Source organism: Podarcis muralis, chromosome 8 (genome assembly GCF_964188315.1).
Source record: "Podarcis muralis chromosome 8, rPodMur119.hap1.1, whole genome shotgun sequence".
NCBI classification, from domain to species: domain Eukaryota; kingdom Metazoa; phylum Chordata; class Lepidosauria; order Squamata; family Lacertidae; genus Podarcis; species Podarcis muralis.
This window is the reverse complement of record NC_135662.1, coordinates 65,069,112-65,191,007: the sequence shown is the minus strand read 5'-3', so window position 1 is coordinate 65,191,007 and position 121,896 is coordinate 65,069,112. Positions and strand designations below refer to the sequence as shown.

Below are 121,896 nucleotides of genomic sequence, written 5' to 3'. Positions count from 1 at the left end.
ACCAGATATCTGGTCAATGTCAAATTATTAATTTTAATGTTCACTGACTCTGTGAAGGGGACTATCTGAACAAGGAAGAAACAACAAACACTACCAATGAAGGCATGGCTGCATGATCTGATTCCCTCTCTCGTATGAGGGTGATCTTTGAACAGCCTTTCTTCTGCTAAGGAAGAACTGACCAGGACCAGCCTGGAGGTGGAAGATTGTTTTTAAGCAGAGATGAAGATGGTGCAACAGAGGATGCTTGCTTTATTTATTTATTCCCCAACCTCCGCGGCCAAGGCTTGTGATGTACACAGTTGTTCCTTTTCATCTCTGCTCAAAACAGGTTTGCAGTAAGTGCAAAACTTACTGGTTGCAGGCTGAATTATTATTACTATTATTTATTGAATTTAGATACTGCCCTATACCTGGAGGTCTCAGGGCGGTTCACAGAACAATGTGCACACTGTGGTCAACGGTGCCCCTACAACCTTCCACAAAACATCACCTGCCTCGCTTGTACACTGTTGCAGAGCCTTAAAAAGTGAAATGGAAACCAGTGTTTCCTCAACGATGGGCTTGTCAGACTTCCAACCCCCTGGCAGTGTGTACATGCTTGTTGCATATATAGGCCCACACAATGAGGACTGTGGCCTAGATGCGAAAACAGAAAGCCAACTCAAATGGCTGACAAGCTTCGATACACAGCTGACAGGCCTGTCTTAAGGACACAAAGGATTTGCGAATGAGGAGCTAACAACGGGGCAGTCCAGAAATTCCTGGTTCCTACGGAGATGTCAACATCACATTATGGCAAGGCTGTAACAGCTTGCAACCGGTTTAGGTGGTGAACTGTGTACAGCTACATGCTATGGAGATATTGGGGCTTCCAGAAACCTTGGTTGCCTGAGACTTCCAGAACAGAGCAGCTGGCAGGGCACAGTAGAGAAGTACTTTTCACAAGTTATACAGGACCGTAGTGCAGCGAATTCAGCAGCGCTCTTTGCTTGGATGGTAAGTTAGTGCCAATATTGTCCCTTCGTCAAAGGCTGATTTGAATCTGTTAAGCACCGTGAGGTACTGGACGCCATCAAAATAATGTTTGAAGTATCTTCAACAAAAGTACTATTGAGAAGGGAAATGAACGTTTGCTTTTGGACCGAGGGAAAACTGTAAAATAAGCTGGAAACAAAATGCGAAGTACCGATTCAAAAAGTGAGATTTCCAACGATATAAATAAAAGGGGAGAAAAATCGAAAGATTAATTTTTATGTAATTTTTTTTTAAAAAAAGAATCACCAAGACCAACCCATCACCTTACACAGTCCATTAAATATGTTGAGAAACTCCCTCTCTCTTGCTTTTGCTTGTTTGTAAAGTTAAGGAGCATCACATCAGAACAGGAAAGTAGAAAGCGCAGCAGGCGAAAGAAATGAGCACAACAAAGACTTTAATGGCGTTAAAATGCAATGAACTCCACAGGCTGGCATGTGGTCCACATGATTCGTTACACTATTCTAAGACTATATGCACAGAGACGGGGAATTAAAAATCTGTTTTGTACCACAAGGATTGCAAAAGTGCTGTGTGTTGGCCTGGAACTTTTGCACGTCCATAACCAAATTCTCTCTCTGCCTCTCTCTCAAATGCTTTTCAGGGCCCCACTCTAGTTTAAAAACAACGAAAAAATTTTATACGTCATAGATTTTACTGAAATGCTAGGATGTTCCTGATAGGTCGCTTGCTAACAAGCATTATATAAAAGGCGTTACACAAATTTGGCACATGAATACTGCACAATTCAAAGAGGCCTTATTTTGTCACTGCGAGGTTGTAATAGTCTCGACATAAAAGAAGAATGGAGAGGAAGAAATGGCCTTTTTGTGGTTGAAGCCAGACAGTTTATTAGAGAGTGTAAGAAAGATGGGGCTCGCACTTTTTCAAGTCCCACTCAGGTGAATGTAGCAGTGGCACTTCAGGGGGGGAAATTATACACACATATATATATATATAAACCACTGAACTATTCAGTGTTGTTGTCTGTGCCTCAACGGGGCTTGAGAAAGATTTCCCCGAGTGTCTCATCCTCTGTGTGAAAGTTACCAGCTTTACAACAACGTCATTTTTTTCTTCTCAAGTACATACATTCTTGCCTCTAAGATCAGGCCAATTTTGCCCTCCTAGCAAAAAGCCAGCACTGAGACGCTGCACAACTTGCTGCACGACAAGCCACTTTGTGGGCTTGGTCGCAGGAACGCAAAAGGCAGCCTGACAAGAGGAAGGAAGAAGAAACACAAGCAAGTTAACAGACAATATATAGAGCAAAGAAGGGTCACGGCAGGGAGGAAAGCACACGAGGGGGAAAAGAGTCCCTTTCCTTCACCCACAAATGCAAGGTGTACATCAAACAAAGTGACAGTCAAATGGATGGATCTACACGTCACCACACATCTGGCTGCTGCACTCATTTAAATGGCTGTACCACTGGGCAATCACAAATGCATGGTCTGAGTGGAAGGGGAGGGAAGGGGGATAGTTAACTATAAGCAAAGTAGCCGCAACTCCAGAACATCCTTGCACAAAGCTGGCTCTGCAAGGCTCTTGCGCAACAAACATGGCTTGAGCAGCCAACATCTGTTTGTGTTAGGAACATTTAAATCGTTGCTAGCTTTTGGTGGAAGAGGAAGGAAGAGGGCTGTTGGTGGGTTGCTCTTTTTTTTTTTTTTTTTTTTGCTTCGTTGACATCCTGATCCTAAACCCATTTTAAGCAGGAGCAACCTCTGTTGAATTTCAGTGTCTAAATACATTTAGGATCAGGGGACGTCTGTTTTCAGCCAAGTGAACCATATGGGGGCCAATGCATTTGTTCATTTGGGGGGGGGGAGGGGAGGAGAAATCCTACAAGAGCACTTGGGATTTTTATTTTGGTGCACTTCAAGTGGCCATTTCCCATAAGCTTTCACGTTGGAAAATGGCAGCCAGCTGATAATATGCAAACCTATTCTTGGAAAAACACTATTACAAATCTCATAAGGAAACCACTCTGGTCTCCATTAAACAGCCAAAGAGCCTGTTTGGTTTATTATTCCCATCTCCCCATCTCCTCTTCCCCTAATCTGAAGCATTAATTTATCATATCATTTCATTTACAGCTTATCGCTCATATTAGTCCGTTAAAATCAGTCTTCGGGGGACAGGGAAGGCTCACAGCTGAGTCAGTGTTGGGATAGACAGAACTTTCCAGTCTAGCCACTTCTGGACCAAGCATGTTCAAGTCTTAAACCCTTCTGGCCATCTTTTTCCCTTCCCAAATTGGAAATATTCTCATAGAAAAAGCACTACCTTATAGTCCCTAGAACATTTGTTAGGTCAGAACCACTTTAGGTAAAGCCTTGTTTACCACTGAGTACCGAATTTTGAAATTGCTTATTGTTGTTGTTGTTATCATTATTATTAATAAACACTTGTAAGAATTCCTTATAAAGAGACACGTTCCTCTTTTAAATCCACATGCCTGATCTCCATTGGAAAAACCGTAGTTTGCTTGTGCAGTGGTTTCTTTTAGGCTTGAAACTGCAACTTTTCAAGTTTAGAAAACAGCTTTTTTTAAAAACAGACTACAGCTCCCTAACCAAACTCTATTTCTGCTGCCTAGAACAGAGTTGGAATTTTAAGTGAGAGCTTTGTATGCACACTTATACAGTAGGTAAACTGCAAGTCGGGGTGGTGGTAGGGAGGACTGGATTATCTGGAGAGACAAAGAAAATTGGTTGAACCTAAAACATCAGTAGTCAAAGAATTCTTTGTCGCAGCAAGGAGATGCTTCATTCCTCCAACAAAAGCACAAAGAGACAATAAAAAGCAAAACGAATCTCATGATTTCTATCTTGGAATGTCTGCTCTTACGGAGAACAACGCGGCTTCATGTTTGTGGTCAACAAAGGAGAAAAGGGAATAAAGTGCTTCATGGCGGGGAGAATCATTAAAATAAATAGAAACATTTCATGGCAGGAAGAAAAGAAAAGTTCCGACAGGCAGTTTTGTCTCCAGCCAGTTGCTTTGAGGATGCACTTCCCCCCATTACTAGTTCCAAAGCAATTTGCACCCCAGTCAAAAGATTCCTACGAGAAGTGGCTTTAGCAGCAGAGTCCATTTCCCCCATTTATCTGTCCCTTTAATTTCACTGGTCTGTAAACCTCTTGTGGAAAGCACTGCCACACCAAAAGTGCCTTCTCCTCCAGCCGGCCAGCTACATCGCCTTCATCCCGTTGGCCGTGACACTCTCGGCCACTCCATCGTTCACGGCGGCCGAATCATGGAGGCCGGAGTAATCCTTGAGTTCGGAGTTTGTCAGAAGCAGAGGCTGCTCCCCCTTCTTGTGCGGCAGGAGGGGCTGGCGGGTGTAATGTTCGCCGTCTGGAATGTTCTCCGGCAGGTTCTGGTTTTTGCTCTCGGGCAGGAGGAGGATGCAGATGATGCAGATGAGGGTACAGCAGGCGAAGATGACATGGTGGAGGAAGTAGCCTTTCTGGTTGTGGAGCTCCATGATGGGCGCCGTGAGCATGCCAAAGCCTGCGCTGGCCTGGACGAGGCCAAGCCCACCACCCCTGTGGAAAGGAGCATGCAGATATATATATTTGGGTGACAAAAATCAGTTTGGTTACAGATTCACCAGTTTGCAGCATAAACGGATCAGAATTGTATGTGTGCTTCCCCGTACGGCGGAGTCGCCTTCAAAACGATTCGCTTCACTTATGCACCAACTTCTTTTTAATAAGGAAACCCAAAGCAGTTTGCAACAATTAAAACATTGCAATTAAAACACCAACAGCAACAGTTCTATACGTTTCATAGTGTATACTTCTGAAAGGTCTTTAAATGAACCTCAAAAAGCAGAAAGGTCCGGCTCTACTGTGCTAGCAAGTTCCACAGGAATGGGTCCCTGGCTGTGTACCTTCTGCTGCTCCAGACTCCAAAATCATGCTCTCTCTCCTGGAGCATCGCAAAGTAGTTCTTTCCTCCATCCTTTCAATAGAGAAAGGGCAACCCCACTGGCAACTTAATCAAGCTTAAACTGTGTCAAAAAATGGCAATTCGTGGCCCCAAATGATTCAGACATCTGAAGGCAGCCCTGTTTAAGGAAGCTTTTGATGTTTAATAGATTATTGTATTTTAATATTCTGTTGGAAGCCACAGAGTGGCTGGGGAAACCCAGCCAGATGGGCAGGGTAATAATAATAATAATAATAATAATAATAATAATAATAATAATAATAATTTAAGCTTCCACTTGGAATAAGGAGGCTCCCCAGCCATCCAACCTTAACATTCTTCGCCTTCAATTCCTAATATAACTATTACTGTGAATGTATTTTGCCCACCTTTAGTGGGGGGGGGGGCAGGGGCCCACATGATGGGACATAGCTCAGATTTTGGACTAAGCAGCTAGTCTCCTCCTCCTTCTAGGCAGGGCTGTCTTAAGCATATGTGGCGCCAGGGTGCAAAGATCTGCCCAGTGCCCCCCCAGGTTGCCCAGTCCCAGGCATGCAGGAGGGCAAGCCAGCCGGCCGGCCACCTCAATATGTCACTGGCTTGGTCGCCCCCGAACTCGCGATGCAGAAGAGCCTGCTGCGGTGCTCCGACTGATGGGCGGGCTTTTCCCCTGGACTCAACTCTCAGGCCCTGGACTCAGCCTAGCGCCCCTGAGAGTCCGGTGCCCGGGTGCCCCGCACCCCTAGCACCTATGGGTAAGACGGCCCTGCTCCTAGGGGTGGCATGGGCTATAAAAGTAAGAGGCACCTAAGAATGAAAATGGGTTAGACTTCGATTGGTACTCCTCAAAGGTATCTGCACTTTTGAAGGAAAAAACTAAGAGTTCTGCCAAAGTTAATTTCATGTCAATTATACCTCATCATCTCACTCAGATTTTACCTGGCCATTTCAATGGCCCCAGATATTTACTACCGTTCACACCCAGTTGGGGAAAAAAATCTAGAAGGATCAATTTTTATGCCCTTGAAAATCCAAATTCTGCATGCTTTTGAGTAAAAATTACCCCACACAACCCAACCCTGGCCATTTAAAAAATAAGCAGAGACAATGAAGTCTTATAATTGTGAAACTAGTGTGGATATGTTGCCTAGCTTAAATTTGCAGCAATTCACCAAACACCGCTCAATAACATCGGTGATGGAAAAGGAGGAAACTTATGCTAGGATATAATATACAAAGGGCAACCACTCATAATTGCCCATCTGTTGCTTTCATGAGCGAGAGTCTACTTTCTATCTCCAGATCGCTAAGAAACTTAACTTGTGAAATTCTCTTTTGTCATCACTAGGGAGCAGGCTTTCCTCAGATTTATACAGAGCCACTTAAAAATAATGAGGAACCACAGTGATTGAAAAAGACATTTTTTTAGTTACGGTTCTTTATCATTCTCCCTCTCTAAAAATCTGAATATTTCTCTTCCCGTCAGTTAGTCATTCAGTCAGCCAACAGGGTGCCATCAGATTAAAGAACTCTCAGCTGACCAAGTGGATGAATTTTAGTTGATTAATGAAATCTGCACACATTTACAGATGAAGGAATCATACTTTGTTTTCAGATGATACAAATTCCTGTCACGGCAGGCCCCATTCCATTCCATGTGTGAGAGGGAGGAATGCCACTTCTACGATGGGGCCTGCCACCCATGGCTTGGGTAGCTTCACATTTTAAAAAGAATATAGTGCTTAAAATATCTCTCCCCAATTAATCCAAGAGCTGGTACAGCGCTGCATCTTATCTACAAAAAGTGCCCAGTATAAATCACTTCTCTGTCGGAAATTCGTTAGATGGCAGCAGGGAAACCACTGCCTTGCAGTACAGTTGTATAGCTTAAAAGATAAACTTTGTCAAAAGCTCTGAATATGCTAACAGGTTCTCTCTAAATGCTGTTATTTCCCCCCCAGTTGATTCCTCCGATTAATCAACTAAAAACTGAAGACCTAACACTGAAATACCATCCAATCAGGAGCGGCGGCTGCTTACCAGGATAGTGCAGGGGCGTTGCAGGGTGATGGTAAGGCAGGGCTATGCAAAGCCAACCCAACGCTCCTGCTGGCACACCCAAGCAGGCCCAACCTCACCATTATCTATGCCACCACCTCCTGTTACCGCAGATGGCAGCAGCACCATTGTTGGGAGAGTGGAGGCATGGCACTGCCCCTGCCTCCCACTGGCCAGTCCTGCCAAGAGAAACTTCAGTGCTCAGAAATCAGACCCACAAACATCATACCCACCCTTCTTTTCTGCAAGAAGAGCATTTCAAGTCTACTTCATTTTTTATTTTATTTTTTGTTGTGGGCTCAGACGTCTGACAGAGCCGTAAGACTGCTTAGTCCGGCACGCTCTGCAAATCCCTACGGATATAAAAACTGCATCCAGATTTATTTTACAATATCCTGTTCTTGTCTGTCCTGGTCCCAGTTAGGAGAGTCCATGAATGGCTATCCAATGCAGATTCAGGGAGCTGCCGTTCCACTGGCATACACAGATGTAAGCACTGTGCTACTGCTAGTACGAAGGACTTGCGCTTAGCAAAGCCTTCATCGCAAGCACTCGGTCCCTGCAGTGAGTCCAAATAGCGGCCCCCAGAATGAGCTGCCAATGTAAATAAATTATGTCACTGTTTGATGCAGATGACTGGAGGCCTTTGCATAAATATAGCAGGTTGTGCCAGCGCTGAACAGAGCAGGACTCTTCCATCTTCTCATTCACCATCTGGCTGCGGTGGATGAAGGCTGTGTATGCCTCCCCCTCCCTTGGCCAGCCCCCAGAAGTGATGTACAATGGCACAGTACACATCTGTACATGGGCGGCACCTGCTTCCCAGGACTGGATTCCTGAGAAAACTCCTCCTCAAAGGGGGGGGAAAAAGCATTTTAGGGCACACCCCCAAGCTCTTGCTAGCTGCCTTGGCTCATTCACACCCTTATCTCTATTTCAAATGCTCAGGCTGTGAGTGACACTGCTTAGGTAGCCAAAATACCGCCACCATTTTGCCAACTTGCATCACTGCTCGTTCACTCTTCCCAAAATTAACCTGTTCTATAAAAAAACCCCCTCTTGTTCCATTTTGTAGCAGCAAGAACACACACAGCTGTTTCGTCAACAAGTTTACTGTGGCAGGGTTAGGAGTTTCATTTTGTTAAGTGCCCGAAAGAAGCTTTACAAATGAACTCCTTGGCATAAGGAATTAGAAGTCTTCAATGATGCCTAAAGTACTTGGCAGCATGGGACCAGAGGAACCAACCCAAACTAAGGCATCGGCATACTAAATGCTGTTATATGAAGGAGCCTCCATTCTGCAGCTCTCAGTGTTGTAGCTTTTGGGAGACAAAAAACACTCTGGATGCTTGAATTTGGAGCTCTCCACAACCAGACTTTTGCTTGTGACAAAGAAAGTAGAAGTTCTAATAAATGCTATTGACTGACCTCCGTCCTCTACATTTTCCTTTTTGTTCTTGCTTTATTTGAAAAGACTGTGTGTGCTGGTAAGATTTCTATTAATTTTATCTTGAGCTACGACACTCTTAAAAATCCAACAGAGTTGATGCACAAAATTAACCTAAAGGTCAATAATGTGTTTCCTATTAACATCAGTAAGAACAATTTAATTTAAAACAAAAAAAATTCCTTCCAGTAGCACCTTAAAGACCAACTAAGTTAGTTCTTGGTATGAGCTTTCGTGTGCATGCACACTTCTTCAGATACACTGAAACAGAAGTTGCCAGATCCTTCTATAAGACCAACACGGCTACCCATCTGTAATTTAATTTAATACAGAGAAAAAATGCTACTTATTTATTAATATACCACCCTTTCCTTATTAGAGCTCAAGGTGGCAAGCAACAAAAATGAAACAATAGCAAGTGAATTAATTTATGTTTTTACTGATGTAGTGCTTTTTTCTCATATTCAGAGAAATTCACAATCTCGACAATCCTTGCAGCAATCTTAGCAGGCTGAACAGTGCTATTATTACTGCCCCTGTACAGTCGTACCTTGGAAGTCAAACAGAATCCATTCTGGAAGTCCATTCGACTTCCAAAATGTTTGGAAACCAAAGTGTGGCTTTTGATTGGCTGCAAGAAGCTCCCTTCCAACACTACAATTCTATGATTCCATCAGCGGCTTGCTTTACTAGTGATCTAGCCAAAAATATACAAATCCACCTTTATTTTATTTCTTATTATTTTAAAACAGAATCCCAACATGCATCCAAAGAGTTCAGGGCACAAAGTCCCATTTGCCTTTGCATCCTCATATCAACCCTGGGATAGGAGGGTATCAACTGGCCTAAATATTTCCCACTCAGCTGTGCATCCTGAAAACAGAAAACAGCACATGGGGATATATCTTTTCTTTTTTTTAAAGCTCTTTTTGTTCCATGTTGCAGTACTGATGGAACCTTCCCTGAAAAAGCTACCATTTACTGCTAATTGGGGGTTTAATGTATCATTTAATGGAGTTGGTTCCAAAGTGTCCATCCCCAAAAACTACCCCAAAAAGGTACCAGTGGACTGCCTTGTGCAAAAACAAGAGACCTCAGAACGTCTCCTCAAGCCTGAGTGAGCTTTTCATGGCCATACCTTATAACTGTTGGTGTGATTTCTGCACAGAAGAAAACGCTGAGACTTCCTACTGCGTGTGATGAAAACATACCGACGATGGAAAACGCTGTAGAGAATTTGTCCTTTACAGTGTCGCTCATACCTACGAGACACATGCAAAAAAAAGCTTAATCTCCATCCCATTCATGATCAATAGGTAGTAGCCTTTAAAGCTGCTCCCCTCCACCAAACACTATTATTATGTCCAAATAAAACCAGCCATTTAGTTTTGGTTATAGGCTCCCATCACTGGCTGGTCTCAGGGCAGTTTACAAAAGTATGTCAGTTTAAGACAGATACGGTTCTAGCCAATGCTAGTTCTGCTTAAAGCAAGCTTACTGAAGTTAAGGAACATGACTTAGTTTCATTAGTTTCCGTAACTCTGTTCTGAGTAGGACAAGCACTGGAGGCGACCCATGCAAATTCCAACAAAATCACTGTATAAAAACACAAAACTAACCAATGGCAAAACGAAACAGCAGCACAGAACAACAATGCACAGTAATGCAGGAGACGGCAATGCAGAGAACAGGTTCAACTACTATACTAGTGGTTCCCTATGTGAACCTTTTCACATAAGTAAACTGTAGCCATTCATTCCGATTGAGAGTGTAAAGTGCCATGTTTTTGGATACTGTTGAAGGGAAGGCAAAACCTGCCTCCCGCTGGATGACCTAGCCCTCCCCAGGGATGGAGAACAGCAGGAGAAATGTTTTCCTTGGTGTAGCTTTGTTTATATTATATTCAATTTTCCTTAGCCAACTGAAGCACAGCCACAATTACAGATGCTTAAGGAAGCCAGTGTTTTTCTAAACCTGCATCAACCAGTCTAATGTGTGGCTCAGAACTATGCACCAGACTTTCCCAATGTTCCCAATGCTATGCACCAGACTTTCCCAATGTTCCAATGCAGTTCTCAACTTATAAAATGTATCTAAATGGTTTAGACATGCATATGTTGAGAGACAACGTGCCTAAAGCTAAATATTTAAATATGAATGTAATTTTGGGGCAATTTTTAACAGTCCCCCCCCAAATTAATGTAAAATGGACTTATGGGTGAACACAGACTGGAGATAGACTGATTCATTCCTATCCACCACTTAAGACACGTGTAAGAATACTACTGTATAGAAGCATGTGGAAGGCTGGTTCACACAACCATGTTCATTACTTGATATTTGTAGGATCGATTGGCTATGTGTGCAAATCTGCTATCACAGATTTAAAAAAACATCCAAGACACATTTCTTTTCCATTTTCTTCTGTAACCTCAAAACATACTATTTTTCAATGAATGAATTTTACATTATTTCCTAACAGTTTCGCTTGTCAGTGCTAGTGAGTTGCCTCCATTTCTCTAAATGTGGGATTGCTTGCTTCAGACATTCAGCTGGAGTGGGGAGGAAAGAAGTGTGTAAGCCTGGGGTGCAGATGCATTGTGGTTGGGAGGGAAGTAATGTCAGAATATCGTGACTCAGCAAAAATAAATCACATTCGAAAATGGACTTGAAAACTATACCTGAGTCTGGAAGCTGACTGTATTTTCCTATCACTGGATTCAGAAGCACAGATGTATTAAAATAGGAAAGAGAAAAAGAAAATGGACCATCAAGAATATGCATAGAAAAACATGACAATTAAATGCCAGTTATTTAAAAAGTAAAAAGCAAATCACACCATAAAATAGCCCCTTTCCCCACCCAACATGACAGGACATGCAATTTTCTGTCCGATTCCCAATGGAAAGATTGAATTCTAATGAGAGATAACAACAATGGAAGGCACGCTATTGAAGCTTTCTAGGCCTGAAATTAGTGCAGAAACCAAACAAAGGCCTTTATGTTGATAATGAAGGGAGAATTTTAAAAAGAGTCAAAATTAGCTGTAATTCTCAGACGGGGTTCCTTAGAAAGCAAAATCCCGAATCTCCCCCCCCCCAGCTGTCTGTGCCAAAGCTCAACAATGAGTGAACATATCGAAACACTATTCATCAGCTATTTAAGCGCGCGCACACGTCCAATATGAACGATGAATAGAACTTTAATTTTTGCATAAGCCTGGCACCCAGGAACTCTGAAAACTTTTACTTGACAGAATTTCAAAGCTTCCCACTTGGACGTCGTACTGTAAATCTCAGGATTCGAAACTTTGTGATGATCATAAACTGGGATCCTCCTCTCCATGCCTTTCCCTCCAATTTTTGCATGTTTGAGCAATTTCCATACGAACTGTTAATATACACAGTGAGCAGATATAAGACTTGGAAGCAGGGATGGGGAATCTCTGGGGCTCCAGGTGTTGCTGAACGATGATCTCTGACTATTGGCCATGCCAGAGGGGATGCTGGGAGCATAGTTCAACAACATATGGAGGGCCACAGGTTCCCCATCGCTGCTTTTAGCTTTTAGATGTCTTTTAGCCTGTATGTGTACTGCATAAGCTAATCATGTAAAGAGCTGTGCTTAAGAAAATGCATTTGACACACTATAGGAAGCTCCATGAGACATGCAGTCATTTGGGAAGACCTGCCTCATCCACAAGTATCATGCGATCAGATTTCTCTTGAACAGGTGCTAAAGGGAACTCCCATAAGGGACAATTAATGCACTTGTAGCATCTGAAAGGGAGAGAGTGCTAGGCTAAAAGTAGGGAACATAGTAAAAGTAGTCTGGTAGTAGTTTGCTCCCAGTGGTGCTTTTTGTACTCTGGGAAGAGAAATTGCCTCTGCACCCAATCCTTATGGGTGGCATTCAAATGGCCGGAGGTGTTCTTCCCTTCCTATAGCTGGTTGATGCGGCTTACTTCTGCAGCAGCAGAATCCTCAGGACTTGGGAGAGTTCTACTTCAAGTGCTGGGGAAAAGGCACACCAGCCAACCTTCTCTTCTCTGTGCAACCCTTAAAACTTTTAAGTTTAAAGAATTGGACTCCTTTCCTACACTGACTCTGCCCAGTCTAGAGTGTGCAGACCTTTGTAGAAACAAAGGTCAATTTTGTGGTTCATGTTCAACCACAATACACGTTCCATAGAATCACAGAATGCAAGAATCTTTTGCCCAGCCTGGGGCTTGAATTTATGACCTTGAGATTAAGAGTCTCAACCGACTGAGCTACCCCAGCTTCTTATGACTATGTTTGAATGTGAATGAGCAGGTGCTGGCGCATGCTGCTCCAAAGTCCTCACTCTGCTGCTCCCTGCACCAGAAGCAACAAAACATTCAAATTCAGGCTTGCAGTTCATTCCCCCTAAAGAAACAATGAGTGGAAAGTCAAGTACAGGCAAGAGCTCTATTTCAGATCACATGGCAAACCAAGGCTTCTTGTTTGTTGGTTCCAACACGCTGAGGAGCAAGAGTGCAGCCAAGTGGGGGCTTCTATGCACCGTGCACTAGTATGGCATTCGTTTGTATTAAACCATTGTAAACATTAACTATGGCTTTAATGTGATATGTGAATACAGTCAAAGTGTGTAGTTCAAATGTAGAGAGCGATGGCCTTGAATCAAAGGAAAAAAGGTTCTAGGATGCTTGCACTTAAGTTAATCAATACCAATAATCTATTGGATTGCCAGATAGTAATTTGCTTTAAAAAAGAAACCACTCAAACAAACCTGATGAACTCTGAGCTTTGTCAATATGAATGTTTTTGCATAGGAAGCAAGCAAAGAAAATGGAACAATGTAAAGGCCCTTGCTATAGCCATTAGTTTAATTGGAACAAGGATGAGTCAATACGATATCTGCACCCCAAGGTGCTGGATTTTCTAGTGCCAGTTACCGCATGACACTTTTTCATCACACAGACAGTTTCTTCAGCAATACTGGATGCTCAGGGCTGAGTAAACGCTCCATGAAATAGGTGAGAATCACATGGCAAATCAATGCCAATTAAAGTGGAGAGGAGGACAATCAGCCGCAATGAAAAAAGCTGGAATGTGGACAAACCAACCCTAAGGGTGGGGGGAGGAACAAAGGGCCAACATGTACTTTTGTTTTCATTGTTCCCTGTTTAGGACTTCACTCTCTCCAAATCAGATTGGCACAGCTAGTTTTTTTTGGGTTTTCTTAATACTTCCCTACAAGTGAATTCCCCACCTACAGCTGAGAATAGCAGCAGGCTTGAAACCTTGTACAAATCAGAAACACAGTGCTTTGCAAAGCAAACCCAAGGCACACAGAAGTGATGCGGTAATTGGATGCCTGCACTCACAGTTGAGAAGACCTAGTTGTAAAAGTGAAGCCAGAGCAGTGAGGATCATGAAGAGCAGCAATCCCCCTCTTCGCCCAAGGAATCCGACAACAGGGCACATGGCTAGGCAGGATGCCAGTGTTATCCCTGCCATGGTATAGTAGTCCGCATAGAAATTGTTGGTGAGTGACATCTTATCTTCGTGACCCATCATACTCTTTGCAAAGCAGTGGTGTATCCCATAGCCTGTCAGCCTTTGGGAGACAAAACACAAGGATGAACAGGGTGCTGTTATTGAATAGCCAGGCAGATAATGACATACAGCCCAAAGCTGGAATGCAGGGAGGGGAAAGGACTTAGGTTAGTCCCAAATGCTTTGCTCTTACAAAAAGTAGAGGGAGAAAATCTGAATTGCACATCAATTTACTTTATTGTTAGGGACGCGGGTGGCGCTGTGGTCTAAACCACAGAGCCTAGGGCTTGCTGATTGGAAGGTCGGCAGTCCGAATCCCTGAACGCGTGAGCGCCCGTTGTTCGGTCCCAGCTCCTCCCCACCTAACAGTTCGAAAGCACATCAAGTGCAAGTAGATAAATAGGTACCGCTCTGGTGGGAAGGTAAACAGCATTTCAGTGCGCTGCTCTGGTTCACCAGAAGCGGTTTAGTCATGCTGGCCACATGACCCAGAAGCTGTCTGTGGACAAATGCCTGCTCCCTCGGCCTATAGAGCAAGATGAGCGCGCAACCCCAGAGTCGTCCGCGACTGGACCTAACGGTCAGGGGTACCTTTACCTTTACCTTATTTTATTGTTACATTTATCAGTCATCTGATAAACATGGTTCTTCCTCCCATTTGCTCTAGATGCCAGCGTCAGATTTTAGGAAGAGTCTATATGAAGAATCAGGAACCTGTGACCTTTCACAAGTTGTTATCATTATCCCTTATGACTGGCCATGCTGGCTGGGGCTGCTGGGAGTGGAGTCTAGCATCATCTGAAGGGCAATAGGTTCCCATCTCTGGTCTACACATTACTGTGGCAAACCACGTCCAAGCAGTTACCGTCAGGGCTCTGCCATAACATCTAGCATGACTTGCCCTGGGGATTTTCTGTATTGCATGGAGAGATTCCACGCCAGTAACAGATCCCCCAAAGAATATTCACTGCCACTGAATAAACTTTCCCTGCAACTTCAAAGATCCACGGGATGAGTCTCACGGGACACTGCAGTGTGGAGAGGAGAGCCACTGGGTCAGAGTAGCTTGCCACAGCTAGGAAAACGTGGACACTGCATTGAAGAGTCGCTTATACATTACACAAAAACTGTTTTGGTACTACAGCTCAGGTTCCATACATATGGTTAGGGCAGCTGCAATATCAACTAGCAACCACTGATGAGAGAGCTAGGGTGATATCACCTTTTGTGTTCTATACAACATCAAATGTACCATTGGTACTAGGTTAAATATTAACCAGGGCTGTGAAAATGTTATGCTTCACAATTATGTGGCCTGTACATGGTATACAAATTGATTTTATACATAATTGCTTGATTTTGCACAGCTTATACAGTCTTACTATTTTGGTGCCAAGGGCAAGGAACTATGTAAGATACTGAAGCCATGTCCTCAGAAAACAAGAAATCCTAGACCTCTTTTTCAGCAATATTTCACTGGACATTGACTATATCACCGTGAAGCCAGTCTTCAACGAAATAGGGGAAGGCACCCACATTTAAAAAAGCAAGCAGAGACTCAACGCACAGTGTCCAATACAGTTCATTTTCTGCACTTGCATGAGACTGCAGAATACATACAACCCTGAGTGTAAGCCAGGGCCGGCCCTACCATGAGACAGAGTGGGACAGCTGTCTCAGATGGCAAATCCTGAGTGGTGGAAAGTGGCTAGAAAGGTGTACCACGTGGTCTGCCCTGCAGCCCCTAAGCTAGTTTACTGCTGTAGCATGGGAATTTTAATTTTTAATTCCAGAGGAGATGAGAGATTTCTCTGCTTTATTTCAAAATGTTTTGCTCCAGTTGCAGGTGACAAAGACTTTTGGCAAACTTGAATGCTTTTAGTCATGGTGAACATTTCCCACAGATGTCTTCACTTTTAACAAAGAAGATCTGGATGTTTTGTACTCCCTCCCTCTGCCCCCTTGAGACATCCATTGATTTTTTTGTATCATGCGCTGTTCAACAACCTTAACAGCACTGCATGTACGGTGTTTTTCACACACCAAAAATTGCTTTGTGATACTTGCTAACAAATAACACAAACCGCCAGAAAATGCACTGGAAAAGGCCCCAGTGTGAATCTGCCATAACACCCCTCCTGTTGCCTCTCCACCATGAAGCAGTATTGGAAGCACGTAACCTGGAGACAGTGGGAGGGTGGATTAAACCCTCCTGCAAAGCTGCTTTCCCCCAGTTAGTTCCCACCACAAACATGGAATGGTAGGAGAAAGCAGTTGGTGGAGAGGGAGTTGGAAAGCAAAAACAGAAGGCAGGGAAAGGGCTTCTTCTGAACGGTTGCAAAACATCCCATTCCAATGAAGATGTGGCGACAACTGCAGGTGTTAACATTCAGTTCTCTTTTGAGTCCGATCCAAGGGTGAACTAACCACTTGGGAGAATGAAGAGCAACCAGATTTTCACTTCCAGAGTTCAAATCCAAGACAGTAGGGGGATACCCATTTTTAGCCATACTCCAAGAAGATCCATAGAAACGAGTAAGTCCATTGATTTCAATAGGACTACTCTAAGTTGGAGATCACCCACTGGGTTTGTGTGCTAAAAGGTTAAGCATTCTTCACCTTCTCCTCATTGCCCCATGGGCACCAATACGTTATACACTGTACAGGAATATGGTTGTACTTACGAATTAACACACAGCACAACAATGTTTTTCCACAGGTTCCTGGTTCCCACCACTTTAACAATGCAGACCTTCTTCGGCCTCCTGCCAAGTTCTCTCTCTAATTCTGAAACAAAAGTGTAACAATTTACTTTTTCAGGAAAAAAATAATCATTAATTTTGAAATGAGGCTGAGCAACCCAGCAATATGGATGTTCTAATATGGATTCTCCATCACTTCCTTCCAAGTTCCATAATACGGTGAACTCTATTCGAGTTCTTATAGACCTCTCAGGTCTGGCGATTGTGCAATATAAAGAAGAGTTTGGTATGTCTCCTTTAATCTTAATCCAATGACTGCACTCTTAGTTAACTGTACCCCCACCCCCATGTCCTCATAGCTACATTCTCACAGAACTTGAGGATTAGATGCTTTCTCTCTCATTATTTATTTTGGATGTGCACGTAGGCATGGGTAAGAATTGGAAATAAGTGAGGAATTAAGAACTAGGGCATGTTTGTTTAGAACTGCCTCAAGGAGACAATTTTGTATCCTCCCCTGACTTGAAGGGCTTCTGTATGAGAGAGCAGGTAGACAAGTGTTTTGTTTTGGTTGTTCGGGCTGGCAACTTTCTACCTGCAAGCCTCTTCTCTGCCTGACTCAAGCTTCAGTTGACTCCCAACAGTGCTCTGTCTGGTTTTTTACTCTGCTGGCTGTATGTGGACAGCTTGCAGGATCCCCTTTTAATGGTCTTTACCCAAATACCCAAAGCCTAGTATGAACTTTTGAGCAATGCTCAGTACTCCAACCATATTAGTCCTTTCTAAAGGCCTCTGATCAGTGTAAATATATCAGTGACATTCACTTTCAGCACTGCTAACTGCCAGAGGTGTTTCCTTCCCTAGTAACTGTAACCAAGGTTTTTTTTTGCCAGGCCCACCTACGTTGTAACCTTCACAAGAGGCCTGACCAGATGCAGTTTCATCTCAGGTTTCATCTCAAGTAGAGATATTTAAGTAAAAATCTTAACCTATTTGCAGTACATTCTCAATACCTGTGCTTTTACCTTAAGCAATAATACACAATAAATGTTTTCTTTGCAGTGGGAAATACAAGGTTGTGGATGGGCAGGCAGACCTGACTCAGTTAAGAGACATGTAACTGCTCGTCCCCTTTCACGGTCGTGAAAAGAAATGACATTCTGATCCCATAAAATATAGGTAGGAAAACACCTGAAACAGTGTGATTTCCCCGCTGTGCAGTGACTTACATGGGAGTAAAAGGAACCAGAGCCTGATTTTATCTTTTCAAATTATTTTAAGAAAGTCCAATGGAATTGGATATTATTATTTTTGGAGGGGGTATTTTTTTCTATCTTGAAATGCAGATGTTTCATAAATTCTCCTAGGACCCCTTTGTATAACTCAGCTTTCCCCAGCCTGGTGCCTTCCAGGTGTTTTGGACTACAAGTCCGATCAGTCATGTTGGCTGAGGCTGATAGGAGTTGTAGTCCAACTACATCTGGGGTGGGGTGGGGGACACCAGGTTGGGGGAATTTGATTTAAAGCACCTTAGCAAATGGATGCCTAATATTTGTCTTCAGCTTCTATCTTGGCTTTATTAATGTTTACAGTAACTCAGATTGTTTAATATATGAAAAATGATTTGCAAGTTGGGGAAGGCTGGTGTAACCAGAGTTCTTTTGCACTATATTAAAATGAGCATTCCTAGGATTTGTCATTATTGCCCTAAGTCTGATAAAACTGCAAAGTCAGCTTAACACCATGCCCTTATGCAGAAACATAACCCCAAAGCTTATTAACTGATTGGTCCTGTGAAACATATTGCTTTACGGTCCCTGTGAATTTTTACCTTGACATTTGTAACATGTGGGAAGACAAGCCTCTCTCAGAGTAAATTAGTCAAATTCCACTACCCCACTACAAACACAGGAAATTCCATTTGAAATTTTCCCTTCACGTGATGTGAGGAAAAGCCCCAAAGGGAAAAAAGATGGTTTACTCATCTTCTTGCAAGCTTTATTGGAGGCTTTCCTGTACACCGCAGGCATCATTCTCTGTAACCTCACAAATTCGAGGATGCAGCTGGAAAACTATCATACAGATAAACCATACCATTTGCTGCCAAATAAGAAGCCCCAAATAGCATAGGAGTCATCAGTACACACATGTACCTATTCTTTTTCTTTACTGCTGTGGAAGCGTAGGGCAAAGAAAGCTCATTTTATAAGCAAACACACAACTTACCCTGTTACCCTCAAAGGGTTGCATTCAGAATTTCTATAATTAAGTAGGAGGTGCCGGAACAGAGTTTGTAGAAGAGTTATCTTAAAAACACTCAAATATATTGTGGGGTGGGGGACCCGGTGTCAAATAGACTACAGGAGGAGGATGTTCTCATAACCAGAGTGTAAAACAATGACAGGCATAGGGGCAAAATAATAACGTCAGGATTCCTATGTATGTTGCATGTGTTACTATTATATTATCTGTTTGTTACATTTACACTGCTTTGCTTCATTGTGGGGCTCAGGACAACATACAGGGGTTTCCACCAACAGTCTACTATCCAGGCACTGACCAGACCTAAAGGTAAAGGTAAAGGACCCCTGGATGGTTAAATCCAGTCAAAGGCGACTATGGGGTTGCGGTGCTCATGTCACTTTCAGGCAGAGGGAGCTGGCGTTTGTTCACAGACAACTTTCCGGGTCATGTGGCCAGCATGACTAAACCGCTTCTGGCACAATGGAACACCGTGATGGAAACCAGAGCGCATGGAAATGCCATTTACCTTCCTGCCACAGCAGTACCTATTTATTTACTTGCACTGGCATGCTTTCGAACTGCTAGGTTGGCAGGAGCTGGGACAGAGCAATGGGAGCTCATCCCATTGTGGGGATTCGAACCGCCAACCTTCCGATTGGCAAGCCCAAGAGGCTCAGTGGTTTAGAACACAGCGCCACCCACACCCCAGACTTAGACTTGCTTAGCTTCGGCAAGACTGTTTCATCATGGAGGCTCAGGCCATGCAGTACAGTAGATTCATTCTACTAGTACAATGGAGGTCTTATCATCAACGTAAACAAAGAAGTGCATCTCTAATTGTCAAGCACACCTCATCAGATTCCTTCCACTGTTTAAGGCCTTGTAAACATAAAATGTAAAATTCAGCAGAGTCTTAGGGGAGTCACCACTGGATTTCTCATGATCGACTGCCGTTAAGGCATAGCTAGGTATGATTATATTAGCAAAACAACCGAGCAAACTGGAATTGCAGAAGGGGGGCTTTTTAAAAAAACAACACCAAACCCTCTGCTTTTAAATTTATAATGTTTTGAACAACCCCACTTCCAGTGCAATTTGTTAATTGTTCTATTATTTTCCTTTTGGGAGATGTTGGACATTACATATCACCTGGCAAGGCTCATCAAAAGCTTAAAACCTGTGCCTTAAGATGTGTTGTACCTATATCCAGTGTTGTTGTTTTCTGGGGGGGTACATATACTCCTAAACATTTTGTGAATCTAAGTTTGGCCTCATTGAGGGACAGTATTTCAATAGGAGTAGGAAAATGAGAGTACCCCTAAACATTTTTTTTAAGAAAAAAAAGCACTGCCTATATCCATTAATTTATCCATTTCACAACCAAACTTGTACAATCGGAAGAGCTCCAGAAGTTGAATGGTTCAGGAGGATAGCTTCACTGTTAAAGAGTCATGCATAGAACGCTTCTTATATTGTAGTTTGCCTGCATTTGAGACACTGGTCTTGTGCTGTCACAAGCCGAGGAGGCAAAATTCAGAGCCTTAGCCTCTACAAAGGTTTAGAGCCCTAGCTTTACCTAGACTGATGCTAAAATGTATTTTATATGTGCTGAATTGCATAAGAACATAAGAAGAACCCGCTGGATCCCACAGTGGACAATCAGATGCTAATGTGAAACCTGCCAGCAAAACCTGAGACATCAGCACTCTCACCTGTGATTCCCAGAAACTGGTATTCCGTAGCATCCGCTCTCAGAGACAGTATGCATCCATAGGTTAAAGAATGGACAATTAATGAGCAAGCCTCCATTATATCTACATGAACTATGGACACACCTTGTTGGCTGCCTAACCCATTCCACCTGCCTCATTTCCATATTTATTCAGCAAGCTGCTCCGAAGGTTGCTTACATACCAATATCATTTTCTAAGTTATTTCCAGTCTGCTTCTTGGAATGTTAGCAGTGTCTTGCCAGATCAGATTCTCGTTTGGAGATAAGAACAGGCAGGTATTGCAAGAGTCAGCAGGTGAGGAATTCCTACAGTGCCTCTGATATTATATAAACATCACAATCTGCAGGGAAAGTATCCGTCGATGCCAGTGGGACTGAAACCGAAGGCAACTGTAATTTTATGGAGCACAGATGAAAAATATATCAACAAAGGGCACATCAGTGTAGCCAGAGAGGCAGCTTGTTCAAAAAGATGCCCACAGCCGTCTCCTGTGCACATGTGTTTGTGCATAGAGGATGTATCAGTGGATCAGACAATTCAGCCTTAGAGGCAAATGAGGAACCACCATACTCCCCCTCCTTTGCCAAGCAGCCTGATTGCTGAACTGTTTCTTCTTCTTATTGCAGGTAAGGGATCAAATATTTGAGTGCTCCCTATATAGAAAACATCCCCTCCACATACAAAAGTTAGCAAGCAATGGAACAAATTTCTAGTCCAGCATTATCCCTGGCACATAGGAGTATTTTCATGGAACTATAATTTCATTACATTTCCATCTGCATGTGCAGGATACGTCCTTTGACATGGAGGAGCTTTCAATCATTTGATTCCCTACCTCCGGCGCAGACCTGAAGAGATACAGCTGATTCACAAACGAATCAAGTGAGGCTGCTGATTATGAAGCCTGGGTTTGAGGGTGAGCTGCTCTAGGGCTTTTGTAGAACTTCTGTAATCTTGCAGCCTGGAGAACATGGGCTTATACATTACCTCCAGCCTGGCTGCTTCCCTCATCCCCAATCTGGAACGCCCTGATAGCAAAGCCATTAGCGCTCTGTGACGGGTTGTCCTGTTCGTCACTTCCTGGCATGAGGAACCATTTCTGGCCTGTGATGGGGAGCCAACCAAACAGGTCAATGGAGCTTGGTCAGATAAGTGAGGGAGAGGTGTCAGCAAAGGCTTAGCAGCATTGTCACAGCCTGCCAGAAAACAATAGAAGCAACATGCACATTCCTACCTAAGCCATGTTTATCTAGGCCATTTTGTTTTGCCTCCCCCTCCAACTCAATGCATCCAGTCCCACGGGCCATAGGACATCCAAGCACACAAACTATGTTGACACCCTGCTAGTTCCTTGGATTGCAAGGCCGTGAGCTGAGTCATCCTTATCTTAGCTTCTCTCTACCAAGCTACTGTGACTTACTCAGTTTCTCTCTACAACCACAAAGGCTAAGAGCTTATTTAAAATTATCTGGATTCTATGAAGTTATTTATGGACTCAAATAATCTCATGAAGGCATGTGATCTGCTGCCATCTTTGGAACAAAATACATCTGGGCCCAGCCAGTATTTAGATGGGAGCTCACCCAGGAACACCCAAAATACCACTTTGAGTGCCCTGGCAGGAAGGGCTGAGTACAAATGTAACCGATAAGCAAAACAAACAGGTGCTGTTGAGGGTAGCAGCTTACTTAAGTTCTGCCACCGATCCAACATTTCAGCTGCATTATCCAAGTCTACCACATCAGACCATTTGCCAATTCGCACAATCACTTTCAGTGAGGTGAGTTGTGGATTATTACAGACCATCTAAGGATTGCAACATGTCTCCAGAAGCATACACAAGGTAGCTCAATTCAAAGCCGTACCCAAAATATGAGTGCTTGTGGTGGGAGTTTTACTCTCTAAGCCAGTGTTTCCCAACCTTGTGCCTCCAGCTGTTTTTGAACTACAATTCCCATCATCCCTGACCACTGGTCTTGCTAGCTAGGGATGATGGGAGTTGTAGTCCAAAAACAGCTGGAGGCACAAGGTTGGGAAACACTGCTCTAAGCCACCTCACTGTGGCTAAACTACAATGCAGAACAAGTCATCATATCAATGAGGGCAGTAGAAAGTGGCTCCAAATTTGATAAAAATGTGTCAGAAGCTGTTTGGGGTGTGTAAGGTTGTTTTGTAAGAGAAGCTAAGGCGGTACACATTTCTGCTTCGGAAAAGATGGTGCTTGATCAATTTGCACTAGTGAATATGCAGTACTCTTCAGTTTAACACACCATTTGGGAGCTGAAGGGGAGCTCAATACCTTTGAAGGTGACTCGGAAACTACAACTAATCCAGAATACGGCAGCTAGACTGGTGACTGGGGGCGGCCGCTGAGACCATATAACATTGGCTCCCAGTACGTTTCCGAGCACAATTCAAAGTGTTGGTACTGACCTTTAAAGCCCTAAATGGCCTCGGTCCAGTATACCTGAAGGAGTGTCTCCACCCCCATCGTTCTGCCCAGACGCTGAGGTCTAGCGCCGAGGGCCTTCTGGCGGTTCCCTCATTGCGAGAAGCAAAGCTACAGGGAACCAGGCAGAAGGCATTCTCGGTAGTGGCGCCCGCCCTGTGGAACGCCCTCCCACGAGATGTCAAAGCGATAAACAACTACCTGACATTCAGAAGACATCTTAAGGCAGCCCTGTTCAGGGAAGTTTTTAACGTGTGATATTTTAGTGTATTTTTGGTTTCTATGGTTATTATTATTATTATTATTATCAATACTGATTCAAGTGATTACTTATTAAATTGCTAAAGTGTAAAGAATATAGAGTGATTTGCAATTATGCATTTTTTTCCTGCATCGAAGCCACCATTTTCTTCCCATCCTTTTGTGGGCAAGCACCTTTCCCCTCCACTATATTACATTTCTACTTTGTACATTAAACATAAATGTTATTTCCTATTTTCTAAGGGATGCACTGCCATCTACATTTAAGTTAACATGTGCTTTCAACGATTAGTCATTGTCCTCTCCTCATATGAGATGGTGCAGTACTCACTTTAGCAAACTTGGGGGGGGGGAATCCAATATGTTTGTTGCCCATTGCACTACTATGTTCACCTGTCATGCCTCCCCCCACCCTGCCAATAAATTCCCACAGCAGTGCCGACAGGAAAATGCTTAATATATGGGGTTACTGAGATGGTCTAATAAATTGGAGGTGAAGGGAAAGAACAAGCACAATTGGCTTCAGTAAGAATACAGAAACAGATGTGTCCTGTTTCCTAACAGTAACTCAACAAAAAATAAATGCAACTAGCAACATAGAAGTATATATCTGGGATGCTTTGCATTCCTGTAGAAGAAGATTAAGCAGAAAGAACTGAGAAGTGAGCCAACCTTCTTGTATGTGGGAGTTAACAGGCCTGGCTTCCTTAGGTAGTCCTGTATTGGAAAGTTTTTAACATCTGATGCTTTATTGTGTTTCCAATATTCTGTTGGGTGCCACACAGAGTGGCTGGGGAAACCCAGTCAGATGGGCAGCATATAAATAAAAAAGTAGTAGTCGTCGTCGTCGTCGTTGTAGTAGTAGTAGTAGTAACAACAACAGCAACAATGTAAAATCAAGGAAAATGTCACCAGAATAGGGGAAGCAGATCCCTCTTATTCAGAAATGATACCTTACCTCTAAAGCAAAACTTCAGAGGAGGGACCAAACCATTATTTCCCTCACTCCTTTTGTGTTTGTTGTGTGGACATTCTGAAGTCAAACTGCAGAAAAGCCTAAACTTCCAATGAAATCATGAGAACGCATTCCTAGAGTGAAATAAGTTACCTTCCCAAAAGCAAAGCAAGCCAAAGAACACAATTTTTCACTCTGTTGAAGTCCAAAGGTTCTGTTAGGTAGCGTAGAAACCATTCATATCTTTGTATTTTCATAGCCTGTCACAGGGACAAACACTCACCGGGCAATACTCCTTTGATATCACATTCCGTGCTTGTCCTGTCCTTGTGAGTGATGTGAAGGATGAGCTTTTTTGCAGCTTCGAACTGCTGGGTGGCCATCAGCCACCGAAGGGATTCTGGGAAAACACTTTAGAGATGAAAAAATGTGTTAGTGGAGGCTTACAAAGAACTAAAGCAAGCAGGAACTAAAGCAAGTGTTGGAGTCCAGTTGTTGTTGGACTCCAACATCCATCAGCCCCAGCTAGCAGGGTCAGTGGTCTGGGTGATGTGAGTTGTAGTCCAATAAGGAGGACCACCCCTAAGCTGAACTGTATATCCAACTAGTGATTGCTAGTACAATAATGAAGTTGATATGCACATTTCCTGCATGAAATCAGACACCCTCAGGGAAGTTTGCTGTACTTTATTTTAAGCCAAGGAACCAATATTTGAGCTTCAATGCATGTGGCATCAGAACCAGTTCCAATGCTGAGAGTGCTTTTGGCATTATTCACGTGGGGAATGATAGCATGGAAGAATAAGTAATCAGCATAGATTTTTCAGACCAAGGAGGTGAGACAGATGCCACCAAAGAGGTAGGGATATCAGTGGTCATGATTTACACCGCAGACAAAACTCTCTTTCCCAAAGAGAGCCCTGGGAACTCTAGGCTGGGAGTGGAGGAAGAGGACTAGAGGTTGCTAACCAAGTTTTGAAGTGCAAAACTTGACCAAAACAAAAACACCCAGGATTCTTGGGTTTGGGGGACATCACAATAGTTAGATTGGCATAAAACCAAAGTAAATATGCAGATGTGGCCAGTGTGTATTCTAAAATTGTCTCTGTAGATTTCCTATGCTGAAATACCCATAGCTTGGACAGTGTGCGTTTGCAAAATCTGGATGTGGGTGTGCAGCCACACACCCACATCCAGAAATCCTTATCCATGGAGACTCCTTGCTTTTATAGACTGATGCCAGAATACTCTATCTGGCCAGTCTTATGAGTGGAGGAAACTCCTGGAGATATACCCCTGTAAGTCAATTTTATCTCTTTCTTGACCTTCCAGATTTACTGATGATCAACATGAGAAGAGAAGCGAGGGATATACGCTCTTTCAACTTTGTTATCAGCAGCAGCAAGACATGGCAACAGAAACCCAATGGAGAGTGCTGACCTGACATAAACAGTAGGAGAAGTGGAATGAAGAATATGCAATGCAAACGGGAAGAGAAATGCAGATAAAGAAAGGAAAATGTGCTTTGAATACACAAAATCATCAGGTACCTCTACTTTAGAAAATCGCAAGCTGGAGCCATACTAAAATTACTTTTGATTCCCTGCCCCCAATCCTTTTCACAAGGAACAAACAGGTACCTCCCCCAGCAATCACAACAGATATTCTTATCTTTTAGCTGTTATCTTTAAGGGCAGAATTTGTTGATTCACTCCAGAAGTAACAGTGATGTGGGGTGGGGTGGAAATGAAGGAGAAGGGGCATTTGGTACATGCCATATTATTATTCCAGGTGTGTGTGTGTGTGTGTGTGTGTGTGTGTGTGTGTGTGTGAAATCTAAAGGGGTAATAGGCACACTAACATATTTTTTTCTAAAATACAGTCATTTTTATATTTCCTCTTAAAAAAAAAAAGATATGAAATCCATACTAAATCTGGGTTGCAACTTCTTTCTGAGATAAATGCTACCAAGTAATTCTGTAGCGGCCAATATAGCCATTGTAAGCTTCCTTGTTTTTGTTATTTGAACTCCAAATAACATTAAACCGTTTGCTTGCTGGATTGATCTTTCCTCCAAAATAATCAAGGATTGATGCCACTGGTAGTTTAAATGCTTGTTCTTTAAAAGATGTAACAAGTTTTGCATCCTCAAGAATTCATCTGTAACTTAAGAGAATTGTTTTCTCTAAAAGTATCAATAAAAAAATCCACCTGGAACAATATGCATAAAGAGTTAATGTTTCACTGGCAACTGTTTTATATTGTTATGTTGTGAACCAACCTGAGATCTACAGCTGACAGGTGGTATAGAAATTTTGATAATAATTAACAACAAGTCAAACTTTTGATAATGTTTATTGGAAACCAGGGGGGGGGGGACACACAGTTTTCTAGCATATGTTACATTGCCTGTGGCCAATATAATGTGACCAATGTAACACATGGCAATTATCATATTTTTCTGTGTATAAGACTAGGTTTCCCCCCTTAAAAATAATGTCCAAAATTTGGGGGCATCTTATACATGGATAGATCTCTCCCCCCCCCCATTTTCTTAAATTGGAGTCCCCCCAAACAGGGGGTGTCTTATACATGGGGGCATCTTATAGATGGAAAAATATGGCAACTGGTAGGCACCCACAAATAAATGCCTCCAAAGCACGCTCGGGTTGCGAATGTGATCCATGCGGCAGGCACGTTCCCAACCTGCAGCATTCGCAACCTGCAGCGCCGCATCTGCGGGTCACAATTCGGTGCTTCTGTGCATGCGCAAGGTGTGATTTAGTGCTTCTGTGCATGCGTGAATGCCGAAACCCGGTGCGCAACCCAAAAACATGCAACCTGAAGCGTCTGTAACCCGAGGTGTGACTGTACTGTGCATTCATAAGTTGCAGGTCAGCTTCAGGCCCATGTGGCAAATATACAGTCTCAATCCCATGTCTGCTGAGATAAAGGGAGGTGCAAAGGATAGGGGGCATTCACAAAGGAGACTCCATAAACAGAACATCCCCTCTGCCAGCTGATTCCCTTCCCACTAAGTCTGTCTTACTCATGCCTCATTTTGGAGCCTCTCCTGCCATTTGCAGGGGAGAAGCTGCAATTAGGAAAAGAGTTAAGCACCTACTCCTGCTTAGTAATTATCCTATGCAAATGTCCCGAGTCACCACATTAGTAGTACAAGGGAACCGTGGCCTTGGGAACCCATGTTTGGCCCAACATGTCCAGCTTTATCAGTAAATATTTCTGAAAAATGAGAAACGGCAAATACTTACAACCAGTACAACAACATCAGCAGGAAGGGGCAGATGATGACAGCTTGGAGAACTTGCCAGTCCCGGCAGAGGGCAGCCAAACCCGGCATGAGGAACTGCCCCGCCATTGCTACAAAACTCGCCACCATCGTTATCATGAAACGGTGACCAGGAGGACAGAGTTCTATTCCTGAAAAATTAAAAAAAGAGTTGAGAGTGAAATGAGTAATGATGAAGGGGGAAAGGATTCAAGTAAGTTCTCTTTGGAATTGCTGTTCTCGGTTGCTTATGAAACTTCAGATGATAATAATAATAATACTGTGAATTATTTAATAGGGCACACACCTCATAAGACATTAGAAAATTATATATTATTCCACAGGTATGGTTCAAAATAGTCATGCAAACCATTGTCATGTCTACATTAACAACACTCCTCTATTTCATTAGTTCTCTCCCAACAGTCATATACTTAAATATACCGTATTGGCCCAAATATAAGCCACACCTGAATATAAGCTTTTAAAATTGGAGAGGGGGAGTACCCCCCCCCCATGAATATAAGCCACTCTTTTCCTCACTGCTCCTGGCTGCATACTGGGGGCGGGGGGGGGCGGGGCGGGGGGAAGCTGTGCTGCATTGCCAGTGGCCTTTCCCCTTCCTTGCCCTCTCCCTTCCCGGCCTTGGGGGAGAGGACGGGGGACTACGCATGGGGCAGGCCCGACTTTGCCACGCTCCTGGCACTGTTTGCCCCGCGCTCCTGGTTGTGTACCGTAAGGTAGCACTTTATCTTTTCACAGTTGGAATTTGGGGGGGGGGGGGGAGGGTGAGGTTTATATTCAGGCCAATATGGTACATCCACTGTGTGAGAAGGGTTTTTCATTTTCTCCACAAACCACAGAACAGAACCTAAAATTAGGAAGATTACACACCTGAGGGGATGGCATGGTGCCTAGTTTCTCAGCAATTAAAACAGAAAAGGGAGTAACTTAAACCTACTTGTGTTTAATATGGTTCCATTATTCACTGCAAATAAATGCAATAGACGGGGGCTCCAATCCAATGAAAGCAAGTCGTGACTAAATGCTACTGTATACCGTTTGAGCCTCTGGTTCAACCACATTGAACTGAATGGGACTTAGCTGAGTAGATACATATGGGATTGCACTGTAAATCCCATCAAAACCAGTTAGACGCAACAACTAACTCATTGTTTTCAATGGGGCTTAGGTTATGACTAACTATATTTGCATCCATTTGCACTAGAACCAGAGGCAAACAAATTATTTCTTTGTTTGCAGTCATCACAGAAAATGAAAGTTTGCTTTAAACTGCGAAATATCCATTTGAACACAGTGAGGTCACAATAAAGTCCTTGATGACCTGTCCCACTGACACAGTGAATGGCTGAACTAGATTAAAATTGGTTTATTTACAAGACATTTCTAAAACCAGGTCACAGACACAAATCCAGACAGTTGCTCTGGATGTTATCAGTCAGGCTGCATTATTATTTCCCTGCAATGAGCACAACTTTTGAGTCAGCTTATCTGCATTTATCCCTGGCGAAATTTAAGCAGAAGACATACTCATGCAGAAGACATACTCATGTCCTCTGTTGCCAGCAGGACCCAAAAGAGAACCAGAGTAGTGCAATAAACAAAGCAGAATACACAGGCATGTACCTAAGGGAGCTCATGGAAAAGATCACTCGCAGATGCCACAGTGACTCCCATTTTTCACAAGCTTCTCTGAAGTTTCCCCACTTTTTAAGTGGTGGTGAGGACCACCATATCTTCTCCACCTTGATCACCAAAATACCTCCCAAAAATCACAAGGGAGTCAGCCAGTCAAATCCCTCCCCCTAGAGAGAGAATTTCAATCGCCAAGAGAGAAGAATGAGAGTGACATAAGACAAGTCACTTCATTTGGGAGGGCAGAGGTAATTGGTTCTGAATCAGGCTGTTCAGGAGGTAGGTTGGAGTTTGATTCAAGGGTTTAGAGGGAGCTCTTGATTCAAGGGTTTAGAGGCAGGGGAGTTTGATTCCTCCCTGTCGCTTGCTGTGTCTCTACCACTATCACCTCCAGGGGCTATTGGGTCCACCAGGTTTGTTTTCAAATTGTGGCCATTATGAAATGCGCTGCATCTGTTGACCCCATGGCACGTATTGGAATGAAAAGTTAACGTTGGAAATACGTCGTGGCACACTCACATTACATCTCCAGGTGCACACATAAAATGCTTTACATGGGCATAACTTTAAAAGTGCATCTGTAAAACAGCCGTACCTGCAGAACTACCTTGCCAAATAAATCTACACAAGTCCATGGCATTTCCCCTCCCAAGGCCAGTTGCCTGGCACACGGATTCAACTTCTTTGCGTCACAACATTCAGAATGTTTCCTTGCCTCGTTGCAAGCAGGTGTTTACAAGCCAAAAAAAAGGTAAAATAAAACCAAACACTAAACATTTTGGTAATGCTCGCAGTTTCTGTTTCAGCAGGACCTTAGTTATAAGGGCAAAAATGTTGATAGAAAGAAGTGGTCCTTTTTAGACAGCGGCATGTTTAATTTAGTAATAACCTAACATGGTGGAAGAAGCAGAGGTCGCACAAGCTATGAAATCTGCACGGCAATTTGGTGTTCCTTCAACAATAAGTGTCACTCCCCATCAGTCCTCCTCTGTGTATTTCAATTACTGTCACTTTCTGTTCCAGCGAGTTGCACACGGAAAGAAAAGAGAAAGGGACGCATATGCCTTCAGCCAGATGGCATGCTTTTCACCACCACCATCAACCTGTTTCAGGTCTGTTAAGCATTTCCAAACTATCTTTGAATGAGAGATTGCCTCTCGCCTGCTGGTGGGGCTACAAAAAAAATTGTGACAGCTAGTGTCTCTGGGCATCAAGTCTATTCAAGAAGCAAGTGCACTTACGGGATGAGTTTTAATAGGTTTCTGGCTCAAACTCCCCCAATAGGATTACTAATTTGCTGGCAAACATGAGACAAGAGGGGTTGATTCTGCTGTAAAATATTCAGCCTGCAACCAGATTCCCACCATATGTTGTCAGATTCCATCAGCCCTGATTCCATTGGCCATGCTGACTGAAGATGGTGACAGTTTCAGGGCAACAGTATCTGAAGGTTACTAAGAGAAGGCTGAAATAAGGTTTATTGAATCGTAGAATTGTACAGTTGGGAAAGGACCCTGAGGGCCATCTGGTCCAACCCCTTGCAATGAAAGAATCTCAACATGCGGTCCCCCATCCAATTTGAAACCATACCAGACCCTGCTTAGCTTTGCAAATGTGCTAGCAGTTTCATCGCAGATGCTCTATCACTGAGCTATGGCCCTCCCCCAAATGACAATGGAGATCAATACCATTTTGGTAATTTACTAACAAGCCCCTCTTGGCCTATGGTCTGTGATTTTCACAACGCGTCATTGGTACAGCTGACTAATTTCCCCATAAAATTTTGTCAGCTAAAAGGGCCCTTCCAAGTGGCCTGGCCTAGGACCCATCATTTTTCAATACATGGTGTTTGTTTTGATCATAATGCTGATGCAGAGGTGGGAAAAAAATCATTAAGTTATCCACCACAACCCTCAGCAATTTTCAAGAGGTCTATGGTGGAAAAGCATTTCCCTGCTCTGATGTGCACCCACAGACAATGTCCCCCCCCCCTTCATCCGAATCTGCTATTTGACGCATGGGGTAAAAATGGAGGAACCTCTATAAGGAAGGGAAAGCAAAAAACAACACCCCACTACTGCAGCACAGACTAGTTTTGAAATGTATGAAAGAAATTGGTTGGTATTCATCAATTTCCATGAAAACAACGGAGAGGGAAAAAAAGAGAGAGAGAGAGAGAGAGAGTGTACATTCATTTGTGTACGTGTGTGCACACAGACTATTTGATTTTTCTTTTGGGGATGGCTAACTGACAGTGGTAATGTGTTTTCTTTAGCAAACGCTAATTCCCCCCCCCAAAAAAATAATAACATTACGAATAGTGCAAAACACTGCCAATAAGAAATGAATAAGAGAAATGGAAAGATCAAAATTATGCAGCACCATGTCTTATATTCTGAAAATGGTATCAGAAGCTGTATCTGATCATATGGAACGAATAACTGGGATGAGGCATATGACTTCAATTGCAGACTTGCTTCACATATCAAGGCATTGTGCTTGAGCTGAAGAGACTGATCCACTCCTGTGCAGCTGATGGCATCAAGCTGTCTAGATGAATTACTAAACACTCATTTAAGCATACGCGGCTCAAGACGAGGTCACATTTGACCACCTTGCAGGTGCAATTATTTCTTCAGAAGGTCCTTGAATGTGTCAGAATAAGTGTGTGCTGAAAAGGCAAGAGAATACTGGGATCCTGACAGCATAAATATTGCCTGTTGCCTTCTGTGTGTTCACTCACCTTTGTTCTGTCGGATTGCGTCAATGCTAATAGGCAAAGACAAAAATGCTGCAGTAGTGAGGAGTTAAGAACAGGCATAGGCAAACTCCGGCCCTCCAGATGTTTGGGACTACAGTTCCCATCATCCCTGACCACTGGTCCTGTTAGCTAGGGGTGATGGGAATTGTAGTCCCAAACACCTGGAGGGCCGGAGTTTGCCTATGCCTGGTTAAGAACATAAGAAGGACCCAGCTGTGTCAGATCAAAGGCCTATCTAGTCCAGCATTTTTTTCTCATGACAGACAAGCAGATGCTGATGGCAAGTCCACAAGCAGGACACGAGTGCAACAGAGATTTCCCCACTAAACTTCCCCAGAAACTGGTATTCAGAAGCCACATAATATAGCCACCATCACTAGTAACCACTGACAGACTTATCCTTCAGTTCATAATGAAGTATTTGTACACCGGTAGGTTAAAGCCTTGTGACACTAGAAATCTCTGGTTCGAGGAGGTAAATATGTACAAAGGGGTTGAGCTTAAGTTTCAAATGGCAAGGAAGCCCAAGGGCTTAGCTATAGACAGCTGTCAGGAGGGAACCAGCATCTGGGAGCTGGAAACTGGGAGGCAAGAGTTGCACTGGGAAGTTAGAACCAATGGCTGAGCCAAAAACACACACCAGAGCAAGGGAGTGTTAGAATAATAGAATTAAAGGGTTGGAAGGGACGATGAGGGTCATCTAGTCCAACCCCCTGCAATGCAGGAATCTTTTCCCAACATGGGGCTCAAACTCATGAGATGAAGAGTCTCAGGCTCTACCGGCTGAGCTATCTTGTTTTTGAACACGCAAAAGTCTTTTATAGAAAGCTATGGTTTTCCTAGTAGTGATGTATGGAAGTGAGAGCTGGACCCTAAAGAAGGCTGATCGCCGAAGAATTGATGCTTTTGAATTATGGTGCTGGAGGAGACTCTTGAGAGTCCCATGGACTGCAAGAAGATCAAACCTATCCATTCTGAAGGAAATCAGCCCTGAGTGCTCACTGGAAGGACAGATCCTGAAGCTGAGGCTCCAATGCTTTGGCCACCTCATGAGAAGAGAAGACTCCCTGGAAAAGACCCTGATGTTGGGAAAGATGGAGGGCACAAGGAGAAGGGGACGACAGAGGACAAGATGGTTGGACAGTGTTCTTGAAGCTACCAGCATGAGTTTGACCAAACTGCGGGAGGCAGTGGAAGACAGGAGTGCCTGGCGTGCTCTGGTCCATGAGGTCATGAAGAGTCGGACACGACTAAACGACTAAACAATAACAATCTAGAACTACCCAACAGTCAATCTGGGTGGTTGGGGCTAGAGCCTGAAAATACTTCACTGACAGGAAGTGGTTCCAAACCTTAGGTGAGCCTAAGGTTCCTGGTTTTCCAAGCTCCAGTTACTCTTGACAGGAAATAATGTTTGCTAATACCTGGGCAGCAATGGCAACAGCAACTCTGCCATGGTTTCAAAATAGGCCATGCTCTTGTGGGTTTGATTGTCTGCAAGTAGATTTTGCTGTGCAAATGCCACAGGGAGTCCACAAAATCGGGAAGAAAATAAGTAAATAATGTGGGAGAGTGCTGGCTGCTTTCCATCACTGAACTATGCAAGCTACCCAAGTAGCAACAAGCTCTATGTTCAAGGAACCTGTGGATTTGTGTGTGTGTTTTTTAAGGAATCTGTGGGGGCATCAAGAGGAATCTGTGGGGGCATGCCATCTCCACCTGCTGCACCCCCAGTCTTCCCACATTGAGTAGAAAGGCCTGAAGGGAACCTTCCCTTACAACTGGAAACCCTCATGTTGTGGAGTTTCTGGCTGCAGGGAGGCTTCCAAGAGCATTCAGCCAAGCGTACTTAGAAGCTGCCTTCAATGCATGGAGGTTGAGGGTGGGCTCAGGGTTGGTGGGGGCATGACTGCTACTACTGAACATGACTCCCTTCCATATACTAGGAGTGAAATAACAGGACATTAGGAAAGATGTCATAATCACAACCATATCTCTGTTCAATATGGAGTTCTGTGGGAGAGCCACGTGAAAGCAGGTAATAATAAATGGGTTCCGTAAAAACAATATATTGTTTACACAACCAATTATCCCAAGTCACTAGCTCCATAATCTTCCTCAATATAATTTGATTATGCATTCACAGAGTGTTGATCAGAAGAGAGCTGAAAGCAATAGGAGCATTCAGGATAATTACAGGCTCTTGATTTGGCTTTTGTTTTGTCTCGGCAAAAGTAGCCCTGGAAACAGCAGCAGAGTCATTTTCCCAGGGATACAGAGTTGGGGCATCTGAGAATGGAATATATAGTGATTTGCAAAAAGCTCACTAGAGGTCATGATGCTTTGCTTGCTGTGGTCTTTGCAGCAGCTCCCAGTGCCAAAATCACTGTTCTGTTTAAAGCGACAACTTCCCATTTACCGTATTTTTCGCTCTATAACACGCACCTGACCATAACACGCACGTAGTTTTTAGAGGAGGAAAGCAAGAAAAAAATATTCTAAACAAAACAGTGGATGTATGATTTTTGTGGTTCATGCTGTGGCCACAAACGTGATCTGACGGTGAGTTTGGGGTAGCCCAATGCAAAAATCCTGTGGATCCATGTGGATCCATGCTTTGTAACCACGTTTTTGCGCCATTGCAGCCCCATGAAACAGTGGGTGCGTGATTTTTTTGGTGCAGGCTGTAGCCATGGACATTTTATGTGATCTGGTGGTGAACCTGGGGTGACCCAGTGCAAAAATCCTGAGGATCCATGTGGATCCGTGCTTTGTAACCACGTTTTAAGTAGGGAGGGAAGGAAAAGCATTCAAGGGACAAGGAGCATGCGTGGGGTGTGTAGAGAAGGATGTGGCTAATGATGCAGGCAAGCGGTTAAAGGGGAGAAGGAACACGCGTGGGGTGTGTAGAGAAGGATGTGGCTAATGATGCAGGAGAGGGATTTAAGGGGAGAAGGAACACGCATGGGGTGTGTAGAGAAGGATGTGGCTAATGATGCAGGCGAGCGGTTAAAGGGAAGAAGGAACACGCGTGGGGTGGGTGGAGAAGGATGTGGCTAATGATGCAGGAGAGGGATTTAAGGGGAGAAGGAACACGCGTGGGGTGTGTAGAGAAGGATGTGGCTAATGATGCAGGCGAGCGGTTAAAGGGGAGAAGGAACACGCGTGGGGTGGGTGGAGAAGGATGTGGCTAATGATGCAGGAGAGGGATTTAAGGGGAGAAGGAACACGCATGGGGTGTGTAGAGAAGGATGTGGCTAATGATGCAGGAGAGGGATTTAAGGGGAGAAGGAACACGCGTGGGGTGTGTAGAGAAGGATGTGGCTAATGATGCAGGAGAGGGATTTAAGGGGAGAAGGAACACGCATGGGGTGTGTAGAGAAGGATGTGGCTAATGATGCAGGAGAGGGATTTAAGGGGAGAAGGAACACGCGTGGGGTGTGTAGAGAAGGATGTGGCTAATGATGCAGGCGAGCGGTTAAAGGGGAGAAGGAACACGCGTGGGGTGGGTGGAGAAGGATGTGGCTAATGATGCAGGAGAGGGATTTAAGGGGAGAAGGAGCTCGAGTGGGGTGTGTGGAAAAGGATGTGGCTAATGATGCAGGAGAGGGATTTAAGGGGAGAAGGAGCTCGAGTGGGGTGTGTGGAAAAGGAGCTTTTCGGCGAGCTGAGAGGGGAGGGGGGAGGGAAAGAGCACTGTTGCTTTAAAGGAGCCAACCAGACAGCAGCCACTTACAGCAGTGTAAGCAGCTCCTTTCCTCTCCCACTTTGCTCCTTCTCTCCCTCTTTGCTGCTTTACGCAGCTAATGGCGAATCCCCTGCAACCCAAGTCCTGCTCAGCGGATCAGCTGAGACGCTGGGAGAATCGTAATTTCCCTCTCTCCCTCATCCCGTGCCCTCCTGTCCCCAGCAGCCTTTTTAAAAACTTTTTTACTGGTTTTCACTGCGCTCGTGGCTCAGAGCCCTCCTGTGCCGCGCCGTCCCTCTGCAGCCTCATTGCTCCGTTTAGAGAGCGTTGCTAGCTGAAGCTGCAGCAGCTGTTGCTGGCTACGCGGCGCTTTTCCGGCTCCCTATGGCTCCCGTCTGTTCCTCCTCGCGTGTAAGCGGCTGCTGCCCGCTTTGCTGCCATGGCTCTCCTTCCCTCCCTCCCTCCTCGGCTCCTCCCCCTCCTCCTGGCTGTAAAGCAAGCAAAGCTTGCTTTGCTTGACTGACGGCAGCCATGGATACAGTCGAGTGCATTCGCTCCTTAACACGCACAGGCATTTTCCCTTACTTTCTAGGAGCAAAAAAGTGCGTGTTTTGGAGCGAAAATTACGGTATCTTCTTCCCCAGATATATGTAGCTACAGGTTGGGCATATTCAAGGTTTCGCTAACTATAAACTATGAACATGCCAGGCCAGTGCCACATGTACCCTAGCAAACCCCCCAGAATCTTTTGCAGTAGTTATGCTGTGAAAAGGGCTCTATTAAAGGGAGCATATTTAAAAAGTCCTGCCTATGAAAAGGAGACAGAAGACATTCAATTACAATTTAACTTTCTCATAAAAGTGATGGCAACTGGCTTTGCAAATAATATAGGTCCATAGCTATTAATATAAAATAAGGAATTCTTAGGTGAGGCATGAGCTGCAAGGGAAAGTGAACTTCCCATTAGTCCAAAAGGTAGATACACACATGCATTGGTTTTGAACAAGCTGATGGACATCTTACAGATTATATACTGCTCTACTTGTTACAGTGTTTGATATTACTAAAGGAAAAAGAGAGTATCCTTTCCCACTTATACCCACCTTTTCACTTTCCTAAATATATCTCTTGTGGACTTTATAAATCATCATGTAGGCTTCCTCCATGTCTTTAATCTACCTCTCCTCTGACCTGCAACAGACCTAGTTCGCATTGAGATGGTAAGCCAGTGCCTGGGGCCTGAACCACTTTGGGCTGCAGGTAAGAACTTGCATAAAATAATTTTTTCTCCATAAAAATAGGGGAAAATATATACATCCACATAGAAAACTTGCTGTCTGGAAGAATTGCAGCCTAACCTCCTTACTGATATGAGAATGCAGGGATTTATTTAAATTAAACTTTAAGGAAAGCTCTCTCTACAGCAAAGTTTGACAATCCCTCTCGACATACACACTGCAAATGCTTTGGCAGGTGGAAAGAGGCTGCAAAAAATCCCAAGATAACTGACGGTGGATAGGCTTCCAGATTCAACCTGTCAGTCACACATACAGAGCTCAGACTACACATGGCACTTCGAAGGAGAAAATGCCAGCAAACTAGAAATATAGGGCTGCAGCGAATGCCAGCCATGTTCAGAATCAACCGATTGAAACTAATAACATGACTAAGTCGGGCCCATTATTTTCATTGAGTCTACCCTGCATAAAACCTAACCTGTGTTCTCTAGCAACTTCTGAAGGTAACTCTGGAGGCATCTGCAGAGAGCCAGCTCCAACTCTTCCTGTAACAAGACAGCTCGAACACTCCCCACCCTCTGGCTCCTTCCTCGCCCACACCTTCATTTGGAATGTCCTTGCCATTCCCCTTCTTGCCCTTTGCATTCTTAACAAGGTATTAAGTAGTGTGCAGGTGATGTCTTCCTTAGATTAGTCACCCTAAGGGAATATGAGCTACAGAGGATTAATTCCTCAAGCTTAGTGTCCAGGGTTTTGTTTTTTATCAACTGCAGCATATCCTATGTGGATCCAGTGCTTAAGCCATCAAGCCAGAGTGGATTTCCAGATCCCAGTTTTTCCCCTGATGTAGAAAATCAGTAGAAAACAAAGGGACATCATGATCCCTATCCAACTCCCTCTGACTTTAGCTGCTCTTCTGACAGAAGAAGTCTGTACTGTGGTGGCTGTATCACCAAAGAATAATTGAATTGTAGAGTTGCAAGGGACTGTCATAAGAGAATCAGGGTCAGAGAGGGGAATAAAGGAAAAAATGATCCTAATGATAACATCCTACCCCAAAGTCCCACAACAATAATAAACTGTGCCTTAAAGAACGCATTGTTGGGAATATGCCATCTTACTGTGTCTTTTCACGTATCATTGAATGTAAATAATGTGTGCCTTTTAATGCATCATCTTAATGTAACGTACCTGTTGCCATTCCTGTGTACCTCTTTCTCCATGAAGCTATCCTTTTAAAATGTATTCGTGGATGTATGTACTTTTCTGAATGTATCCAAAATGTAGTTTTTAAAGAATGTAACAATCTAAATATTTCAAAATGTATATACTTGACTCAATATTGTATCCAAAAGGCTGCCGAAACTCAATCCACCACACTGCCTCCTACTGGGTCTGCAAACCATACCATGAATACACACAGATATGAGCTCAAAATAAAGCAGTCCTCTTTTCCAAAAAGTATGCAAACATCAGGCTATCACACCCGAATTGATAGCAATGCAGAATAGGATTTCACATTAACATTTAAGTTATTTCCTGAACATCTCCTCAAACATCCAGCCTCACATCTGCATGCTGATTATCAGCAGTTGCGGAGGTTTTCCTGTAGATAAAGGAAAAGCCATTTTTAAGCAGATCCAAAATTAAATAACACGAAGATCAACACATACCACCTGAGCCCTTCAGCAAATTGACACCTCCAGAAAGTCTTTCAACATCCTGCTTACTTTATGTTAATCCACTCTTCACACCCCTCATATCGCTCCCCCCCCACCTCCTTGCTATTGATCTCAATGAAAATCAAAAGGTATAAGAATCAAGGCAGTTTTTTTGTTCGGGGTCTCTGACTCCGTGTCATTGCGTGAGCGGGGACCCTGTTGCAACAGTTTTTTGTGTTGTTGGTTTTTTTCTGTTCTTTCAATAAAGATCAGGCTTTGCTTTTTCCCAAATTTTGGTGTGGTCTCTGTCTTTTCCCGACCGGTACAGAGCCTTCATTTGCGCTCCTTCCAAGGTCCTGGTCCTCCTTCTGAGGCAGGGGTCCCTTGGGGAGGCAATTAAATATTTATTTCAGGACACAGGTGGCACTGTGGGTTAAACCACAGAGCCTAGGGCTTGCCAATCAGAAGGTCAGTGGTTCGAATCCCCGTGACGGGGTGAGCTCCTGTTGCTCGGTCCCTGCTCCTGCCCACCTAGCAGTTCGAAAGCACGTCAAAGTGCAAGTAGATAAATGGGTACCGCTCCGGCGGGAAGGTAAACGGCGTTTCCGTGTGCTGCTCCGGTTCACCAGAAGCGGCTTAGTCATGCCGGCCACATGACCCGGAAGCTGCTCCCTCGGCCAATAAAGCGAAATGAGCGTCGCAACCCCAGAGTCGGTCACGACTGGACCTAATGGTCAGGGGTCCCTTTACCTTTACGGGACCCTGAGGGCGTCCAACCTAGTCCAACCTGCTACAATGCAGGAATATGCTGCTGTCCCACCTGAGGATTGAACCTGAAACCTTGGTGTTATCAGCACCATATGGGATCGATGGTCAAAACACAGGTGTCTCCTTCTGTGCTTCAGGAGGAGCATGTTGCTTCCTTTACTTTCCTCATTTTTGTAATGATTTGATTAGGAGGCTCAGGGTGGGCTCTTCCCTTCAGCTTTTCCATAATATCTGGATATAGCCTGTGCAAACAGCCCCTCAATTTTTGCACCAGTTCACAGTAACCTTGTTAACAAACTCATAAGAATTAGTAGTTCTATAAAACACACACACATGGTCTGCTCATGTGTCCCAATGTCAGTCATTTGGGGCTTGCTTTTGACCTGAAGTAGTTTCTGTTTGCAAAATTTTGAGAATCTCTAAGCTAGCTTCACCACTGCTCTTAAAAACCTCACTGTTAAACAGTCACAACAACTTAGCCTTGGAAAAGGCACTGCACCCAGAACGCTATTCCTCCACTTGGGTTTCTGACTATCCTTCATTTACAGGACCCTTTCTTATTGTACATACAATAAATAAACTCAAAGAATATAGGGATATATGTTTCTTATCCATATCAGCTCAGTCCTAAGTGTGCTTATTCAGTAGTAAAGTTCAATTAAATGAGTTCAATTAAACTTATTTTCAAGCAAGCATATATCGGATCATGGTCTCAGTTGCACAGGTATAATTTCACAAAGTATCTTCTTAAAAAGAAAAAAGGCTTGCTATATCAAGTTAGCTAAGCACCCAGAGCTGGGAATGTTTTGCAGATCAGGTAACTAAGGAATCTACGGAAGGAAAACTCAGTGTCTCCACAAATAGAGATGTGATGTTCCATGAATATTAATAAAATTTGATGAGAAACAAAGCCATCTGTTTCAGCTTCTATTCTAAATCCAGTTTAGTTTTGATTCCTCACCCATCTGTGAAGGATTCCTCTCCCTCCACAGTCATCTTAACAAAATGCTCTAAAACAAATATCCTGCTGTTGAACACTTATTTAGGTTCTCAAGCTATGTGAGAGGACCCTCAGCCGAGGCACAAAACACCTTGAGAGGGGGAAGAAAGAAGTAACCCGTTTGTGTGAAGATCCTCCTGCAGCAGGCAGAATTTTCTTTTCCACTTTTCTACAAAGCTAAGAATTGAGTGGGCTGAAAGTCCCTTTGGTCTTTACAGGGCAATTAAGGTCCTATACCAGGGGGGGTCCAGCTTTTCATACCAAGTGGGCTGCAAGAGTACTTTGACACAGAACCCGTGGGCCACACACTGCCTTGTCATGCAGGCATTGCCTTCCCAAAGCTGGGAAAGTGCTAACTAGGTTTTGAGAAGGAGGTAGGAGGACTCTAGGACCCTGTCAGAGCATCATGTCTCATTCCCAAAGCCTTGCTTGCCCAGCTTTGGGGAAGCAGTGAGAGGGAGGGGGGGCATCAGATGTTGCCAAAGGCCACCAGAAAGACATTGAAGGTTGCTTGTGGCCCTCAGGCTGCATGTTGGACCACCTTGCCCAATACACTGTTGTCATTGAATGCTAACATTGATCTGTACTGGAAACAATGACCATTTCTGTCTCGTGTGCACGCAGCTATGAGAGTGCAGAGAATTCTAATTCAGAAAGGGACTAACCAGCTGACAGAATTTTAGCACACCCACAAACTGCAATTTCCTCAGTTCCTTGTGGAGAAGATATGAGCAGAGGTGCAACCTTTTGAGGGTACCCCAGTTACCTCTTGAAAGGCAAGAGAAACATCTCTGCTCTGTGTGGTGAATTGCTTATGACGTCCATGCCTCCCTGCTGTTGGAGCCTATGTAGCCCAGTTTATTCGTGAGGGGAAGCAACGCTAAGAAGTGGCTTTTATATTATATTATATTTAATTTATATTGCTAGATCCTCTGGGTGAAAACAAAAATTGGAAATCAGTGATGTGAAAGGCATAAGCAGACACTATGATTTTGGGAGTATTGTACCTGCCTCTTTATTTCTGCATTTATTATAATATAAATAGTAGTTTATCAGATAGCATCTGTTGCTTTAGTTGTGGCTTGAGTACGAACATAATTTATTCAGCATCTTCTCAAATGTTTCTGTTTTAATCACACAAACATACATCCCTCCATCCACACTGAAAATAACAATTTTGCCCCTACTTTTGTTTTTTCCTAGAGGAAAAGCTTTGTTACAATTGTCTCTAAAACGTTACAAGTTCTGATAGTGTTTTAACTAAGCAACACTTTATAATATCCTTTGGCCTGTGGCTGACAAACCTGAAGTAGCCTTTTAACATGGTATCTTAGCTTGGCTTGCAGCCAAGATCCCCTTGTTTATGAAATACGTTGCTGCTAGAAGAGGAAAGATATACATGGAAGAAGAAGAAGAAAAACATACCAAACGCTCTCTAGATGTAGGATATAGAAAAGGACTTGGACTGAAACCTTGTCTGAGAAAACTGTGTTTTGTGATTGTTCCCCAATCATTTTGATTACAGACTTCCTGAGATGGGAGCTGTCAGTTTATTCGCCTTCCACACCATCTGGTACAATTACGCTCAACCTGCTTCAGGCTTCTCCAGGCTCTATTCCTGTATGCATGCCGAATCAAAACAGGAATGGGGAGCTCAGCTTGCAGCTGCTTGAATTCCTGGCAACAGAAGCTGGAAAAGCAGAAAGATGCCTGATCGAGCTGTATCAATGAACAACAGTTCTAGGTTTTATTTGCAACAAGCGACCACTGCTGTGCTGCCCACTGTTATATTAAGTCAAGAAAAACCCACGTCCACTGCCAAGTTCCTTGCATTTAAAAAAAGGTAAATGTATCTGCAAGAACATGGACCTCACATCCAAAGAAATTTGAGGCGTGCTAAAAGGTAACGCACAACCAATATGAGCATTTGACAGGTTGTTTTTTAAAAAAAATCTTTATTCATATCAGGAGAGATATGTCTGCTCAGAAGTAAGTCCCATTAAGATCTGGCTTAATCCCAGATAAGAAGGTATAGAACCGTGGTCCAAGCATGCTGGGTCTACCATTAGGCAGGGCGAAGCAGCCACCTCAACCAGCTAATTTGGGTTGTCATGAAAGGGCAGCAAATGGCTATTCATTATTGTGCTCTTAGTGCCAGGGAAGAGGGAGAGAAACTTGTGAAATTTTCTGCCTCAGATGCCAAAATACCTTGACTAACTCCAAGTGCTATATATCCTGATGAGGCTCAGGGTGAGCACCAGTTCCTGCTCCACCTCAGGCAGAGAAATGCCTTGGATCGGCATTGGGCCTTAAGACACAGATATCTGAGTGTAGGCAAACGCTGTTCCAGGTACAAAGAAATGTTAATGTGTATAAACTGCAGCTTTACAAAATATCTCAAGAAGCAGTCCAATGCCTATTGCAAATCAGACTGAGGCACCAAGCTTCAAATAAATGCACATTGCATAAGGTGCCCTCCTTCTATATTTCTAGGCTGTTTTACAAACCAGTAATATATTACTGGTTAGTAAAACAGCCTAGAAATGTTTTTCTGCAGGATGTAAATCCATAAAATGAAGAGGTAAGATAATAGCCATAAGAATAATATCCAGGTTTCTCAACCACAAGGAAAACGCAAGAATTTTACTCAGAGAAGCAGCTTACAATATGGCATTGCCCAGGAGAAACTGTCCTATGAAAACCTACACTCCAAGAGCAGGTAAGTTGGAGGAGGTGCTTCCCTAGTTCTGGAGAAGTTGGCACAAGGATGAAAGAGAGCGAGAGCGAGGAGAGACTTAGCCAAATGCATGGAAGTGCTGAATGATAGGATCTTGTCCATAGTATAACAGCCTTTCTGCAGTATGTATTTTCTGCCTGGGAACATTCTCCATCTTAACCAGCCTACCTTCACAGGCATGCCGAGTCATAAGCAGAGTGTTGGCAGTCAAGGCATATTCAAACAAACAAACAAATTACAACAACCTCACACCTCCGAATGAACAAAGCTGGCTCATGAAAACTGCTTCAACTGGATCTAAGATTACAATTGCTAGGCTAATACCCACCATAGTATAGATTTCAACACACCTCCTGAGGGGGGAAACCCACATTCATCTTTCTGAAAGCTTCTAATCTTCTCCAGAAACTGAGATCACTCTTTTGTGTTCCCAAAACACCCTGTTTCCCATTGCAAAATCCAGATACCTTTCACCTAATTATGGGATCAAAGGCTGATATATTTGCTGACGGCCTATTTGCCTGGGAAAGTTGAAAGCTGAATAAGAGACAGCTAAATACTAGGAGTCTGATCCAATCCACCGCAGAACAGCAACTGCATAAGGGGGAAACCCCGTAACAGAGCTCACTTTCCCTCCCCCTCCCCATCATTGTAGAAAATGGAAGGATTGTGCAGGTTTTCCATATCCAGCTCACTCCCTATGATTAGCGAAGGAACATGAGCTCAGATCAATTAAAAAACTCTTACTAAATACAATGATCAGTGAAATCGTAACTCGGAAGAGATAATATAATTCCAGTAGCACAGGACTAAAAACAAAATGAAACCCTGAAGGAACAATAAACAAAACGTATGAAATCTTAGCTGACATTCTAAAGGGACATTTACATGTGTCTTGTGGATGTCCAATGGATATCCAACAGATGTCCATCAAAAGATGTTCAGTGCCACCTGACCCTTTGTCAACATGGTACTCCCCATAGATTTTGGACTACAATTCCGATAAGCCCCCTCCAACATGCCCAGTGGTCAAGGATGGTAGAAATTGTGGTACCAAAACACCTAAAAGGCACTAGGCTGGAGAAGGCTGGCCTTACCTCTAACAGTGATGTTGCATAATAGAATATCTGACCCAGGCCTCAATTTAGGAGTTGGGGCCATAGATGAGCCAAATTGTTTAGGGCCTTAAACGGTCAATTGGAATTTAGCCCAGAAATCAACTGGAAGCTCTCATGCACTGGTATCATATGTTCCCTGTAGATAGATGAAAAGCCACACTTTCACATTCTAGACCAGTGAATACCCTAAACTGCCTTAGCTCTTCTGCGATAGCTCAGTTGGTAAAGCATGAGAGTCTTAATCTTAGGGTTGTGGGTTCTAGCCCCACGTTGGGCAAAAAGATTCCTGCATTGCAAGGGGCTGGACAAGATGACCACTACTGTGGTCCCTTCCAACACTACAGTTCTATCCCATGTAGAATGCACTAAGTAGTTGCTGAAAAGTAGCTGGAGCCTGGGGCACAGTGATATGATATTTGTTAACCAGAAAAGCAGCACAGCTAAAACCGAAGGGGGGAAAAATCATGCCAAATCTTCCAGATAGCCTTGATACAAAGCATTATCCAAGAGCACTGTGAAGCTGCAAGTCTTGCCCTTTAGCATGACCTCCTATAGGGCAGGCGAATCCTTAGCCTTGCATTGTAAGTTAACTCCATCTTATTGGAGTTGAAAGCCAGTTCATCCTCCTCATCTGATCCATTACAAACTCTAGGCAAGCTCTCAGAGACTTCATTACAAAACCTGGATCTGATGGAAAGGAGAAATTTAGTTGCACGTTATCAGTATACAGAGGAAACTTTACCCATCTCTTTAGACAAACTTTCTCAGCAGCTTTATATGGCTATTATATAGCACTGGATTCCAGGAGAACCCATATAGCAATTGACATGGAATCAGAAAGCAATTAACATGCAAATGAACATAGGAAGCTATTTTGTGTGTTTTATGTAAACAGCTTATATGTTTTGATGAATAAGTGGCATATAAATCCTAATAAAATAAAATAAAAAGTAATTATACTGAATCCATTTAGCTGGGTATTGTCTACTCTGATAGCCAGAGACTCTCCAAGATTTCAGGCAAAAATATTTCCTAATCCCACCTGGAGATGCCGGGGATCAAACCAGGGACCTTTTGCATGCAAAGCAGAAGCTTTACCACTGAGCTATGCGGAAGATGTCCTCACAAAAGCAAGCATTATTGATCTTATGGATGCAAGCAACCACTAACCAAGATGGGCATGGATCAAGGGATAGACATGATAGCGTAAAGCCTTGAGGCATTTAAGATACCTTATCAACAGCCAATACCTGAATCACCAAAGGAAAACACCCAAGGTCAGACAGAACAATGGCAGTGCTGATTCGTGTGCAATAAACACCACACTAAATACTCAAGAGAGACCTCACTGATACATGCACTGTCCGAAGTACATATGGGTTCCTCGTGCTCAGGTAAAAGGACATTTCATACATCTTGGTCGGGGAGCAGCATTCAAGTGCAAGTCACAGAGGTTTTGAGTTGTCCCTCAGCTTCTCAGGCCCCAGATGTCCAACCATGACCTGGGATGCTAGAGAAGACAAAGGTTAGCCCCACAAGCAACTACATCAGCTGATCTTTGTCTCTCTTAACGACCAAGAACCAAACAGGATGTACTTCCTTGGCAGCAAATCAGAGCCTGAAAGAAGCACAACCATATCTATCATTTTCCATTTGCAATGGCTTCAGTTTCTATCCAGTCAGTTTAATAGCTTGCATTCTCCATTCAAGTTTGCTGGGGTGTTTATTATTATTATTATTATTATTATTATTATTATTATTATTATTATTATTATTATTTTATTATTATTATTATTATTATTATTATTATTATTATTATTATTATTATTATTATTATATTTATACCCCACCCACCTGGCTGGGTTTCCCCAGCCACTCTGGGCGGCTTCCAACAAAACACTAAAATACAATAACCTATTAAACATTAAAAGCTTCCCTAAACAGGGCTGCCTTTAGATGTCTTCTAAAAGTTTGGTCGTTATTTGTCTCTTTGACATCTGGTGGGAGCGCGTTCCACAGGGTGGGCGCCACTACCGAGAAGGCCCTCTGCCTGGTTCCCTGTAACTTGGCTTCTCTCAGTGAGGGAACTGCCAGAAGGCCCTCGGGGCTGGACCTCAGTGTCCGGGCAGAACGATGGAGGTGGAGACACTCCTTCAGGGATACTGGACCGAGGCCGTTTAGGGCTTTAAAGGTCAGCACCAACACTTTGAATTGTGCTCTTTGTATTGTATTGTAGTCTTTGTATTGAAATGTGACCAGATCCTGCAATCCTCATCATCCCTCATCACTGGCCATCCTGATTGGGGCTGATGGAAGCTGGAGTACAACTTCATATGGAACAGAACAGATCCCCCCATCTCCACTGTAAATTACTCTGCAAAGTTAGACTACAACAGGACTCACCATGTGGTTGGGACTTACAGCATACTTAGTTTAATGATTAATGCAGACTGCTGCAACAGTCCATATCTTTTCGGTTTCTTTATATGCAACACAATGCAGAACACTAGCACAGCTACACCACACTACTGCTACGTCCATGAAGAATTTACTTATTGCCCCTGTTTATCTCTTCAGTCCTAACTTAACCTTTGCTTGTGTATTTCCCCCAGTGTGTGAACATTTAAAATATGCTATACCAGACTGCAAGCGTAAATGTGAATTGGGAAGAGGGGGAAAGAGCCAGGACAAAACAAGATATTATTGCAGACCTGACAGTGCAATTGGCATGCTCAGAAGTAAGCCACACCAAGTTTGACATGGCCTACTCTCAGGTAAGTGTATATAGGATTGCAGCCTGAAGCACAAAAAGCTGAGGTATTAAATTGAAGTATTAAATTGATTCAGTCTTTGATTTTTTACAAGCACAACTTAAATGGCTCCAACAAATTAACAAGTTTCAATTATTGCTGGGAAAACAACTCTGAATTGTATTCAGAACCACAAATCTTCCGGCACCTCGTCTATTTATTAATATTGTATTAAGAACCACTTAGGCACTGATTATAGGAAAGCCCCTATAATAATGCACTGGGCCTCGGGCAAGATTCAATTAAATACTAGTAAGGCTGCACTGGATATTCTCATGTGAATACTGTCTGCACAAAAAGGAAGCTTTTGTGGAGTTGAAACATTACCATAAATCTTTCCATATTTAATCCTTTTAACACCTGCTCACTAGTATTTGCAATGCCTCTCTACTGTTGCTGTTTAAGTGCTTCTTCCTGTTCCTCCAGTCATGGTACCAGATGTACCATGTGGTTAAAGTGATGTCACAAAGCTGCTTGGCAAAATTTGGTTCTGGGTTAACATCACTTAAGCAATTCAAACTGAGAGCAATGTTATCTGACCTGAACTGGATGTGTGACAAAGCAGCTTAGCCAATCAGAACTGGCTATATGATGAAAGCATAAGACCATTCAGAGTGAGGACAAAAAGCACTAGGAAAAGAGCTGCAAGCACTTTTGCCCTTGTTTGCACACACCCACCCTTGCTGAAATAGGGACACTCTTCATGGAGGTGAAAATGTTTGTGAGATATGCTTTCTCCTTTTTTGGCTCAGCCTTACATACCAGCAATAATTGCCTTTTGTCCAAATGCCTCTGAGCAGCCTATAAAGTAAGACGGGAGTGCAAGTCCCAGCATAAATCAATTAAAGATTTGTTTCTCCAGCCCTTGGCTGCTTCCCAGCTTGCCTGAGTGATGGCGCTGGCCCTCAATTATTTAAAAACTTGGGGAAATAGGAGTGTGGGAACTTTGTTTACACAATTAAAGCCTTGTATTTATTCATTCATTTTAGATTCATAGACTCTGCCATCTCTGCCTCACACTGACATGGGAAAACAGCAAAATTAAATCGGAAATTCTGTTTGCTATGTCTCCTCCTTTACATTGCAACAATTATTGTTTTTTAAACTGAGATATCTTTGGCTGCTGGTCATGACATTATGTTTGCTGACTGGGAACAGTTATGGACCACCGGTATAAAGTTTACGGCATGTAATGCCTTAAGAGAAAATATTATGAAAATGATTTATAGGTGGTACATGACCCCAGTCAAGCTTGCAAAAATCTATCACTTGCCCAATAATAAATGCTGGAAATGCAATGAAACTGAAGGCACCTTTTATCACCTTTGGTGGACTTGCCCGAGGATTAAGGCCTTTTGGGAAATGATATATAATGAAATTAAGAAGGTTCTTAAGTGTACCTTTTATAAGAAACCAGAGGCATTTCTCCTGGGCATGGTCGGCCAATTGGTGTCAAGAAAAGATAGGACGTTTTTTATGTATGCTACCACAGCAGCAAGGATTCTCTTAGCAAAGTATTGGAAGACACAAGAACTACCCACGCTGGAAGAATGGCAGACGAAAGTGGATTGACTATATGGGATTGGCGGAGATGACCGGCAGAATCCGAGACCAAGGAAAAGAGACGGTGGATGAAGATTGGAAGAAATTTAAAGTTTACCTTAAGAATTGTTGTAAAATTGATGAGTGCTAAAATGTCAAGGTTAAGAAAATATAGAATTACAGCTGTAAATTGATTAAGTAATAGAAGAAAGGGGGGGGAAGAAAATGAGTAATCAGTCAATTGAAGTGAGGGGTTGCTGAAGAAATTTTGAAATAGGGATGCAGAAGGGGGAGGTATGGGGAAGTCGGGGAAGTAAGGTTTATGAAAAAGAGGTTGTGAAATTATACGTGTTTATATGTTTGTGTGTTTATGTATTGTTTATTGTATTGTTTTTTATTTATGTTGGAAAATTAATAAAAATTTATATATAAAAAAAAATCTTTGGCTGCTTATTCCTTAAACTCTCGCCATGTAAAGATATGTTTGTTCCATATTCAATGGATAACATTCAGTTATTGTGGTCACTTTGGCAAGGGTGTGGATCTTCTTACCTCTCTTTATTTTATTTATTTTTAAATATGGACAAGGAGAGAATAATGTTCCAGCTACAAGCAGTGGCAGTAGCTGAACAAGCATATTTATTGTTTCAATGCACAGTTCTAACTTTGCTAGCCATGATAACTAATGTACAGATCTAGTCACCTGCTGAGAATAAATCCCAACCCATATTTTTCTGAATACAAAGCACACCCTTCCCAGAAACGTTGACTTCTGGCACTAGGTGAAGAAACTTGGTTCAGTTTGCATTTTAATATGATCCTACCTAATTTGCCCCTCCCCAAACACACAAACTGATATGCAAGCATCCTTTGAAATTTGCACCTCTCCCAATTTCTCAATCAACAATAAAAAGTGTGTGGCAGTTCTAAGGAACCTCCTCCCACATTCTCTATGCTTGTGGCTTGCAAGGAACCCATCCCCATTTATTGCAGTTGCTAATCAATTATTTCAGGGCATAGGAACCCGCAAGGTCCTGTTGCTAGACCACATGCCACAGGGCTCTATCTTGTCTCCCATCTATACGAAGCCTCTGGGAGTGTACTCGGGAGATAGGGAGTCAAGTACCATCAATTTTTTTTAAAGTGTGCATTAGGGGAAAGTGCGCCTAAAAATGCATTTATTTATTTTTTAAATAAAATACAAAAGGGCATTGCATTAGGGGAAATTCCTTGCAAAAAAATTATTTCTTTTTAAAAAGGAAAAATGCATACTAAAAGGCTGAAGAATTTTCATGAGGCCTTTTAAAAAAAAGGAATCATGGACATGCAGAAATGTGGTAAGCTAAACTTAAGTTTGGAAAAGTGGAAAACCAAAATTGACAGATTCACCCATCCCTAAAGGATACCTAATTATTTTCTGCTTTTGCAGAATGCCTTTCAGGTCTGTCCAATCTGGGTCTCAAATAAATACTGTTTTATTTTCCAGGCCTATTTAGCTGGCTTCATCACTGACACTTTTTGTTGGATTTAAAAAAATGTTTTCAGCACACAATTTTTTTTTTTTTTAAACGACACTGAAGATCTAGGCAATGAAAAGCAAGAACACTGCAAAACAATAAATTACTAATTAAGGGGAAAGGTAAAATGGAAACTCACTAATTATATTCCTTAATATATTGTGGGTGGGCTTCTGGCAGTCTAAATGAGAAGCTAGCTAACTATTGAGAGTGTTTGAAATTTTTAAGCTATGAAGCTAAATTGCAATCAGGAAAAAGAAGAAGAAAAAGAATCTATCGCTGATTGGAAGCTGGACAAAATTTCCAAGTAGCAGGCTGGTTGAATCAAGTGATTTTTAAACCATTTCATTATGGATCATAAAACTGCCTTGAGCACAGATTACAGAAAGGCATGGTAAATTACACAAGCCCACTGCTGAACTAATTATGTCCAAGTTACACCCCAGTAAATGTTTAATTTTCTGAAGCATGGTCAGTGTTTGCCAGTGTCCTAATTAAAAGAAAATGTTCCTAACGACCAAACTTCCTCTGCTTGTGGGGGTAATGCAATAAGTAATGACTGAGATCTTCTGTTTTATACCTGCTGCAAATGCACTTTTTAAAGTGTGCGGCCCAAATGACTCTCATGCAACGTTCGTCTGAAGCAGAGCCAATGTTGTTTTGTTTCTCCCCACTGAAATTAGTGTAATCCTGGAGAGTGGTTGGCATCACCTCTGTGGAGAACGGCTGACAAACATTGAACCCACTCAAAATGATGAGCTAATTAACATTCTATGGTCTTTCCCAGCAACTGGAGACCTATTTTTAGACCATGGCAAACTACCCTAGGAAGTACCAGCTACACTTCCTTTTGTGCATGCTTCTGTCTTAATATTCTGATAAATAATTCAGCTCAGTTCATAAACATTCTTGTCTCCTTTCGATATTGCTCCTCTGTCAGACAGGAGACAGAAATATTTTGCTTATGGGGGGGAAACCATATCTGAGAAATGTTTTCAAGCTAGGCTCCTTCACCTCACCTGTTTAAACTCGGGGTACAACCACTCTGCTGCAAATTATAGTTGTGAATTACAGTGGTACCTCTGGTTACGAACTTAATTCATTTTGGAGGTCCATTCTTAACCTGAGGTACCACTTTAGCTAATGGGGCCTCCCGCTGTTGCTGCGCCGCCACCACGCAATTTCTGTTCTCATCCTGAGGTAAAATGCTTAACCCGAGGTACTACTTCCGGGTTAGCGGAGTCTGTAACCTGAGGTGTTTGTAACCTGAGGTACCACTGTATAGGATGCAACTGGCATTTTGGCATATACGTGCAGGTGAGTTTGCAAGTGGGATTTTATTGATTTTTTAAAAAATCCTTCTTAAAAAGATTTTTATTGCTTTAAAACTTGATCCCCCCAAATATATATGTGTGTGTGTATAGTTGTTTCCCCCCCCAAAAGAACCAACATGTAGCTTATCTCTCCTCCATGCCTCCTCCTTTATTTTTGATCCATTAGGAAACAAATTATCGTAGTACTACTGGTTGTAGCTCTCTGTTGAGAGTACACTGTGGCAATCTCAGAGCCGTTCCACCTGGCTATAGTAGAGGGAGGGACAGGGCTGTAGGGCTCAGCTGAAATGCAGAAACCTTTAGTTCCTCCTCCTCCTTAAACTTTTCCAATTCCATCTGGTTGTTAAAAAAACTCTGGAACTAAAAATGAGTGCTTGAGCTTGTTTTTTTCCTCCTCCTTCCCAACTGCTTTTCCTTTTGTGACATGTCTTTTAGATTGCAATCCTTTGTTTTTGGCTGAAAAGTATGGTAAAAATACTTTATATAAATGAACAAAGTGTAAAGTGGCTCTGAACCACATGCCTACATATATTCAAAAGGTACAGAGAAACCAGAAGGAATCACAGCTGTCTTGGCCTCACACAGCAACCATGAAAATGGTTGTTGCTTGGCACCATTTTGCCTTTTCTAGTCCCAACAGATATCACAGCTGTATGCCTTATGTCACTTTGGAAAAGGAGAGTGAAGAGCAGACAAACATATATTTATTGAGCACATGCATCTTTCAAGCAAAATTAATAATGCTCTTAATCATATAACACCCAAAAGCAAAAATGGATTCTGTCAAGCTTTCCGTATAGGGTTCAGTACTAGCTGACTATTTCGTATTTAGTTCTTTAAATAAATTTATACATATCTGTACTGACTTCTGTTATCTCAGGTTTAATGTCTGAAACTAGCTTTAGTACAGTGGTACCTTGGGTTACATACACTTCAGGTTACATATGCTTTAGGTTACAGACTCTGCTAACCCAGAAATAGTACATTGGGTTAAGAACTTTGCTTCAGGATGAGAACAGAAATTGTGCTCCCATTAGCTAAAGTGGTGCTTCAGGTTAAGAACAGTTTCAGGTTAAGAACGGACCTCTGGAACGAATTAAGTACTTAACCCGAGGTACCACTGTAATTTGAACTGAACTTTATCATCACCTGAAGCTGTTCTGATTGTAACATGGCACATAATAGTGTGGTTTGAGGGTTTTCCGCGTTATATTTTAAACATATATAAATAAAAAAGGTTAGCAGAAAATAAAGCACTTGAAGGTTGCTCACAAAGTTCCTGTTACAAGTGGACTGAAAGAAACTTATTTCCCCTAATTTCCAACGTTTACCAGGAACGGACGTTTTGCATGCCACAAGTTATAAAAAGTCAAAACATTCCTGACATTTCAAAGTGGGATTTTCTGGCAGTTCCAGCCATTAATCATCAGTATCTTCCCCCTCCCCAAATGTTAAGATGTGCAAGAAAGCAAACAAAGCAACACTTTACTGAAACAAGCCATCTTCAGAAGTACACATGATTAGTATTTTCATGGTATTGGGGATGAGCTACTCAGGCATAGATCCCAGCAGGAACGCTTAGAAAGCATCAGAAAAGCAGGAACAGAAACTGCTTCTCAGAAAGACACTAACAACCAACCTCCGCAGCTTGCAGCATGATCCTCCTACCCCTTCTCTGACCTGCTGCAATTAATTCCATAGACCCAGAGCTGCTTGTTTATTAGGACCCCACACAGTGTTTGAGTAACATTACAGCCTTTAACTAGCTGCTTGTTTCATAATTCAGGGCCACCCTGCCCTGAGAAACTGCGGAGCGGGGCTTTGTCATTCAGGCTTAACGTGACACAAAAATTACAGTGCCTCAGACTCAGGCACGGCAGCTGCTGTGCGCGCCTGAATGAATAAACAGCACTCGTGTGAGGAGGAACAGAAAGCTTTACTTGGTCCTAAAGAGGATGAGGGAACGCACTAAAGCAGGCATGAAAGTCACACAGGGTGAGCTTCTATCCAACTGCACAACAAGGCTCAACGAAAGGCAGGCTGCTAGGGCAGGAATGCCCAAATTCTGTGTCAAGGACCCACCAATGTGCTGTCAGAGGGGACAAAGTGTCCCTTCATAAATTAAGCAATTCTGTTGAAGGCATCTGACTCTCCATGCTCCTCTTTAACAGAGGCCCAAGCAGATCTGCCCCCTTTAATATACAGTGGTACCTCGGGTTAAGTACTTAATTCATTCCGGAGGTCCATTCTTAACCTGAAACTGTGCTTAACCTGAAGCACAACTTTAGCTAATGGGGCCTCCCGCTGCCGCCACGTGATTTCTGTTCTCATCCTGAAGCAAAGTTCTTAACCCGAGGTACTATTTCTGGGTTAGCGGAGTCTGTAACCTGAACATCATCCTGAAGGACAGATGAATAAGCCTCTGAGTTGCCCCAAAGAAGCCCCCGCTATGGCTGTTATTGGCATGGGGAAATCTCAGGGACACTGCCCTTGTTCAAAAAGTAAAGTCCCACCTTTGAGTCACTGTCCAATAGAGAGAGAGAGAGAGGATGGGGAACAAAGTGAATCACACCTTCCATTTTAACAGCGAAAAAAATGTTTGGGAACCCTTGGTCTGGTTCAAACAACAGTAAAGAAACCATGGCTTATACTGGGAATAAAGAAGTGTGCTGGTATATGTTGTTCAAGTCACACAGCCATTTGCCAATCAAGCACAGAGCTGAACCCCATCGAAGAAGCCACGTCTCAAAAGATTTCAGAGCTCAATCAACTTTGCACAATGGAAGAGGATTCCTGCATTGCATGGGGTTAGAATCAATGACCCTTGGGATCCTGTCCCTACAATTCCACGATTCTATATTTCTGGCTTACCACTGCATGCGAACCAGTGCTCATGGTTTGTTTCTCTCCAAAGAAATCATGGTTTATTCTTGTGGTTTGTTCACAACACAACCCAGTCTCTGGATGACCTCTCAGAGTGCTAAGCACATCCTTCTTAAACAGATCTCCCAGGAAGAACCAGTACCATGGTAGATTGATGCTCCCAGGACCCATCTTGGCCAGGCAACCCAGAAAGATATCACCAATAGTATCAAAAACCTGGCCAATAGGGATGCACTGCCTTTGTCCAGGTCCTGGGGACCAACCAGGGCAACTTCTGTCCCCAAAGCAAGTGAAATTGTTTGTTATCAGAGAGCTGGTTTCTTACTTAATGGATCAGAACTTCAAAAAAATAATAATTAAAAATTAATCACTCCTGTGTCAGTCTCTATTATTATTTTTTCCCTTTAAAGTTTCACACACACAAAAAACATTGAGCACATATCCTAATAGGACTGTCAAGCTCTCTCTGCTTATTATCTGTCATTTCAATTAGATTCCTCTTCGGTCTGGAGCATCTTCATCACTGGGGAGTACTCCTGCCAGACCAGACAGCAAACATGATGGCAAACAACCAACCATCCATCAGATTTTTATTGAATAATTGTGCCAAATAAACAAAGCCAATAAACATGACACAAGGAGCTTTGCTAATGACGGTGCCACCATTCAAGGGAATGTTTTGAATTAGAATTAATGCACCCATTTATTTAAAGATATAGTGTTTTGAAGGAGATGGGGATTTGTTTTGGTTTTTAATTTGGTAGGAGGTCTTTCAAAGTTCGCTTGGGTCCTGCTGAGCAGATCACTCCAGATGCTACTTACTGTGTGCACCTGTTCCCTATTTATGGATCACTGTGATCTAGATTGCATACACTGATTTCTCAAGGGTTGGTGGGAGCAAAATACTAGAGGGGGTCGGCTGGGTGCCATTTCCATCCCTCCCAATGCCGTTCTTTGAAAAGGTCATATTGATATGCAGCGTTGCACAAAGGTCACTCCAAGTTAATTCCATAAATTTATAGATTACTTCCTAGCTGAAGCAAATGGAAGATAACCGAGTAAAGTCATCTAGAAATCACTGCCAATGCGCCACACACACAAAAAGGACCAGCAACCGTTATCAACCATTTCTTCTGGAAATCTCGAAGGACACATTCATTAAGTTTAATATCGTAACTGCATAGTTACATTGACTGAAGTGAACTAAGGAACAAATCTATAAGTATTCAGATAATCAGCATTTGTTTAAAACAAGAGTCTACACAAGTTGTGTTCAACAGGCCAAGACCAGCCCAATACATTTCGGCACCTGAGGCGGAAACCAAAATGGCGCCCCTCCCCGCTTCCCCACCAGGGAAGATGTAGCTCAGGAACAAGGGGAAAGAAACATCAACATTGGAAACTGACTGTCACATGCTTCTAATTATTTTAGGATCACTTTTACATAACTCATCTTATTCCTTTTCAGAAAAGTATCTTCAGGTGCACGAGACAATATAGGATCATGAGACAATCCAGGAGACAGTCCCTAAATTGTGGAACTTCCTCCCCCACAGGTGCACCTAGCACCTTCATTATACAGCTTCCACCAAATACTGAAGACATACTTCCTTACCTGGCCTTTGACAGTAAATGTATTTTAATGGGCCCTAACTCTTCTGTTTTGTTTAACCTATCCTGTGCTGCTTTCGTTTGGCATTGTTTTACTTGCTTCAATTGCACAACTGTATTACTGCAACCCACCATGGAACCTTATGGTAAAGGGTGGATAAGGAAGAAATGTGCAACTAAGCAAATACATAAACACTCATAAACATGCATAAAGAAGCACTCTTTGTATCAGGGCACTATCAGAGGGAGCTGAGTGGTTGGGGAAAAGGGACTATTTTAAGACCAGACATGATTGTTCCTCAGAAACACTAATACCTACAGTCATTATGAAGGTATGATTGTTATCATAATATACTTTGCTCTTTAATTTTGAATATATCCAAGATGACGCTTCTGAACCTTGCTGTGCATTTTGCCACCCCTCCACTGAAATGTCTTTGACCCCCAGCTGAACCCCCAAATGCAACGACATTTAAGCTTATCACCACACTACTCACCCTTTGTTTCAAGGACCTGGTGTACTTAACACAATTGGTATATCAAGACTGCCTGAATTTATGAGCCATGACTGTTGTGCTTGGCAAAGAACTAATGTTAACACAGCAGCATTTGCAATGCCAGGGCACTTTGCTGCTTTACAGCAGAACGCAATCTGCAGGGGCAAAAGACTTTTATACAGTACTCGATTTGACAGAGGGTCAGGAAAGCTTTAATGGAAAATTAAAAGCACCATAGCTTGAAGGCATTTCAAAACGCAGACCAAATGTCTGAGCATGTAATGAAAACACTGCCTGCACCACATTACTGGAGTCCTGAAATACAAATGTTTGATTTACTAGGTCTGTTGACTATCTTAAGCAAGCACATTGTGTAAGGGACACAGGGAAGGGTGGAGAAGCCTTAATCAATTACCACATTTCATAGATAGGTTTCTGTGGTTCCAGGAAGTACTAAAAGACAACACCTTTACATCACAGAGTATCAGCTAATAAGCCTGTGGCCCATCTAAACCTAAACCAATGGAAATTCTTTCCAATTCACGTATCTCAATATTATAGACTTTCTCCCCACTGCACAGCAGTATAAACACCACACAGCTACATTTAACTGAAAATCATATTAACATTTTTACTGTCCCATTAAAGAAACCTAGTAGCACTCATTTGCTGCATACCATCATGCAAACTATAATACTCTGAGGAGGTGGAGACCGTGACTAAAGGCCCTGCATTTAATCTTTCTCTGGGCCTGTCTTTTGCTGTTAGAATGCAGAAACCAGCAATCTTGTGCTTTTTATTAAATGTGCATTTGCACATCAGCAGCATTAGCTCTCTCCTAATGTATAAGCTCAAGAGAAGTGAAGGTACAGAACTGCAATGAAGCCACACTGTAATCTCCTGATCAACACAGTGTTTCTTCAGTGCTGTAATGCTAAACTGATGGTTTATATTTCCCTTCCTGAGGACAGAGTGACTGCCAGATCCCTGGACAAAATGCTTTACTCCAAGACCCAGATTATTTACTGGCATCTGCTCTCTGCAGGCTTCTATTTATTTTCGGCCGCGTCTCCTGAAATGCTGTTAACAAAAGCTTACTGTTTGTGACAAAGTCAGACTACAGTCCAGTAATTGAGAACTGGTCACATTGGTTCTCTAATAATAGTTCAAAGACCAAACTGGGGTGAGGGGCAAGTGGGGAACTGTAAAGCCCTTGGATATAGTCTTCTCATTTGGAGAACTCAAGTGTGTTAAACTAAATGATAGCCTATTAAAAGGACTATCATTCTTTTTAATGACCATCTGTTTAAACATTTGCTGTCCAAGGTAGTACAGTCCTGCGTACAGAACTGTAACACATCACAGTTTCTATGTGGGAAATCCCAACTGTTTGAAAGTGACTCAAATTAAACTAACCGCTTCAAATACAAGAATGCTTTCCAAAACATCTCTCCAAAGCAGTGCATTTTGACATGATGTGTTATTTTATATAGGGGGAAATTTCAAATGCTTCTAAAAATTCAGGGAGTGAATATTTGAACTGGTCAACTGAAGATGGTGCTGCATTTGCAGTGCAGAATACCTAGTGTTACCAATTTCAGATACAAGATGTCTTAGGACACATTTTAATCCACATAATGAAATTTACTCTTTGATCAACCCAGAAGTGTACATGCTTATGACCTTGTAAACTAAACCAAGAGATTCGCTGTTCTGTTTGCAGAAACTTTGATCATGACCAACTTGCCTTCTGCCCTTGCTTGTTAAATTAATGGAATCAAAATACACATTATCAGCACATTCTACTTTAGCAGAAAGTCATAACAACAATCCACATCATTACATCAAAATTTGGCTGTTCGTTGTCCTGCCTTTAATGCTATTGCTTGGTGCATGTGCATCAATACATTCTGTACCCCTTTGCTCCTTTTCAAAAAGTTCCAGATATTGATCAAAGCAGTTCACCAAAAGAATTGCTTAAGCGGAATTATAAATGTAGGAGAACTGATAAGAGGAAAAGGTTCCGGCTGAAGAAAAAGGGCAGCATCTGATGAGCCAATATACAATCAAATTTCAGCACAAATTGAAAACCAGCAGAAATCCTGACTTGTTTGCTCAAAATACAGACAGGGTCTTGGAGTGGATAGGTCTGTGTTTTATATGCTTTAGAAATGCTCACTTGATTAAATGGAAAGGGGGCTGTGTGTTGTTGTTAAACAGTTACAGTCAACTGGACCAAACTACTCAGCTACAAGTTCTCAAATAAGCTTTGTAGCTCAAACATAGCACAAAGCCTTTCTTTCTTCATGCAGTTTTGAAGAACGGTCTTGTTAGTTTACCAGTGAAACCATTCATTTGTGAGACCATTCATTTTGAAAGACAGAAAATTTTCTTTTTCTTTTTTAAAAATGCTTTTTTTTTAATGAAACAAAACAGTTAACAAAAACAATCCAAAATTGATACATATTACAAAAAAAAATTAGATTCGTATATAACTAATTCCAACACGACTTCCAATCACTCCATTGTGGTTCCTAAATTACATTTTCAACTGCGCACTTTACTTTATCTCTCCTAAGTTGTTTTCAATTGGCATGTCATTACCAATAGATCTCTTTTCTTAACAAAATTAGAACTTTAAGTAGGTTTTCTTAAAAAAAAAATATTGCTATACAACCAGTCTGAACTTTTTATTAAGAAAGGCAAAGTATTAAAATCTTACAATAAATAAATAAATAAATAATCTGCAACCTGTTAACTTTTCTATTTTCTGTCTCCAACTGAGTGAGCATTAGAAGCAACTAAAGCTGCTATGCACACTAAGCTTTGAGTAAACCCTACTGAACTCAGCAGGGCTTACTTCCAATTAAATAGGAATATAAGAGCACTGCATGATCCTTTGAAAGAAATGGAATCAGTAACTAATGTCTAATGTAAGTTTGATTTCTTTCAATAGGGCTTAGCAACAGCTCACTTTTGCTGGAATGAGGCCTCTGTGTTTAAAGGTCTTATTTCACAAATTTAAATATGGATTATACATGTTCAATGACATTATGCTCTGTAACTATACAACCTACGAATTTTCAGATAAATCTCCAAGCTGACCCATAGTTAAGTAGAATACACATCTGCTAAATGTTATTGAAATGACCTTTGTTCTGGGCCAGCTAAGCTTGAGTTGGAAGAGAGACTGGATCACTGAGATTTGCCAAAACCATCTACTTCCAGTATGTTCACATCACTGCTTGTTTCCCTTTCCCAATAAACTGTGTAAAGGTAAAGGGACCAGTCGTGGCCGACTCTGGGGTTGCGGCATTCATCTTGCTTTATTGGCCGAGGGAGCCGGCGTACAGCTTCCAGGTCATCTGGCCAGCATGACTAAGCTGCTTCTGGCAAACCAGAGCAGCACATGGAAATGCCGTTTACCTTCCTGCCGGAGCAGTACCTATTTATCTACTTGCACTTTGACGTGCTTTCAAACTGCTAGGTGGGCAGGAGCTGGGACCGAGCAACGGGAGCTCACCCTGTCGCGGGGATTCGAACCACCAACCTTCTGATCGGCAAGTCCTAGGCTCTGTGGTTTAACCCACAGCGCCACCCACGTCCCTAATAAACTGTGTAGGCAGGTATAAATGTGAATGAATTTGCCTTTTGTATGCCATCCCCACAATCATAGAATTGTAGGGTATTGTAGAGTTAGAAGGGGCTCTGTGGATCATCTAGTCCATCCCCTGCAATGTAGGAATCTCAACTTGATCACACATGACAGATGGCCATTCAACATCTGCTTAAAAATCTCCAAGGAAGGAGAGTCCATAACCTCTCATGAGAGTCTGTTATGCTGTCAAACAGCTCTTACTGTCAAAAAGTTCTTTCTGGTGTTGAATTGGAATCAATTTTCTTGTAACTTGAATCCACTGGTTCTGGTCCTAGCCTCTGGAGCAGGAGAAAACAAGCTTGCCCCATCCTCCAGGTGACAGCCCTTTGGATATCTGAAGATGGCTCTCCTCTCAGTCTCCTCTTTACCAGGCTAAACACACACAATTCCCTTAACCGTTTCTCATTAGGCTTGGACCACTACTTCAATTGCCCTAACTTTTCACAGCATGATCACATTTCACAGCTAGGGAAACCTCGGTTAAGAAAGGTTAGTCACACCCGCCTTGAATTTCTTCAGCCGTCAATCAGCTCAGCACTTCTGGGGATAAAGGAGCTGTGAGCTCATCCAAAGTAATAAGAGATCATCAACAGTGTATGATATACAAACTAGTCTCATATTTCAGATATCTTAGAAAATATGTCCTGTTACTTTCGGTCAACATCATCAAGGTACTCACACTGTCCTCAGCCAGAAGTCCTATGAAGACATGACCTACACTGCTAGGGGAGAACTGGAACTTTTGTATGGCACACCGTAACAGGATTTCTTGTGTCACATACACAAGGTTATTTCTTTTTAGAATAGATTACTTGCAAACCAAAAAAGGCGACAGCTGTAAGTAACTTAGGAACATAGGAAGCTACTTTTTGGATCAAAACAAAAAAAAATCCTTCCAGTAGCACCTTAAAGACCAACTAAGTTAGTTCTTGGTATGAGCTTTCGTGTGCATGCACACTTGGATGTAAGGAATTGTTATCAAACAAAACTGAGCACTTCACCAAACTAGAATTTCCAGTAAGTTTTTGTGTGTGTGTGTGTGTGTGTAGCATAGATATGTCCAAAGAGAAGGGAAATACAACAAGAAGAGAGAACATCAAAACAACTAGAGAAAAACACAAGTCTTTTACGAATGCACTGGAATAGCACAATGATATTTTAGTCTTCAAAGGCAGAGCTCTGAATGCTCCACTTGGGAAATCCCCAATTGCCATTAGAAAAAAAAAAGGATTTTAGATTTGAAAACTGCTTGAAAAAGAGCCTTGGGATCTCAGAGCCACAGCTAGCTACTCAGCTTCCTCCTGAGCCCAGTGTTCACCCAGGAGGCCGGTGCACCTTGCAGGTGAACCTCTACCTTGGAGCCCAAACTGTCTTTGTGTTTCTAAACAGAAACTTCTACTGATTCACCGGTAAATATCTTCTCTGTGCACAGTCCCAACTGCTAGCACTTGAAGTTTAAGTATTATATCACAACCCCCAGCCTCTGAGTTAGAAGATTTCCCAGGCCAAAATCTGACATGCCTTTGTAAAAACATAATGCTTACAGAGTAGAAAATTGCAACGAGTGCACCAGAATCCAGTGAAAATTTGATCAATTGAAATGATAAAAAGGCAGCAATGTTTTAAATTTGCAGTGCAGCAAGTTCAGAGAGACAAATGGCCACTACATGAAACCTCCCAGCTATCCCTGGATCCCATGTAACAAAAACCCAGTGTTACCATTTCCGTTATCTGTATTTTTATATTTCCATTATCAAAACAGCACTTCCAGCAGTTTTTTGAATTATGCAAACAGTAAGAGTGTTTCCATGGAGCACTGGCACAGGGATGAGATAACAAGGAGGACATTTTACTAGTGAACTAGCCCTATTACTAGTGCTATTATTATTATTTCCCACCATTTCTCTGAGGAGCTTAAGGTGGCATACGCAACTCTGCCCCTCTCCAAAAAGCGAGTTACAGTTTTTCTGTGATTATTTTGAGCAGCTTTATATATATCTATAATCTTCCGGTCTACAGCCCATATGCATGTTCATTTCCAAATGGCCTCGGTGATGGGTTAAAGTAGTTAAGTAACTGGCCATTCAAATAAACAGGAGTGGAAGATTCACATAGATCAGGCAAAACTGAGTAACAGCAATTTGACTCTAGATCTGTGCAGGAACTCGCAAGCAGCAAACAAATTTGAAAAACAAAACGCTGACAATTTTATTTAAGGTATTCATATTCCCCCCTCTTAATCACACTGATTAACAGGCAGCTAATGATATAAACATCTCAGTAAGACAGTTTAGCATGGCAGCTGTTAAAGAAGACATCAAATGACAACGGGGGGGGGGGGACAGTCGCAGTGTTATACCTGCTAGCCTATGCACACACACTTCTTGGGAATAAGCCCCATGGAACCCAGTCAGATGTACTTCTGAGTAAACACACATAGGACAGATTTGTGTGTTGCATTAGACACTGACAAAAGCTGCTTGTAGACACTTTATGGCTCTTCAGGAAACTTCTTTACAAAACGGCTACAGGAAAACTTTGACAAAAGATTCAAGTGAGATGATCTAGTGCAGTGTTTCCCAACCGGTGTTCCGCGGCACATTAGTGTGCCGCGGAACGTTGCCTTGTGTTCCGTGGGAGGGAGGCGGGCGACTCGGGCGGCGAGAGGCGGGGCGGCGGCGGCGAGCACACGCGGGGCGGCGAGCGAGCTCCCTCCCACATCCCATCGCCGCTCGCTTCGGCTGGCCTACTGGAGCGAGCGGCGATGGGATGTGGGAGGGAGCTCACTCGCCGCCCCGCGTGTGCTCGCCGCCGCCGCCCCGCCTCTCGCCGCCCGAGTCGCCCGCCTCCCTCCCACGGCACACCAGCCTACCTCCGTGTGCCTTTGCCCAAAAAAGGTTGGGAAACACTGATCTAGTGTGTCCTGTGGCATTAGGAATTTATGTACCTTGCTCAGTTCCAAGCTCCTAATCTTGGTAACTGACAGGATATTCAGGATGGAAACAAGACATCCCTTTGAATCTACTGCTTCCTTTGGAAAGAGGCTGTAGCCACAGATATGTAGGAGTTATGACTACGCTGCTAATTTATATTCTGTAACATACAGGGAAAGTCATTTTCACGGTTTCAAAAGTTACTCCTTCTGCACCTAGTTTCTTGTAAAGAATACTGCTGGGGCCATGGAAAAAAACTAACCCTAATACATCTATTGGATTGCTAGATTTGTTCAGATATATATTTTCCTGATAGCTGTCATTATGACAGGATTTTGACAGGAGGCCTGGGAGGGAGGTCCCCAAAAACCTTTTGGCACCACAAAGAAGCAGTCAATAATTAAAAACTAATAAATAATAAATAAAACAACAAATTTTGGAGTGGTGGGCACAGAAAACCTTTGGGTGGGAGGCTATGGTCCATGGCTGAAGTTTAACCACTCCTGATTTAGAATGAGGATCAGGATTGGTTCATATAGCTCTGTCAATGGAGCTGCATGCTGAGCTTGTTCTTCCTGCTTTTTGCTATTTCTGACCAAGAGGCAAACTTCCTAAATGGGGACAGACTCTGCCTCTTATGTACTCTCCCCTAGTGATGGGGGGGGGGGGAGGAATCAATTCAGTTCACATCTAACAGCAAACCTACCTAATTTTCACTTCTCAAAACAATGTAAGAAACTGAAAACACAGCCATCCTTTGAAATTCACAGTTATCTGGATTTTGTAACGCAGTTCTCCAGCTGAAGAGTATTCATTAAAATGCATTATACTGGGGAAAACAGTTTGCAAAAAAAATGTGTTTATTAGGAGAAAATCACACTAAAATGTTGATGAATTTTGCTGGTGATTTTTTTTTTAAAAAAAGAAAATTTCAAATTGTTGCAGAAATGTGGAGAACTGAATTTAAGGTTGGAAATATGAGAAACTGAGAGAACTGAAAGTGATGGATCTGTCCCTACCTCAGCACAGCCTGGCTTGATGAGGTAGATGCAACCAGGATGAGGTATAGAGATGAAATTAGTTCATGCTTCCCAAAGCAAACACTGCTATACTTTGAAATTTGCATTGCTCTGAATTTTGCAACACAGTTCTTCTTCTTCAACAACAACAACAACAACAATGCATACAGAAATATGCACATTGGTGAAAACAGCACACAAAACTGTATTATATTAAGAAAAATTAATTCCACATCAAAATGTGTACAAATGTTTGGGCAGGCATTTTTTTAGTGGGTTGAATCGAACATTAAGATTAGAAAACTGAGCGAAACCAAATCTGACAGATTAATTCATTGCTACCCAAGCTACCATCTGCTGAGCAGACATCCTGGCAGGAGGGTCTGCCTGCTAGCAGCTATGCCAAATCTAGGAATTATGTTTGGTAAAGTACCTCATCAAGCAAGATTAGGGCAAAAAGCAAAGTGAATTAGACATTTGTCAACTGTCCTTTGGTGGGTTTCTTCTCCTCCTTCTTTTTCGCCTAAGCCTTTGTAAGATCATAAGAATAGTCTTCTTGAGATGGCTGATTCATCGGTTGTGACCCTATCTGGGACCTGCTCACAGTAATTCATGTTCTGGTTTCATCTAGATTAGACTACTGCAACATGCTCTACATGGGACTGCTTTTGAAGGTGGTTTGGAAGCTTCAACTGTTGCAGGTTGTGGCAGCCCTGTTGCTCATGGAGGGCAACTGATTAGAATATACAACAACTATTTTGTACTAGCAGCAATGGCTACTATCACAATTCTGGTAAAGTAAAGGTCAAGGGACACCTGACCATTAGGTCCAGTCCTGACCGACTCTGGGGTTGCAGCGCTCATCCTGCTTTATTGGCCGAGGGAGCCGGTGTACAGCTTCCGGGTCATGTGGCCAGCATGACTAAGCCACTTCTGGCGAACCAGAGCAGCACATGGAAACACCGTTTACCTTCTCGCTGGAGCGGTACCTATTTATCTACTTGCACTTTGACGTGCTTTCAAACTGTTAGGTTGGCAGGAGCAGGGACCGAGCAATGGGAGCTCACCCCGTTGCGGGGATTTGAACCACTGACCTTCCGATCGGCAAGTCCTAGGCTCTGTAAAGCACGTTTAAAAGTCCTTAAATCAGCCTCCCCCAACCTGGTGCGATGCGTATTTTGAGACTACAGCTCCCATCAAAACACTAGAACTCATGGGTGTCCAATGAAGCTGAATGTTGGAAGATGAAGGAGAGATGAAAGAAAGTGCAGCTTCATTAAACTATGGAGCTCACTCCCACAGGAGGCAGTGATGGCCACCAACCTAGATGGCTTGAAAAAAGAATTAGACCAATTCATGGAGGAGGGCTATCAAAGGCTACTAGCCATGATGGTTATGTTCTGCCTCCACAGTTGGAGGCAGCGAAGAAGAAGAAGAGTCTGGATTTGATATCCCGCTTTATCACTACCCGAAGGAGTCTCAAAGCGGCTAACTTCTCCTTTCCCTCCTCCCCCACAACAAACACTCTGTGAGGTGAGTGGGGCTGAGAGACTTCAGAGAAGTGTGACTAGCCCAAGGTCACCCAGCAGCTGCATGTGGAGGAGCAGGGACACGAACCCGGTTCACCAGATTACAAGTCTACTGCTCTTAACCACTACACTACACTGGCTCTCATGGCTCTCAGTGATGCTTCTGAATGCCAGTTTGCTGGAAGCCACAGGTGGGGAAGGTGTTCTTGCACTTAAATCATGGTTGCAGGTTTCCCACAAGCATCTGGTTGGCTACTATGAGAACACAATGATGGATTAGATGCATCACTGGTATGATCCAGCACACTCTTATGCTCTTTGTCCTTGCTGGCTGGGACTGGGGGGAGTCCTGAAGGGCACAAGGTTGGGGAAGGCTGTTCTAAATAGTTTGAGGCTGGGTTACCTTCAGGACCACCTATACCTACACAAACCTTCCCAAGACCTGAGACTGGACCAACACTGAGATCCTTCAGAAGGGTTGGCACATGAGGCCAATGGTGCTGCCGGGTTTGTGGGGGCTTCAGGCAAGATGCTCTCCAGGACACTCTCTGTACCATTTTCTTTCCCCCTTTAAACTAGCCTGGTTGTTTGCTCCTCCATCCTCCCATTTATCATCTTAGTGGCAGGAAGGGAATAAAAGGGTCCCTTCTTTCACTGTGTGGGGAGTGGGGGAGGAGAGAGAAAGTGAGAGACACAAGGGACCTATCCGTTCCCTTCCTTGCTCACTGGCTGTTTGATAAGAATGGGTCCCTTTTTCATTTCTCTTCCCCACCCCCCACCAGTGAAAGAAAAAGGGATCCATTCCCCTATCCCCTTCTTAACAAGCAGCAGAGACGGGAATGAAACGTCTCTTTCTCATTCTTTTTCCGTATTTCTTTTAGAGGTGGTTGGGTGCTCTGGAGCCAGCATGCATGACCGCTTCAGATGGGAAAGCGACCTCTTCCATTCCCTTCTCAGACAGCTGCTTCCACCTGCCTCTTCTCTCCTCCATCCCCATTCCTCTCTCTCTCTTCCTGCTCCCTCTCTTCCCCTTTACCAGGTAAGCAGCATCACGACTTCTCTTTTCAACTCTGTATAGATCAAGTGGGAGGCTACTAGAAGCAGGGCCCAAACAACTGTGCCTGCCGTCTTCAGTTCTCAGAGTATCCTTGGACCCACTCTGGGGGATTTAAGTTTTCTTTCTTCTTTTTCAGGGGTGTGTATGTTACTGTCTGGAGCTCTGCTCCAACCACAGCGGAGTGCCTTTGTTTTCCTCCTCCTGCAGCAGCAATGCCAAAGCTCTAGAGACTCAGCAGATGGCAGAGATCAATTGTACAAACTGAACAAGCCTGAAAACCTTGACCTTGGCCCCAGATAGCACTGTACCCCCTGTGTTTATTCTATTCTGGCTAAAGGTCCGTGAGGTTCGGTGGCTGTGGGGGAGAGGAGAGAAACGCACAGTTCTTTCCCCAACCTAACACACACATTCTTCAAAGAGATGCTGTTTCTGGACAGATAACTCCTACTAGCACTATTGAAACCACTGCTTCCCACACCATCATTGATACTGTGTTCTGTTGCCCCTACCACCCCTGGTATGTTCATAGCTGCTATGAGTGGGAAAGGTGAAGGTCCAACCCAACTGAGCAGACATAGGTGAGGGGAGGAACTGAGCAAGCCTTTAAAGTCAATTATATAAAGCACACATTCATTTAAACACAATTACCCAACACTACCCATGAAATGTAAAGAAAAGAAAAGAAAAGAAAAGAAGTCTCTGATTCTCTCCCCCCCCCCAGTGGATAACCCCACAACCCACTAGGTCCTCCCCCCCCAGGTTCATCCTCTCCCCATTGTGCACTCCCCCCCCCCCCCCAGGCTCATCCTCTCCTGACTCTGCCAGCCCATGACAGTTGCTCTACTAAAACTATTTGCTTTTCAGGGAGGGCTCCCTGCAACTTCCTCTGCCCCCTGCACACACAGACCACGGTGGTAGCAGGGAGACCTGTGGCAGCCCCCTCCCAGTCTTCGAACTCAGTCAGAGCTCTACTCTGCAGACTGCTTATCATAATGTGAAAACCTCTATTTCAATTGCAGCAGAGGTTACTTTGTCGTTGTATTTTTCCTTCGCCGCATTTTAAAGCAGCCCGACAGCATTTTCAATAGGCACAGCGACTTAATTCTCTACTACAACAAGATTATTTTCAGAGGCCAGCCACCTATGCTTCCTAATTTTGCAAGATGATTTTTAGCTCGACCATCCATGAAATTACTGAACATGCCGCAACTGTGTGCAGATCTGTGCCACTGTGTATATGCTTTTGTGCTCTAAGGTTAAGGTCGTCATAGAGGTGGACCACAGCATTTTAACGAGGTAGGTGTTAAAAATGACAGGAGCATCTACCTGAAAAATGGAAAATTATTTCCACTTGCATAGATTTATACACTTCCCCTGGAAACTATCCCCAACATAAAGGACTGGCAGATTAGAATGGTAAACTATGCTGAGCTTGACAAATTAACAGGTAAAATAAGAGATCAGGATGAACAGAAATTTCTGAAAAATTGGAGCAAATTTTGGAAATATATTGGAATAAATGTTTAAAGTGAACTGACGGGGTTAGAACAATACGACCAGCGAGTGAATTTAAGACTATAGATTGAAAATCAAATACGTAATGGAAGGTGATATTTGATACTTATCAAAAGGATGGAAGGAAGTTCAGATTGTGTGTTTTTCTTTTTTCGGATGTGTGTTGTTGTTGTTTTTTGTTTTTTTCCCCTTTCTTTTTTTTGTAATTTTTTCTTTGTATTTTCTTATATGTCTGCTTTTGTGTATAACTTCAATAAAAATGCATTTAAAAAAAAAAAGATTTATACACTTCCCCATTTTGCTAAGAACTACTGCTGTCCTTAGGTGATCCTGTTAGAAGTTTTAAAAACAAGAAAGGAGGAGAGAAAGAGAGAGAATCTTTCTTGTCTTCTAAGAAGAAAATATGACACATTAGCCATTAGGTAATGAGCAAAAAGGCATCTGCCCTTGCTTAGATACGCTCTTCACAATTAGTTCTTTCACTGGCTGAGCCTTGACTCAAGGGCTCCCATAGTCAGGGGATGCTTGCTTGTCAGATTTAAGGCTGATTTGACAGTTCTAACTCCCTAGGTAAAGGTAAAGGTACCCCTGCCCGTTCGGGCCAGTCTTGCCAGACTCTAGGGTTGTGTGCTCATCTCACTCTATAGGCCGGGAGCCAGCGCTGTCCGCAGACACTTCTGGGTCACGTGGCCAGCGTGACAAGCTGCATCTGGCGAGCCAGCGCAGGACACGGAACGCTGTTTACCTTCCCGCTGGTAAGCGGTCCCTATTTATCTACTTGCACCCGAAGGTGCTTTCGAACTGCTAGGTTGGCAGGCGCTGGGACCGAACGACGGGAGCGCACCCCGCCGTGGAGATTCGAACCGCCGACCTTTCGATCGGCAAGTCCTAGGCGCTGAGGCTTTAACCCGCACCGCCACCCGCGTCCCACTTCTAACTCCCTAGTTCTCACTAATTTGGCCTTGACGCTCCTCGAACGGAGTATCTTTACAAAGGACTCTCAATCCTGTTCTTTATGATGGCAGTAAAGATTAAGATTTTCCTTCTGAAAGCATTAGCCATAACCAAATGTTATTGTCTCCAATCACATGACTATTGGGCATCAATGTTTGTACGGTATACTGCACGCCATTTGAGTGACAGTAAGCAGAAGCCTATAAGAGTCTACTCAGAAGAACGCTACATTGACTTCAGTGGCACTGACAGGTAAGTGAATGTAAAGCAAAAATGCATTCACAGCAACAATGCATGTTGAGGTTAAGAGATACAAATTTAGACTTGATGTTCATAAGCGTTCAAAGGAAGTGGAGAGGATCTAAATGCGAACAAAAAACCTGTCAAACAAAAAAACTCTCTCCTGATTTTCTGAATGGGTTTGCCATGTGATTAAGGGACTGCCGCTGAAGAAACACAAGGCTCAAAATATGGATCCTACCAATTAGTCCATGAGATTTCAGTTTCAATTTCTGTTGAGTGGAGATTATAGGTCTTAAGCTTATAAAATAGTCAGATTCACCAAAATGGTGAAAGAAATTGAAATGCTACAGTGTCAGGTGATTAAATATAAAAGATAATATAATTCCACAATTGCATTTTGTATCAGCACTGTAAATTAACTGTATTATTCTTGTTTGGTGGAATATTTCTTCCCCACCCCCATCCCTTTCTATGCAACTTGGTAAGCTCAATACATTAGATCTCTGGATAAATGCTATAATGCTTTGAGCATGGTGTAATATTGTTTCTGCAAGCTGCCTTGAGGGCTTTTATGGTGGAAAAGCAGTGTATGCATATTTAAACAGACAAGCAAATATCCCATACTTTATTGACATTGGCTTGGTTCCAAAGATGCCCTTCCAACAGCAGAAAGCCTCCTCCTCTTACAAGAGTGATTTCTAACCAAGCGAAAGAGTGTTGCATTCTGGTTGTTTTTTTAATGTGTCTGTACTAGAGGAGGGGTAAGGGAGCTCACAAGCCTGGGGCTTGTTCAGGTAATGCTAAACCACAGTTTAGTGTTACATCCAAATGAAGCAAATCGCCCATTTCCTGCAACAACATGTAAAACTCTATTAAGGGTGATGGTTTGCCATGCAGGGTGAAATAATATTAACAACTGCATGCTAATAATTGCAGAATCCTGCACTCTACTGATACTGAGGCTTTCTTTTTCAACTCAGGGCCCCCTTGAGATAAGGATAAAGAAACAGTACTAAATTATTACCAGAAACTCCTTATAATGACCAATGCATCAACACACAGCTTTCACTTAAATTGAGGTCTCACTGATCTCAGCCATTTAAAAACAAAACATCATTAGCAAATTCATGGAAAATCTCTCTCTCAATGTATATCAGTTTCTGAGAAGTCAAAGAAAGCTTCCATGATTAGATACAGGGTAGCATAGATGATTGAATGCTGGAAACAAATAATTATGCCATATCTGTGAGCTTCCAGAGGCACCTGACCGGCCATAAGTGGAGACACACTGTTGGCCTGGGTGGACCTTTGGAGTGATCCAGCAGAGTTCTGCTGATGTTCTTATAGAGGGGTACAGATTTCAGTAAGAAAGCACTGCATTACTACTGCTTCTGTCTTGATACTGTGGTTATGCACTAGATGCAAGGCATTCTGTCTAGTTTCCCCAACAACACGACACAAGAAAATGCATGCTGAATTAACATTTCATCTCTCTTTTTTTCCTGCATAATGTTGAAACACAGTCTGCAACAAATTTTGGCATACGGAAGAAGATACGTTTCTTAAGGTAGGCAGGATGCATTACAAAAGCAATACTTACTCAGTGCGTACAACGAAAGGATTATTCCAGCCAGGCAAAACCCTTCGAAAAACCTGAGTGTGCTGAACATCGTCACATTCACGGAGAGGGCCACAGATAGTCCAAATATCAAAATGAATAGAACAGAGAAGAGCAGCACTGGCCGACGACCAACCCTACAGAAATAAAAAGAGGAACAAAGCCAAATGTATTTCAAATTCCGTACTCCATTTTTCAAATGAGAGTTCTGCACTGGATGCAACATTCCCCAACCCCCTACAACTTTGATTCTTAAATTTCTCTATGGAGATATTTAAGGAGCAATATCACACAGTAGGTGTGTAAGCAATATGTGTTGCATTTTGAAATAATATACCTATGCTTTTAGAACAGCAGGCTCCACTCAGGTGTTCTTAGGGAGGGGGATACTACAACCAGGGTGCCCATCTCCAAATGCCACCCACTCCTCTTAGATGGCCTAATACAGTACCGTTCATGTTTCTTCCTGGGTTAAAGGTTGACTAGAAAGGAGATGTGAAGTTCAATGTAGAATGGGCACCCAGAGAAGAGTCTCCAATAACAATATTGACGAGTGCTAAGGCTCATATGGGAACAAATGATCCTTCAGAAACCTTGGTGCCAAGCTGAATACGGCTTTGCCAGCTCCTTGAATTGTCTCCATAAACAAATGGTAAGCCAGCTTCTTATAAGTCAGGGGCAGGGGGCCTGTGACAATCTATCAGTGTTTTCCAAACTTGTGTCTCCAGCCGTTTTTGGACTACAATTCCCATCATCCCTGACCACAGCTCTTGGTGGCTAGGGATGATGGGATTTGTAGTCCAAAAAACAACTTGAGACCCAAGTTTGGCAAACACGGATCTATATGTTGTTGGACTACAATTCCCACTAAACATGATCATTGGCTATACAATGTACTAGCTGCGCTGATGGGAGTTGCAGTCCAAGAACACAGAGAGCCTCAGGTCCCCCACTCCGGTCATGGGCATCAGGATCTGCTTTCCAGTGGGGGGGGGGGCAAAGACCCACTGGCTGTCTCTGAAAGCTCTCTAGAGTTCTTTTTAAATTTCTTATACTTCAATCCTGACAGTAGACTCAGCAGTTTCATCAACATTTGGTTTTGATGGGTGGTTTGGGGGCGAGAATAAAAGCAAACCCTTTTTCATTCACAAACATTTTGGTGTCCTTATTATCTAGCAAAATGCACAGCACCTACTTAAAATTGAATTTCCTGAAATCACTATTGCTTTGCATTGGTACCTTTCAAATGGCCAAAGATACACACTGGAGCTGTTCTTTTCAAGACATCTTGGAATAAAGATCTCTCACAACACACACAATTGTTCTAGTGCCATTCACTTCTTGCGCACCAGTTCTCAGTCCACAAAGCAAATAGACGAAGCTAAAAGGAAACACCCCTTGAAATCAAAAACCCTACACAGAAATCCTTCCAAGTACGTATATAAGGTGTCTTATTCCTTAAGGAGCCTGCTGTGTGGCTGACTATTTCCAACCAGCAAAGCAGAAGCAGGTGGAGATGCTATCTATGACTGCTGTGCCATAGATTGCAGCCATTATCCAGATGAGATCAAAGTCCTAACAGCTAATCCAGCCTCAAGTAGCGAACATGTTTAATAAAGCATAGTCTTGGTTTCTGCTGGTTGCCAAGCAACAGGAAGATGGTCTAGCAGGGGTCTAACAAGGGATTTCTTAGTTTGGTCTATTTACATGTATGTAAGACCATTTGGAGGACGCGGGTGGCGCTGTGGGTAAAAGCCTCAGCGCCTAGGACTTGCCGATCGAAAGGTCGGCGGTTCGAATCCCCGCGGCGGGGTGCGCTCCCGTTGCTCGGTCCCAGCGCCTGCCAACCTAGCAGTTTGAAAGCACCCCCAGGTGCAAGTAGATAAATAGGGACCGCTTACTGGCGGGAAGGTAAACGGCGTTCCGTGTGCTGCGCTGGCTCGCCAGATGCAGCTTGTCACGCTGGCCACGTGACCCGGAAGTGTCTGCGGACAGCGCTGGCCCCCGGCCTCTTGAGTGAGATGGGTGCACAACCCCAGAGTCTGGCAAGACTGGCCCGTACGGGCAGGGGTACCTTTACTTTTACCTTTACTAAGACCATTTGGAGAAATATTTTCCACAATAGCTTTTTTTTGTTTTATTTGTTTGTTTGAAGACCAAGAGAGGTATTTTTTTCTGACTGCAGCATAGATTCAGTGTTTTGCATCTCCTCCCACCCACTGCCTCACTCTTTTTGTTCTCCATGGAACTAGACCTGCTAGGAAGATTCTCAGCTGTATCAACAAGTTGCAAGAAAAACTATGCGCTTGCTTCCAATATGCAATGTATTTGGGAAGGCTTTTTTTATTTAAATAAAGTTCAGGGCATTCAGTAGTGCCAGAGGTTGTTAGCCTTTCATTTTACTGATTATGAAACATGCCTGACTATGTAGGTCCATGTGCATCATCAGTTTCCATGTGCATCACTTGCAGAATCAGGTACTGGAGGCACATATCTGATGCACGCTGGTATGCTCATCAGAGAGTGGGAATTCTATATGGGACACACATCTCCATCTGCATACTTGCATAACTGGTCATGTAAAAATACTTTGTTTTGAAGCACAATTAAATTTGGATTGGGATGCAAGAAGGAAGAGCTCCTTTTGCAAAACACAAGAATTTCAAAAAATAAAAAATAAAAATGCAATTTTTATTAGTATTAGAAACAACTATTTTTTTTCTATTCAGATTTGTATATAATTTGTACGTCAGCGTTCTCTTCTCTTACATGATTGGGCAGGAATAAATTTATGTGTCTCTGGAGGAATTACATCTTTGTACTGGGGAAATACTGCGTATCATTTCAGATTAAGTCACACTTTTGTTTTCCTTGCTCTCTCTATCTTCTTCCCTTTAAAAAACAATGTTGTTACATAGTGACCCAAAGCTGGTCCAGCCACCTCTGCAAGGCTACCGCAGTTTAATAAAATTGGGCTGCCAGCCAGCTTTAGTGCAAGTACATCAGGTTAAGCCACCCGTGTTATCTCAAGCACCTTCTTTAAAAATTTAAAATGACTTCATTTTCCACAACAACAATATCCATCAACGGCAAGTCAGTTGTGAAATGCGCTGCGCTTATGACACACGCATTGAAGTGGAATGCCAAGGAAGAGGTAATAGCATTCAAGGGGGAGAGAAAAGCAGTTTCATAATGCTTTAGAGAGACATGTTTATCACTTTTAATCTCCGTGTGAATTTGCACTTACCAGTCAGCTATACATCCTGTTATTAGGTAGCCAAAGATTAATCCTACAAGCAGGGAGAATTTTGCGATGTGGACTTTCCAGGCAGAATCACAAACAAGATCCCACTAGAAAAGAAGAAGAAAACAAGATGCATTTAAAATGTGCACTCATATACCTGAATAGAATTACTTATAGCATGGGTAGCTGGTGAGCTACCCACCAGAGGAGGGCAAAAGACTCATCATCCCTGATGGCTGGTTATGATGAAGCTTGGAGCCCCACATCTGGAGAGCAAGCTTTTAAAGCACCTTTCCAGAGTATTTTTCATACATAGCTGTGAATACCAGATTATATACCAGGGCTTGGTCAACTGTAATCATCCGTTCAGAAAAGCTGGGTTTACTTAAGTTCTGGAAAGTTTGCATGCACTCACTATCATAAGCTGTTCCAATAAAATGCCTTCTGCATTAGATATCAGTGACTACTTTTAATCTATCAGTTAACAAAATGAATTCTGCCCTAACATTGAACTAATTCATGTGAATTAATTCATGATTTTCAAACCCAATTTAACTCCCCCGCCTCTCTTAAGCAGGGTGGATGTGATTTAAATTAAATTGATTTAAATCACATTTTAAATCATGATTTAAATCACTAGTCAGTAAGACTAGATTTAAATCTTTTTTTCTTTCTTTTTTACAGAAAGACTCATTCTTGCTGGTATAATCTTAATATTTCCAACCAGATGAAGGTTTCATTTTTGGCATAATAAATTTTCAGAGTAGTTTTTACAATTATATCAAAAATTACTGGTTTGGTTATACTATTAGAAATACATAGGCCGATAATTATGTAATTATTGTCAGGTTTAATAAGTTAACTGTTTATATTTGGACATCTTTTCTGCTATAGTTTATTGGAAGGAGACAAATAATCATTTCCTTAATAACAACTTAAACAATTTATTAACTAAAACATTAACATTATAGCATATGTATCCATGTTTGTTAACTGATGTGGTTAAACAATTTTTTTAAAAAACCCCCACCTTAGACTGAGCTTTAGCACACATGAAAAACTTTAAACAATCCTTATTTCCTGATGAATAGCCTTTGGACTATAATGTACCTTTATTTTTTTGTTAGAGTGTTTATTATTTTTCCAATAAAAACATCCAATTAGCATATCAAATCATAATCCAATAAAATAAAAAACTAAAATAAAAAAATCCAATTGTCTTCCCAATTTAATTCTAGTTTTTGCGACTTCCCACAGTCTGAACGTCAAAGCAACTCCAGGTGTCAGTCCTGCCTCTCACTATAATGTAACTTAAATAGAAAACTATCTTTAGAAAGATTTTTCCTCCAAAAGCATCTTATTTTTAAAATCCAATTATTAAAAAACAACACCCTGATTTAAATTTTAAAAAATTGATTTTTTTATCCACCCTGCTCTTAAGCAAGCTTCGTTTTATCAAAAGAAGAGACGTGCTGGTTTAGGTCAAAGGCTAACTAATTATTGTTGTTCCTGTTCTTGTTGTTGTCATCATTATTTAAATAAATTGTATACTTTTCTCACAGTGGCTGGTCAGATGCTATTGGAAGCCCATAAGCAGGACTTGAGCACAAGAGTGCTGTCCCCATCTCTAATTTGCAACAAGTGCTTCTGAAGACCAGTGGCTGAGCTTCATCCTCTGGCACTGGGTGGGGCAGAGAGCAGGCGGGGGCAGGGCTGGCATGGTGCGCCACCCGCAGGGACATGGTGCACATCCTGGGGAGCAGCCGTGATGGCACCCCACTGGGACCACGCTGCCGGGGGCAGTACACTCCCCCCCCACTCCTCTTCCACTGCCAGTGCTGAAGACAAACCACCATGAAAAACCATGGTGCTGTCTAAGGGGCCATCGCTTTACATGCAGATTCAATCCACGACACCTTCAGTTCAAAGGTTCTCAGGTAGTTGGGCTGGGGAAGACCTCTCATTGAAACCCAAGAGGTCTGCTCCAGGTTGGAATAGCAGGAGACATATTGGAATACAGATGGACTCATAGCCTGATTCAGTATAAAGGCAGCTTCTTAAGTTCTTATATAAATAACACTTTTTTATAGATCCTGCTAAAAAGCATAATCACCAGAGCATCACACTTTCTGAGAAAGGTTTTGGACAGATGGCGCAGGATAGGAAAACTCGGCTGATATTCAGCCTCATCATCCAAACCTGCTCAACAAGCTATTTTAAGGGTTTGTTGTTGTTTGTTTTTGCAAGAGTGGGAATGAACGGGATACGGCACCAGGGTGTCTGTTCCTCTGCTGCCTCCAAACAGCTGAGATAACGTTTTCCCAGGCCTAAATGTTAGCTGGAAGGCATGTGGAACACATAGTTGCTGTATCACAAGGCACAGTGGCTAAACCACATTAACAGGATTTCCCTGGGTTTCTCCACAAAAGCTCTTCTCATGACAGAAGAACAGCCTGACCACAGTTTTCTGCATGAGGAGGTCTGCAAATGACAAGAGATTCTGAACTCCGTGCATACAGTCAAGCTACATGAAAAAGATGGGGGAACCTGATGTGGCCTCCCCAGATATAGTTTTCAGAACCTGAGCTGGAAGATCAAAGGAGGACTACGTATATAACCTCAGAGGTAGTCAGAGGTAGATCTGAGTTGCTAGGTAGCTACTTATGAAAAAAGCTTCAGCATGATTCGTGCATGATTATATGAGGCATATTTAGCCCGATTCACATAGGAAATCTCTGAACAAGACATTACATAGAAAGAGGACATCAGGTGCCTGTAGAACAGGGGTAGGAAACCTAAGGCCCGGGGACCGGATCTTGCCCAATCGCCTTCTCAATCCGGCCCACAGACAGTCCGGGAATCGGCGTGTTTTTACATGAGTAGAATGTGTCCTTTTATTTAAAATGCATCTCTGGGTTATTTGTGGGGCCTGCCTGGTGTTTTTACATGAGCAGAATGTGTGCTTTTATTTAAAATGCATCTCTGAGTTATTTGTGGGGCATAGGAATTCGTTCATATATTTTTTTCAAAATATAGTCCGGCCCACCACATGGTCTGAGGGACGGTGGACTGGCCCACGGCTGAAAAATTTTGCAGACTCCTGCTATAGAAGCTACAGCATTCTGACATTTCCAAGCATGGGGGCTATACCTTGCTTTTTTTTTCCCCTGAGAGACCATTACTTCTGACATTTGATACTTTCCTAGCTCATACTTGCGTCAGTAATGAACTGGAGGAGAGCCAATAAACTGAAGCTCAATCTAAAAAGGACCTGAGACACTGTGAGTGGGTGGTTCCCTAGACCGGAAGGGTGGTTTGTTGCCTGCTCCTGATGGCATTACACTCCCTCTGAAGGAGCAGTTACACAGCCTGGGGTGTACTTGTGGCCTTGGTGGTGTGGAGTGCCTTCCATCAGCTTCCTAGCTGATGTGCCCCTATCTGGACAGGGATAGCGCAACCTCTGCCATCTATGCTCTGATAACCTCCAAGTTACATTGCTGCAATGTGTTATACATGGGGCTGCCTCTGAAAAACGTTCAGAAACTCCAGCTGTTGTAGAGGGAAAGTAGGTGGCAGAAAGAGAGGAAGGAAGGAAGAAAATGGGGTGCCTAACCCTGTTCTGGCTCCTGCCACAGCCCACCACTAAGCATGCACCCTCTGACAGATTACAGTGCCCTTGCCAAGCAAATGTTACCCTCCAAAGAGAAAAAAAGCTTCCCATGCCTACCTTAGCTCATCAGGGTGTTGGCTGGCACTCAGCAAAAAGTAGGTTGCAAAAGATTGCTTCCTATGTTGGCTGCTCCTGCCACCATTAATGCCCTTTCTGGAACTGTCAGCAGCTGCCTCCAGGTAAATGGCTTTCCCCAAGGCGGCTATTAAAAAATGTCTGAATTGAATGCTAGCAAAGCAGCCAGGGGAGACCGTGCAGACAGAGCATCTAACACCTCCTAGTTCTGTACACAATTAACACAAACCAAATTCCCAAACTCGCCAGCCTGCACCCTGAAAGGGAACCCCTTAACGAAGCCTTGCATGTGTCATGGGACCTGTTAGCTTCCGCCCTTCACAGAGGGCGCAATATCACATTCATTCCCTCAAAAACAGCCAGGTGCCATTCCCATCACGACATAGCACAGTTGCTCATTTCCCTCTAGGCTACTCCACTGAATAATATTTTGAAATGCAAAGCTATGCAGCAGAGCTTTCTTTCTTTCTTTCCTTCTTTGTGTGGCTTTATTTAAAGGAAACAGATTCATGGCCACATGCTGTCCTACATTCAATATTTTCCAATCACGTACCACTATGCACATAGCAGCACACAGGACTAAAGCTTAGTTTCAATGAGAAATATTTTCACTCTCTGCTGTCGCTTCTTTGTTGTGTCTGTGGGTTCTGCCTCTGAATGAAGCTTAATTGCATGTCCCCACTGGGAAGTCCATCTGAAGCAGGAGTCGCTAGTCTGGGGATTACTAGGCACATTGGTCCAAATCGCTCAGGTTCCATTTTGAAATTCCATCTTTGAGTTTATAAGCAGCTCATTCCTAAGGTCCTACTGCTATATTTTTTCTCATCCACCCCAAGTGGCTGTACTTATTCAGAAGCTCCCTCTGTTCCAATCATTACCCCACCAAACTCAGGGAGCTGAGTAGGCTATTCCAAAAGCGTTCCTATCTCACCTTTGAAACTTGAAGGCTTCTCAAAATGTCCTGCCAACAACACCCACATATACCTGCAATCAGTCAGCCCAGGGAGAACATGATCTGAGCTATGATGCAACCATAAACAAGGCTTTCTTCTTTCTACGCTAGCCTTTGCCAGTCTGGTGATCTCTGGCTGCCTTGGACTGTGAAAGACCTATTGCACTCATAGCAAGACTGCCTTGTGCAAAGTTGGATTTAAGTTGAATGTTAGTTCCTGGAATATCAGAACACACTTACTAGTAGCAGTAAACTCCACTGAACATAATGGGACATATTTCCAAGTAAAGGTGCACAAGATTTGACTGTAAATCTAATTAAGTTAGAATAGAGATTCAGCTATCACAGAACAATATAAAAAGGCATTTTTATATTGCCTGGGAGGAGAGAGCTGTACAAAAGCAGGGATTCTGTTACCGTTACAGAATTTAATCCCCCCCCCCACACCTTTTAAGAAAACCCACCCGGATATTTTAAAATAATATTTATTTGTTTGGCACTGTTACTGGTGGGTTGTGCATTGCTAATTTTTTTTTAAAAAAGGCACAGCAGAAATTCAAGTCATTTGCCATCTCAATTTACTTGTTTATTTGCCACAGCAGAGAAATGTGCAGACTAATTTAATGAGATAACCTGCCCCCTTGGCATTCTGTCAGCCCTAATAATATTACTTCTTGTTACAGTTCATAACATTGTAACCGATGGAATTCCCCCCTGGCCACAAAGTTTCAGCAATTTAAATGCCACACAGCCAATCTACAGCAGATTTCGAGTCTCTCTCCTGTGGACACAGGGGTGGGGGTGGGGAAGGATACACAACACAGCCTTGGCAAAGCTGCTAGCCCCACCAATTTGTGTACTCCAGTAGTAGGCAAAGTCATGCTTTTCCCAGCTCCAATGTTGGCTTTACTCCTTGCATTGGGCAATATAAGGAAGCGTATGCTGAATAAATTCCAGAAACATGGTTAACCCCAGCCTTTTCACCAGAGGCAAAAGGGCTGAAGCTGATCTGGCATCCCCATAGCTGACTAGCTCGCTCTGGCAGTAGCGGCACACCTCCAGGTTGGTGTCAGGTATCCTAAGTATGTCAACCACCCTAATATGATCAAGGGTGGCACCATTCTAAGCAACATGGTGCCACCTTAAAGCAAGGAAGGGCAGAGTTCAGGCTGGAAGGCTCTCCTTTGTGTTTCAAGAAAATCTCTAACTGGGACATATGTCAAAAAGACATATGGTTAGAATCCAAGAACATTGTGCCCCTGAGCAGCTCTGGAGTCTTCAATGGGGCGAGGTGAAGCAATTTGCCTCAGGCGCATAGCTGTCAACTGTCCCTTATTTGGCGGGAAACTCCCTTATCCCAGCGCCATGTCTCTTATTGATGATGTCCCTTAAATTTCCCGGGTTTCAAAGGAAGCAGCTCCTCTCCCTCCCTCCCTCCCTCCCTGCCGGCCAGGGAGGAGGGAGGCTCCAACTGTGTTGCTTGCCTGCCTGGCCCACCCCCCTCCGGCCTCCCCTCACCAGCCTCGGCCCCCGGGAGCCCCTCCCCGCCGGGAGCCTCGGGCCCTTCCGCCGCTATCCTCCTCACGCCGCCGAACTGAGCGTCTCTGCCTGGGGCCTCCCCTCTGCCCATCACCGCTCCCGCTAGGCCGTACTGTGGCTGCGCCGCCAAAGGACCTGGATGAGATGGGCAGCCTGGCACGGCCTATGAATTGCTGAGGAGCCTTGAGAGGAGAGCGAGGGCAACCATAGAGAAAGCAGTTCAGAGAGAGGAGGCGGAGGTGCAGGCAGGTGTTCCAAGGGCTAATCATAGAGGGGGAAAGCGGAGGAAGGACTGCAAGCGCTTCTCCCTTAGATTTGTAGTGGTAAAATAGCATAGATGGTCTGATCTGCGAGTTTACTTCAGGCGCTATTCCCCCCCTCTCTTCCTCCCTCCCCGCTTGATGGAACTGAGAGCTGCAGATGGGGCACGAGAGAAAAGATACAGAACTGCAGCAGCATCTTCGTAGCTTGGACTTCGTTTTGCGCAAAAAGTGGCTGCTGCTTGTATTTATTTAATTGCAGTGTTTCATCAGCTGGTGTCTTGAGCAGCAACCTCTGGAAACGAAGGGCTAAAAACTGGCGCTGCTCTCCCAAATTATCTGGTCCCTTTTAACTTAATATTTCAGCTGGTTGACTAAAATCCCTTATTTTGGCTGCTGATCCCTTATTTTCGAGGCTGCTGGTCCCTTATTTTCAAATCTGTAAGTTGACAGCTATGTTCAGGTGGTAGATCCCACTGCCAGCCACTGCTCCACTGCCAGCTGCACTGCGGCTTTGCCCGCACCACTGGCATTGCTGTCACATAGCCCATGCCCTTCCCACTCATGCTGTACCCTTGCTGTTGCATCGTGGCAGCAGTGTGAGCGCAATTGCAGACAATAGTGCAGTCGGGGTGGGGGCATGGCAGCGTGGGTGCAGGAGGGCCCCATATTTATAAGTGGGAGACAGCAAAATGTCCTGGGCCAGCCCTGATGGAGCACCAGAACTGAGCTGGTCCTACAGCCCTTCCACATCAAAATCCATTCACGATAATCCCAAATCATCCAGCCTCCATCCAGACAAGTAAAGAGGCATTAGAATTCAAAGACACGTCCCAGCCAGGCAAAAACCACTCAGAAGTGTGATGTAAAAGGTCAATGAGGGGTGTGGCCTGCAGAGAGTGGGTCTGTCCTAAGGAGAGTCCTGAGGCCCAGACAGAGAGGATAAAGTTTCCCTACACTGCCTTAACAGTTTAGAGATCTGTGTTCAGTGATCCTCAACATGCACTCTTCCTCAAGAAGACAAGAAGTGCCCTACTAGATCAGATCAAGGTACACCTCGTCCAACATATCCTCCTTTGAGAGGAAAGGTGGAATGCAATGTAATGTAACTAATAGAAGGAACGGGTGGTGCTGTGTTCTAAACCACTGAGCCTATTGGGCTTGCTCATCAGAAGGTCAGCGGTTTGAATCCGTGCGACAGGGTGAGCTCCCATTGCTCTGTCCCAATTCCTGCTAACCTAGCAGTTCAAAAGCATGCCAGTGCAAGTAGATAAATAGGTATCACTGTGGCAGGAAGGTAAATGGTGTTTCCATGCTCTCTGGTTTCCATCACAGTGCCCCATTGCACCAGAAGTGGTTTAGGTTTAGTCATGCTGGCCACATGACCTAGAAAGCTGTCTGTGGACAAATGCTGGCTCCCTTGGCCTGAAACGAGATGAGCACCACAACCCCATAGTCGCCTTTGACTGGACTTAACCATTCAGGGGTCCTTTAGTTTTTACCTTACCTAATGTAACTAATAAATGAACAGCCTTTATAAGAATCCTAGCAATCAGCAAGTCATTGACTGCCTACTAGAAATGACCCTGTGATCCACTATTGGGTGGCAGGCAGCTTCTCCTCCATAGGAGCAAGTTTTTATCAGTTTTCTCCCAGCCCTTCTCTTAGTTCCCAACTCCATATAGCAAGGCTCACTGCAGATATATTTTGGAAATCAGAAAACTAACAAGTTTAATTAACCATGCAGTTTCGCGCAGGGGGGAAAAGGAAGGAACAATTTTGTGTGCAGCAGAGAACAATTGTGCCAAGGACGGAACACATAATGGAGTGAAGCAAGCAAACAAAAGAGGAAAAAAAGTCCTTCCAGTCATTTTTTTAAAAAAATAAGTATAATTGTCTCCATTCTCTTCCTGGCATGCCTCCAGCTCCAGTAACACAATATCCTATCCCTACACAATGGAGTGGGGGAAGGCTTAATGTTTGAAGTGGCAGATAAAAAACCACTGGCTGCTTTTTAAACAACAAAACAAACAACAAAACAAAACAGTGAATACAGGTATGGCAGATGCAGAGCATTCAAATAACTGTTTCTTTTAATATATATTTTTTTAAAAACAGAAAGCAGAGCCTTCAAATAATGAGATTTTAAAACAAAAGAGAAAGCAGAGCCTTCAAATAACTAGATTAAATTTTTTTGGGGGGAAAAGTAAAGCCAACCCAAAATGGCATGGGTAGAACTACTGTCCCTGGGCAGGGTACAGTGAGCATGCTATGGCTTGCGTTGAGTACTATCCAAGTTCTCCTGTGCAGAATCATGCTCAACCTTCAAATGTAAAAAAAAACCCCAAGTTGAAAAAGCAGCAGTGGGACTGAGGATCTTCTTTTTTCTGTGGAAGTGGTTTCATAGGCACTATTCCACTTGACCTGCAACATTTATACAACCCACAGAACTCATCGTAGGTGTGAAATCTGGGCCATGTTCACTGCACTTGCTGGGCCTGGCTTGGCTGGCCTCTAATAAATGTCAACCATATCTACCCAATACTGAGCAGTGTAGCTAGCCAGGAGTGGGGCAGTGGGACAGTCTACAGTGTGGTGGGGGCTGTAGGGCACCACAGGGGTCTGTACTGCAGCACAGTGGCTGTTGTGCATCAAGGATTGGGGTCCTGGGCAGCAGGAGAGCTTGAGGGCAGTACGGCAGTTGATGGGTGTTTCAGGCGCTGCAGGGGGGTGGAGCCACTTCCCGTCTCTGAAATTGGTGGCTGCCCTAAAAAAATAAAAGTTTGATCTGCCCCAGGTGCTGGAGGGGGTTGCTACACCACTGCCAATACCCGGTACAGAAGAACAGTTTTGTTGGCATGCTTTAGAGTTTTAAGAACACAGAGCCTGCTGGCTCAGGCTAATGACCCTTCTAGTCCAGCACCCTCTTCTCAGTGGCCAACCAGAAGCCTATGGAAAACTCAAATATAAGAGCATTCTCCCTTTCCTGGCTTTTGAGCAACTGGTATTCAGAAGCATTGCTGCCTTCAACCATGGAAGTGGCATATATCCTTTGTGGCTAGTAGCCTTTGCTAGCCTTATTCTCTGTGGATTTGTCTAGTCCTCTTTTCAAGCCATCCCAGATAAGAACAATTTTACCCTCCAAGATCCTAGGTGGCAGTTTTGCAAATGTTTCCTTCAAGGACAGGTGCTGTTCTTGTAATAATTTAAAGCCTGAAACAGTCTCCCATGTGTTATTGCTGTTTTTAAACTGTAAATTCTTTCAAGGGGTCAGAAAATGCATAAATTACCCCCCCATGAGGTAGTCCCTAGTTGATCATTAGGGACCCCTTTTAAGTATCTTCCTCAAGGGGTCTAACCAATCCATTACTGAACAGGTGGTGATATATCTGAATGTTGTAATATCTCCTTGACCTGCTATGGTTGCCTGCTTTTAACCTGTCACTTTTTCTTCTTCTGAGGTTGTGATTATTATTTTTAGCAGTTTGTCCTTTATTCAAGCATGGGCTGACCACAATAAACATTTGATTGGTATTGGGGCATGAACTTAGCATAGTTAATTAATATACTTTTGAGTGCTAGAAAAAAATGTGATTTTTCCAAAACAGAAGTGCTGCATTTGTATTAAAATTCCTTAATCTCCTGCAACAAATGATTATTGAGTTCATATGTACTATACTGGGGGGAGTTGGGCGAACAGAGTACTGTTTCAAAAGCCAAGCAGCCAGAAATGAGGGTAAAAAGGACAAGCTGAAGACCAAAAAATGGCATTTACTCCAACATCTTCTAAATTTAGATCCTATTTAGGAACGTTTTGGAAGAGATAAAATTGCTGTCTTTCCTCAAAACCTTTATACAAAGTGCAAGCTGAAATAGAAAAGGCTATTTTAAGAGGACGGGTGATAATTGCTGCGTGGCATACACTGCACTTAAAAAAACCCATACTGCTGTATCACCCAGCACTATATTTACAATCTGACCCCATTAAAGGAAGGAGGAAAAGACTGACCACTGAATTACACAGAAATTAAATGCTTTCTGAGCAGTTGCCTGGGCACATTCCGGTACAAAGACAAAACATTAAACATTTGATTGCACTAAATGTTTGTACCCTGACAAGCAAACAATGTTCCTACAACAGTGGAAGGTGCAGAATTAACTGGATCCTTAGGTAGTTCTCCATCATGGGTATAGCCCTTGGCACACACAACTATCTAGTCAGTCCAGGTTTTGAAAAAGCTAGCTGCCTGGTGACCTGTGATGAGTAACATATTGCTTCCAGGGGACCAGAAAGGGGAAGCTTTAGTAAAATTGGATGAGAATTGGTTCTTTCAGGCTAGTTAGGGTCTAATAACTTGAGAAATCCAGAGATTTTTGCTTTGTGTAATCCTGGGACAAGGACGCAGGTGGTGCTGTGGGTTAAACCATAGAGCCTAGGACTTGCCGATCAGAAGCTCAGTGGTTCAAATCCCCGCGACAGGGTGACCTCCCGTTGCTTAGTCCTTGCTCCTGCCAACCTAGCAGTTTGAAAGCACATCAAAGTGCAAGTAGATAAATAGGTACCGCTCTGGCGGGACAGTAAGCGGCGTTTTCGTGCCCTGCTCTGGTTTGCCAGAAGTGGCTTAGTCATGCTGGCCACATGACCCAGAAGCTGAACACCGACTCCCTCGGCCAATAAAGCGAGATGAGCGCCACAACCCCAGAGTTGGTCACGACTGGACCTAATGGTCAGGGGTCCCTTTACCTTTAATCCTGGGACAGACAAGTTTAAGCCATTTTACAGCACAACCATCTGGTATGTCTACTCATAAGTAAGTCTCAGTGAACTTATAGGAATTCGAATCACTCCAAAGCGTACACGGGATATCTACTTTAATTTTCCTTTGGTATTCATAGCTAATTTTCAGAAGCCAAGATAGCAATGATAAGCTCATGAACCCTGCGGTCCCTTCCAATCCTACGATTCTAGGAGTCATGAAACCCGAAAACATTTTCCCCTATTAAACATAGTGACTGCAACTGGCCCAAAAGACTTATCAGTTCTTGAATGTGCTGACAAAACTATCACTCAGTTGGTTCCATACTCCCAATCACTGAAACAGACTTACACAAGGAGATGGTTCTATCTTAACTAGAACTGGTTATACATTGGAGGTTACATGTTGGTCCAAGTCTCTGGGCCAAATTTCAGCTAAGCATTTGTTGTGGGGGGAGGCTCCCAAATCTAACAGGAGTGATGGTAGAACTGGCCTATGTCACAGGGTTGATGTAAGATACACTATGCTATCTGGAAAGGCTCTTTACTCTAATGGAGGCAACTGAATGAACACCTGCTCTATGCAAAGAGTGATTAGCTTCAAGAGGGCTTGTTCAAGAGAACCATTTGCTGGATTCTGTTTTATTTCTGTCTACCTATGTACTTCCACATAACTAGGGCTATTATCTTAAGCACGCTTGGTAATGCTCTCACATTACTCCTCCAGTAATCTCCTGAACAAAAGCTTCTTCCATCGCTGCTTTTCTTCTCCTGCAAGGTATAACTACCGGAAAATATTGGGTGGGTTCCAAGGCTCATTCACACCTGTGAAGCTCACTATTGTCTTGCCACTGTCCTACATAAACTGAGAATGCTGTTGAACAGCATTCTTCCACCTTGGGTTCCCTATTGTTGGAGAACTACAGCTCTCATCATCACCAGTCAGCTTAGTCAATAGTCAAGGCTGATGGGAGTTGTAGTCCGATAACATCTGGGGACCCAGGATTGAACAGCACTGCTGTAGAACACATCCCAGAATCCTCTGCAATAATACACAAGGTTTCCTTGGCCAGCTAATCTACATGGCCAGAGTCCTCTGAAGGTTTAAAGTTTGAGGACCATTGCATTATATGTTAGCTTAAAAAAAAAAGACTGAAAAGAATGTAATAAATGAGACTTTCAAATAAATGTAGTCAACAGAGTGCTGCAAATAGGTTTAATTCCCAGGACTGCGGCTTAATTGAGTTGTGGACTGAGTCATTAGAATGTGTGCTATGCAAAGCATGACAAATTACATATTTTGATATGCACTTGGTCCTAAAAGAGTTGGTGCCAGCTCTTTAAGCACCCCTGAAATAAAATGAACTTTCATGTAGCTCCCCACTGTCAATAAGACTGAAATGAACCAAATATGGTAAAACAAAGTATTCAGGGGGACTCAGTAAATCCATGTCTTCAGACTGATACTTCTTATTGTCATGCCAATAACCATTTACCGTATTTTTCGCTCTATAACACGCACCTGACCATAACACGCACATCGTTTTTAGAGGAGGAAAACAAGGGAAAAAACATTCTGAATGAAACAGTGGATGTATCATTTTTGTGCTTCATGCTGTGGCCACAGACATGTGATCTGATGGTGAATTTGGGGTGACCCAATGCAAAAATCCTGAGAATTCCTGTGGATCCATGCTTTTTAACCACGTTTTGCACCATTGCAGCCCCAGGCAACAGTGGGTGCGTGATTTTGGGGGGGCAGGCTGTAGCCATGGACATGCTATGTGATCTGATGGTGAATTTGGGGTGATCCAATGCGAAGATCCTGAGGATCCATGTTGATCTATGCTTTGTAACCACATTTTAAGTGGGGAGCGAAGGAAAAACAAAGAAGGGACATGAGAGGGGTGTGCAGAGAAGCAGCTGGCTAAGAATGCTGGGATTTAACGGGAGGGAGGAAAGAAAGGCAAAAGTTTTTCCCCAAGCCAGCCATCTCTCTCTCTCTCTCTCTCTCTCTCTCTCTCTCTCTCTCTCTCTCCCTCCCTCCCTCCCTCCCTCCCTCCCCCCTCTAGCTCCCCCCTCTCTACCTCCCCCCCTCTCTCTCTCCCTCCCCCCTCTCCCTCCCCCACTCTCTCTCCCTCTCCCCCAGCAGCACCGGAGCACAGAGAGGAATTACAAAGAACGACACTCTGCTTGCCTGGAGGGGAGGGGCTTTCCCTGCTCTTTGTTCCGTTTCAGCAAACACAGCAACGAAACAGAGGAGGGTGGGCAGTAAGACCCTGAGGCAGAATGCAGGAAAGCAACAGCTTCCTCTTTTCAGGTTTCCCTTCTCCGTGAAGCACATTTGATTTTTGCCTGATTTTTTGGCTCCAGGGACCACACATTCGCTCTATAACACGCACAGACATTTCCCCTTCCTTTTTAGGAGAAAAAATCTGCGTGTTACAGAGGGAAAAATACGGTACATATAAAACATGGAAAATTCTTATAATCTTTTCTTTTAAAAAAAGCAACACAGATATGACTTGTTATCCTCATGGTCATTAGCCATATGCTTAATCTATAATCCTACTTTGCATAGGATAAAACTGTAATTTTGCAGTAATGGATGCCGTTGTTCTAAATTAGAATACCCAATTCTCCCATAAATATTTATGGGAAGGAAGAAGACGACCACGGTCTCGCAATAATGATAGAGTAGTTGCTCAGATTGTAAACCTACTGGATAGGAACCATGTCATTCTACGATCTGTGAAATAACTAGTGTACTCTTGGAACTCAATAAATGTTTAATAGTGGAGTTTGCAGTTGTTGTTTTAATGCAATTCTTCTTTGGGTTATTGTTGTTTTTAAGTGCAATTCTTCTAAACAGCTGCCCTGACTGACAGCAAGTTCTGCAGGAAGAGATCTTCTTTCTGTCAATGCCAAATTATTTTCAACCCTGTAAAATATAGATTGATATATTTAACCCCACTGAACGGTACTAGGACCTCAACGGGCCATACAGTAGTTCATTTGCTGAAGGACATTAGTGGGGTACACTGCTGTTAAGAGTTGTTGTTGGTGATCTAATAAGGCCTTATAAATAAGCAAAAATAAAAAATGTTGCCTGCCTGCAAAAGTAAAGTTCACTAGCCTACTGATTCCTGGAAGATATGGGACAGAGAGCTCCATCCCTCCTGAAGCAGATCATTACATCTCCTCCTCAGGCAGGCAGCTTGGTTTCTATGCTGAGAACAGAAGAGGGCCAGATTGTGCCATCCCTCCACCATCACCCTACTCACTCATACAAGTTCTCTTTTGCCTATGGCTACTGTGGGTTAAACCACAGAGCCCAGGACTTGCCAATCAGAAGGTCAGTGGTTCGAATCCCCACGGTGGGGTGAGCTCCCGTTGTTCGGTGCCTGCTCCTGCCAACCTAGCAGTTCGAAAGCATGTCAAAGTGCAAGTAGATAAATAGGTACCGCTCCAGTGGGAAGGTAAATGGTGTTTCCGTGCGCTGCTCTGGTTCGCCAGAAGCGGCTTGGTCATGCTGGCCACATGACCCGGAAGCTGTACGCCGTGTCCCTTGGCCAATAAAGCGAGATGAGCTAGTGCTTAAATACATGGCTGTAATAATAATGCCCAGTGGGTCTCACACTGGAGTTCTATACATCACTCAAAGTATGTCCTACTGAATTGAATGGGACATACTCCCAGCTAAGTGTATATAGGACTACAGCCTAGTCTCACTAGACATTTGGACTTGAGAAGTAGAACAGCAACAGCAATGGATTGATATCTCTTCACAGTTACATTTTCTATGTCATTCTATTTCACTCCTAGTGAAGAAATAACAGCATCTCTTTCCTCTACATTGCTCTAAGATATCAATCCACAATCCTGTGTGGGATAGCTAGCTCTAATGAATACACAATTTGTCTCTGAGAGTTGATTTGATTTATTGCTTTTCTATGTCACTTTTCATTCAAATGAATCTCAAACAGTGTTAGAAATTAGCCAGGCACCAAACGTGTTTTGCTACTGGCACGGGTCCAATTGACTGACATCTCCATCTGGCTAGCCTCTCCAGCCTTCTTAAGCAGAAGAGCTTATTACTGCAATTATATCCCACCTGCTAATCTCTACAATGACCCTGTGAGGTAGCTTAAGTGGCTGTGACTTAAGTGGCTTCCAAGAGTACTTCTGCTATATAAATTAAGTAGGTAAATAAGTTAGATAAATTAAGTAGATAAATAAATATGGTGTTATGTACTGAGTTGAATAGTTGATTGGTCCTGGAACAATGCAGCAGTATGATTGGTCCACAGGAGCCACCCAATCCAGCTCCAGGTGGAAGTGAATCCACAACCTGATTGGCCTACAGGAGGATCCCAGAATTAGCCAATCATGTGTGACCCATTGTGTAAATAAAGTATATAAAGCAGATATTTTGGGGAAACTTGCATTCCTCACTACTATGAGCTGAATAAAGAGCATGAAATCCATACTCAACTCAGAGTATATTTCATATAGGAAAAGCAAAATGTCACTTATTTTCCTTGAAGCTTGAATTTGTTTTATTCTGTATTTTGTTTTATTGTGTTGTAAACTGCTTTGAGGTGTTTCCTTTAAAATATAAAGTCGTATAAAAATGAAATCCAAATAACAAGAAGAAATAAAGTGGCTAGAACATTTCGTTGTGGTGACCATAACCTAAGTTTAAGGTGCCATTTGGCAATTAGCTTATACATCTCATTTTCTAATACTGATCAAACCAAAGGCATAGTTTAACAGCCAGAACCTTCAATGCCCCATGAGCACGTTACCTTGGCCAAGAACATAATGCCGAAGGAAGGTATGAAGTTTCAGAAGTAATTCCAAACATAATTAAATGTTTCTTTAAAGAAACACAGACAAGATTAATCTAGAGCAAGAGATTTACGGCCACATCGCATTACAAGCTTTGAGTTATAACGCAGTGTCAGGACTTCAACCTAGACCTGTGATTAAATAAACCCATTGACAGTTCCAAACCATATTGTCAGCTCTTTTTCTATGTATTTGTTTGAGTTCTACAAAGTAACTTGGTGGTTTTTTTTAATCATGTTCAATCCCTAATGACTGCAGGTGACAATTTAATTTGTAGGAGGGCTCATCTTCAAGAACCTGTTCTGAATGCCTGGGCGCTGTCCTAAAATAAGTGAGGAATGACAAAGGAGAAAGTGTAACCACATTCAGAGAGCCTTATCTGGGATTAAGATGATAGGGAAGATCTCAGAACAGAGGGATCTTCTAAAACTGCTTGAGCCCCCAAGCACCTCACCCTTGCTATAAAAGCTAAGAACATAGAAAGCTGTCTTATATCAAGTCAGGGTATTTGTTAAGCTACTTTAGGATTGTCTAGAGTGCTAGAAACTCAGATATGTCAGTTAATTGCCTAATAGCACCTTAAACTAGGTTATGGTCACCACAACAGAATGTCTAGGCGCCATTTCCTCACTCCGCCCCCCGGGATGAGAATTGTTGTTGTTGTTGTTGTTACCTATCTATTAATTTCAACGAGTCTACTATGAGTATGACTTGGTTGGCTACAACCCTATAACATGGGTGCTGGTGTAGATAGAGCAATGGCCTGATCCAGCAGGCTCTTATGTTCTTACACCTGTGTACAGAGAGGTGACTAGTGATTTGATGAAGGCTTTGAGGGGATCCCTTATAATAAGTATAAGAGTCAATAAGGAACCATCTTCTTCTGCCATGACTGTGCTGGCAAACACCACGTCTGTGATTTTTTAATGGTTTAGCCAGTGGAAGAAGAAGAAGAAGAGTTTGGATTTGATATCCCGCTTTATCACTACCCTAAGGGGTCTCAAAGTGGCTAACATTCTCCTTTCCCTTCCTGCCCCACAACAAACACTCTGTGAGGTGAGTGAGGCTGAGAGACTTCAGAGAAGTGTGACTAGCCCAAGGTCACCCAGCAGCTGCATGTGGAGGAGCGGGGAATCGAACCCAGTTCACCAGATTACGAGTCTACCACTCTTAACCACTACACCACACTGGCTCTGGAGACAACAGCATCATTAGTTGGATTAGCAAAGTGTTTAGCAGGATTAGCAGGAATGTGGCGTCTGCCAATTACAGCATTTGGAAACATTGCGGCTGTAACAATATCAAGATGTCTTACTCAATACACACATTTCCACACACACCCTTTGTTTTAAAAGCAGGTATGATGGACCCTTCACACGCTTTAAAGGGAAGCTGAAACGGTTTTCAGCCAGTGTTGGTGGCAAGAGAAAGCAAGACCATAGTCACTTGATTACTGCATACCTAGTTCACAGCACAGTTAATCCGAACACACAGTTTCCAGGAGGAATGAGTTTTGCTGAGCTTTGGGTGTTTGGGATTAAGGGAACTACCACGATGATGATGATGTAACAGTTTCATTTTACACTGCAGTTGTTTACTACAGTAACACTGGGAAGGCAGTAGGTAGGAAAGTACCCTCCAAACCTATTATTAGGGCAAATGAGTTGTCTGCAAAGGGCGATCTGGCACCCACACTAATGAGTAAATATGGAAAATACAAGTGGGGATCTGCAACAAAATCTTGCAGCGTATCTCCAGCCTTGGCAATAATGCTTTTCCTGTCCAGCCATCCTACAACAGGAACCATGCAATCCTGATCAGGGCTAGGAGCGGGTGCAGGGGGTGGGGTGGGAGGAAGCGAGATGGGAGAGAAGGGGAAAGCTTTCTTTCACACCTTCCTGCAAGTTCCATCTGCTGTAGAAGGACCAGGCACCAGCTATATCCCTGAAAAAATTGCTATAGAGGTCGGGTGAGGTTTCTGGAGAGTGGAAATGAAAAAGGTGTCCTTTTCTTCAACCCCTTCTGGAAAGTGGCCATAATATCATGGCATCCCTCAGAACCTAGTCCCCTTCTCCAGGATATTGTAAACTGTTAGGGGTTCAAGCAGGCCTCATTTCAACCCCACCCCCAAAATTAACACCTTCAATAGTTCATGGTTCAGGCACCATGAACTATTCTGTATGCCCTGAAAGTCACTCAGCATAGGTCTTTGGCAGACACAAAAAGTAATGCACTTCCAATGAGTTCTCCAAGTTTGCAAAAGCTCTCATCCTGTTTTTGGACAAACCCCATTTGATTACATAATGACAGATACAGAACCAGCCAAGTTAGAGGGAATGATGCAGCTGATAATTTCAGTTTATTCACCTCAGAGCTTTACAGCTGGTGGCCTTTATGAAACAGCAACCTGTTTAACATACATTTAAATGAGAGAATAGGATATTTTATTCACAGTGTAATCCTGCACAAGTCTACTTATTAGTAAGCTCCATAGAGCCCAGTGGGACATACTACCATCGCAAGCACCAGCTTACAGCCTCAGAGAGTTACAGAAGTCATTGAAAGAGAAGTTATTGCTCATGGTGTGTAGAACATTAATCCTCATTCCAGCTGTGATAAACAGGTTTTTGGTATTGTTTTAGAAATGCTGCAATGCCTGTTTGACTAGGGCCAGTGTGGTGCAATGGTTAGAGTGTTTGATTACAACCCGGAAGACCAAGGTTTGAATTCCCACTCAGCCATGAACCTCACTGGGTAACCTTGGGCCAGTCACTGTCTCTCAGCCTGACTTGCCTCACAGGGTTGTTGTGAAGAGAAAGTGAGTAGGGGAGAACTATAAACACCACCTTGAACTCCCTGGGGGAATCAAGAGGTATATAAATGTAAGACAGAAAGAAATAAAAACTGAAATACAAAAGAAATGTGTGCACACTCTCTCACAGCTCCTAGCAATTTTCAGATTATAGGCCTGACTTGCACACATCGCCAAGCCATGGTTTAGTGTTAAATGCATGAGCTTCCCCCATCCTTGCTCTGCCACAGCCACAAAGAGATTGGAAGTTTTCAGCTCCCTTATAAACTAACGGTGGTTTCTTGTTATGTCTAGAATAGAAACGATCCCTTGCAGCAGAAGTTGGGTCCCTTTTTCTCAGGCTGTGGGAATTTCTAGATGTTGACTGAATAGTGAGAAAGAGTGGACTGTTGGAGTATGCTGTTGTCCGGAAGCACCAAGCAGCGAGATGAGAGCATGATGGGAGGGAGCTAATGAGATATTTTGAGGATTCTCCAAGATCATAGCCCCATCGCAGCTACGCTGAGAGACAACAGCAACTGGAGGAATTTTAAGAACTGGACAGCAGACAAAGGCCAAGGACTTTATAACTGGACATATTCAGACAGACACACACAGAGAGAAAAGGAAAATGATTAGAGCACCGCATTTGAAATCCTATGGAAAGATAAATAAGGCATTAACACGCATAGTAATTGCTAAAAATGCAGCTGATATCTTAATGATTAATATACCAACTGAAATGTAATAAAAAATATGAACCGCAGCCATATAAGAACTGGACAAAAAACACTGATCAAGGAGCATGGGAAACCACTTTGATTAAATTGTATAAATTTTGAATTAACTGGAATTATTTTGATGTTAATTGGAATCTGTATAATTGACAAAACTGTGATAATATTGGGTAAATATTGGAAAATTACTTTAATTAAAAAAGAAAGAAAGAAATGGTGGTTAGCGAAAGAAGCCAGGATCAGTAACCGTGGTTTGAAGTTGACTATAGGAACTAGATAACACTAACCACAATTTATCCAAATTTGGGGAGAATGAGTTATCATATTTAGCTGACAATGGAAGTGAAAGCTTCCAATTTTCTTCACATGAGCACATCAGAGGATAAGGGGCTGAGAGTATAAGTGCACAAACCCAACTTTGGTTTAGTGTTACATGCAAATATAGCTGCAGCCATAACTAGAAAAGAGCTATTCTAGCACCCCTAAAGCTCCAGTGCTTTCTTCTCATACACTGTGGATAGCAAGCTGTCTCAATACAGTACAACCCTAAGCAGATTTACTCATAAGAAAGACCTACTGGACTGAATTGCCTCACATTGTAAGCTAACCTTGTTCCAACATGCCTCCCACTGGCAAATGCCTCAAGTCACATTACTGTACAGGGATGCTCTATTTGTTGTGAGTAATTCATTACAGAAATATCATGGGTGTCAGCAACGGCCGCAGCTCCTGACTGAGAAATGTACACAATGGAATCCACATCTAGACACACTTGTACAGGCAGTGCAAAAGAATGTTTCAGTAGCATGTGATTCAGGGGGTAAGAGTACAGACACTTTATCACAGTGGGAAAAACATTCACCCAACACAGTTGCTGTTCAAAAGCAGTGTGTTGTAACCACTTGTATTAAAATTGGGTCACTGGCAGTTGTAAACGACCATGAAAACAAATGCAGTATCTTATGGTCTGGAGCCAATAAAGATTAGGCCTGCTTTTTCTCTAGCAACACCCCTGGGATGTCCTTACATGACATCACTGAATGCACTAGGGAAAGATATTCCTGCATTCCAACCCTTACAACACACCCTTCAGAATAAGTTTATACTCATGGGTTCCACTTGATTCATGCTGCTGCTCAACCCCAACATCATCTCCACCACACTCTCACACACAGTATCAAAGAACTTCAATCCTCAACACAAGGAGATGAGCTGCATTGAAAGAGAGAGACCGGGCATCTGCTCAGAGGTCCTTTCCCCTTCATTGCTTCCCATATTCAAAGGCCAGTTTAGATGGCAGCATTGGCCACACAAGATACTGCCAAAATGCCTTCTCCCCAAGTAGCATAACATTTACAAGTCCTTCTCCCCAGCGCCACACGGTTATTCGGCCTGCTCACCAGTGCTGGCATAGTTTGCAGCGCCACACGGTTATTCGGCCTGCTCACCAGCGCTGGCAGAGGGGCTGGACTACATACTTTGCATGCTGTTGGACACTCATTGGCCCAAACATTGTGCCTCCTCCATGCAGAAGGCAACTTTTTGCAATCTAAACCAGGTGGCTTTGCATGGCAACGCAACTCAGGGACTGAGACCTGGGCATAAATTGATCCCTGCACCAGATGCCCTCTCCGGAGTCCTTTGCAGCTCTACAACTCAAACTGTACCCTCTTGCCTCATTCCAGCGCACAGCTCAGTTGCAGGGCAAATAGTCTGCATGCAGCAGGTGCCAGGTTCACTCCCAGTTAAAAGGGTCACAGGTGCCAAGGCTGGGACCAACAAACGTCTCAGTCCTGACCCAGCTGCTACTGGGCAGTTTAAGGCAGCTTCAGACGTCTGCATGTACATTATGAGTGCTTACCTTGCTGACTATATTCTGCTGAAGGCCAGCCGAGATCCGGTGATACCTCTCGCTACAGTCACAGTAACTGTCGTTCTTCCCCTCGGGGGTGGGCAGTTCTGGCGCCGCCAGCATCCCCCTGCTGTAGCTGCTGCTGTGGTTGTAGCTGGGGCTGGTGGCGAGGCCCCGAGCAGCAGCGGGCAGGTGCGGGTGCCCCGTCCAGTTGCCCTGCCCATCCGTGCCCTTGCACCAAGAGACAGGCTGCACCAAGAGGAAGCTGTCCGAGAACTGGCTGAAGCCGATGAACAGGGCCGGGATCCAGGTGAGCAGGATGAGGGTCTTCTGGTGCCCGCCGCCCAGCCCGCCCAGGAGAGGCAGCACCGAGCCATCGTAATCCAAGAGCAGCGGGTTGCACGACCCGGAAGGAGGCGGAGGCGGAGGCAGGCTCTGGATCTCCGCCGCCAGACCCCCGGCAGGAGGGGCGGCCGTCGCCGCAGCAGCCGCAGGGTCCGCCTCCCCGGCCGGCAAAGAGCCGTTCTCCTCGGGTAGCTGCCGCCCCCCTCCGCCGCCGCCCTCCTCTCGTCGCCGGTCTATCGCCATCCGGAGAAGCTCACATAGAGAAGATCGGGGCCGGTGCTGTTGCTGCTGGTGGCGGCGACGGCTGCGATCAAATGGCCGGCAACCTTGTGGCGATCGGCGCGATCCGAGGAGGCGGCTTTCCCGTCAGGCGTCTCCGCCAACACGCACATAGGGGTCCGGTTCGCCGCGGAGACGGCGGCGGCGGTGGTCTCTCCCGCCTTTGCCTCCCCGCGCGTCAAGGCGCGCCCATCCTCCGCCACTCCCAGCCCGCCTTTCTTCCCTCCCCAGATAACCTTCGCGCGTCTCCGTCGACGTGCTCCCTACACACACACCCGCCGGCCACCAAGACTCTGCTGGGCGGCCTGGAGCCGAGGGTTGTCCGAAATATTATTATTTTTAAAAGGTCCCTTTCAGGTCACTGCGGCTGCAGCTCGCGGAAGGACCCGGCGCCTGGCTCCTCGCGGGCTCTCGGTTGCCGCACATCAGGCTCCTTCGGCCCTGGAGGCGGCGTTTTCCCCCTCGCCCGGCGAGGAGGGTCCGAAGGAGGCGAATCCCTTGCGCAGCGGCGGCGGCGGCGGCGCCTTCTCCTTCTTCGGTGGCGCGTCGCCTCAGCTCTCCTCAGGAGGCGGCCGGCTTCCCTTTCTCGGGAAGGGGGTGGGGTGAGTGGGGAGGCCTCGCTCGTCTCGCCCTTTCTTCCAGCGCTCGCCTCGCAACCTGAAAGCCCAGCCCCCTGACCCACAGCCCGCCTACGGCTCCGCCTCTCCCTGAGGTAAAGGTAACGAGGGCTGCTCCGCCGCAGCACCTGCTGCTGCCGCCGCTGCTGCCGCCGCGGGACTAACCCGACGCGACCACCCGGCTCCCCCTGCAGGGGACGCCCGGGACGGCCCCGCCCCCTCGACCCCTGAGGGAGCAAGCGGCGCGAATTGCGCCCCAGAAGTGGCAGGCAGCCTCGGCGCGAGCGCCCGGGGACGGGGTGCCCGGGCGGGCGGTTCGTGAAGGGACTTCTCGTGGGGCAGGGGGCGGGGGGAAATAGGTCGTGTGGGTCGCAGCCAACACAAACCGGGCGTCTGTTTCCCCTCTGAGCGTCTCTGCGTATGTCCCAGCCGGAGAACCGAGCGGAGTCTCCTGTGAGAATATAGAGAGGGGTGTTCTCCTGACTGGCTTAAGCTGCAGTCCTGCGCACGCTCAGTCAGCCTCGAGTAAATCCCATTGAATTCAGTACGTCTGAGAACAGACGTGAGCTGTCCTGCAGCACCCAGCCCTGTACCTTTGCACCAGCCTCGCTGCCTGCCTGCCTGCAGTGCCAACGTAATATTACCGCAGTGCAAGTCTAACCTTTTGTTCTGTGGCTGATATTGCTGGTATCTCAGGTGCTTTCAGTTCGAAAGGGGCTGTGGATAGATTATAAGGGAAACCCAATGGAAATCAGACGCATTGTGTTTGGTGTGCATCCTGATTGTCCTTTCTTAGATGTGCATATATATTTTTTCAAAAGGCCCTGACATGTTTGAATTAAGATATAATAACCTGACTGCCTTGCACCATTTAGAGGCAAGGCACAGAAATGTGGTTGGTTTATTTATTTATTTATTTACAAATCTAATTAATATCTTCAAGTCAGGTGCTATTTATGCAAGATGTACTAATATGGCCACATCTCTTTTTACAATTCTTTCTACCATTATTTTCTGGGAAACCTCATCTCCCGTAAGGGAAACAATAAACCAGCAGATGCTCATTTGTGCTGCATCATATGTTTAAAGAACTACTATAGTTGTATTGTTTGGGCTGCTGGAAGCAAAAACGGCTCAGTCCTTCTCAGGTGAGGAGCAAACAGAAGCAAGGGTGAACCAATAGGGACTGCCTCCCAAAGCATCACCACACACATGATAAACTGTCCACCAAAAGAAAAGGAGAAAGAGAGCTTCCACGACAGCAATGAGCATGAATGCAAAACAGGCTTTTGTTTTTACTTTAAATGGATTTTCCACGGCAATGGGAAATCTGTGTTAGCTTCTTCTTTTTTAAGTACGGTACAAAGTGGCTTTTGTGTGACAATTATGTCATGTGAACAGTGTGAGAAACAGTGTGCATGAGCAGCATGCCTCTGACTGGTTTAAGCCACTTTGCTTCCAAGTGGACACACAGAGGATTGTGCTGTACAAATGTCACTGGCATTGCAATCCTATTACTCAGAAGTCATTCCCACTGTAATAAGTAGAACTCGCTGTCAGGTAAGTCAGTGCGCATACTAGGATTGTGGCACAGTCTGAGGTTTTTTTTTTATCCGCACCAAACATTTAAAGAACATGGCTTTCCCCCCAAAGAAGCCTGGGAAATGTAGTTTTCACACACATACACAGAGCTACAATTCTCAGCAGTGGCGTAGCGTGGGGGGTGCAGGGGGGGCCGGCCGCACCGGGCGCAACATCTGGGGTTAGGGCAAATCCACGGGTTAGGGGGCGCAAATCCACAGGTTAGGGGGCGCAAATCCACGGGTTAGGGGGCGCAAATTACTTGCCTTGCCCCGGGTGCTGACAACCCACGCTACGCCGCTGATTCTCAGCACCCTTAACAACCCACAGTTCCCAGGATCTTTGGGGGGAAGCTGTGTGCTTTAAATAGATAGTGTGGCTGTAGCCTGAGGCTCTGCTTTGGAAAACCAACCTTGGCAGGTGCACCTCACCCACTTCCTGCTGAAAGTTTATTAATTAACTGGTTGGGCCAGTTTTGAAAAGGTCAAGTGATCACCTAATTCCTGAAAGGCACTGGCCCCAAGTTTGTGCTGTATATAAGATTGACTGGTTTTGCTGTTCCTCTTCTCCCCTTGTCTTTGTAAATTGGAGCTTGAGGCTTTCTTTCTTAGTGGTTGCCTCAGGTTACATATGCTTCAGGTTACATACGCTTCAGGTTACAGACTCCGCTAATCTCTCTGCAAACAACCAAAGCTTTGGGTCCCTCCAGAGTAGAGGTGTACAGTGGTACTTCAGGTTACAGACACTTCAGGTTACAGACTCCACTAACCCAGAAATAGTACCTCGGGTTAAGAACTTTGCTTCAGGATGAGAACAGAAATCGTGCAGTGTGGCGGCAGCGGGAGGCCCCATTAGCTAAAGTGGTGCTTCAGGTTAAGAACAGTTTCAGGTTAAGAATGGACGAATAAAGTACTTAACCCAAGGTACCACTGTACCACTTTTAAGTAGCACCAGTTTAGGTAACGTAAGTCACATCTGAATCAGGTTTAGAATACATGTGCTGGTAACTGACTAACAGAAATCTGAGTGAGGCTGTAACCAGTGGTGCAGTTAGAAAGGTAGCAATTATGATGCTTTAGATAGTAATGTGTGGTTCTTCACTAGCTAGCTAGCTAGACAGACAGCCCTGCTGTGCTTGGAGATTCCCCTTCTCATCCTGCCTGCTAGCGTGGCCCTGGGCCTCTGCTCCCCAAAGTTCAGCCATGATAGTATCCCTAACTGCTACTGTTGTGGGCTGCCCCAATTGCGTTGGGGGGGGGGGCAGATTTGAAAATTTCTGGAAAGGGACTTAGTGCCGACGTTACCACTCTCCCACCCACAACACGTTGTCCCAAGTCTTCCTGAGGGGCATTTTGTGGCCACTTACTTTCTGGAGTTTCACATAACCAACCCTGTTCTTGGTGGACTTAACTCTGGGTCTAAGATAACTGATTTGGACATGTTGGATTTTCTGGCCTAGCCTACCTCTCCCCCCCACCTCTTTTTACTTGTCTCAACGTGTGCTTCTTTCAAAACCCTTGTATCTCTTCTCTGAGTCTGATGTCCTCAGAGCTTATTTTTTTACTTTGTTCTTGTTGCGTGTTTAATGTTTCCCTTTTTAAAAAAGTAGAAATATACGAAACCACATGCACAGAAGTCTAAAAATATTACAAATCATTATCAGGAAAAAAGGTTACTACTGCTAAAGAACTACAAACCCTGTTCCCAGCCTAGACTTGTGCATGCGACCTATTTTCCGTTGCTAACGTTCTGTCGTTTTCTCTTTTATTTCTTGGTTTATATTATGCGGGAGCATAAGTTTTCAGTCTCACACCGTGCATCTTGATACATCTACTTTGTTGAAATTTAGCACGACTGCATCGAGCTATGTCTATGACATCACTGGTAATGCCAATACGACGTGGTATTGAGCCAGGATGCCGTTGTGATTCTGTAGTCCAGCCTTACGCTGTCCTTCACTCTGTGCTCGGAGTTGTTGACTAATGGAGGAGTTGTCAACATTGTGCTTTTCTAGCACGGCAAATATATGGAACCCATTTGTCTATGTGAGTCTACCTCCCTTTGCATTACATTTCTACAGGGAGTATCTGTGGATAATGGGAGGATCCACACTGAAGAGGGATTGTGATGCTGACAATATACGGTTAAAATTTGTGATGAATGTTGGCATACCTGTACCCGTCTCACGCTTTGCACCTTATTACTTATTTCTGAGCCTCGTTCTGCACAATCATACTGGCCCAGCTGCAATGTCCAGCTCCTATGCCCTTTTGAATTGATGGCTAATTTTGCTATGCTGTCACAAGGGCCAATAGATGTGATCCGATCCTGTAGGTTTATTCCTTGAGGGAGGATATAATTAGACTATGAAACTGTTTGTTTCAGTATGCCAACCCTCATAAAACAGTAGTAGATGATTTGTTAGTGGGTGTATGTCAGTTCCTCTGCCGTTCCACTGCATCAGTTAAAACAAACAACCATAACCAAACCTTCAGCTCATATTTTATATGGCACATATATGCTACGTTGAGAGTCTGCATTCTCCTGGGACAGGTTATTACAATGAAAATGGAATTGTTTCGATCTCTCCATGCAGCAAGACCAGACCATATGAAGGAGCATGTCCCTTAAAACACAGAACTGCCAGAGGATTTGGTACGATGTATTTTTTTTTGTTTCTTGCAATGTTACATTGTTTAGATTTTTTTTAAAAAAAAAACTTTCAGGGAAGCTGAGAATAGAAACATGAGAATAACAATGAATTTCTTTTATTAAAAAAAAGTTATTTAAAAGAGCGCTAGTACAAAAATAGCATTGGAACAGAAACAAATTAAAAGACTCCAGATCAGAACAGTGCATTCGTATGTACATTTTCACAGAAGCCTTGGTTTCAGCAGGATTCCCCCCCCCCCCCCGGGAGTTGGAAGACGAAGTAATTACTACCAAAAAACAAGCATACATAGTGTTATGAGTGGGGGGAGAGAGAGAGAGTAGACTGTATGCTGAGACCCTTCTAATCCCTGCATCCAGCAAGTGTTAAAATATATGGAAGGATTCAACTTCCTGGAATAGCCAGGTTAGCTTCCTGGTGAGGTGATAGCTTAGGTAATGGGCCATTAAGGGAACAAAGGAAGTGGATCTATGCCAGATAGCAAATGGGCTCTCTCAAATGATTGGTAGTTAGAAAAACCACCGGAGTGGAGAGTTTGACTTATGTGAGCCAGCAGGCTAAAAGCTGCATGTAGCAGGCTGGGAAGTGAGAAAGACAGTGATGCCTGATCTCTGCTTTGAATCCAGGCAGAAGCAATATCCTCTTGGGGTGTTAATGCTGTGAGCCCCTCCATCATAGGTTCAATTTGTATATATGTGTAAATACACCATATATCCTAAAAACACCTCTGCTGTACCTCATTCCAAAGGAAGCACGAATCCTGGGTAAGCGCCTGGAACCCCTGTAATCTTGCACCGCACAGAGATTGGGGTTGTCTGCAACAATATGTTCCTAGCAGCAGAGAACTGGTCCATCATGTCAGGTGGATCTGGTGATTGATCGGCCATGGGGCCTGGGTGGCCCTAGCTGCTGAGAAGCTAATATTGCAGGTGTAGCTCCCCAATGTTTCTCAACAGGTATGAACAGCTGTTCATCCATAGACTTGGCATCTAGACAATCTTGCTCCATCAGCAGCTGAAAGGCTCAGTTCTTGCGACCTGTTATCACTTGCATTGCTGCAACAATAAGCTTCACAGCCACCCCTCCCCAATTTCCCTAAAGCGCACACACCCACACCCCAGGATAAACAACACAGGATGTTATGTATTGAATAGGATCCAAAATGCAGCAGTCTGATTGGTCCTAGAACAATAGGATCCAAAATGCAGCAGTCTGATTGGTCCTAGAACAATGCAGCAGTATGATTGGTCCGCAGGAGCCACCCAATCCAGCTCCAAGTGGAAGTGAATCCGCAACCTGATTGGCCTACAGGAGAATCCCGGAATTAGCCAATCATGTGCAGCCCATTGTGTAAATAATGTAAAGATATTTTGTGTAAATAAAGCAGATATTTTGGGGAAACTTTCATTCCTCACTACTATGAGCTGAATAAAGAGCATGAAATCCACTCTCGACTCTGAGTATATTTCACAGGACTAAACTTCAGAGCAGGCCTATACTACTATTACTTCTTCCCAGTAAAATGGGTACAATAATATAGGGTTACTTTGCATGGCTGGAATAGCCCATGTGCTCTGAGCCACAGCTGCTGCCCCTGCAATATGAGTATAATGGGGATGAGTTTTAACTGCATTGGCAATGGCGAGGGGAGCAAATTCTTTTGGGGCTGAAACAAGCTCAGAGTTAGAGAAATCACAAACTCTCATTTATGGTGGGGGTGGGATGCCCTATTTTGAATAAACGACTGTAGAGAGGATACACTGTTATAGGTCCCATTTGTTCTGATTCTCACTTGTTCTGAAATATTGTAAGAGAGGGATGATGACACTGAAGCAATATTTTGCTTTGCCTGTATCACAGAGGACAATATTTTGGACTCGAATACTTTATCTAACTTATTTCCCTTTTCACCCTAGAAAAACAGATTAAACTATTCCCATACAAAATTCTCTGAAAGCAAAACTATTTTAGATTAATTACACATGCATAAAACATAAGAACTGTAATTTCTTTCCCACAAACAAAAGTGCTATCCAATAGAGCATTGTGGTTAAGAAATCAATCTTTCAAAAATCAATGTTAAAAGTTCAACCTTCATCTCGTTCTTTATGCACTAAAATGCAAACTCTTAGATCACGGTAAATTATCTAACACAATTGTGAACTTTGCCGCATGGCATTACATTTACAGGCATTTGCCAAGCAGAACAAAATGTCTTAGCAACTTGAGTGTCAATTAGGTAAGTATACAAATCAAAATGAAGAGAAAATTAGTCCAACTGAAGCCAAAGAGTTTGAGGCTCACAATTGTGAGCTGGTGTGCATATAGACTTGCCTGCTTCCATCACCCTGCATCGAAAGTGAATAAAGTTTAAACTTTACTTACAATTGGTATCAAGGGATGCGGGTGGCGCTGTGGATTAAACCACAGAGCCTAGGGCTTGCCGATCAGAAGGTCAGCAGTTTGAATCCCCGCAACGGGGTGAGCTCCCATTGCTCGGTCCCTGCTCCTGCCAACCTAGCAGTTCGAAAGCACGTCAAAGTGCAAGTAGATAAATAGGTACCGCTCCGGCAGGAAGGTAAATGGCATTTCCGTGCACTGCTCTGGTTTGCCAGAGGCGGCTTGGTCATGCTGGCCACATGACCTGGAAGCTGAACGCCGGCTCCCTTGGCCAGTAAAGCAAGATGAGCGCCACAACCCCAGAGTCGGCCACGACTAGACCTAATGGTCAGGGGTCCCTTTATCTTTACCTTACAATTGGTATCATGAGCTAGCAGATCATTTGGTTCTCAGTATAAAGGTCTGTCTGATCCCCTTTAGTAATAATAAGAGGCAACATAGTTTGAATCTCTCTGGTGAAATCAATAGCTGTATTGTGAAATCATGCTGAACCCTGGTTGTGTTAATCATAATTTGAGCTTACAAATGTACAAAAGCCATCCATAGTTGTGAAGTACTTCTCTACTTTTGATTTACACCTTCTCAGCAAGGTTGTAAACTGACAATGTAATAATAGCCATAACTATGAGGGACGCGGGTGGCGCTGTGGGTAAAACCTCAGTGCCTAAGACTTGCCGATCGCATGGTCGGCGGTTCGAATCCCTGCGGCGGGGTGAGCTCCCGTCTTTCGGTCCCAGCTCCTGCCCACCTAGCAGTTCGAAAGCACCCTTAAGTGCAAGTAGATAAATAGGTACCGCTTTATAGCGGGAAGGTAAACAGCATTTCCATGTGCTGCGCTGGTCTGGCTTGTCAGAGCAGCTTCGTCATGCTGGCCACGTGACCCGGAAGTGTCTTCGGACAGCGCTGGCTCCCGGCCTCTTAAGTGAGATGAGCGCACAACCCTAGAGTCGGACACGACTGGCCCGTATGGGCAGGGGTACCTTTACCTTTATGGTTTGTCAATTTCCTGTGTGATCCAATACAGTACATGTCTGTTCAAAACTATGACCCTTTGAGCTCTGTGGGAGTTTCTCCCAGGTAAGTGAATGTAGGATTGTAGACATCTGAAGCAAACCACCATTGGCAGAAACCATGTTTTGCAAACCCACTTGGATTATAGTTTGCCCACCTCTCCCAGTCATCATGCCAAATCATGTTGGTTGTCATGTTAAATCAGGGGTCACCAACATGGCATCCATGGGTGCCAGTGGTCCTGCTGGTACCTGCTATGGCATGTGCAAAAGGTCTCAGTAAATATCTCCCCATAAATACACAATACACGAGAGGCTGTTTGCTCCTGTTTATGGTGGCTAAGCCTCCCCTGCTTTAAACACATCCCTTTAAACAAACCCAAATTTCATTGCATGAGTGCTAGCCTGCTGAAATTTTGTTCCGTTTCTGCCACCATCACAGACAGTGTGCCAAAAATCTGTAAGGCTATGCAGGCTTCAATGAAACTTAATTACAGTCATTTTTGTAAATCTCATTTAATAAGATAAATGGCGGTGGTTCACATTCCTTTTCAAAAGTAGAATTTGGGAAGATTTCATCTTTTTCAGGTGAAACATTTCACAAGGAATTTTTTCTTGAGTGATCTGTAGGATGCTTGTGCAGTGGACATTTAGAAGCTTCTTCCAGTTCCTCAGGCTCCAGCATAATATTTTTAAGGACTCAACAGAATATAAAGCAACTGTCCTTTGTTCCTTTGAATCTTTGCTCTAAGTCAAAGGTAGAATTGTTCAAAGCTGCTTCAGAAGCATTCTTTCTGAATTAAGATTCTGGTTCATTTTCAGGGGTAGTGGCAGAACATGACTCCTCAGGCTGAGACATCTCATCGTGAAAACTGCTATTTCTCACTTCTTTTCTTTGGAAATTGTGCCAAAGCCCCCAATAACTTCTGCTGCAAGACATGTTTCCTGCAGAATTTTGGGCCATCAATCTCTGAGTTGTTTTCGTTCTTCAACAATACCAGCAGTGTGAGTTTACTCTGATTCGAGAAATATTCCTCTGGCTTGTAAAAGTTTGAATCTGTCATATATAATGCTTGAAAGAACTTTGGACCAGAACTTAGACAATAAAAGGTTTGAAAATTAACTTTTTGGTGCTTACATATGTTATCAGCGGCAACCAATCCAGTGTTTTCTCTAGTGTGTCCACGAAACCTCAACTTTGCCAAGGTCCGACCTTACTTGCAGGTAATAGCAGCCCGTGTGGTGGGTGGGGCCAGCCTCCTGACATCAGCTGAAGCAATGCTTATCTCAGGAGGTTGGGCTCACCATCACAAGGACTACTGTCGCTTGTGATTAAGATTAGTGTGTCAAATTTAATTCAAAAGCATGCTCTAGTGCTTCCAGAGTACCTGGAAGACTGTGTGTTAGTGGATAGGCAGCTTTAGCATGTGTCAGACTGAGAATGGAATGAGCCACATATCTTATCTCTTACAATCCTCCAACACACTGGGCCAGGACTGAGAAACACAAAATGTCGCAGGCTACTGCGGTAATAACTCCCCAGAAGATTTAGTGAATGGGAAGCACATGGAGCATACACAGCAAATTAGTTTTTTGACACGAACACCTTTTATTTCCCCTGATGTATTGAAGCCATTATCAAATCCTTGACCTCTACAGTTGTCAAGAGGAATGCCTTGATGTGCCAACCTTTCAGTTAGCATTTCAGCTTCCCACTTTTTCCTATTAAAAAAACAAACAAAAGCATGGGTAGGCAACCTAAGGCCCAGGGGCCAGATTCGGCCCCATCACCTTCTAAATCCGGCCTGTGGACGGTCCGGGAATCAGCGTGTATTTACATGAGTGGAATGTGTCCTTTTATTTAAAATGCATCTCTGGGTTATTTGTGGGGCATAGGAATTCATTCATATATTTTTTCTTCAAAATATAGTCTGATCCCCCACAGGGTCTGAGGGACAGTGGACCAGCCCCCTGCTGAAAAAGTTTGCTGACCGCTGCCCAAAAGTTTATGAACTCAGAAACCTTTATTAATATTCAATGTACCATTGTATTAATTACAAATTGCAGTATCAACTCACATTTTTCCTGGTGGGAGACATCAGCAGTAGGATAAGATTGTGTGTGTATGTGTGCCCTTTTCATTCTCTGCAAGGGTGGCCTTCTGCACATTGTTGCCTCGTAAGTCAATAAACTCATTGTGACTCCCCCATGACTGATAAGCAGCCTGTTCTGCCCTCACATTGTTCTGCCCTCCTTTTGCTTCTGCTTCACTTTAGCCAAATGATCGCAAAGTGATGCTTTCAGAATGAGCTATTAATTGAAAGGTTCAAAGAAAGTTGTCATTGTGTGGGCTGCCAACCAAATAATAATAATAATAATAATAATAATAATAATAATAATAATAATAATAATAATAATATATTTATACCCCGCCCATGTGGCTGGGCTTCCCCAGTCACTCTGGGCAGCTTCCAACAAAATATTAAAATACAGTAATGCATCAAACAATAAAAGCTTCCCTAAACAGGGCTGCCTTCAGATGTCTTCTGAATTATTATCTGCTTGGAATGCAAAGCCTCTTGAAGCAAGATTTAAACACTCAACCGTCCTTCTGCTATTTCTTTTATCTTGTTGTATCTGTTAATTTATGTTTTTTACCCTCACCATCCATTCCATGCCCACCCAGCAGTGACTGCAGCGACTCCTTTCCCTGGCAGCAATGAGTGTTATGCTCTATGCTCTTTCCATATTCACAGGAAGCTGCCTTGAACTGAGTTGAACCCCAGACCCAGCTAGATTGGTACATATTGTCCACACTGATTGGCAACATCTCTCTAGGGGTTCAGATAGAAGACATGCTCAGCCCTACCTGAAGGTACCACACATTGAACCTGGGATCTTCCAAATTCAAAGCACATGCTCTGCCGCTGAGCTATGGCTCTTCTGCAGGTTCAGGTATTTTTATTATTTAGATTGCAGCATTTCCCCCCACAATTGGTGAATACCCTTCATTTTTTTGCCAACACACTACCAGGAGGAGGGGGAGGGGGGAATAAGCACAATGTTCAAATGCCACACATTACAACCGTGTGATTAGTTTATAACTTCTTTTGGAGCGGGTGGCACTGTGGTCTAAACCTCTTGGGCTTGCTGATCGGAAGGTTGGTGTTTCGAATCCCCATGATGGGGTGAGCTCTGTCCCGGCTTTTGCTAATGTAGCAGTTTGAAAGTACACCAGTGCAAGTAGATAAATAGGTACCGCTGCAGCGGGAAAGTAAATGGCATTTCCTTGTGCTCTGGCTTCCATCACGGTGTCCTGTTGCACCAGAAATGGTTTAGTCATGCTGGCCACATGACTCGGAAAGCTGTCTGTGGACAAACGCTGGATTCCTGTTTTTCTGCGTTTTCTTCCTCCCCTCCCCCCTGCCTCTGGATGTGTGCCTTCTGGCTCCAACGTTGGGGATATTCAGAAGACAGTTAAAAAGCAGCCTTTTTTATAATCCAGACTTTTAGAAACATTTGATCACTGTTCATCCTCTGTTAATGATTTTACCGGCTGTGCCATTGGTGTTTCCAAAGTGATTCATTATTTATGTACTGCATTTTACTTTTTTGTTGTGATCTAAGCTGCCCTGGGACCTTTTGTGAATGGTAGGTGATAAACGTTTTCTCACCATCATCATACAACTTGCTTCTGTGCTTTTAACAGCAGCCAGACTCACTGCAATTTGACTGCTAAAACTCCCGCCCCCCACTTGTTTCTACTGGGGGGGGGAACGCCTCCTAAACTGCTGCATGATTTGGTAAAGGTAAAGGAACCCCTGACCGTTAGGTCCAGTTGCGGACGACTCTGTGGTTGCGGCGTTCATCTCACTTTACACAGCTGTAAATGTGGCCAGCATGACTAAGTTGCTTCTGGCGAACCAGAGCAGCGCACAGAAATGCCGTTTACCTTCCCACCAGAGTGGTACCTATTTATCTACTTGCACTTTGACGTGCTTTCGAACTGCTAGGTTGGCAGAAGCAGGGACTGAGAAACGGGAGCTCACCCCGTTGCGTGGATTTGAACTGCCGACTTTCTGATCGGCAAGCCCTAGGCTCTGTGGTTTAACCCACAGCACCACCCGCATGATTAGGTTATCATTAAAGGCACAGCAGCAGTTCCTTAAAAAAAGAAGCTGCCATGCACTTTGTAGACTACTAGATAATATGAATATCTAAGTGTTTAATTCCTACCAGTCACATATATTTTTTTGCTTGATAAGCTATTTTAGCTAGATTTCTGAGGTTGAACAAAGATTGAAGTCCATTCCTGAAATCTGCCTTCCCCAATACTATAGATAGATAGATGATAGAGAGAGAGAGAGAGAGAGAGAGGGAGAGGGAGAGGGAGAGAGAGAGAGATAAACTGCTTGGCATTTCACTTGGTAGGGCTAAGACCTGATTAGTCAATCAGGTCCAGCCTCCACTGACTTTAATCAGGGACTAGGAGAAATGAAGAGTGGAAAACACAACAAACTAAAATGCTAAGACTCAACTACGGCAATTCATTATTTGCAATCATGTTTCAAAGGTATCCTCTCAGTTAACAATTTTATACAAATAATTTGGCCCCCTCCCCCAGCCAGTGACATGGTCCCCTAATTCTGCAGTACTGTACGTACTTATAAATCTGCCGTTGGTTGAGTAAGCAAGGTCAGACCGTTGGCATAGGAACATAGTGGATAGGAATAAAAAAAACCATGGCACAGAGTGTTGTGGTGATATGAATCAGGAAACATTCTGAATTTACTGTAGGTTAGATACATGAATAGGGGGAAATTAGCACAGAATATTTTTAACTGTCTAATGCCAATAAGTAAAAAAAACACCACTCTTTATTATCTTTCTATGGCATGGTTATTGTTAGCCCCTTTCAGCTGCTAGGAAAAGCAAGGTATCTATCTGTTCAGTATATCAATATTGTTACTAAATGCATAGTGCTATGCTTGGTGCATTTGGAAGATGATTCACAGGCATTGTTGCTGCTGTTGGACACATTTCTTTAGGTTACCGGCTTTTCTGCTAAGCAAATATATCTCCAAAGTCCATTTTACATCTAGAAGACAGAAAGCCAGAGATTACAGCATTAGTTGCAAAATTTTGCACAGCAGCTTACAAAGCAATCAGTTGTTCTTACCTACCGGATATATACACAGACCATTTATCTCTCTTTTGAATTACCAAGTCTTAATAATAATAATTATAATATTATATATATATAATATTATACGAAAGCAAATATATATATATATATATATATATATATATATATCTCCCACCCATCTGGCTGCGTTTCCCCAGCCACTCTGGGTGGCTTCCAATAAAGTATTAAAATACAGTGATCTGTTAAACATTAAAAGCTTCCCTAAACAGGGCTGCCTTCAGATGTCTTCTAAAAGTCTGGTGGTAGTTTTTCTCTTTGACATCTGGTGGGAGGGCATTCCACAGGGCGGGTGCCACTACCGAGAAGGCCCTCTGCCTGGTTCCCTGTAACTTGGCTTCTCGCGGTGAGGGAACCGCCAGAAGGCCCACGGCGGTAGACCTTAGTGTCCAGGCAGAACGATGGGGGTTCTTTACTTACCATTTTATTTTACTTTATTTTCTCCATACTAGTTTTTGTTGTAGTATTAAATAGAGTATGCTGGGTTTTTTTAATTCTTCTGGTGGCCACATTATAGAGTAATTGGTGGCAAAGAGAACTTTTCAGTGAGCAAAGGAACCCAACTGTGGTTGTTGCCACAGCTTAGGTTTCCCTTATGGCAGACCACCGGGTCTTTTGCAGCAACACTTTCCCAATCTGCAATCTAATTATTCCATGGAAGCCCATGCTTCTTATTAGCATGGAGGTACTGCAATGGGTGGGAAAGGTTAACTGGGCAGGAAGGAAAATGGGGGAGTTGTTTGTGCACAGCTGCCAGGGATGAACGCCAACATATATTAGTTTTTAAAATAATTTTTTTAATAGATTTTCCACAGTGATAACACAAACCACAAAGCAAAATGATACACAAAAACAGAAAAAGAAAAAGGAAGAAAGGAAGGGGGAAAGGGGGGGACAATAAACAGATAAACAATAACAACAAACTTAATTCTTCACAAATCCAACCTTTTAAACACCTTGGTTGACTTCCTCAAATCCCTCCCTTCTGAGTTTCCTTGTAATTAAAAGTAACAGCTTTCCAATATCATTATTAAACTAAAACAATTTCCAGTTATAGTCCATCTTATTCACTTTTCTTAACTTTCTAAATCCCATTTATTTGATTATAATTTAATTTAATCATAGGCCTATTTGTTTCTTTGAAGTAATTTCTAATTTTTTATATTACAATATTTATTCAAATAGTCCTTGAATTTCCTCCAGTCCCCTTGAAACTCCTCTTCTTTCTGGTCGTGGATTCTTCCAGTCAGGTCAGCTAGCTCCGAAAAGTCCATCATCTTCATCTGCCAATCTTCCACTGTTGGTAGTTCTTGTGTTTTCCAATTTTTAGCAAGTAATATTCGGGCGGCCGTTGTGGCATACAAAAATAATTTAGCATCTTTCTTGGGCAATTCTAAACCTGTTATTCCATGAAGAAAGGCCTCTGGTTTCTTAATAAATGTATATTTCAACATTTTTTTCAGTTCATTATAAATGAACATGGTAGAAACATGGTAAATGAAGCCTTTCCCAGCCTACATTGCTGAAGGTATAGGAGGTTGCAAGAAAATCCTAAGGTGGACAGCTCCAGGTTACCCCTCTCTTTTACAGTACTCCATGTTTAACAGAAGTATAAGAATTAGACAGATAACAGCTAGGATTTCAGCCTTCAATGCAACTTCATGTTGGGGAAACATCATATGGATGTTTACGGGAGCCCTGGGTTATTATTTTTTCTGGTGGGGGGAGTAGTAGTAACCCAGCATGACTTCACTGACTGAATCCTCACCCATCATTTTAGAGATGGTTGTGCCCGATGGAAGGCATAGCAACGTAGCCACTCTCTCAACCATAAACTGGTTACACCTGCAAGCTGGCATGCGAACTTGGGGATATATAATAAAACAGGGCAGTTCCAACAGGTAATTCTGGACAGTGTGGAAAAATAAAGGATTCTGGGTTTATGATTGATTACGGTACTTATATACACATACAGTTTTGGTTTTTTAGTTTTGTTTTATAAGGACCTGTAAAGCAAAGGCCGCCAACCTTTTGAAGACACATTTGCAAACTGGAGAAACTGTCATGGGCACCACATATACACCACAATTTTAAAAAATCAATAAATGTTGGCAGCTATGGATTTCACTAGACAAATGGAGTTTCACCCCCAATGAAAGGCCATTTGCAAGACTTCTTGAGCTTTGCAGAAACAACTTATAAGAGTCAATTATTCCTACCTGGAGAGCTGTACTTTTTATACAGAAATAAGCAGGCAAAGCCTTTCATAACATGGCACTGAATAATGACCACTGACTCATTCATTGCAAATCAAAGTGATGTTAAGAGGACGGCTACAGGGTCCAGTTTAGAAGCTGGCAGCTGCTGGGATTTCCTTCAGTATAATTGTCACTGCTCTTTTAACTACTTGCATAAGAGAGGGGTGGGGAATCACTATATAGATCACTCAGCATAATACACTTCCTTATTGCAGCAAGTCCTATACAGAATTTCCACTGTTCCAGTTACAGATAGGTAGCCGTGTTGGTCTGCCATAGTCAAAACAAAAAAAATTCCTTCCAGTAGCACCTTAAAGACCAACTAAGTTAGTTCTTGGTATGAGCTTTCGTGTGCATGCACACTTCTTCAGATACCAGGTATCTGAAGAAGTGTGCATGCACATGAAAGCTCATACCAAGAACTAACTTAGTTGGTCTTTAAGGTGCTACTGGAAAGAATTTTTTTTGTTTTGAGAATTTCCACTGTTTTCCTCCCAGAATTGCTCCCATTTTACAGATAGAGGTTCAGTTTCTTTCTTTACCAAATTGTACAACAAAGGAGAGGGACGCGGGTGGCGCTGTGGGTTAAACCACAGAGCCTAGGACTTGCTGATCAGAAGGTTGGCAGTTCGAATCCCCACGGCGGGGTGAGCTCCCATTGTTCGGTCCCTGCTCCTGCCAACCTAGCAGTTCGAAAGCACGTCAAAGTACAAGTAGATAAATAGGTACCGCTTCTGCGGGAAGGTAACCGGCGTTTCCGTGCACTGCTCTGGTTCGCCAGAAGTTGCTTAGTCATGCTGGCCACATGACCCGGAAGCTGTACACAGGCTCCCTCGGCCAATAAAGCGAGATGAGCGTCGCAACCCCAGAGTCATCCGCGACCTAACCTTTACCTTTACAACAAAGGAGAAATCAAGAGGTGAGACTTTTCCTGGCAGGGAAATGCAGTGATGAGAAAAGCTTCATTACGCCCCACATCCCACCACACCCCACTGCTGCTGTTAAAAGGTTTCTGAGTTTCAGCAATCTGAGAAGAAATATTGGTGGTGGTCGGAGAAGCTGCAGTTCGTAAAGAGCTTCCTGCAGTTTCTAGGAAGAGATGGGCTGTTCTCTCCATTCCAAAATTCCCCCTGGTCCCCCTCCATCCCACCCCCCACTTGCTGCTTGTTATCAGACATTCTGCTAATGTTACCAACTTCCAGTCTGACGTCCTCTGGGGCTGCTACTGCTGCGGAAAAAATTAAGAATATGCATCCTCTGTAAAAATTTAGTTTTTCAACACCCCACTCTCATAATACTGTGTTTCTACCCATAGGAAGCGGGAAATGCGTCTAAGGTCTTGGATGAATGAGAAAGTGCTGCAGTAGAACCTATTTTATGCCAGCCAGGAAAAGACAGTGCCAATCCCTGCCTCCCAGTCCAAATCATTCAGCCTTTGAATGGTTAGTGCTACCCAGCAACCCAGGACAGGAGAGCCTCCTGATTGGCTGCAGCCAGCGAGAAGAGCCTTGCTTTGTGTCTGTGTGCGCTGGGAGACCAGCCAGAGCTCAGCGTCCTAATCTGTATGGGAAGCGGATTGCCACACTCATTCATTTCCCTTACAACCTTCCTAAATCACACATCGGGCATGGCTGGCTTCGACTCTGCCCTGCTGTGCAGAAACTTGAGCAAAGCAGCAGACGTGTCATGTGCATAATTTCTTACCTGCGCCGTGTCCTGAATATGACATGAGCTGCCTCCTTTTCCTTTTCCTTTTTGTGCAGCAGTTTAAGGTTGAGAAATCTGGGGATGAAGACACTGCAGTTTCATGCTGCAGTGAAGTAGAGGTGGAACTACGAGACTGGGATTCCCAGGGCAGCTGGCAGGTTCGAATAAAAATAAAAATCGCCTTTGGGTGATTAGCTCAGTAAAGGCTTCAATGTATTAGGGACTGGTCTATGTACTAGTCCAATCAATCAATCAATCAATCAATCAATCAATCAATCAATCAAAATAAGGGGTGGCGGTGGCTGGGGATTAAAAGCTTCCTAAAAACTGTAAGGGATGCAGGCGGCACTGTGGGTTAAACCACAGAGCCTAGGACTTGCCGATCAGAAGGTTGGCAGTTCGAATCCCTGTAACGGGGTGAGCTCCCATCGCTCGGTCCCTGCTCCTGCCAACCTAGCAGTTCGAAAGCACGTCAAAGTGCAGGTAGATAAATAGGTACCGCTCCAGTGGGAAGGTAAACAGCGTTTCCGTGCACTGCTCTGGTTCGCCAGAAGCGGCTTAGTCATGCTAAATGGTCAGGAGTCCCTTTACCTTTGCCTAAAAACTGTAAGGCATGTTCACATATTACTAGGATCAGCAACTGCGAGACCCTGGGCCACATTTATTATTTGGCCCCCTAAATACATTAGCAGAAATAAAAGGGGTTGGAAGAGTTGCCTCTATGGAAATGGGATTTAGCAGATTCATTTTTAAGGGCAGGGCTGTTTAACTCTCCCTCCCTCCCTCTTTCTTTCTCTACGTATGCGAAACTAGCTGCTAATAGGGGCAGATATCAATTTACCCCAAGTCAAAATAACCCCAACCTTTGCAACCTGGTGAAGGAATGCCCCAATAAGTTAGGTTCCTGTGCTCTTATCCTTGCAATCTCAAGCAGAAATTTAATTAGACGAACCTTTCTATTATCACTTATCTCAGTCGCAGAAATGTCTGGCTCAGTTGCTTTCCTGTGCCAGCTCAATTGCCCTGGCATTTTGATCCAGCTGTAGTCTGCTTGATAAGGAGTAGCTGTGGACCTGGAGTTTCCAGAGGAATATGTGAACTAACCTAGCCTTGACGAATAGAATTAATAAAATAAAATAAAATCTAGCGTTGTACTTTGCATTATGGCCATCTCATCTAAGAAGCACTATAAAGCTGGAAGTCATCTTGGCAGGCCATCGAGCAACAGCACCTGAAAAGACCTAGCACATCTCTCATAGAGTCCCACTTTGTCAGCAACATCATACAGGGAGATGCCCCATTTTCCATTGCAAACCTGTTCAGTCATTTGGCAGCTCAGTACAGTGGTACCTCGGGTTACAGATGCTTCTGGTTACAGACTCCGCTAACCCAGAAAAGGTACCTCAGGTTAAGAACTTTGCTTCAGGATGAGAACAGAAATCGCACAGTGGCAGCACGGCAGCAGCAGGAGGCCCCATTAGCTAAAGTGGTGCTTCAGGTTAAGAACAGTTTCAGGTTAACAGCAGACCTCCAGAATGAATTAAGTTCTTAACCCGAGGTACCACTGTATTCTTCTGCAACCTGAACACCTATCTTCCCATCTCTTTACCACAGTGGATCAGAGGATAAGTTGTCAGTGGAAAGTTGAGGCAGAGTGGATTGCAAAAAGCTTTGCTGAGGAATCAAGGCTTGAAGAAGTATTTGAAGAGCATTGTGTGTGTGTGTGTGTGTTTAAGTTGGGTTGTTGTTTTAGACTACAGGGCTTGCAAAGTTGCTTGTTGGGAGTTTGTGAAGAGCTGTGATTAGGCTCAGCAAGCCCTTTGAACTTTCTCACCATCCCACCACATGGGTCAACCTTGACAGCTGTCAGTCACCTCTGATGACTGACAGGTAGGCCACCCTGCCCATCTTTCAAAGTTGGCCCACAGTGTGATCCACCCAGCCAGGCCAAAAAATTTCTCCACTCCTGCTATACAGTATAGTTTTCATACATGACAGCAAGGCTAGCAAGACAGGGGTTCCTCTGGGCCAGCTCTGCAATGTAGCTAGGTGAGGTGAACTCCTTCAGGTGGCATCTTGGAGCCTTCTTCGCAGTGTGACTTCAGTCCTGCTTTCTGCAGGGAACATCCATGTGATTGAGTTCCCTATGGTGAACTTTCAGACATATCTCTACCTGCCCCTTACCTGACACCATGTATGACATCAGTTATAGAGCAGTAGTTTGAGGGAAATGTGCAGATAAATTGGGACTATACTGGTGTAGGAATGATCGCTGGGTGCGAAGCACACTCCTCACCCGCAGGCAGCCTCAGCTGCCTGCACGCGTGACCTTGGGGTGCGGGGCACACTCCCCCTCACAGATAAAGCCACAGCTGTCTGAACATCTTGCCCTCTGTCTGACCTTTTGCAGTCTCAGTAGTCTGCGGTGTCCTGTCTGTAACCTTTGTCTCTGAGACCTTTGTCTCTTTCATCATACACTGTGCAAGGGGGAAATGACGCGGTGCAAACAGGTGCCAAAATAGCTTTGTACCACCCCATGATCTCGGGACTGGAAGATGTGTAAAGGTCACAGCCCAAAATGTATCTGCCTGGGTTTGCATATTGTGTCAATAAAAGGAGCCTCCACAGAGCTGGCCGGCAGCTTGCTTGCAGCTCACCTGTGCGCAGCTCACCTGCATTATCAACTCCTGCCTCATGTCCTTCACTTCATACTGGGCCAGATTTGGCCTGTGAGCTGGAGGCACTGCACCTTGTTCTGTTATCACTCACTGTCTGGGACAATTTCCCTTTGTTCTTGGGAGGGATCACCTGGATCACCAGTCTGGATTACACCAGCCAGCTTTAGTAAGCCATTACACACGTGGGAATTGCCTAGCGAATTGTTCTGCTAGCATTCTAACAGAGTGGAGGATAATTTCACCCATCCTTATGACAATCAAGGAAAGTACAAAGTTCACCTTGGGAGAGGAAGGGAGAAGGTGTGTGTGCATAGCTTTGGGTGAAAGAAAGTCAACAGCTACTGAAAGCAAACAAAGGAAATGTTCCTTAAAAGAGCTTGTACAGTTCCTCTATAATTTGCTGCTGATTTCCACAGTTCATGCCTAGATCTGTGTGCCAGTCTTTTCATTACCCACCCCCCCGTGGCATTTATTTTCATTTCACATTCTCCCTTGAGCTGGTACAAATTTTTGAGCACTGTGCAAATGTAAATGCCCCACTCCCTGAGGATCTGAGGGTCCACTTTGCCTCTTGAAGTGGCAAGCTGGTGCATCCACATGCAAGCAGAGCCACAGGCCAGTGGTGTAGTGGTTAGAGCAGGGGTGGGGAAAACCTATGGCTCTTCAGGTGTTGTTGTCCTGGATTTGAAAGGGCATTTTCACAAAGATCTGGACTTGGACCAGAGAGTCCCTTAAATGATAACGGACACAGGTGGTGCATATATATGTATATATCAATCACACATTTTTCCATTAATATGATCAACATGCTTTTGATATTCTAAAATCCTAACTTTGTGACCTCAGGCATGCGCTTTCAGCCATGCATATAGACAAACACCCAATTAATGCATCTACCCCTAGCATTACAATAGTTTGATGCTGATTAGAAAGCTCCTATCTGCAGCAAATTAACATTTCAATCCAAATCTTTTCGCTCTGCAAAAGTGGCAGACTAACTCCAAGCAATGATAGCCGTTTAATCTTACCTAATTTAGTCTGAAAGGAAATGGAAATAGTAGGGGTTCTTCCCTCAGAGAGCTGCCCAATTTTTTCATCACTCCTCAGCCAACGAGTTTTTCAGTGACTGAAAGGAAACACACACACACACACACACACACACACACACACACAGTCTTTTTGCTCAGAATTGCTCAGAATGCTCTTGCTTCCAGAAGTATGGAATTTTGTTTCTCCAGCAGGGTATCGCACAGTTTAATTTTAATTTATATCAAGCTGGATTGCACAAATGCAGGGAGGCAATGAGCAGTTTGGAAGATCAAATTCAGACCCAGGCTCCATAAATTTCCTCCTCTGAATATATATATAATATGCTAGCCACAAAATCCCTTCTGTAAATTTCACAGAAGAGACTGGGAGTCAGAGGAGACACCCCAGGAGAGGCCCCTTTCTACAATCTCAGTTCTGATGGCAGCGGATGTTTTCAAAATGGAGCCTTACAACAAAGACAAGAACCTCAAAGAAGCACAGCTTTTTTATTTTTTTACTTTTACTTTGTTGCAGAACAGCTCTGATGGGTAGAGACTTCCTGCGTGATGGTGAAAGAGCAAAACACTTGAGAAGAGGTAAATCAGAAGCAGGGCAAAGGAAGGGGGAAGGAAGAGATTCAATCTCTTTTATGGACATTTTGCATATCGAGCTGTTGGTGGTTTGGGCAACATGGCTATTGAACGGACATCAAACGCAGCTGCTTTCAGAAGTTCTGTCCTGCACAGGGAACTGTGCGGCAGAAAGCGGTTCGAAAAAGAATGACACCACATGACCTTTCGCTTCTCATTTCACTCAAAGCCATCTTGGCTTCGCTTTACACTTAATGGGGAGGAGTTGCTCAGGCCAAAATCAGGAGAGCAGAAAGAACACAAGATTAGGACAGACAGAATGGATTATCAGTTAATATTCTTGTTCATTTGACATTTCCATTAGTCACTGCCTTTGCTCTCTCTCTCTCTCTCTCTCTCCCCCCCCCCCCATCTTCAGCCTTATCCACAGCTCTGCTGAAGAACTAAGTCAGCTAATTTTCATTTAAAAATATCCTAGACCCAGGTCTAGGTGTTCCATTTATTTACAAGTGTATTCTGCTGTTGGGCTGAGCACGAGAGGGTTGTGTTTCCTTCATGTTCTGCTTATGGATTTCTTCTGGCGTTGTACTGGCCACCGTGGAAATGAGGATGCTTTAGTATAATAGATGGTGCATTGGTCTGATCCAGCAGGGATTTTACATTCTGAAGCATGACTGAAGAACTGAATGCCCAGCAAGCTCACTTGTGCAGCCAAACGGCTCTTATTAAATGAAAAACTCTTTGTTTCTTATGGCATCGAACCATTCCTTTAATGATTGTGAACATTCGTGAGTAGTCTCTCTGGGTTCAAAACCTTCACCACTTCTTATTTCTAAAGGTTAAGGCCTGATCTTGCACCTTCGTAAGCTGGTGAAGGGTCAGTACACCAATATGACATAACAGCCTATTTCAGTGCATCATTTCTGTTGGGGCAGGTGATCAAGACCAGGAGCAGATAAACAGATAGGCCATTGCAACTTTTCTGGCAGCGTACAAACAGGCAAACCCATTGGCTCAAATAGACCCATGCAGAGGAAGAGGTCTACTGGAAATACCGTATTTTTTGCACCATAACACTCACTTTTTTCCTCCTAGAAAGTAAGGGGAAATGTCTGTGCGTGTTATGGAGCGAATACCTGCAGGGGGCGGGGGGGGGGATCTGCTGCAGTCGTGAGCAGAGGATCCATGGTTCCCCTTCCTTCCCTCCTCCGTGGTTACAAAGCATGGATCCACATGGATCCTCAGGATTTTTGCATTGGGCTACTCCAAACTCACTGTCAGATCACATGTCTGTGGCCACAGCATGAAGCACAAAAATCATATATCCACTATTTCGTTTAGAATATTTTTTCCCTTGTTTTCCTCCTCTAAAAACTACATGCGTGTTATGGTCTGGTGTGTGTTATAGAGCGAAAAATACCGTACATCATCACACAAAGCCAATGGTCATTTACTGGGGGAGGACAGTAGTTCAGTGCTGGAGCAGGTGCCTTGAGTGCAGAAGGTTTCAAGTTCAACCCCAGTTAAAAGGATTGGAACCAGTAGTTGCACCACACACCTGACCTCCCAACAGCAGAGTCTCTGCTATTTACTGGGAAGGAGAGGGGTCACACAGTGGGGATGTCACTGCTGTGCAGATGCACTGGCTGAGCCAATCCAGTGTCCCTGACATTGTGCCCAAACAGGGCTGCCATTTTACCCCACTGCTGGGAGGTCAGGTACACAGCATCGCCCCTCCCCGCCAGTCACCAGAGACTTTCTCAGCTTTAGCTCTGAAATCCACTACAGTCAGAGTAGACAATAGATCTACTCTAGGCTAGATCAAGAAGTATAAGTAAAGTATTTTATCATATGTGGTGGACGTGTCCCAAGGTGAAAGACTTCTGGGAAAAGATTTATAACGAGCTGAAAAAGATGTTGAAATATACATTTATAAAAAAAACCAGAGGCCTTTCTACTTGGAATAATTGGTTTGGAATTGCCCAAGAAAGGCGTTAGATTGTTTTTGTATGCCACAACTGCAGCAAGAATTTTGTTAGCCAAAAATTGGAAACTACAAAAAATGCCTACAGTGGAGGAATGGCAGATGAAGTTTATGGACTTTCTGGAGCAGGCCGACCTGACTGGAAGAATCCGCGAACAGAAAGAGGAGGATCACCAAGAAGAATGGAAGAAATTTAAGGATTATTTAATTAAACATGCTAAGATAAGATAAGTAGAATTATTTGTAAGTACCAAATTGGCCTAGGAGTTAAATATGTTAAATTGTATAATATTATGGATACAGGATAATATGAAAAGAAAGAAAGATGTTAATTTACTAAGTTTATTTCATCTGAAAGAAGTATTGGAGAACTGCTACAATGACTTATATGGAAATTCAGCTAGGGGGATTTGAGGAAGTCACCCAACAATGATAATAAAATTGGGATTTTAACAGTTAGGATAAATGTTTGTTTGTTTTATATTGTAATGTTTTTCTTTTATGTTTGATATAAATTTGGAAAATTAATTTAAAAAATGGAAAGAAGAAGCATAAGTTAAGTATAAGAAAGAAGTATTAGCTTCTTTCATCTGTGCTGGGACTGCTACAGGATACGGCCAACGATCTTCTACCTTTTCGATTTTAAAAAGTGCAATTTTTCACATTGTCTGCTGTAGAGAATTTTAAAGGAGCAAGAGAGGCAGATGCAGCTGTTCCTTTCGCCATAGGGCTCTGTCAGAGAATTGCATAGCAGCAGGGAGCCCTACATTCCTGTTTACTTTGGTTACTGTACACAGGATTGAGCCCTGCTCTTTTGGTCATCGCTGTTCAAATAAATGCACAGCAAGAGAGGGAGGGGAGGTCTGCACCTGCATGCACCGAGCAATGCTGAAAATGTAATTGTGAAGACAATAACGCGAACAGTTGGGTGTTGTGGTATTCAAATGGCACAACGAAGGGAACAATCTGAGAATGTAATATAAACAAGGGGTGCAAGTGAAGGTAAACAATGGCAGCCTGCTGAAATGTTCCGAGCGACTGGCTGGAACAATACGAAGGAAGCAAAGAATACAAGGAACACAAAAGTGGAACCAACTCTGCTGAAAGCACAGGGTGTTACAGACACCTTAATTAGGCACACAACGGAAAGACACACAGAGTTTTATGTCTATGGAACATGAATCGCTAATACATTGTGAAGGCAACACACAACAGATGAAACCTTGATGCTGGGGAACACTGTTCCATAATAATAGTCCTGAGCTGACCAGGGAGAAGGTGACCTCTGAGCAGCAGCAAGTGGCTTGCAAGACATTCTGGTCAAATGTGAAAGGATTAAGAGGGTAGAGAAAGTCTGCATAGCTTTCAGAGGACTGTGTACATGCTGTTGTTGTTTAGTCGTTTAGTCGTGTCCGACTCTTCGTGACCCCATGGACCAGAGCACGCCAGGCACTCCTGTCTTCCACTGCCAGTTTGGTCAAACTCATGCTGGTAGCTTCGAGAACACTGTCCAACCATCTCGTCCTCTGTCGTCCCCTTCTCCTTGTGCCCTCAATCTTTCCCAACATCAGGGTCTTTTCCAGGGAGTCTTCTCTTCTCATGAGGTGGCCAAAGTATTGGAGCCTCAGCTTCATGATCTGGCTGTGTACATGCTATACCTCTAAAGCACATTCAAAGCACATTCCTTCCCTCAAAGAATTCTGGGACCTTTAGTTTTACCCCTCACAGAGTTACAATTCCCAGCAACCTTTAACAAACTGGGGTTAGTTAGTTGCAAATGTGCTAGAGGTACATTGTGTACAAAGCCATGGAGCA

At 43.6% G+C, this 121,896-nt stretch overlaps 1 protein-coding gene and 1 long non-coding RNA gene across 3 annotated transcripts; one reads left to right on the top strand and one right to left on the bottom strand.

The window, feature by feature from the left end:
* Positions 1 to 1,418: 1,418 nt before the first annotated feature.
* On the bottom strand, positions 1,419 to 97,373 carry SLC22A23 (solute carrier family 22 member 23). 2 transcript variants are annotated; one of them, XM_028737834.2, is made up of 11 exons: positions 95,739 to 97,373; positions 74,250 to 74,353; positions 70,985 to 71,139; positions 27,639 to 27,807; positions 24,650 to 24,777; positions 21,689 to 21,805; positions 16,707 to 16,809; positions 13,851 to 14,083; positions 11,164 to 11,196; positions 9,621 to 9,744; positions 1,419 to 4,592 (listed from the first exon to the last, which is right to left on the bottom strand). In XM_028737834.2, the coding sequence occupies exons 1-11, from the start codon at positions 96,315 to 96,317 to the stop codon at positions 4,235 to 4,237; spliced, it is 2,103 nt and encodes a 700-aa protein (XP_028593667.1). In that variant the 5' UTR covers positions 96,318 to 97,373; the 3' UTR covers positions 1,419 to 4,234. The 2 variants fall into 2 exon arrangements, with proteins under 2 accessions (XP_028593667.1, XP_028593668.1); XM_028737835.2 differs by lacking the exon at positions 21,689 to 21,805 and having other exon boundaries at positions 95,739 to 97,370.
* Positions 97,374 to 100,655: 3,282 nt separating this feature from the next.
* Positions 100,656 to 107,506, top strand: LOC144328732 (uncharacterized). Its single transcript, XR_013394026.1, has 3 exons — positions 100,656 to 101,206; positions 105,455 to 105,637; positions 107,389 to 107,506. It is a non-coding gene; the product is annotated as an uncharacterized LOC144328732 (long non-coding RNA).
* The last annotated feature ends 14,390 nt before the right edge of the window (positions 107,507 to 121,896 follow it).

What these genes read in the sequence shown, in the direction of transcription:
- SLC22A23 (XM_028737834.2), bottom strand. Translation starts at nt 96,317, where the DNA reads ATGGCGATAGACCGGCGACGAGAGGAGGGCGGCGGCGGAGGGGGGCGG. An exon ending in AGCAGAATATAGTCAGCAAG is followed by an intron (nt 74,354 to 95,738) that starts GTAAGCACTCAT and finishes CTTCTTTTCTAG; the next exon opens with TGGGATCTTGTTTGTGATTC. An exon ending in TATCAAAGGAGTATTGCCCG is followed by an intron (nt 21,806 to 24,649) that starts GTGAGTGTTTGT and finishes TCCCCATCACAG; the next exon opens with GCCAGAAATGGTTCCTCATG.